Source organism: Suncus etruscus, chromosome 1, assembly GCF_024139225.1.
Source record: "Suncus etruscus isolate mSunEtr1 chromosome 1, mSunEtr1.pri.cur, whole genome shotgun sequence".
Taxonomy (NCBI): Eukaryota; Metazoa; Chordata; class Mammalia; order Eulipotyphla; family Soricidae; genus Suncus; species Suncus etruscus.
Window position 1 is genome coordinate 190,011,812 of NC_064848.1, and position 139,218 is coordinate 190,151,029.

General features: G+C 48.7%; 8 protein-coding genes, 1 non-coding gene and 1 pseudogene across 10 annotated transcripts; 7 read left to right on the forward strand and 3 right to left on the reverse strand.

The window, feature by feature from the left end:
- Positions 1-19,251: 19,251 nt before the first annotated feature.
- On the forward strand, positions 19,252-20,017 carry RAMP2 (receptor activity modifying protein 2). The gene is made up of 2 exons (XM_049781422.1): positions 19,252-19,485; positions 19,605-20,017. The coding sequence occupies exons 1-2, from the start codon at positions 19,349-19,351 to the stop codon at positions 19,858-19,860; spliced, it is 393 nt and encodes a 130-aa protein (XP_049637379.1). The 5' UTR covers positions 19,252-19,348; the 3' UTR covers positions 19,861-20,017.
- Positions 20,018-28,044: 8,027 nt separating this feature from the next.
- Positions 28,045-34,556, forward strand: VPS25 (vacuolar protein sorting 25 homolog). The gene is made up of 6 exons (XM_049781399.1): positions 28,045-28,135; positions 28,337-28,482; positions 29,126-29,179; positions 30,470-30,558; positions 31,249-31,324; positions 33,948-34,556. Exons 1-6 carry the CDS (start codon positions 28,083-28,085, stop codon positions 34,058-34,060), a joined length of 531 nt encoding a protein of 176 aa, XP_049637356.1. The 5' UTR covers positions 28,045-28,082; the 3' UTR covers positions 34,061-34,556.
- A 995-nt stretch (positions 34,557-35,551) lies between these two features.
- Positions 35,552-51,062, forward strand: WNK4 (WNK lysine deficient protein kinase 4). Its single transcript, XM_049768042.1, is given in 34 exon segments — positions 35,552-36,151; positions 37,551-37,565; positions 37,567-37,728; positions 38,482-38,517; positions 38,520-38,582; positions 38,585-38,630; positions 38,633-38,704; positions 39,021-39,035; positions 39,038-39,078; positions 39,080-39,106; positions 39,108-39,131; positions 39,133-39,180; positions 39,849-39,937; positions 40,025-40,058; positions 40,060-40,080; positions 40,082-40,102; positions 40,104-40,193; positions 40,195-40,245; positions 41,656-41,920; positions 42,226-42,347; positions 42,535-42,593; positions 42,681-42,801; positions 43,045-43,161; positions 46,694-46,831; positions 47,301-47,355; positions 47,439-48,016; positions 48,093-48,153; positions 48,281-48,495; positions 48,497-48,681; positions 48,763-48,974; positions 49,082-49,107; positions 49,109-49,144; positions 49,146-49,181; positions 50,955-51,062. Coding segments are annotated over 34 exon segments (3,789 nt in total).
- LOC126020024 (cytochrome c oxidase assembly factor 3 homolog, mitochondrial) lies at positions 50,862-52,155 on the reverse strand. Its single transcript, XM_049781473.1, has 2 exons — positions 51,917-52,155; positions 50,862-51,310 (listed from the first exon to the last, which is right to left on the reverse strand). The coding sequence occupies exons 1-2, from the start codon at positions 52,128-52,130 to the stop codon at positions 51,204-51,206; spliced, it is 321 nt and encodes a 106-aa protein (XP_049637430.1). The 5' UTR covers positions 52,131-52,155; the 3' UTR covers positions 50,862-51,203.
- On the forward strand, positions 52,129-62,313 carry CNTD1 (cyclin N-terminal domain containing 1). The gene is made up of 8 exons (XM_049768052.1): positions 52,129-52,211; positions 52,547-52,722; positions 56,381-56,456; positions 56,871-57,039; positions 59,058-59,220; positions 60,261-60,405; positions 61,512-61,608; positions 62,143-62,313. Exons 1-8 carry the CDS (start codon positions 52,129-52,131, stop codon positions 62,311-62,313), a joined length of 1,080 nt encoding a protein of 359 aa, XP_049624009.1.
- Positions 62,314-63,221: 908 nt separating this feature from the next.
- Positions 63,222-79,553, reverse strand: BECN1 (beclin 1). Its single transcript, XM_049779884.1, has 12 exons — positions 79,288-79,553; positions 79,063-79,199; positions 77,618-77,685; positions 74,440-74,498; positions 73,748-73,838; positions 73,515-73,651; positions 73,155-73,349; positions 70,598-70,744; positions 69,215-69,364; positions 66,410-66,470; positions 64,863-65,005; positions 63,222-63,974 (listed from the first exon to the last, which is right to left on the reverse strand). Exons 2-12 carry the CDS (start codon positions 79,187-79,189, stop codon positions 63,806-63,808), a joined length of 1,347 nt encoding a protein of 448 aa, XP_049635841.1. The 5' UTR covers positions 79,190-79,199; positions 79,288-79,553; the 3' UTR covers positions 63,222-63,805.
- A 7,034-nt stretch (positions 79,554-86,587) lies between these two features.
- On the forward strand, positions 86,588-93,509 carry PSME3 (proteasome activator subunit 3). 2 transcript variants are annotated; one of them, XM_049781070.1, is made up of 11 exons: positions 86,588-87,174; positions 87,895-87,927; positions 88,058-88,120; positions 88,294-88,398; positions 89,493-89,541; positions 90,511-90,623; positions 90,769-90,837; positions 91,368-91,435; positions 91,527-91,581; positions 91,666-91,752; positions 93,274-93,509. In XM_049781070.1, the coding sequence occupies exons 1-11, from the start codon at positions 87,133-87,135 to the stop codon at positions 93,352-93,354; spliced, it is 765 nt and encodes a 254-aa protein (XP_049637027.1). In that variant the 5' UTR covers positions 86,588-87,132; the 3' UTR covers positions 93,355-93,509. The 2 variants fall into 2 exon arrangements, with proteins under 2 accessions (XP_049637027.1, XP_049637020.1); XM_049781063.1 differs by lacking the exon at positions 93,274-93,509 and having other exon boundaries at positions 91,666-91,894.
- Positions 93,510-96,242: 2,733 nt separating this feature from the next.
- On the forward strand, positions 96,243-102,547 carry LOC126017145 (retina-specific copper amine oxidase-like). The gene is given in 5 exon segments (XM_049779092.1): positions 96,243-97,875; positions 101,221-101,506; positions 101,740-101,810; positions 101,813-101,868; positions 102,079-102,547. Coding segments are annotated over 5 exon segments (2,265 nt in total). The 5' UTR covers positions 96,243-96,290; the 3' UTR covers positions 102,346-102,547.
- Positions 102,548-103,373: 826 nt separating this feature from the next.
- On the forward strand, positions 103,374-109,549 carry LOC126017246 (membrane primary amine oxidase-like; annotated as a pseudogene).
- Positions 109,550-121,306: 11,757 nt separating this feature from the next.
- LOC126025920 (U6 spliceosomal RNA) lies at positions 121,307-121,413 on the reverse strand. The gene has a single exon (XR_007501540.1). It is a non-coding gene; the product is annotated as a U6 spliceosomal RNA (small nuclear RNA).
- Positions 121,414-139,218: the final 17,805 nt, after the last annotated feature.

The window sequence follows — 139,218 nt, forward strand, 5'->3', positions numbered from 1 at the left end:
GACCAGAGCGATAGATGTAGGGCGTTTGCCCTGTATGCTGCCAACCCAGGATGGACCCAGGTTGGATTTCCAGCATCCCATATGGTCCCCCAATTCTTCCAGGGTCGATTTCTGAGTGCAGAGCCAGCATTGGCTTCTGAGCACCGCCAGGAGTGGCCCCTCAAAAAAAAATTGTTGAAAATTAGAATGTGTGTTAAACAAGTTCTACCAGGAACTCTCCTAAGCATTGACCTGAAAATAGCCTTTGAGTAGCACTCGACTGTAACCCCAAAACCAACAACAATAAAAAAAAAAAATAGGCAGGGAACTGAAAGGACAGTATAATGGGTAGGGCACTTGCCTTGCACATGACCAACCTGGGTTTGAACCCTGCCTTAGTGCCTTAGGTGCTCTAAGCACTACCAGGAAGGAATTCCTGAGTGAAGAGTCAGGAGTTACCCTGAATATTACTGGGTTCCCTCCCCCACCAAAGTAACCAGAGTACAGCAAATAGGGTACTTGCCTTGCATGTGCCCAACCTAGGGTTTGATCCCAGCACCACAAATGGTCACCAAAGCCCTGTCATCAAAGCCCTTGAGTACAGTGTGGTCCTACCCACACACCACCAAAAAAAGGGGGGGCGGGGAGATATCATGGAGGTAGGGTGTTTGCCTTGCATGCAGAAGGATAGTTATTCAAATCCCAGCATCCCATATGGTCCCCCGAGCCTGCCTGGAGCACTTTCTGAGCGTAGAGCCAGGAGTAACCCTGAGCACTGCCAGTGTGACCAAAACAAACAAACAAACAAACAAACAAACAAATGAAAAGGAACTACTGAGAGCATAGAGAAATAGCTCATTGCCTTAGTCTCTTTGCCTTACAAATGTATGGCCATGAATCCATTCCCCAGTACCACCACATGAACTAAGCAGGATCCTTACTAGTTCTGCTGTTTAACCCTGGAAGCTCTGCCCTCTGCAATTTCCCAGCACTACAAACAGTTTCTAGCCATACCACAAATAGCTATGCACTATGAAGGGATGTGACCCTTGCCAAACCATAGTAAACTCCATATATGCATGTGAGCAGCATAACTAAAGAAATAAAAACCTTAGTGAGCACCGCAAAGCTGAGAATGTGAGCAGCACAATCTGATGTATAACCCCAAAGAGTCCAATAGCACCACAGTTAAATGTGCCAGCACTGATCCAGGTATATGCCTCCCCCCACATCATCACAACAACCACACACCTGTGGTTACCCTGCCTCTTTACTCGGGTATCACTCCTGGTTAGACATGGGAGACCCTTAGCACATGGAGTGCTAAGGATTGAACCCAGGTCTGTCATGTGCAAGGCAAGTTATTCATATGCAAGCCCTGTTATTTTGTTTGTTTATTTGTTTTGGGTCACACTCGGCAGCGCTCAGGGGCTACTCCCGGCTCTGTGCTCAGAAATCGCTCCTGGCAGACTTGGGGGGCCATATGAGATGCCGGGATCTGAACAACAGTCTGTCCTGGATCAGCTGTGTGCAAGGCAAATGCCCTACCACTGAACTATTTCTCCAGCCCCTTTATTTATTTATTTATTTATTGATTTGATTTGATTTTGGGGCCACACCTGACAGTGCTCCAGGGTTCCTCCTGGCTCTGCATTCACTCCTTGCAGGCTCTGGGGACTATATGACATGCAGGAATCAAACCCAGGCCTGTCCTGGGTCGGCTGCATGTAAGGCAAATGCCCTACCACTGTGCTATCGCTCTGACCCCAAGCCCTGTTATTCATCGTTCCAACCTCTGGATCATAGGTTATCTAAAGAGCAAACTTCAGATGATCTGAGTGTCATGACTGAGCAAGGAGAGAGACTTGGGAATCACAAACATACTGTCGGAAGCCAGCACTGGTTTAGAAAGAATGCCAACTGATAAGAGGAGGTCACAAAGAAATGGTATAACAATAAAGAGAATCTAGTTACCGGAAAGGAAGGGAGGGAAGAGATTTATGTCAAAGTTGTAGATCAGAATTGTGCAGCTGTGGCCAGAGAGATAGTACAGTGGGTAAGGCTAAGTGATTCCTGTGTGGAAAACCAGGGGTAATCCCTAACACTGCCAGGCATGGCCCCAAACAAAATAAACAATAATAAAAACCCATCAGAATTGTTGCAGCCAGTTCAACGTCTACCTCCTTTCAGATATTGGGCCACATCCAGGAGTGCTCATTGGTTACTCCTGACTTTGCATTCAGGATTAACTCCTGGAGGTGCTTGGGGGATCATATGGGATGCCGGGGTGAACCCCGGTTGGCTGTGTGCTAAGGCAAATGCCCTCCCCTATACTATTGCTCTGGCCCCTCTAACGTTCTGGATCTGGAATTCCAGAGCCACTTTACACTCAGACCCCACTCTAGCCCTCTTTTAGATCTGTCACCATACTTGGCAGAGGACTTGACTCAGGGTTTGGTAATCCTTGCTCGCTAGAGGATTATAAAAACAACTTTCCACTTTCCCATAACGAAGTGAGAGCATCTTGGGGAAATTTTGTTTGCCAACTGATTCCCCCTCATTGACATGGAAGACTTTTCCCCCAAGACTAGGCTGTTTCTTAATTGACCTTAGTCCAAGAGATTTATCAGCCCATCTTTGGCTGGGTCTTTCTCTGCAATTTTTTTTTTCTTTTCCAACTCTTCAGGTCTTTGTCCTATAAATTTGTAGGAAAACTGTTGGCAAGTGTTCACCAACTGGACCTTTGAAAAATGATACTAACACCCATGCCCCACTCCTCCCATTCCCATCCCCAGATCATTAAACGGAATTGAAAGAAATTAACTGTCACTTCTGGCTTCTAGTTGTTCATCTTGCTCTTAAATTGGAGGTCTCTAGGGCTGTAAGAAACTGGACAAAGTGTGCTGAGTAGTCTAAGGGGTGGTTCTTTTTTTTTCCTTTTCTAAAAGCTCCCTGTTGCAGAAAAATAAATTATGTGTTTAATTTCTGAAACCTGATCCCTGATTTGCCTTGGCAGTCATTCTCCCTGCCTTAGCCAAAAGAGTCCAGCAACGCAAGTATCCTGAGTAATGCCAGTTCATCTTGCTCCCTGGAGAAGAAGAGCCTTATGTACTTGCTCACTTTCTTAAATCCTTTTAAATGTACATGTATCATAACAGGATCTTACTGATTTGGACATGCTGTGTCTCTGAGTCCAGGGAAGCCTGTGTATGCACATCCCATCACATAAAAAGCTTTGATTCAACCCAGTGATTAGAAATGGCATGTCACATGTTCCATCCTTCTGTGATAGGCAAGTTCTGAGTGTCCCTTTGTCCCTTGCTGGTAGAAAGGAAAGGAGACCATGCTTCCTAGAATTCAAATTGCACTTTCTGCCCTATTCCCTGCTCCTTTTCCTCCTTCCTTTCAGCCCCTTTGACTGGCAAACCCCCCACCCCTTGGAAACAGAGTAATAAATAGAACAGTTGATGGAATAGGGGGTTTGCCTTGTACATAACCAACACAGTTTTTTATCCCTGTCACTTCATATGATTCTTCTAGCCTACCTGGAGTGAGCTCTGCACACAGAGCCAGGAATAAGCCCTAAGCATCCTTGAATGTCGTTCAAAAACAAGCAAACAAACAAAAAATAAATGATGGGACTGGAGCCATGGTACAGCCAATAGGATACTTGTTTTGCACAGGCAGACCCAGTTCTATCTCCAGCATCTCATATGGTCCCCTGAGCACCACCAGAAGTGATTCCTGAGTGCAGTGCGAGGAATAACCCCTGAGCAGTGCTAGGTGTGGCCCAAAAACACAAAACAAAACAAATCAAATGAATGGCAACCCTTGGCTCATTCTGCCTATCCCTTAAGCCCTAACCAATATCAACTAGCTTTTCTCTACCAGGACATGGAGGACTGAGAAAGGTTGGGTCCCAGACAATCTTTGACAGGGAAGTATAAACACAGCTGTGCAATGGAAGATGGGAACAAGCCTCCCTCCCTCACTCCCTCCAGCTTCCCACCCAGAAGCAGGGGAAAGCTTCTGCTATACAGAAACAAAGAAGAAAATAAAACAAAGCCTAAAAGACTCTGTGAAGGTCATTGCAGCCTGGGCTGCTGTCAGGCCTTGGCAGGCTCCCCACTAGACCCTCCTTAAACACTTAGAGACAAAGTCAGTTCAAAGCTAGTGGAGGTCTGGACATTATGGACCCTGGGATCCTGGCTGAAGTTTGAAAGCCTTGCCACTCCTGTACACTTTGTCCTCTGAGCTCAAAAGCCCAGCGTCCCGCCCCAGGTACTTGACCTCAGTGACCTAATCCCAGTTGCTAGGGACCATAATAATGCATTCAATTCAGCAAGTAAGAACAGGCCTACAATAAACCCTTGTTTGTAGATTAAAAGTTTGAATCTGAAGCCTCTAGGCCAAACTATTAGAAAGGTCCTCTTTAGTCTTGGTTAATTACAAAAATAAACTCTTCCAGCAGAAGAAACTTTTCTTTTGGGGGAGGATTACCTATGTGGGAGCTAGGCCTTGCTTTGCACCTAGTGGGAAAATGCCGCACCTTGGGGTTACTGCTCTTTCTAGCTGTCTGGTAGAGTGAATGTAGGGCGTAGGTCCCACTGGACATGCCTTTGGCACTACCCTGCCTGAGAAGTAGCCATAATAGGGTAAACAGTTCATTGTGCCTGTGCTTCATTTTATTGTTTATTACTTTATTTCATTTGTTTGGTTTTGGGTCACACTCAGCAGTGCTCAGGACTTACACTAGGCTCTGCACTTGAGACCACTTGTGGTGGTGCAAGAGAAACCATATTGGGTTCTGGGAGATTGACCCTCGATCAGCCACTTGCCCTTACTTCTGTATTATCATCTGACTCCCTCATGTACTTCCTTTATGATAATCTCAACAGCAAAACTGCAAGACAAGAAAATGATACTAGTGGTCAATACTAGCTTCTGAGTGTTGTGCAAAGCATTTTATTTGTTTTTTTTGTTTTGTTTTGTTTTGTTTTTTGTTTTTGGACCACACCCGGCGGTGCTCAGGGGATACTCCTGGCTGTCTGCTCAGAAATAGCTCCTGGCAGGCACGGGGGACCATATGGGACACCAAGATTCGAACCAACCACCTTTGGTCCTGGATCGGCTACTTGCAAGGCAAACGCCATTGTGCTATCTCTCCAGGCCCGCAAAGCATTTTATAATGGGTGGTCTTATTTATTTTTGTTGTTGTTTCTGGTTTTGGGCCACACCCATTGGCACTCAGGGTTACTCTTGACTCTGTGATCAGGCTTCATTCCTGGCAGTGCTCGGGGTACCGTATGGAATGCCGAGGATCAATCCAGGTTGGCCGCGTGCAAGGCAAACACCCTTCCTGCTGTGCTGTCGCTTTGGTCCCAATAATGGATGGTCTTATTTCATAAGAAGCCAGTAATATTTTTTTGTTTGGGGACCACACCTAGGGATATAGGAAGCTACTCCCACTTCAGTGCTCAGGGGCCTCGGGCCCTGGAGGTCTATAGTACTGGAGGTCAAACCTGGTAGCTCCCCCATGCATAGTATGCACTTCAGTTCTTTGATCTATATCCTTGGCCCATAAAACCAGTAAGTTTTTTGTTTTGTTTTGTTTTGTTTTGGAATCACACCCAGTGGTGCTCAGGAACTGAACTTTCAGTTCAGTTTTGAAGTTCACCTGGTGGTGCTTGGGAAACCATGTGGTGCCAGGGATCAGACCCAGGTCTTATGCATACAAAGGATTTATGCTTATGCTTATGCAAAGCATATATTCCAATTCCTTGAACTATTCTCTCCAGCCCCAATTCTTTTGCAGGGAGGAGAGCTTGGGTCACACTCTAGTGCTCAGGACTTACTCCTGCCTCTGCTCAGGAATCACTCCTGGCAGTGATCAGGGAACCATATGTAATACAAGTCATGTGACCATAATGCCTATATTATCTCTCTGACTCTCTCCTTCCCCAATTATTTTTTGTGCGTGTTTCTGCTTTGGTTTTGGTTTTGGGCCACGCTGGGAAGCACTCAGGGGTTATTCCTGACTGCTAGCAGGGTCAGGGTACCATATGGGATGCTGGGGATCAAACCTGGGCTATCTACATGCAAGACAAATGCTATCCACTGTGATATGGCTCTGACTGCTTTATCCCAATTTTATCTTTATTTTATAATTGAGAAAATTGGCCTTAAGAAGATTCTGAAGCTTGGCCAAGGTCACTCAACTGGTGTATGGTGTGGCAAGTATTCAGATCCCCAGATCCATGCTCTGAATTATCTGCTATCTATCTCCCTCCTCTAAAGTCCTTCTACTCTGACATCATGCTTCTGGATGCTCTCCATGGTGTTCTGCTCTGACCAGTGGTGCCAGAAAGAGCAACGATATATTTGCTGTTCAGAGAAAAATATTCTGGAAGCTCTCTGGGCATCTTACTTCCTGTGTATTGAGAGTGCCAATCAAAGCTAGCCATTTCACAGACCCTCATATCAGCAGGGAACAGTCTTATGTGGAAGACAAACAAATCCTGGCCAGACAGGAAAGGGGAGTTCCCCTTGGTTCTGTGACTTCCCCTTCTCTCTTCCTTGGTTTATCAGCAAGGTCCCACACTGCAGATATGGTGGTGACTCTTTGAACCCCTATGTGGTAGGATGTTGTACCCGGCTGTGGCGGCTGAAACCCTTTGAGGGAGAGAAATAAAGAGTACAATGATATGGGCCCAGAGTGATAGGGCAGCAGTGGGGCATTTGCCTTGCATGCAGCTGACCCAGGATGGACCTCGGTTGGCTCCCTGGCATCCCATATGGTCCCCCAAGCCAGGAGCAATTTCTGAGCACATAGCCAGGAGTAATCCCTGAGTGTCACTGGGTGTGGCCCAAAAACAAACAAAAAAAGAGTACAATGATACATTCATTCATAGGTTATAATCATAACATTGTTCCTAAAAAAAGCAAAAAAAATTTTTATTAATTGTAATATTGAATTGTTTCAGCATTCCCATAATCTCTAGACATTGGACTGGGTATAACCCTACCCCATCTCATGTAAGGTGCATTGGAAGTAAGGATTATTAACCCCACTTTTTCGGTTTGGTTGGTTGGTTTGGGGGCCACACCCAGCAATGCTCAGGGGGTCACAATTGGCTCTGCACTCAGGAATTATTCCTGGCAGTGCTCAAGAAACTGTACAGGTTAGCCATGTGCAAGACAAGTGCCTTACCCACTGTACTAGCTCTCCAGCTCCTATTAGCCCCATTTTACAGAAAAGGACAACACTGGCCATGGCCACATAACTGGTTATTTTGTTTGTTTGTTTGTTTTGTTTTGGGTCACACCCGGCAGCGCTCAGGGGTTACTCCTGACTCTGTGCTCAGAAATCGCTCCTGGCAGGCTCAGGGGACCATATGGGATGCCGGGATTCAAACCACATCTGTCCTGGGTCGGTTGCATGAAAGGCAAACACTTTTCCTGCATGCTATCTCTCTGGCCCCCACATAACTGTCAAATAAGATAACTAGAATTCAAATCTAGGCTCTGTCTGCTGATTCCAAAGTTTGCTTTTTTTTTTTGGTTTTTGGTTTTTGGGCCATACCCGGCGGTGCTCAGGGGTTACTCCTGGCTGTCTGCTCAGAAATAGCTCCTGGCAGGCATGGGGGATCATATGGGACACCGGGATTCGAACCAACCACCTTTGGTCCTGGATTGGCTGCTTGCAAGGCAAACACCGCTTGTCCTGGATTGGCTGCTTGCAAGGCAAACACCGCTGTGCTATCTCTCCGGGCCCAGCTTGCTTTTTTTATTTTGTTTGTTTGCTTTTGTTTTTGTGCCACACCCAGCAGTGCTCAGAGGTTACTCCTGGTTCTGTCCTCAGGAATTATTCCTGGAAGTGCTGGGGGACCATATGGAGTGTTGGGGATGGAGCTGAGGTTGGTCATACAAGGCAAACTCCCTATCCTCTGTATTGTTGCTCTGGCCTCACTAAACTTTTGTTTGGTTAATTTGATTTGGTTTAGTTTTGGAGCTACACCCAAGAGGTTCTGTCTGGGCGGGGGATTAGGGCTCATGCCTGGCTCTATGCTTGGAGATATTACTCTCATCAGTGCTTGGGGGACTACATGGTTCTTGGAATTAAAACGGGTTCTCCAGCACGCAAAGCATGTATTCAACCCATTGAACTATATCTCCAGCCCCGTATATTTTTTTTCAAAGAAGTGTTGTGCAATAAATAGAACACACTGACGAAACTGGAAGAACCCCAGACTATACTGGAAATGTAACTGTCATAATAAAATGTGTGACACACACAGTATGAAAGTAATTGCTCTTTATTGCAGGCTTTTAGGTGCCAGGCATTGAGCCAAGAGCTTTAAATGTATTGGTACTTCTCAGTAAGATACATGCTGTTAACCCCATTTTGCAAATAAAAAAAAAACCAACTCAGAGGAGCTAATTACACAAATCCACAGACAGCTAGATAGCAATGGAGCTGAGTTTCAGCTCAAATCTGCTTAAGACAATAAAAATACATACCAAAAAAAATAAATAAATAAAAATACATACCAATATGTTTATATTGCACCAAGAGCTAAGTTCTAATTGAACTGCCTAAGGGCTGAATTAAGTGCACTGCCTCTAAATACTTCACAATATTATTACCCCCATATTATAGGAGAAAAATATTGCCTTTTCCAGCATGAAGTGCACCGTATAGACTATAAATCAAACATATATGTGGTCTTACTGTTAATATTTGCTTTACAGGGGCCAAAGCAAGTAGCACAGCAGGTAGGGCATTTGACTTGTTGACCTGGGTTTAATCCTCAGCATCCCATATGGTCTCTCAAGCTTGCCAGGAGTGATTTCTGAGCACAGAGGAGTAACCCTTGAGCACCACCAGATGTGGCCCACCTAAAAATAAAATTAAAATATTTGTTTAATAGGGGCCGGAGAGTTAGCATGGAGGTAAGCATTTGCCTTGCATGCAGAAGGTTGGTGGTTCGAATCCCGGCATCCCATATGGTCCCCTGAGCCTGCCAGGAGCGATTTCTGAGCATAGAACCAGGAGTAACCCCTGAGCACTGCTGGGTGTGACCCCCCAAAAAAAAAACAAAAAAAATTATTTAACAAATATTAAATCCTTGGGATAATCTAGAAAAAATCGTTTCACATTAACCAGCTATTTTCATTGCTTAAATAATATATGAACACCTGTAAGAGAGGGCAGGAAAATGTGCTGTCTATGAAGAAAGCATAATTGTAGTCAGAGGAAGGACTGAGGATGGTTCCTGAGTACTGCTGGGGAGACTCCTTCCAAATAAAAATATTTTAAGAAGGGAACTGGAGATAGCATGGAGGTAGGGCATTTACCTTGCATGCAGAAGGACGATGGTTCAAATTCTGATATCCCATATGGTCTCCTGAACCTGCCAGGAGCGATTTCTGAATGTAGAGCCAGGAGTAACCCCTGAGCGCTTGCTTTATATATATATATATATATATATATATATATATATATATATATAGTCAAGAAGGCAGAACTGAGGGGAGAGCACCCTTTCTTCCAGAAAGAGGTCGGAGTGCACTTCCTGGGTTATGTTGAGCAGGGGAGCAGTGTCTGGCAGGTTGCTCCATTATAATAGGGCAAAAGATTAAGAGATCTGGCTTCAGCACCAGGAAGACCTAGATGGCTTACCAATAGAAGTTGAATGATGGGGCCAGAGTGATAGCACGAGGCTGACCTGGGGATGAACTCGGAACGGACCAGGTTTGATGCCCAGCATCCCATAAGCACCCTCCTCCCAGCCTGCCAGGAATGATTTCTGAGCACACAGCCATGCTAACCGCTAACCGCTGAGTGCCTGAGTGCCGCCAGGTGTGGCCCAAAAACAAAAACAGAAAAAGAGAGAGAGAGAGAGAGAGAGAGAGAGAGAGAGAGAGAGAGAGAGAGAGAGAGAGAGAGAGAGAGAGAGAGAGAGAGAGAAGTTGAATGATGTCAGACAAATTGCTTCAACTTTCTGAGCCTCCGAAGGTACCTAATGTGATGAAATTGCAACGTGTTGTATTATTTTGGGAAGGACGGGTTTTTGAATCATTTCCTGCAGTGCATAGGGACTACTTACAGCTTCATGCATGGAGATCATTTCCAATAGTGCTCAGTGAAACTTGCAGTGCCAGAGATCGAACCTGGGTCTCCTACATGTAAAACCTGTGCTCCAACCCTTTTGAGCCACCCCACTGACCCGTGGGGTCAAAGAGATGACTCAATGAGATGAAGCACAGGCTTTGTATGCAGGGTTTGATCTCTGATGCGGAGTGATCTCCTGAGCACCTCCAGGAGTTATCTGAGCACAGTACTTGGTGGTGGTGGTTGTTCTTGTTTGTTTATATGGGGGCCACACCTGGAGGTGCTCAGAGTTACTCATTGCTCTGTACTCAGGAATTACTCCTGCAGGTGCTCAGGGGACCATGTGGGATGCCAGGGATTGAACCTCAGTCAGTCACATGCAAGATAAGTACCCTACCTTCTGTCCTATTGTTCCAACTTGAGCACTGCACTTGGATGAGTACACTGAGCACCACCAGAGATGCACACAGCTCCATGCCCCCCCCCCACAAAAAGACAACCAATTTGTTCAAATATTGAGCTTGCTGCCTGTCATGTAATACAATATCCACATTTCTGGGGTTCTGGGAAAGCCAATGAGCTCCTGGGAATGGTTTGCTAGCAATGGTTCTGGAGAGGGAAGGAAGGCTGAGAGTAATCCCAGCATCTGGCATCTGGGTCTTAACAGCAATCATGAGTCATCCCCAGGTGCCGAGGGACCAGCATGTTCTTGGCTCAGCTGGGCGTGGGCCGATGGTCACTTGGCCATAGTTCTCTTTGGTCACCATCTGACCATCATCCTTGCGAATCTGGCCCAGCTTCTCAAAAAAAACAGACTCCACCATGTGATGTCACATGCAGTCAGAGTAAGAGAAGGAAGGGGAGATTTGCATGCAAATTTATGCAAATAGAAGCTTTGTTTCTGGAGAGGTGAGGCATGTCCTGGAAGTATTTGTGTGCCTTTCTTCCCACCTTTTCCAGTCCAGGAAGGAATCTGTATTCTAATGTAGGGTGAGAGGGAGGTTATACATCATGATTAATTAATTAATTAATTAATCAATCAATCATGATTAGTCATGAAGTTTGGAGCTGGAGCAATAGAACACATAAGGCGTTTGCCTTGCGCGTGGCCAACTCCACGATGGACTATGGTTTGATTCCTGGCATCCTATTGGTCCCCGAGCCTGCCAGGAGTGATTTCTGAGCACAGAGCCAGGAGTAACCCCTGAGTGCTGCTGGATGTGACCCAACCCCCCCCCAAACAAACACTTGAAACTTAAGGCTAGAAAGAAAGTTAAGCAAGTGAGGCACTTGCCTTGTGCATGGCTGAGTCCAGTTTGTTCTCCAGCATCCCCATATGAACCCGAGTCACTCCAGGAATGATCCCAGAGCATAAAGCCAGGAATAAGCCCTGAACAATACCCAAAAATGAACAACAAAGAGATGAAATTTAACATCAAGAAGTCTTATAATCTGGGGCCAGAGAAATAGCACAGCGGTGTTTGCCCTGCAAGCAACCGATCCAGGACCTAAGGTGGTTGGTTCGAATCCCAGCATCCTGTATGGTCCCCGTGCCTGCCAGGAGCTATTTCTGAGCAGATAGCCAGGAGTAACCCCTGAGCACCGCCGGGTGTGGCCCAAAAACCCAAAACCAAAAAAAAAACAAACAAAAATAAAAACAAAAAAAAGTTTTATAATCTGATACGAGGGCGAGCACACCTTACCTGTGTGTGACCTGGATTCAACTCCAAAAACTTAAAAAAAAAAAAAAAAAAAAGTACTGCTTCATCAATCAATGAGATATCAGGCAAATCCCTCCTGTTTCTCTATTTCACCAGCGACAAGATAATTCTGATGCTATGGTAGGAAGGTAGGAAGGTGGTTTTTTGTTTGTTTGTTTGGTTGGTTTTGACTTTGGTTTTTAGTCCACACCCAGAGGTGTTCAGCTCAGGAATTACTCCTGGCAGGCTCAGGGATGCTGGAGATCGAACCTAAGTCAGCCACATGCAAGGCAGATGCAATGCCCTATCGTTGTGCTATCGTTTGGGCCCTAGTAGGAAGGATTTTAAGAACTGGATCAGAGAACTCACTACGCAGCAGTTATTGTTCAATAAATGAGGTCAAGTTCCAATGAATGGTGAATTAATCCCAAACAGTTGATGAAGCACATGGTTTGAATATTTTGCCTCTTTTTTTTTTTTTTTTTTTTTGGTCAACTAGAGAGCAAACATATTCTCAGATAATCCTTCTCTCTGAAAAATGGCTGTACTGTTCAAGCTCAGTATGCCACCAACCTGGAGAAGAGGAGACTGGGGAGTGATGGGATAGACGAGTTCCCCCCCTTGCCTCCCCTCCTTTTGCCCGCTGGCTCCCTGCCTGCTGCTCCTCTTCCCCCAGTCTGCTCCCTGCCCACCGCAGAAATCTTCCTCTCTCCAGCTTGAAAGCATCAGCCTCTCCCAAGCAGAACTTCTGGCTTCTCTGACCCTGAAATCTTTTGTACTCTGCTCTTTCTTCTGCAAACAGCTGGAGAGGTCAATATGTGAAAATGCCTCGACTGAAGATAGACTAATGTCGGAATGATCCGTCCATATCTTCTCTACCCTACCGTTGTTCTGTATTGTTTTGTTTTCTTGGGGGTTGGGGGGTGGTTGTGCAAGGGATCAAACCCAGGACTTTACATGTGTGAGACATCATGTTCTCTATTGCTGAGCTTCAATCCTAGCATCTCTGTTATTCCAAATTTGTGTGTGTGTGTGTGTGTGTGTGTGTGTGTGTGTAAGAGAGAGAGAGAGAGAAGAGAGAGAGGAGAGAGCGAGAGAGAGAGAGAGAGAGAGAGAGAGAGAGAGAGAGAGAGAGAGAGAGAGAGAGAGAGAGAGAGTTAGGATGAAGGAGAGGACTAAACATGATGTTGCTTCTCAGGAGTGAATCCCTGACTCCCCTGCTCCAGGAAGTACAGGCCTTATCCTGTACTAGGAAGGGAAATTTACTTGGTAGTAGGAATCCTGGGCAAAGAGGAGAATCAGGAGAAGGAAAATTCCTAAATTCTTCAACAGGAGGGTGTGGACTCCTCAGTACAAGAAGGATTCATCTATGCTCTTCTTCAGAGATCTCCACAACATGATGCAACACCTTTTTTGTGGGGGTGGCATGGGGGGGAACCACACTCAACAGTGCTCAAGAATTTATTCCTGGGGCTAGAGAGGGTAGGGTGCTTGCCTTGCATGTGGTCAATCCAAATTCAATCCCTGGCATCCCATATGGTTCCCAGAGCACTATCAGGAGTAATTCCTAAAAAAAAAAAAAAAAAGGAAAAAAGGGCCCGAAGAGATAGCACAGTGGTGTTTGCCTTGCAAGCAGCCGATCCAGGACCTAAGGTGGTTGGTTCGAATCCCGGTGTCCCATATGGTCCCCCGTGCCTGCCAGGAGCTATTTCTGAGCAGACAGTCAGGAGTAACCCCTGAGCACCGCCGGGTGTGGCCCAAAAACAAACAAACAAAAAAAAAAAAACAAAAACAAAGTATTGATTTTGGGGCCCGGAGAGATAGCACAGCGGCGTTTGCCTTGCAAGCAGCCGATCCAGGACCAAAGGTGGTTGGTTCGAATTCCGATGTCCCATATGGCCCCCTGTGCCTGCCAGGAGCTATTTCTGAGCAGACAGCCAGGAGTAACCCCTGAGCAACGCCGGGTGTGACCCCCCCAAAAAAAAAGGGTAATTCCTGAGTCAAGACTTAACCCTGAGTATTGCCAGATGTGACCCCAAAACTAAAAAAATGAGTTTACTCTTGACATTGTATTAAGGGGCACTCCAATGGTACTCAGGAGACCATATGCAATGCAGAAGATTGGAACTGGGTTGGCCACATGCTAAGCTAGTGCTTTACCCCTGCAATATCTCTGCAACCAGACGTGATGGCAAACTTTTTTTTTTTTTTTTTGTGGTTTTTGGGTCACACCCGGCAGTGCTCAGGGGTTATTCCTGGCTCCAGGCTCAGAAATTGCTCCTGGCAGGCACGGGGGACCATATGGGGCGCTGGGATTTGACCGATGACCTCCTGCATGAAAGGCAAACGCCTTACCTCCATGCTATCTCTCCGGCCCCCATGATGGCAAAACTTAATCCTCACTCAGGAAAAAATGACTCTTCTTATCAAATTACAGTAATACCCTTTGCTTCTAATGTTTAATAAATAAATATAACTATAAGGAAAGAAAACTGGCCTTCAGAATTCTATTCAATGCTCATTTAGTTTTGTTTGTTTTGGGGACACACACTATGCAGTGTGCTTGGGTGGTTACGTCTGGCTCTGTACTCAGGGGAGGGGTCCCTCCCAGTGCTGCTTGAGGGACCATACAGTGTCATGATCAAACTCTGGTCTCCTACCTGTGAAGAACACTCAGCCTACTCTCTCTTTCTCTCTCTCCTCTCTCATTTGTATTTGTATGTAATATACTGTACATTTGCTCTTGTTTGCATCAGTCCTGATCCCCAACCCCAGTCCCAATCCAAGGTGGACTCAGTTGCCTCTGGCCCCAGCCTAGTAGAAACATCTGGTCTTGTGGACTGCTGTTCTTTGCTCTCACCTCCCATTTTGTAACCTTGAAATTTATTCTTTAAGGAGAGGGAGGAGCCACAGCTAGTTATGCTCATAGCTCATAGTTTATTCCTGGCTCTGTGCTCAGGGGTTACTCCTGGCTCTGTGCTCAGATGTTACTCCTGGCAGACTCAGCGGACCATATGAGATGCTGGAGATCGAACTCAGGTCCATCCTGGGTCAGCCACATGCAAAGCAAACACCCTACTGCTGTGCTATCACTCTGGCCCAGGGATCACTCTTGAGGGGCTTCAGGAGATCATATGCAATGCCAGGAATTAAGTCTGAGTCTACCACATGCAAGGCAAGTGTCTTAACCACTGGACTATCTCTCCTACCCTATGAAATCTCCCTCTTTCTGTGTTTTCTTTTCAAGAAGGGTTGTCAGGGGCCAGAGTGACAGCAATGTGTAGGGCATTTGCCTTACTCGCAGAGACCTGGGTTTCATCCCCAGCATCCCATATGGTCCCCTGGAGTCTGCCAGAGTAACTTCTGAGGGCAGAGCCAGTAGTAACCCCTGAGAGCTTCTGAGTGTGGCAAAAAAAAAAAAAGTGGGGGCTATCATCTGATGGGAAGGAAGGAATGGATTTTGTCCCTGAGTTTAAGTATCCTTAGACAGTCTGGCTCTTCTCTGCACATTGCAGAATATGACTCTTTTCACCAAGGCATCTTTGCAGTTCAAGCCAAGTAAGCCACCTCTCTTTCCCCTCTGGTTGTCTGGCAAAAGCAACCTCTGGACCCTTGGTTCCAGAGATGTGAAGGAGCTTCTCAGTGTGAACTCAAGTTCTCAGCACCACGATTCCAGAGAAGGACCTTGAAATGAAGCTTGTGCAAGATAAACTATGGTAGGCAAGAGTCTAAACTGGGAGGGCAGCAGCTGCTAGTCCCACAGTCAGTGTCTGGGAATAATTTAGAAAAGTTTGCTGCTGACAGCAGTGTCTGGAATTGAACCTCATAGCTCAGCCAGCTCCCGGGATCCTCTGCTGCCACAATTTAATGAAGCTTTGGCCTGGGACACAGAGACAGCTGTGGTGTGGCAGAAGTCCGGGCCCTGGGACACCCACTACCTTGTCTTGTGCTTCACTGTATGTGACCTAAGAAAGGAGGAAAGAAAGTTAGCATCCATGGAGAGAGTGTCATATCCTTCCCAGATGCCATCTCTCACTGTTTGAGTGAAGGGTTACTGCATGCATGCTTACTTGGATGAAATGGAATTTGTTTTGTTTGTTTGATTTTTGGGTCACACCCAGTAGCACCCAGGGGTTACTCCAGGCTCTATGCTCAGAAATCACTCCTGGCAGGCTCGGGGGACCATATGGGATGCCAGGATTTGAACCACCATCTGTTCTGGGTCTGCTGCGTGCAAGGCAAACACCCTACCGCTGTGCTATCTTTCTGGCCCCAGGAAATAGAATTTGGGAGGGTAACTGGAAACTCCCCAGACTGACGGAACAGGGCCTGGAAGGGAAGATGGAATAAGGACTCAATTCTCGGTTTCCCCCTTAAATTTGTTTTTGTAAAACAGATAAGCAGGGGGATGGAAGAGAAGCTGGGGACAATGAATGGTGAGGGAACATTGTCCCCCTGACATTCAATCATGAACAAATTTGTAACTTTGTAATTCTTGGTGATTAAGATAATAAAAAAAAAGAAAAAGAACATGTCTTCCCATGAGAGAGATAGGGCAGTTCATAAGGCACTTGCCTAGCAGGATGTGATATCTGGGTTGGATCCCAAAACCACATATGGTTCCAGAACTCCTTCAGGAGCTGTGCCTGAGGACAGAACCAGGAGTAAGCCCTGAGCACCCCCTCTTGGTGTAGCCCAGCTTAGGGGAAAAAGTGGCCCTAAGAAGAAGCCGCTCCTGGGAGTTATTTTATTTTTTGCCACACCCCAGCGGTGCTCAGGGGTTACTCCTGGCTCTACACTCAGAAATCACTCTTGGCAGGCTTGGGGGACCATATGGGATGCCGGGATTCTAACTACTGTCCTTCTGCATGCAAGGCAAACACCCTACCTCCATGCTATTTCTCTGGCCCCTGTTACTATGTTTCTTTATGTCCTGAAAGAGAAGACATGTCCCTATATCCCTTTATATTGCTATAGATAAAGAGCATTCTGTCTGTCACTCTCCTGACTTCACTTAGTGTAATATTCCAGATCCATTCACACAGCAGCAAATTGCATCGTTTCAGCTTTTCTTAGAGCTGAGTTCCTACTCAGCTAGTTCCAATGTGTATATGCACCATAGTTTCTTTTTCTTTTCTACTTTTTGGGATACAACCTGAGATGCTTGGAGTGTACTCCTGGCTCTGCAATCAGAACACAGAACCTGCTGTATTCAGGAAACCACAATGGGATGCCGGGGATTGAACCGGATTGGTCCTGGATTGGCCATCTAATCTCTTTGTCATAACCTCAGTGCTGAGCCACGAGCCCACTTTTCCTGCAGAGAATGCTCCAGAAAATACGATCGTCTTACTTTGCCTCTCCTCACCCATTCGGCTGGCACCCAGGAATTGAGTAGCCTGCAAGGAAGGGAGGGTGAGTCGAAGGGTGGTTCCTGTTTCCTCCTCTCGACCAAGACTTCTTCTCACCGCACCCCGTTCTCTCTTCCCAGGGTTGGGCAAAACGGACTCACCCTGACCCTGACCCCTGTGAAGGAGGGACCAGCCCAGAAGCAGATGTCCCTTCTCCTACTAGCCAGGACAGCGCCCCCAGGCCAGTCATTAGATGCAGAGGGCCCAGGGAGCTTCCAGCCTGGAAAAGTCATATCCTGAGGGCACCCCCAGATCTTGGGGGGGGGAGTCAGATCCTGGAGGGGCACCCCAGATCTTGGGGGGGGGGAGAGTCAGATCCCTGGAGGGGCACCCCAGATCTTGGGGAGGAGTCAGATCCTGGAGGGCACCCCAGATCTTGGGGGGGGGGGGGAGAGTCAGATCCCTGGAGGGCACCCCAGATCTTGGGGGGTAGAGTCAGATCCTGGAGGGCACCCCCAGATCTTGGGGGGGGAGGAGTCAGATCCTGAGGGCACCCCAGATCTGGGGGGGAGTCAGATCCTGGAGGGCACCCCAGATCTTGGGGGGTAGAGTCAGATCCTGGAGGGCACCCCAGATCTTGGGGGGGATAGTCAGATCCTGGAGGGCACCCCAGATCTTGGGGGGGGAGTCAGATCCTGGAGGGCACCCAGATCTTGGGGGGTAGAGTCAGATCCTTGGAGGGCACCCCCAGATCTTGGGGGGGGGAGTCAGATCCTGGAGGGCAACCCAGGATCTTGGGGGGGGAGAGTCAGATCCTGGAGGGCACCCCAGATCTTGGTGGGGAGAGTCATATCCTGGAGGCACCCAGATCTTGGGGGGGGAAGCAGGGCTTCTCTGCCCACTGCTTGGTGAGAGTCGGGCAGGTCTTGGGGTGCAGGCGGGTGCGCTCCAGACTTGGAACCCGGTTCTGGGGCTCCGATGGGGAGCTGTCCAGGCCCCACGGGTGAGCTGGGAGCAGGGAGCTAGGGTGGGCCCGGCCGGCGGGCGCCAGGGGTGGGTGCGGCCGCGACTCCCCCTCCGGCCCGGGCGTCGCCCCCGCCCCCCACGTGGCCCGGCGGGTCCACAGCCCCTGCGAGGGAAGCGGCGCGGCTTCCTGCGGCGGGGACCGCGGATATAGGCGCCGCCGGCACCGGCCGCCCTCCCTCGCCTGGGCTCGCCCGGCCGCGCGATGGCCTCGCTCCGGGCGGACCGCCCCGCCCGCGCCCCCGCGTCTCCTGCCGCTGCTGCTGCTGCTGCTGCTGGGCGGTGAGGCAGGCGGCCCGGCCCGGCCCCGGGGGCCCCGCGGAGAGGGCTGCGCGCAGGGAGGGGCCCCTGCTTTGGGTCTGGGGGGCGAAGGGGGAGGAACGGGCTTCCCAGCCCCTCTTCAGGCCTGGAGGCAGGCTCGTGGAGCCAGAATCACTTCTTTTGTCTTCTTTTTGTGTGTGTGTTTTTTGGGTCAACACCCGGCAGTGCTCAGGGGATACTCCTGGCTCCATGCTCAGAAAATTGCTCCTGGCAGGCACGGGGGACCATATGGGACGCCAGGGGATTCGAACTGATGACCTTCTGCATGAAAGGCAAACGCCTTTACCTCCATGCTATCTCTCCGGCCCCTTCTTTTGTCTTCTAAGGGTACCCGAGGACCACCCCAATTCCCTCCCACCCCCTTCACAGGGGCCGCTTGCCTCCATTCACATCCCTTTCCCCTTTCTATCCACAGCTATCCTGAGACCCCAGCAGTCCCTGAGCAGCAAACTGAGCCCTTTGAGACCCCTGGGGACTACCAAGGTGGGTACCTGGCTGAGAAGCAGGGTGATCTGGGGGGGACACGGATCAGCCCCAGAGGGTGCAGTTCCCACCAGGCAGGGCAAGGCCTCTCTTCTGTCTTCTCCCTGGGTTCCTTGGGCTCTTTCCCACTCCCTACCCCATTCTGTGACCCATGGTCTAAAAGATCCGGTGAAAAGGTGGGTGTGGGAATGGGGATCATGCAGCCTGCAAAAGGCAACTCTGGGAAAGGCTTTACACAGTTTTCAGACGGGGATTTTGAAAGCCAGTGTCTAGCTTGGAGAACTTAACTCTCCAGACTGATCCACTGGTTCTCCACTAGGAAGACTTAGGTGTCTTCCCAGACTGAAGTGCCTGCAGGGACGGGTGGGCTATGGTCCATGCTCTGCATCTGTTTCCCTGCAGGGGAACCTGCAGAGATCTATGAGAAAACCACCCAGGCATGCTGGCTTTATTATAAGCAACTGATGGACTCTATTGCAATAAAAGACTGGTGTGACTGGGCAGTGATTAGCAGGTAGGAGGCAGTGTTCAGAGCATCTGGGAGACAGCCTGATGCTTGTGGGTGAGCTCTGAGTAAAAGTGGGCTGTGCCTTTGGGCCCCATCCTTCTCTCTTCCTTACCCCCTGTCCCTAGGCCTTACAGCGACCTGAGAGACTGCTTGGAGATAAATGCAGAAAACTTTGACCTGAGTTTCCCCAATCCTTCCGCTGAACGGATCATCTTGGCAGCTCATCAGATCCACTTTGCCAATTGCTCTCTGGTGCAGCCCACCTTCTCAGACCCTCCTGAGGACGTTCTCCTGGCGATGATCATTGCCCCCATCTGCCTTATCCCCTTCCTTGTCACCCTTGTGGTGTGGAGGAGTAAAGACAGTGAGGCTCAGTCCTAGGTGGTGGGTTCTCAGCAGCCACCTTCCAGCTCCCTCTGCTCCCCTCCCCATCTTCCTTGTACTCCCCAATGATCAATGGACACAGAGCCAGGAAGGCTCAGTGTATGCATTTTGTAATCTCCAAAATAAACACTTTTGTACTCAGTCCCCCTCCCCATCTCTGTGGGTCTGTGTCCTCAATGTTTCTGCCCTTCTCACAGGCCTTCAAATCTGGGCAGAGCTGAAGACTGGCTGTCCCCCATTGCTTTGTTCAGTTCCTGTCCCCCTATCTGAAGGCCACATCCCTACACTCCTTCCTCCCTAGGTGGGGCCTTTCCTGCCCCAATCCAAACCCAGCTCCAGGAAGCAAGCTGGAAGAGACTCCCTTCCTGTCTGGAGAGAGGCTGGGATGGGAGGGGGAAAGGAATCAGCTATGACTCCTGCTAAAAGGGGGTATGTGTTGGACTACCTGGGAACCTGAGTGTTCCAGTTTTCCTCTTCATTCTGCCTGTTTACATCCAGGGGCTGGAAGTGGGTAGGATTCCATCCTAGAGAGCTGAGTACTGGGGAATTGTGAAGCCAGGGTTTCCTTTATTATAAAGTTCATCATAGGAAGCCCAGATTTTTGGCCCTCCATCAACAAGGCAATGGCCCCTGGGGGTGTGGCCACAGCCTGGTTACACACTGCCCTCTGGTGTCCATCCACTAGTACCAACAACCAAAGATGGGGCCACTGAGTTTGAATGCTGTGAAAACTGGGTCCCAGGGTCATACCTGCTTCCCCATTGCCACCACTAGTTTTCAGTTCTTTTTTTTTTTTTTTTTTTTGGTTTTTGGGTCACACCCGGCTGTGCTCAGGAGTTACTCCTGGCTGTCTGCTCAGAAATAGCTCCTGGCAGGCACGGGGGACCATATGGGACACCGGGATTCGAACCAACTACCTTTGGTCCTGGATGGGCTGCTTGCAAGGCAAACACCGCTGTGCTATCTCTCCGGGCCCTAGTTCTCAGTTCTTAGAAGGAATACTCACTCAAAACATCTTTCCACTTTCCAGAGGAAGTGAGAAGCTTCTCACCACTTCTGATTATGGACACTTCTTTTTTTATTTTTTGTTTTTGGGTCACACCCGGCAGCGCTCAAGGATTACTCCTGGCTCTATGCTCAGAAATCACTCCTGGCAGGCCGGGGGACCATATGGGATGCCGGGATTCAAACCACCGTCATTCTGCATGCAAGGCAAATGCCCTACCTCCATGCTATCTCTCCGGCCCCTGATTATGGACACTTCTATTCCTCGGACAGTAAAGCCCAGTTCTTCTTAGGAAAAACATTCACTCTGTTATCTCTGGGACAAGCCTGTCAGGTCATTACAAAAATAAAAACATACCAGAAGGGTCTGGAGAAGTTGGTACGAGGTAAGGCACTTGCCTTGCATGTGGCTGGGCCAGGTATAATCCCTGGTACCACATAATAGTCCTCGGAGCCCTGCCAGGAGTGATACCTGAGTGCAGAGCCAGGAGTAAGCCATGAGAACCACCATGTGTGACCCCAAAATATAAAAAAAAATAAATAAAATAAAACACCCGAAGAACAACCTTGTTTTTCATAAAGACATCTATTTGTTAACTGTGGCACCCAAAAGACTCTTTGGGAATTTTTCTTCCTTCTCTGTTATAATCCCTGCTTGTAGCACTGGCATATCCATTTCCAGGGACATGTGTTTCTGTTCCATAGGTCTGCTTCCTAGAACAGATCCATTCTCTCAGGTGCACTTCTTTCAGGACACATTTCTTTTTCCTAGATACATAAGTGTTCAGTAGGGCATTCTGAGTTTTCACTTCAGATAAAATGTTTCCATAAATGTATTAGTCTTACTGAAGAACATATAAATCTTCTTTGGCCACATTGGTCTTCAATGCACTTAACTAATAAACATCAAAGGCATTCTTTTTTTTTTTCCTTTCAGTTTTTTTTTTTTTTTTTGGTTTTTGGGCCACACGCGGTGGTGCTCAGGGGTTACTCCTGGCTGTCTGCTCAGAAATAGTTCCTGGCAGGCACGGGGGACCATATGGGACACCGGGATTCGAACCAACCACCTTAGGTCCTGGATCGGCTGCTTGCAAAGCAAACACCGCTGTGTTATCTCTCTGGGCCTTTTTTTTTTTTTTTTCGTTTTTTGGGCCACACCCGGTGAAGCTCAGGGATTATTTCTGGTTCTGTGCTCAGAAATTGCTCCTGGTTTAGGGGACCATATGGGACGTCAGGGGATTGAACCACGGTCCACCCTAGTTCAGCTGCATGCAAGGCAAACTTTGCCCTACCACTGTGTCACGCTCTGGCCCCAGGCATTCTTGTGTAAGACAATGTAGATGCTATATTGAAATGTTAAGATAGGGCCTATGGGGCCCGGAGAGATAGCACAGCAGCGTTTGCCTTGCAAGCAGCCGATCCAGGACCAAAGGTGGTTGGTTTGAATCCCGGTGTCCCATATGGTACCCCGTGCCTGACAGGAGCTATTTATGAGCAGACAGCCAGGAGTAACCCCTGAGCACCGCTGGGTGTGGCCCAAAAACCAAAAACCAAAAAAAAAAAAGATAGGGCCTATGACGGGGCTGGAGAGATAGCATGGAGGTAGGGCATTTGCTTTGCATGCAGAAAGGCGGTGGTTCGAATCCCGGCATCCCATTTGGTCCTCCAAGCCTGCCAGCAGCGATTTCTGAGTGTAGAACCAGGTGTAACCCCTGAGCACTGCTGGGTGTGACTCAAAAAACAAGAAAAAAAAAAAGATAGGGCCTATGTTACAGTAGCCTACCTGAGTTCAAATCCTGGTAGCCCATATGGCTCTCCAAGTCTGCCAGGAGTGAGATGAGTACAGAGTCAGGAGTGAGTCAAGAGCACCATTAGATGTGCCTGCCCCCAAAAAAAATTAAAAGGAAGGGGCTGGCAAGGCGGCACTAGAGGTAAGGTATCTGCCTTGCAAGCGCTAGCCAAGGAAAGATCGCGACCGCGGTTCGATCCCCAGGCATCCCATATGGTCCCCCCAAGCCAGGGGCAATTTCTGAGCCCTTAGCCAGGAGTAACCCCTGAGCGTCAAACGGGTGTGGCCCGAAAAAACAAACAAAAAAAATTAAAAGGAAAATATTACATAGAGCTAATTTTAGATCTTAATGGTTTTGATCTATTAGGGACATGTACATAAGTAAAAATAATGGATGTGGATGTGGAGAGTAGTCATGCAAGTGTTATAAACCAAGTATCATCGGAAGTGCAGAAGGAGATGTGATCATAACAGAGAGACTATGGAGTTGGTAGATCACCAGGTCTTAGATGAAGTGTATTATCCTAAAGAAAATAATAGCAAGGGAGGTCAATTAGCTAATTTTTTTTGTTTTGTTTTTGTTTTTGGGCCACACCCGGCAGTGCTCAGGGGTTACTCCTGGCTGTCTGCTCAGAAATAGCTCCTGGCAGGCACGGGGGACCAATGACACCGGGATTCGAACCAACCACCTTAGGTCCTGAATCGGCTGCTTGCAAGGCAAACACCACTGTGCTATCTCTCCGGGCCCGCATCATCAGTTTTTGTAGCAGAAAAAGAAAAAAAGTAGAAAAGAGCCATAAGAACCACTGCAATAGGACAGCAGGTGAGGCACTTGACTTGCACACGGCCAAATTAGGTTCAATCCCTAATACCACATATGGTCCCCCAGGATGATCTTTGAGCACAGAGTCAAGATTAAGCCCTGAGCACTAGTGGGTATAGACCCACTTGTAATATATATGTGTATGTGTATATATACATATATGTAAGCATATATATTCTTATATATATATATGAAAAGAACCATTTGGAAAACTGGCACAAAGAAAAAGATTTACAAGATAAGGGTCAATGGAACAAATGTATGTTCCAGAAAGAGAGATGGAAGTGGCAGTGGGAAAAGATAAGAGACAGAACCATAGGTTTAGGAATTTTCTGAACATAAATGGCAGGTGACCACTTGACAATGGTAATTGAAAATGATCACTCTGGATTAAAATGAGTTTGATTCCCAGCATCCCATAAGCCCCACCCTCCAGCCTGCCAGGAGCAATTTCTAAGTGCAGAGCCAAGAGTAACCCCTGAGCGCCACCGAGTGTGGTTAAAAAAAAAAAAAGGATAAGGAGAGAGAGGGAGAAACAAAACAAAAATAAAACAGTACCATGGCAGCAAAGGTGATACCCTCTGAGAGAACATTAATTCAATATTACTAATTTAATTGTCCATTCATCCAGCAAATGTCTACTGGGCACTTCTGTGATTAAGAATTCTGCACAGTGGGACCGGTAAGGTGGCACTAGAGGTAAGGTGTCTGCCTTGCAAGCGCTAGCCAAGGAAGGACCGTGGTTCGATCCCCAAGCGTCCCATATGGTCCCCCAAGCCAGGGGCAATTTCTGAGTGCTTAGCCAGGAATAACCCCTGAGCATCAAACGGGTGTGGCCTGAAAAAAAAAAAAGAATTCTGCACAGTGAAGGTTGCACTTTCTGTATTTTAAGCAGGGTGACTTAAGGATGTGTGTGGTGTGACAAAGGAGTCATCAGAAAAGTGAAGAGAGGGGTCGGAGCAGTGGCGCAAGCAGTAGGGCATTTGCCTTGCATACGCTAACCTAGGATAGACTGCAGTTTGATCCCCAAGCATCCCATATGGTCTCCCAAGTCAGGAGCAATTTCTGCGCACATAGCCAGGAGTAGCCCCTGAGCATCAACAGATATGGCCCCAAAACAAACACACACACACAAAAGAAAGGTGGGGCCAGAGTGGTGGCGCTAGTGGTAAGGCGTCTGCCTTGCCCACACTAGCCTAGGACAGACCACAGTTTGATGCCTGTAGTATTAAATAATTAACGATGGGGCTGGATGGCGGTGTCTTCTCATATGGTCCTTCAAGCCAAGAGTGACTTCTGAGCGCATAGCCAGGAATAACCGCTGAGTGTTACTGGGTACAACCCCCCAAAATTTTTAAAAAAAATAAAAGAAAAATAAAAGAAATAATAAAATAAAAAAAAAATAAAAGAAAGATAAAGAGGAAAAATGAAGAGGTAAGTCAGAGAAGTCCTGGAGAAAGTCAGAGGGGAGAGGTAAAAGAGTAGTCAAAGGAAAAGTGGCATTACTTTTGAAAGTGCAGATTTCTTTTTTAACGGGGCCATACCCCAGTCAGTGCTCAGGAGTTATTCCTGGCTCTGCACTCAGAAATTACTCCTGGCAGGTTTGAGGGACCTATGGGATGCTGGGGATCGAACCTAGGTTGGCCACGTGCCAGGCAAACATCCAACCCACTGTGTCACTGCTCCAGCTCCAAGTGCAGAAATTTTGAGGGGTCAAAATTTTTGAGGAGGTGGCTGGAGAGATAGCATAGTGATAGGGCATTTGCCTTGCAAGTGGCCAACTAAGGACCAACAGTGGTTCAAATCCCGGCATCCCATATGGTCCAAAATGCCTGCCAGGAATGATTTCTGAGCAGAGAGCCAGGAGTAACCCCTGAGTGCTGCTGGATGTGGCCCAAAAACAAAAACAAAAAAAATTTTTTTTGAGGCGAAAAAAAAAGTAGGGCCAGAGTGATAGTACAGGGGTAGGGCATTGGTCTTGCATGCAGCCGATCTGCGTTTGATCCAGGTTTGATCCCTGGCATCCCATATGGTCCCCTGAGCACAGAGTCAGGAGGAACCCCTGAGCACTGTCAGGTGTGGCCCCAAAACCCAATAATAGTTTTTTGAGGGATTATGTATGGTGATAGGAAAGTTCACATGTATGACCTCAATCTTTTCAGACAGAGGGGAAAGGCATTCTGCAGGGAGTAGGACACAAGTGGAACACCTGCTGATTTTGTCAACTTAACCCTGAGGGATGTGACATGGAGTCACTAAATGACAAAGGGTCACAGGTTTGCACTCAGAGACATGATGAGGTTAGTTTGTGAATCTGAGGCTCAACTAGCAGACTCTGCACTCTGTTACCAGAAATACTCCCCAGTCCTAGAGAAAAACTGGATGTTGAGGGGTGAACAAGAGGGGGGGGGGAGAGAGTATCCAATAAATGACCAATATGAAAACAGAGGAGACTGAGGAATTGCAAAATGTTAAAAATTAAGAGGCAGGAGCCAGAGAGATAGCATGGAGGTAATGCATTTGCCTTTCATGCAAAAGGTCATTGGTTCAAATCCCAGCATCCCATATGGTCCCCTGTGCCTGCCAGGAGAGATTTCTGAGCGTGGAGCCATGAGTAACCCCTGAGCACTGTCAGGTGTGACCCAAAAACAAAAACAAAAACAAAACAAAACAAAAAAATTAAGAGGCAAAGGACAGGATTAAAAGAAGTTTTTGCCTGGGTTTGGGACATGATGCCTTGCGCATGTGGGTCCCTGGGTTTGAAATAATTAAGTTAAAAAAATAGGGCCTGTGGAGTCGGAGTGATAGTACAGCGGTAGAGCGTTAGCCTGGCATGCTGCCAACCCAGGACAGACCCGGGTTAGATCCCGGGCATCCCATATGGTCCCCAGAGCCTGACAGGAACGATTTCTGAATGCAGAGCCAAGAGTAACAATCCCTGAGGGCCGTCGGGTGTGGCTCAAAAGAAAATCAAAAGGGCCTGTGAGATAATACAAAGAGGTTAAGGTGCTTGCCTCCCTCGGCTCCCTCCCCTGCACTGCACAAAGGCTCTGAGGACCGCCAAGAGTGACCCCGGAGCACAGCAAAACCCAGGTATAAAAACCGAAGATGGGAGCTGGAGCCCCGAGTCCTTCTTATCGTTTTCCTACCAAATTGTTGTCGCTTTGGAGAAGCCACTGTCTTTTTCTGACGTTACATGGAAAGACTTTCCAGGGGTCCTTTCTGCTTCGGGCTGTAAGGAGGTTCAGAGGTTCAGATAACAATTTAAGTATCAGGCCCCAGGACAGATAGCATGAAGGTAAGGCGTTTGTCTTGCATGCAGGAGGAAGGTGGTTCAAATCCCGGCATCCCATATGTTCTCCCCGAGCCTGCCAGGAGTGGTTTCTAAGCGTAGAGCCAGGAGTAACCCCTGAGCGCTGCCGGGTGTGATCCAAAAAAAAAAAAAAAAAAAAAGAATCAGGCCCCAGCAGACGAGAGACACACATCCAGAGGAGAGAGGAGAGGAGAGGAGAGGAGAGGGAGGGAGAGATAGGAAAGAGGAGAGAGAGAGAGAGGAGGATAGGAGAGAGAGAGAAAGAAGAGGAGGGAAGAGGAGAGAGATAGGAGAGAGGAAAAGAGGGAGAGAGAAGAGGAGAGAGATAAGAGAAGGAGAGAGATAAGAGAAGGAGAGAGGAGAGAGAAAGAAGGAGAGAGATAGAAGAGGAGAGAGAAGGAAGAGGAGAGGAGAGAGACACACACATTCAAAGAGAGAAGAGGAGAGAGGAGAGAGAGAAAGAAGAAAGGGGAAGGAGGGAGAGATAGAAAAAGAGGAGAGAGGAGAGAGATAGGAGAGAGGAGAAAGATGAAGAGGAGAGAGGAGAGATAGGAGATGGAGGAGAGAAGAAGAGAGATAGAGGAGAGAGAAAGAAGAAGAGGAAAGAGGAGAGATAGGAGAAGAGAGAGAGACATAGGAGAGAGGAAAAGATGAAGAGGAAGAGATAGGAGAGAGGAGAGAGAGATGGAGGGAGAGAAGAGGAGGGATAGGAGAGAGGAGAGAGAAAGAAGTGGAGGAAAGAGGAGAGAGAAAGAGAGGAGAGAGGTGAGTGGAGAGGAGAGGGAGGAGAGAGGGAGGGAGAGAGAGAAGAGGAGGAGGAGAGAGAAGAGAGGAGAGAGGAGAGAAGTAGGAGAGAGAAGGAAGAAGAAGAAGAAGAAGAAGAAGAAGAAGAAGAAGAAGGAGAAGGAGAAGGAGAAGGAGAAGGAGAAGGAGAAGGAGAAGGAGAAGGAGAAGGAGAAGGAGAAGGAGGAGAAGGAGAAGGAGAAGAAGAAGGAGAAGGAGAGGGAGGAAAGACAGAAGAGAGGAAGGGAGACACACATATCCAGAAAGAGAGATATGAGAGAGACACACATCCAGAGACACACACAGACACACAGACAGACAGACAGACAGACAGACAGACACACAGAGACACACACACACACACACACACACACACACTCACACACACACATCCGGAACCTTTGTGCCGCGCTTTCTGCCGGACGAGCCGGAGAGACGGAACCGGAAGTCCTGCGGGGGAACCGGAAGCCCAGGCCGGGAGCTTCCGGGTTCCCTGGGCTCCTGCGATGGCGATGAGTTTCGAGTGGCCGTGGCAGTACCGCTTCCCGCCCTTCTTTACGTGAGGCTCGGCCCCGGGAAAGCCCCGCCGGGCGTCTCTGCGCTCCCCGGGCTCCTGGAGGGCGCAGCTCCGCCGCTTCTCCGAGGGGGTGGCGGCGGGGGGGGAGAAGGCGACCCGGTCCCCACCACCCGGACGTGCCCCGCGCCCTGCGCCCCGCCGGCCCGGGTCTGACCGCGCCCCGCCCCGCCCCTCCGCCCGCAGGCTGCAGCCGAACGTGGACACTCGGCAGAAGCAGCTGGCCGCCTGGTGCTCGCTCGTCTTGTCCTTCTGCCGCCTGCACAAGCAGTCCAGCATGACGGTGATGGAAGCGCAGGAGAGCCCCCTCTTCAACAACGTCAAGCTGCAGCGTATCCTGATCCCCCACCCCGGGCTCTCCCGCGGCCCCCCACGCACCCCCTCTCTGCCCCCTATGCACACACATGATGCATCGACGTGTGTGCAGCCGGCTCGTCTGCCTAGCCCTAGACCCTCGCTCGCCCGCCCATCCCAAGGGGCGTCCCCACTCCCTGTCCTAGGGAATGACTATTGCATACTGTGCAGACGTGCCCGCATGTCTTAGACTCTCTTGCCCCGAAGCTGAAAAAAAAAAATCCTCAAGCTTTCCCAGCCTCAGCAGCTCATTCTGACAATCCGAGTCTCCTGGCCAGGGTTAGCTCAGAGCTTGCTTCTCTACCTTTAGTCATTTTTGTCCGCCTCCTCCCCTTCTGCCAGGAAATAAGGGTCAGGTGTTTGGCCCAGCCTGATTCATACCTGAAATATTTGTCGAGAGGGAGGCTGAGGGAAGAGCGAAGATCCAGGGCGAGGAATGGCTTTTTCTTAAGCTCTGATGCCACTAGTTTCTTCCTCTCCCACCCAGATTAGCATATATTGGGGTTCAAGAAAGGTGAAGGAGGGTGAGAGAGGGGCCAGATAGTTCCTGGCAAGAGAGTTTTTTTTTTTTTTTTTAACCCCATCCAGTTCATTAATGACATTCCCTTAACCTTAAACCAGGGAAGCTTCCTGTGGAATCCATCCAGATTGTATTAGAGGAACTGAGGAAGAAAGGTGGGTTCAGTTCCCAATTTTCCCTCTGATTTTGGCTTTCCTGAGGACATGAGCACAGGTCTCCCTGTTTTCATCCCTCCCCCCCCCACACTTTTTTAATTCTGGTTTTGGCCCACGGCTGGTTGTGCTCTGGGGTATCTCCTGGCTCTGTACTCAGAAATCACTCCTGGCAGGCCCAGGTGTCAAACCAAGTCTGCTGCTTGCAAAGCAAACGTTCTATCTCCTGTGCTATCACTCCAGCCCATTTTATTTTTTTATTTTATTTATTTTTTGGTTTTTGTAGTAGTCACACCAGGCAGCACTCAGGGGTTACTCCTGGCTCCACGCTCAGAAATCACTCCTGGCAGGCTCGGGACCATATGGGATGCCGGGATTCGAACCACAGTACTTTTGTATGAAAAGCAAACACCTTACCTCCATGCTATCTCTCCGGCCCCTTTATTTTATTTTACTTTACTTTTGGCTTATGGGCCACACCCAACAGCGCTCAGAGGTTACTCCTGGCTCTGCCCTCAGAAATTGCTCCTGGCAGGTTTGGGGGACCATATGGAATGTTGGGAATTGAACCCAGGTCTGTCCTGGGTCGACAGCGTGCAAGGCAAATGCCCTACTGCTGTGCTGTAGCTCCCAGCCCCAGGCCCCATACTTTTTTGTTGGGGAAGCACAGTGTTTTAGGGGACTTGGGGGGGGGACTTCCTGTGAACTTGATCAACCCAGGCCAACCCCAGGATAGGCACCTAGGTCTGAACTTGGTTTCTGATGCTTCAGCACCTGGCCACTGAGCTATTTTCCTAGTCGAGATCTTTTCTAACCACACACACACCTTTTTCTTCTTTCTTTGGTTTTTTGAGCCACACCCAGTGGTGCTTGAAGGCATCTCCTGACAAGTTGCTCAAGTGTCATTGGGGGACCAAGAGATTCTGAGAATCAAACCCAGGTATCTGGCATGCAAAGCCTGCACATTAGCCCTTTGAGCTGTCTCATGGCCCCAGATCTTTTCCTTTCAACAACTTTTTACTTTCCTTTTCTTGATTTGGTTGGAATTGGAGTGTTCTATACAGTAAATGGCCCAGTCCCCAGGTCCTTTCCTATAATTTATATACAAAACGGAAATGTCTGCTCTTCAGAAGAGAGAGGAATAAGAATAGTGAGTGCTTTGTAAGTAGCAATAGTAAAACAAATCTTGAATATAATCTTTACTCTGAAAGCTGAGTCTATTCCTCTCCACCTTGGGATTTGCCTCTTGACCCTTTTCAGAACATGATGCATTCATAAGTGTCTATTTGACAGGGAACCTCGAGTGGTTGGATAAGAACAAGTCTAGCTTCCTAATCATGTGGAGGAGGCCAGAAGAATGGGGAAAACTCATCTATCAGTGGGTGAGACTCTTCTGCTATATGGATTCATGGCAAATGGAATTGTATTTGTGCTCAGTGTAGATCCGTTGATAGGAGCTCCAGACTGAGTAGAGTGGGAGGAAGGGGCACAGAACTTCCCTTTCTTTGCTGTAAGCGCCAGAGGCTAGGTGAGGCCATGTTTGGAGAAGGCTATCCTGGGAACCATGAGTACTATTGTTGGCTGCAGCCTCTGGCCACAGAAGATAAATGGGGAAGGAAGGCAAAGAAAGAAGCCCTGGGGCCCTTCCCCACTGTGCCCTCCTGGAGCTGCTCTCAGCAAGAATGAGACATTCTGAACTAGTGTGGGTGTGGGGATTAGCTCTCCCCCAAATTCCCAGCCACCACCAGGGAGGAGGGAAAAGGAAAGGAAGTAGTATCAACAACCCAAATATAACCAGCGCACACCATCCATTCCTGAAGAGGAAAATAGCCAGAAGAAGGGGTCACTGCTCAGACACGGGAAAGAAAGTCTGTGGTTCTGAGTATGTGTGCACGGACAAATTTAGCAGCTGTTGGGTTTGTGGCTTCTAGGCCACTCCTCTGCACCAGTGACGGTGAGCCCTGGTTTGAGACTCGGTTCCTTCCCTTCGTGGGTCATGGACGTGGGGCTGGTGAGTTGGTTTCCTCCCAGTATTTCTGGGTCTAACTCCAGCCCTGTTTCTATGTCCATAGGTTTCCAGGAGTGGCCAAAACAACTCCGTGTTCACCCTGTATGAACTGACCAATGGGGAAGACACAGAGGATGAGGGTAATGACTTTCCCCATACCCCTTCCATTTCTCACCTGAATTCTCTAATCATTGTCAGTTACTTCTCTCATTCTAAATTCCAAGTATTACAAAATACTGTTCTTTTTTTTTTTTTGTTTTTGTTTTTTGGGGGGCCATACCCAGGGGTTATTCCTGGCTCTGTACTCAGAAATTGCTCCTAGAAGGCTTGGGGGACCATATGGGATACTGAAGATCAAACCCAAGTCAGCCAGGTGTAAGACAAGCACCTACCCGCTGTGCTATATAGCTCCAGCTCCAGATTCTTTTTCTTTGGGGAGGGGGCAGTTTTGGGGCCACACCCAGCAATGCTCAGAGCTGACTCCTGGCTCTGTGCACAGGAATCACTCCTGGCAGTATTCAAGGGACCATATGGGATACCGGAGATTGAACCCTGGTTGGCTGCAAAAAAGTCAAGTGCCCTACTCACTGTATTACTGCTCAGGTTCAGAAAACGTAGATTCTTTTTTTTTTTTTTTGGTTGGTTAGTTGGTTAATTGGGTTTTATGGGGTCACACCTGACAATTCTCAATTTACTCCTGGATCTGTGCTTAAGAATTATTCTTGGTTATGTTGGGGGGCTAACTGGGTGTGACCAGAGGTCATACCTGGGCCAATGCACACAAGGCAAGCACCCTCCCTACTGTACTGTCACTCTGATCCCAGAATACTAAGATTTTTTTCTTTCTTTTTTCCCTTTTTTTTTGGAGGGGGGCATACCTGCTGACACTCAGGGGTTACTCCTGGCTTTATGCTCAGAAATCATTCCTAGGAGCCAGAGAGATAGCATGGAGGTAAGGCATTTTTGCCTTGCATGCAGAAGGTCGGTGGTTCAAATCCTGGCATCCCATATAGCCCCTCCCCCCCCCCCCAGCCTGCCAGGAGCGACTTCTGAGCAAAAAGAGAAAAAAGAAAAATAAAACATTCTTGGCAAATTTGGAGAACCATATGGTATGCTGGGGATTAAACCTAAATCGGCTGGGTCAGCCTCATGTGCCCTACCTGCTGTGCTATTCCGGGCTCCCAGAATACTAAAATTCTTTTTTCTGGGGGGGGGGTTGGGTTTTGGGCCACACTCCGTGACACTCGGGTTACTCCTGGCTATGCACTCAGAAATCCCTCCTGGCTTGGAGGGCCATATAGGAAGCTGGGGGATTGAACCATGGTCTGTCCTAGGCTAGCACAGGCAAGGCAGACACCTAACTGCTTGCGCCACCTCTCCGGCCCCAGAATACTAAGATTCTTAACTTGTCCAAGGCTCTCAGAAATCACCTGATATCAAATGCAGTCTTGTTCTGTATGTGGCGTGTTTGCATTTCATTTTTTGTTTTTGATTTTGGCTTTTGGGCCACACCTGGTGCTGCTCAGGGATTACTCCTGACTATGCACTCAGAAATTGATCCTGGCTTGGGGGACCATATGGGACGCTGAGGTTTGAACCCAGGTTCGTCCTAGGCAGTCCAACTGCTCTATTATTGCTCTAGCCACTACATTTCATTTTTAGGTGCTCAGGTTACTCCTAGTTCTGCACTTGAGAGTTACTCCTGGCTGGCTTGGGAGACCATATGGGATGTTGATGATCATACATGGGTCAGCCTCATGCATGGCAAATGCACTGTCTGCTATACTATGGCTCTGGCCTGGTGTTTGCATTTCTTAGGAACAGAGCCCATATTAGAGGTTTTCTAGAGCTTCTGTGACCTATGCACAGTGAAGAATTACTGGTGTAGATGCTGAATGAGGAACAAGGGCAAGGGACTAAGCCTAAGATCTCATTCCTTGCTGACTCAGGCTTTCTTTCACCCTTTATTCTTCTAAAGAGCTCAAGATTTGAGAGTGTCAGCTGAAGGTATTGGGCCAACATCCCTATCCCCATTCTTAGCCCTTTTAAATACTCTGGTTTCTGGCCAGACAAGGATTTGTATCCGCTTTGGTCTTTCTATATTGTAAATACTCTCTTAGCTCTTTTGTCTCTGACTTCATAGTCTTATCCCCAGGATCACCAAAAGTTCTAGCCTTAACTAGAGAAGAGGTGCCTCCCTTTCCTCAGTAGATTTATAGCTTGGCTATTCCCCCCTGTCTTGCAGGCCTCTGCTTGCTACTCCCCCCCCTCCCCATGGTTTCATGACTTCAGCGCTGCAGCCTTGCCCAGCCCACCACCACTTAGGCTGGGCCAAGCTGGAGGCCTCTTCAGAAAGCCAGTTCCCGGCTCTAGAGCTAAGTGCCTGCAGGGGCCCAGGTGTGCGGCCTGTTGGGACTTGCCTCCTGCCTCTCCTGGTACTATCTTACTAGCCCCTGGCCCCCAACCTGTTCATTTTAGTTAGGAAAAAGCGGATGTGTTTTACGTGTACTGCACCTCAGCACTAGTACTTTCTTCCTGGCCAGAGGAACAGTTACGCTTTTGGGACTCGTCCTGCTGCGTATATAGGTCTGCTACTGGGATATGACAAAGACATTCACCTTGAAGGCTTGATTGTCAGGGTTCCTCTACCCCCACCCCTGGCCTTTCGCCTCGTGATACCTCTGCTTCCCACTGGATGGCACTTCTTGGAGGCCTGAAGTCCATGGACTGAGAGTCTCTGACTGCCCGTCTTTCCTTGTCTAGAGTTTCATGGGCTGGATGAGGCCACTCTTCTGCGGGCTCTGCAGGCCCTACAGCAGGACCACAAGGCTGAGATCATCACCGTCAGCGATGGCCGAGGTGTCAAGTTCTTCTAGCAGAGACCATCTCTGCTGTTGCTTCTTACCTCCCTCCCTTTCAGGGCTTTTGAATGGAGGCAGACCCAGTGTTCCCACAGGTTGGATCTGGGACTCCACCAGACTCTAAAGGGCTCCAGTCCACGGATGCATCTCCTGCTTACCTGTGTTGTCCCTGGACTGGCTGAGGCTGAGGTGTCAGGGAAAGGAGATGGACTTCTCCTCGCCCCACCTCTACTCCCGTCCAAGGTCACTTGTGAGCTTAGCACTTAACATGCGTGTACGCATAAGTGCTTGCACACACAAGCACGCCTGTCCAAACGTCTGTCTCTTCCCTCTCCCACCCCCTTAGCTGCTGTTGCCACCCATCTCAGGCTGGTGCTGGATCCTTCCTAGGGGATGGGGGAAGCCCTGGCTGCAGGCAGCCTTTCCAGGCAATAGAAAGATAAGAGGCCCAGAAGGGCCGGCGATTAGGGGTCTAATGACACTGATTGATATTAAAAAAAGTTCAACCCTATAGCTCGCCTTTGAATGGACTCCAGAGAGAACTGTAAGGAGGTGAGGACCTCGAGTGAATCCTAGCTAGAGGTATGGGACGGGTATGGGCCTAGGGGAAAGAGCTCCAGGGCCTGTGATCTCTGGTGAGCCGGTGGGCTGCACTGAGCTGTAGTGCACCGGAGGGACTCAGCATTGGGAACAGATCCCTTTCAGCCCGGGACCCGGAGTCGTAGACCAGACTGCTCACCTCCGCCCCACCAAGCCCTAAACTAGTTCTCTGAAACCCCTCCCACTACACCCCCTTGTGCTCCGAGTGGAGTAATGGTGACCGAGGGGAGATGAGGGGGAGTAAACCGGATGCGGACTTTGGTTTATTGGGAACTTTGGCAAATAGAAGGCCGAGGAAGGAGAGCCACAGAGTCAAAACAGCCACTTCAGCCAGGCAGGCTGTGGTCAAGGTGGAGGGGTGGAGGGAGAAGGTGGCTGGGGCCCCGGTTTGGGGAGGGCTCGTCCTTGGGCGTACACTCCTCCCAGTGCCGGGAGGGAGAAAGCCAGACTTTTCCATTGACCGCGGCAGCTCCAGCTCCGGCCTGGGGCTACTCCGCACGGTTAGGGTTAGGAAGGGGTGGCGCTACCTTATCTGGGGCTTGCAGGCGGATGGTCGCCACCCCCTCAGCACCCCACTTTCTGGGGCCTAGCGCCCCCGCCGCCTCCATCCCAGCCTCCCGGAGCAGCGCCCCCCTCGGCGCGCACTAACAGGTTTGCGCACCGGAGCCGGCCGGAGGACCGCGGGAGTGACAGCGGGCTGGGGGCTGTGCACGGCTCCCCGACCCAGCTCGCGCTCTTGGGGGCGGCCCCGGGGGTCTGGGCGGGGGCTCGCGGGGGCGGGGCCGGGGGCGGGGCGGCGAACTCGCGGGGACCGGGGCCCCAGTCGCTCAGCCGGAGCGGGGCGCACCCAGCCAGTGCGCTGTCAGGCCGCCTCCCCTCCAGCCGCGCGGCTTCCCGCCCTGCCCCATGCTGGCGCCCCCGGCCCCCGAAGCCTCGGCGCCCCGCTCGCAGGCCGAGGCCGACCTGGCCCTGCGGCCCCCCTTGGCGCTCGTGGCGGCCGGGCCGCCGCGCCTCGGCCCCCCGCCGCGCCGGGTGCGCCGCTTCTCCGGGAAGGCTGAGCCCCGGCCGCGCGCTTCCCGCCCCAGCCGCCGCAGCTCCGTCGACCTGGGGCTGCTGAGCGCGTGGTCGCAGCCCCCCGACCCCCAGGACGCCCCCGGCCCCGCCGCCGCCAGGAGCCCCCCGCCCGGCTCCGAAGACGCCCCCGAGGCCAAGTGGCCCGGGGCAGCCCCCGCGGCGAAGGCGGCTGCGGAGCCCTCGCGCGCCGAGCTCCCCGGCTCGCTTGGAGGCCCAGGCGCCCGCGACGCGCCGAGGGTCTCGGAAGCCGCGGCCCGGGAGCGGCAGCGGGAGCAGGAGGAGCAGGAGGACACCGAAACGCAGGCCGTCGCGACGTCCCCAGATGGCCGCTACCTCAAGTTTGACATCGAGATTGGACGCGGGTCGTTCAAGACGGTGTACCGAGGGCTGGACACCGACACCACGGTGGAGGTGGCCTGGTGTGAACTGCAGGTGCGGCTGCGCGCCCCCTAGACGGTGCCTCCCAGGGACGGGACCTGTAGGAGGTCTTGGGCTAGACGACCCAGGGGACTGCCGCGAGGGAAGGTTTCTTTCCAGCAAAAGCCCAGATTCCGCCCCCCCCCCATCCCCTTCTCTGATCATGCGTAGGTTTGACTGATCTGGACTGTAGGAGAAACTGAGGCAGGTGGCGTCTGGTGGCATCACTGTGGGGTTCAGCATTCTCCTTGATAGTCTCCAGACTCAACTCAGCTGGAAAATAGGATAGACACTTGGGTAGCGTTTGGTTTAGGTCGGAGGGGCCCCAGCCTCACCACTTTTCTTCCATGATTACCCACTATCACTTCTACTAACCTTTTCCTGAGCCCCCATCGGGAACCTTGCTTCTCGACGCCTACCTGGAATCTGCAAATTATGAGGCTGAAGTGAGGAAGGCCGAGGAGCTGGATCAGCCCATCTACTCTGAATCCAGGCAGATGTGGAAGATTGGGGCTCCCTGGTATCCCCTCTCCCCCCACACACACTTCTCTCTTCTGGAGCCAGCAGAATTCTGGACTTCTCCAAATCGGGGAGAGGGGTTGATGGACACCAGCCTCTCTGTTTTTACCTGGGTACTTCATTCAGACCCAAAGACAGCTGGTCCCAGTGTGCTTTAGGAGATGTAGAAGGACAGGACATAGGATCATTCCCCAAGACGGGGAACCCAGTTAAGTTGGGTCAACAGCTTCAGAGTCGGGGAACGGAGCATAGGGGAAGGGTCCCTGGCTGGAGCCCTGGCACTGGACTCATCCTTTGCGCTTGCCAGTGCCGCACCCCAGGCTCTAGGCCAGGCTAGGAGAAGCTGCCAAAGGGGTTAGGGGAGGGGTTGGGGGCAGCCTCCTGGCTCCTGGCCCTGGATCTTTTCTCTCTTTCAACTTCCCTCTGCAACCTTCCCACCGCCTGTCTAGATCTATCATTCCCCGTCTCTGGAGCCAACCCCCTTACCGGCCCCAATTTTCTGCCCATTGACTTCCCCGCTGCCTGCCTGCAGCCTGCCTGCTGCCAGCACCCGGGTACCCCCTCCCACCTCACGGCTGGCCCTGAGGCCACAAAGACGCTATTGAGCTCAGGGTTCCCAGACTTGGCTCCATAAAGGCGCTTGTGTCCTTTGGGGGTCTAAAGGGTTGGCCCTAGGCCCAGGATGGGTGAGGTCTTTGATTCAATCTGAGAAGTCAGAAGGAAATCAGGGTCTAGAGTCTAGACAGTTGGGCAGAGATTCCACCACCCTGCTCCAGCCCCATCCTCTGTCTGCTTCAGTCCCTGCCTCCTCTCAGCCCTGTCACTGGTATCCCCACTCTCTTCACAGGGGAAGGGGGGCTTTAGGCTAAGGTGACCCTTGTCCCCATCCCTCCAGACTCGGAAACTGTCCTCGAGCAGAGAGGCAAAGATTCTCGGAGGAGGGTGGACAGTGCTCAAAGGTCTGCAGCACACCCAACATCGTCCGCTTCTATGACTCGTGGAAGTCAGTGCTGAGGGGTCAGGTTTGCATCGTGCTGGTCACCGAACTCATGACCTCGGGCACTGCTCAAGACGTGAGCTCTGTGGCTGTCTGGGGGGATGGCTGGAGGGAGGGGTTGGAGATGGGAGCTCCCCGCTGCTGATGAAGCTGCTCTGGGGTTTCCCCAGCCTTGGGCTCCTCGCCCACCTCCTGGCTTTAAACCCTCACTCCAGCCCAGACTTGGGCTTCTCTCCAGTGACCTCTTCTCTCTCTACCCCTGCACCCCGCCCTCTGTCTGCCTCTCTCACTGGTCCTGAGACCCCTCTAAAGACTCGTTTTCTCCACCCCCAGCTTCCTTTCTTCTTCCTGCTGCCAATGACTGTGTAAAGCCCCCTTCACGCCTTCCCAGGCACTTGGAGTAAAGTCTACACTCGCTAATCCAGCCTTATCTTCAGCCTAAATTCCTGACTGACTGAGTTCCCAGCCCCTCCTCCAACCTGCCCCTGTGCCTTGCAGCATCGGGACTCTTGCAGCAAGCACCCGTCAGCCTGGAAAGTCTCCATCCCTTCCCACTTTGCACCCTTAAGTTCCTACTCAATCCTTCAAGACAGAACGCAACCCGGAGGTTATTTCCTTCGGGCCACCCTCACCCGACTCCCCATGCACTTACTCATCCACCCCAAGCTTCCTCAGGCACCCTGGCCACTGCCCCTATCAGCGAATTCAGCATCCGACCCATTTTTGTCTATCTACCACTCCCCTTCCTGGACTGGGGTGTTGTGTAAGACCCAGGGGTCCTGGCCCAGGGCTCTCCCCAACTTTCTGGCTCGGGTACCTCCCTGCAGAGTACCTGAGAAGGTTCCGAGAAATGAAACCCCGTGTCCCTTCAGGCGCTGGAGCCGTCAAATCCTACGGGGACTTCACTTCCTCCACTCCCCGGGTCCCCCCAATCCTGCAACCGGGACCTCAAGTGCGACAACGTCTTTATCACTGGCCCTCAGGCTCCGTCAAGATCGGGGACCTGGCCTGGCCACCCTCCAAGCGGGCCTCCTTTGCCAAGAGTGTCATCGGTGCGCTCCTTCAGGGGGGCCCCTGTTGCCATTTCAGTTCCCCTCCACGTTCCCAATTGTGGGGGTGCCTTCCCCCGCCCCCCAATAGATCCTTAGTGATCCACAGTTAGAAACACGGGGAATGGTTTGGCTGGGACACGAATGATTATGCCTCTTCGCAGTTCTCCCCAACGCCCCAACTGCTGGAATGGTTGGCCACTGGGGTGAGGATTTTGGGGGGTTGCCCTGGGTGTGATTCAGGACTGTGCTGGTCCCAGAAAGGGCTGAAGCCAGAAGGGAGGCGGTGTCGCCTAACGGGCCACTATGCACCCGACAGGGACCCCGGAGTTCATGGCCCAGAGATGTACGAGGAGAAGTACGATGAGGCGGTGGACGGTGTACGCGTTCGGCATGTGCATGCTGGGAGATGGCCACATCCGAGTACCCTTAACTCTGAGTGTCAGAACGCGGCGCAGATCTACCGCAAGGTCACTTCGGTGAGAGGGGATGAGGAGAGGGGAATTCCATAACCCCCCCCCCCGTTCCCTGCCGCTCCAGCTGCCGCAACCAGGCAACCAGCCATGGACAGTGTGCCCTTTGCCGCCAGGGACACGGGGCTGCTGGCCCCGGGGAGCCTAAGGCGCTTGTATGCATTCACGCCCCCTTTGAGAGCGGGCTCTGCAGGATAATGGAGTGTGCAGTGCCCCCTCGAGTTTACAAATGGTTTCACACCCCCTTTTCTCCTACAGATCAACCAGAGGCCCCCGCCCCCCCCAGGATGGGAGGCAAAGGTTGTCCTAGAGAAGGAGGGGAGAGGGAGTGGGCAGTTTAGGCCTTAGCCTGCTTACTCCTGGCTCTGGTGCTCAGGAATCACTCCTGGAGGGTTCTGGGGGGAACATGTCAGGTGCTAGGGATCGAACCTGGGTGGACCACGAGCAAAGGCAAGCAAGCGCCCACCTCGCTCTACTATCACTCAGGGACTCTTGGAGATTTGTATGAGGTCACTCTGCACACATGGAGTGCTGGGAAATCTTGCCCAGCAGTAGTTGCAAGATTTTTTATGTCTGTAGAGATGCCAGACTCTGGCTGGGAGCAGGGTAATGGGGGGGACAGGGGTTGGAGACCCCAGACAAGGACCCAGCCTCAATACCATCTTCTCCCCCAGGGCACAAAGCCCAACAGCTTCTACAAAGTGAAGATGCCTGAGGTGAAGGAGATCATCGAAGGCTGCATCCGCACGGATAAGAATGAGAGGTTGAGGTGCAGGGGATCGCACACGTTCAGGGAGGGAGGGGGACTTTTAGTTGCTGGGGTTGAGGCTCATGGCCTGGCGGTTTCCAGGTTCACCATCCAGGACCTGCTGGCACATGCCTTCATTCCGAGAGGAGCGTGGCGTTGCATGTGGAGCTGGCCGAGGAGGGACGACGGGCAGAAGCCTGGACTCAAGCTCTGGCTGCGCATGGAGGACGCACGACGCGGGGGGGCCCCACGGGACAACCAGGCCATCGAAATTCCTGTTCCAACTTGGACGGGATGCAGCGGAGGAGGTGGCTCAGGAGATGGTGAGTGGGAAGCCACGCTGGCATGTGGGGGTCAGCCAGAGGGTTCCCAAGGGATGGAGATGGGCTGGTGTGCTGGAGCCCTCATGGTTAGGGAATGAGTTGGCTCAGGTCAGGGCCCAGACATTGGTACATTTCGCCCCAGAGGATCCCACCTTGTCAAATTAACTTATTTTGAGAGGGGAGCCACACCTGATTATGCTCAGGGGTTACATCTGGGCTCTATGCTCAGAAATCGCTCCTGGCAGGCTCGAGGGACCATATGGGAAGAGCGGTGATCAAACCTAGGTCGGCTGCATCAAGACAAATACCCCTCAAATGAACTCTTTTTCTTTGAAGAACTCACACTTTCACCCTCCCACTTCCTGAACAAGCCCCTCAGGCCTCTTCCCCACTTCTGTACCTCCCATATATGCTGACCTGGTCCACCCCTTCTGTCCCATATCTCTCTCTCTTTTTGTGTGTGTGTGGTTTTTGGGTCACACCTGGCAGTGCTCAGGGGTTACTCCTGCTCCAGGCTCAGAAAATTGCTCCTGGCAGGCAATGGGGGACCATGTGGGACACCGGGATTCGAACCGATGGACCTCCTGCATGAAAGGCAAACGCCTTACCTCCATGCTCTCTCTCCAGCCCCCCATATCTCTTTATTCATTTCATGACTAGCTTTGCAGGGTATGTAACAGGTAAGAATGGGGGTAGAGGGGACCAGTTTGAGTTCAAATCCAGCTTAGAGCCTTAGAGAGATAGTATAGTAGGGTGCTTGCCTTGTATGTGTTGACCCAGGTTTGGTCCCTGGCATCCTCATATTGGTCATATCTCCTGAGCTCATCATGAGTGATCTCTGAGTACAGAAACAGGAGTTAAGCCCTGAGCACAATTTGGGTTGTGGTATCCCACAATAAACAAATTCAACTTACTTAAGTGTCTGGGGGACCAGGGATAAAGCCTGTGAACTTCCATTTCCACATCATTAATGGGGTAGAATCCTTCCAGGCAGGGTTAGCAGCAATGATCATAAATATATGAAAATCAATGTATTCTTTTCCCTTTTTGGGGGGGAAGGAGAGTAGTTTCTGTGAATTGTGGAATGTTAAGAAGAATGCCTGGCCTCTGCTCAGTACATCGTGTCCTGCTGTGGCAACTAAAAATGTCTCCTGATATTGCCAAAGGGTCATTCCGCCAGAATGACCAATTTGCTGTAGTCTGACCTGGTCATGAATGTGACTCATTTCTAATGTGGAGCTGATAGTATCTACTTAATGAGGATAATGCAAAGGGTGACTGACTAGTCAGGGACTCAGAGGGTAGTGACTAAATGTTGGTTCTCTTCCCCCCCATATCCTGGAGTCCCCTGGATGCTCATGGGTCTTTGAGGGGATTCCAAACTGTATTCCACTACCCTTGCATCTCCAGGTGGCCCTGGGCTTAGTCTGTGAAGCCGATTATCAACCAGTGGCCCGAGCAGTACGGGAACGGGTTGCTGCCATTCAGCGGAAGCGTGAGAAGCTACGAAAAGCGAGGGAGTTGGAGGTCCTCCCCCCAGCGCCAGGGCCCCCTCCGGCCACTGGACCCTTGACGCCTGGTCCTCGAAGTGTCTTTCCCCCCGAGTCTGAGGAGCCAGAGGCAGACCAGCATCAGCCCTTCCTTTTCCGCCATGCCAGCTACTCATCGACTGCCTGTGAGTTGGCCCTCCTGCCCTGGGACCCTCTGCCTGCCCCCAGCAGATCCATCAGCAGTACTGCCATGTACCCTTGGTCTGCATCTAGGCAGGTGTCCCCCAGCTCTAGCTCCTCCTCTACTACCCCTGCTTTGTATGGAGATGCTCAGGGGTTACTCCACTCAGGGATCATTCCTGGAAGGTTCATGGAGACTATATGGAATGTTGGGGATTGAACCCGGGTTGGACACATACAAGTGCCCTCCCCACTGTAGTATCATTCTGGCCCCCATTTCCCTTCTATTGATTCCTCCTTCCTTTCCCAGCGGATTGTGAGACTGATGGCTACCTCAGCTCCTCGGGCTTCCTGGAGGCCTCAGACCCTACTCTCTACCCCACGAGGGGAGTTCCATCCAGTCCTGCTGCATCCCATCTTCGGCTGCCCTCAGTGAGTGGGGTCATGGGAAGGGTCTCCTAGCCACCCCCATTTCCCTCCTTGTGAAATCCAACCCCCATGCCCGAGTCACTATGCATGGCCCCACCTTCCTCTTGAGTTCCTCAGCACCCCAATGGCATCTCCCTGGATCTTCGCCATTCCCCGTCTCTCACCTCATGAACCCCTGATCCTGTTTCAGGCTTTTGCCCTCTCCATTCCCCGGGCTGGGTCTGGCAGTGACTTTCCCCCTGTAGACAGGTAGGTTGAAATTGAGTTGGGGTGCTGGGGTTGAGACACCTGGAGCTCCAGGTTGCCAGGCTCCATGGACACCTCTCCCTCTTCCAGCTATGCCTCTGATGCAGCATCTGGCCTTAGTGACGTGGGCGAAGGGATGATGGGGCGCATGAAGAAACCGCTGGGGAGAAATCTCCGGCGCCGACCTCGTTCCCGACTGAGGGTCACTAGTGTAAGGAAGGGGTCTCCTATGAGATGGGGATCAGCCTCTGTAGCCAGGAGGGACCTTGGGTGTGCAGCCAGGAAGGGGAGGGCAACCTGAGCCATGGCACTAACCTGCTTCGTCATGCCAGGCTCTGGGGCAGTGTCAGCTGTCTTCCATTTGATTTGGGCCTCCCAATAGATCGGTGGGGTGGGGGACATGTGGTGAGCGTGGAGGGTTCTATCTCTTTCCTTCCTCTACCTGAATCTGTAGGTCTCAGATCAGAGTGACAGAGTGGTTGAGTGTCAGTTACAGACACACAACAACAAGATGGTGACCTTCCGATTTGACCTGGATGGGGACAGCCCAGAAGAGATTGCTGCTGCCATGGTGAGGGAGAGAGATCACACAGTCTGGGATAAAAGTATCTCTCTTGGGGCTGGAGCAATAGCATAGAAGGTAGGACATTTGCCTTGCAGGCAGCCAAACCTGGTTCAATCCCTGGCATTCCATATGATCCCTAAGCACTGTCAATAATGATCCCTGAACACAGAGCCAGGAGTAAACCCTGACCACTGCTGGGTATGGACCCTCTATCCCCCCCCCAAAAAAAAAAAGAACCTCTCTTGAGGTGCTGAACTCCCCAGCAAGGATATTTTTGAGGTGGTCACACCAGACAATGTTCAGGAATGATCCCTAATAATGCCAGAGATTCCAACTAGAGTCAACTGCATGCAAGGCAAGTGGCTTAATCCCTGTACTAGATAGTACCCCAGCAAGGATTTTTGGGCTTTGTTTTTGTTTCACACCTGGTTTACTTCTGGCTCTGCACTCAAGAATTACTCCTGGCAGTGTTCAGTGCTCAAGGTAGTATCATATGTGGCACAAGGAATTGAGTACAGGTCTGTAGCATACAAGGCAAGGCCTTAATCTCTGTACTATTCCTCTCCTTCCCCAGCAGGGATTTTGTTTTGTTTGTTTTAGGGCCACACCCAGTGGCACTCAAGGGTTATTCCTGGCTCTGAGCTCAGAAATCGCTCCTGACAGGCTTGGGAGATCATATGGGATGCCAGGGACCAAACCCAGGTCATTCACGTGCAAGGCAAACACTATCTGCTGTGCTATCACTCTGCCCCCCCTTCCAGCAAGGATTTGTTTTTGTCTTGGCTCTGCGCAGAAATCGGGCCTGGCAGGCATGGGGGACCATGTGGGATACTGGGATTCAAACCATCATCTGTCCCGGATCAGCTGTGTGCAAGGCAAATACCCTACCTACTGATGTGCTATCTCTCCGGCCCCTCCAGGAAGGATTTGTAAAGCACTAGCCCAGTAGTGAAATTCTTTCCCCTTCTTCAGGGTAAGATTGCTGTTTATCCAGTGAGGTCTGTTTTTTTGACCAAAGATAGACAGAGAGAGCATGTCTGTAGCACAAAGGTGTAGCACACAGGTGCTACAGTGAAGAGCAGGCCAGAGGGGACAGTGAGAGGAGAAGTAGGACTTAATCAAGTTCTGGACACATAAGGAAGAATAACAGAAAAGCGAGGACATGGCCAAGTTTAACAGACTCAGAACATAGGCAGACGTGTGGAAATAGGGAGTAAGACATTTGCCTTGAATGCTGCCAATTTGAGATTGATCCCTGGCACCCCATTTGGTCTCCTGAGCCTACCAGGAGTGATTCCTGAGCACAGAGCCAGGAATAAGTTTTGAATGCTGCCAGGTATAACCCCCAATCAAACACTGTCAAAAACAAAACAAAACAAAAAACATGGAAGTAAAACATTCCTCAGAGTTTGGGAGAACTTCATGAGCTCCCTGTCATTGGTGGTCAGGATTATGCATGAGAATTGCAGAAGAGAGATTGTGCATATAAAGTGGGCCCAGAGTGTAGAGGCTCGGAAGAATTACCCAGAGTAACATGATGAAAATTGGTTTTAGAGGAAAAAGAGATTTACTACATATGGGGGATTAGCTCTTGCTTTGAACAAGGTATGTTCGATTCCCAGTACTGTAAAGGGTCTCTTCAACAGTACTAGGAGTGACCCTTGAACTCAGCCAAGGATAATTCCTGAGCATAGCTGGAATGACCCTAACCTCCCCCAAAACAAATTAGGCTTTAATGGCATTACATGGCTTTAAGGCCATTTGAGATGGGGAGAGTGTCAAGGAGTGCAGTTGGCAAATAGGTATCAAAAAGCTAAATGGCTTATGGGGAGATGCAGAAAAAGGGTAATAACTCAATAATCTAGTAATTTGTTGACATAGAGCTTTGTACATATAGTAGATGTTGTACATGCTCAGTAAATATTGGTTGAGTTGATAAGACAGGGTGTTAGGGAGAAGGGACACTGAATATGACTCATGTCTTGGAAAATCTGATGATGAAAGGAGAGCAGAAGGGGGAAGTTGTGAAGGGGGAGTTGGGGGTCACACTGGTGGTGCTCAGGGGCTATACCTGGTTCTGTATCTATGGATCCTATGCCATGCTAGAGTTTAGAATCTGGATTAGTGGAATACAAGGCAGGTGCCATAGTCCACTGTACCACCTTCCTGGTTTTTTTGTTTTGTTTTGTTTTTTTGCAGTGGGGTGGGGGAGCCAAAGTGTTCAGGGCTTACTTCTGGCTTTGTGCTCAGGGATCACTCCTGACCTTGTTCAGGAAACCATATGCATGCGCAGAACCATAGTTGACCATTGGCAAGCAGTACTATCATTCTAGCCCTATAGTAGTCCAGTACTCTCTCCAGCTTTGAAATACTTTTCTTTCTTTCTTTCTTTCTTTCTTTCTTTCTTTCTTTCTTTCTTTCTTTCTTTCTTTCTTTCTTTCTTTCTTTCTTTCTTTCTTTCTTTCTTTCTTTCTCTCTCTCTCTTTCTTCTTCTTCTTCTTCTTCTTCTTCTTCTTCTTCTTCTTCTTCTTCTTCTTCTTCTTCTTCTTCTTCTTCTTCTTTCTTTCTTCTTTCTTCTTCTTTCTTCTTTCTTCTTTCTTCTTCTATGCTGAGGATCGAACCCAGGTCCATCCAAGGTTGGTCATGTGCAAGGCAAACACCCTACTGCTGTGCTATCACTCCGGCCCCAGAAATAGCATTTTTAACCCTGATCATAAATATATTCCTGATTTGTATCTCCACTACCTACTAGGGTTGGCTTGCAGTACATTGTTAGGTGTGTATGTGTCTCTTCCATTAGATTTGGGACTTCTCAGGACCAAGGAACTTGTTTTGTGCTCCCTGAAATCTTCACAATACTGAACATGGTATTTACCATTTAGGACCTTATTTTTCCTCTAATATTGTAGGTCTGGTCTGGGCCCGTGCTGTTGATTTTATAAGCCCTATGAGTGCAGGATTTGTGTCTAAAAGCAGGTGAGGCAACCATGGAAAGAAAGATGGCTTTTGAAAAATCAGGTACAAATCCTGTGATCTCTGGCAACTGTAAAACAAGGATGCTGGTGCCAGAGAGATAGTACTTGCTTTGCACTTGTGAGATATAGGGTTTGATCCCCCTATTTGTCCCGAGTGTAGTCTGTGGTGAACCCTGAGCACTTGCTGGTATGTCCCCCAAACTAAGAATATAAAATAAAGCAAAATAGGGATGCTAGTACAGACCCCTGAATGCTAGTGGTGTTAGATGTGACTTAAAAGTGCCTTAGAAAGATAGTGCCTTACCCAACCACAATCATGTTTGTAAACAAGGTGTTTAAATAAAATAAAATAAAATAAAATAAAGATGGTGCCTTAGAAAGCCTCTTCCAAATTGATTCCCCTCCCACCTCCCAGAGTCTCACATGCACCGATACTCACATACACACAGGCTAGAGGTTGACAGAAGCAGCGAGTGAAGCTTTGGCTTTCAAAGTTGACAGGGCATCGACAAGGCAGAGTGGGATAACCGAGCTCTCTTCCTTTTCCTGCTGACCCTCTGTAGGTGTATAATGAGTTCATCCTGCCCTCGGAGCGAGCTGGCTTCCTGAGCCGAATCCGGGAGATTATCCAGCGAGTGGAAACCCTGTTGAAGCGAGATAGTGCCCCTGGGGAGCCTGCTGAAGACCCTCTGAGCCCCCAGGTCAGCAGCCTCTGGGCCCCCACTGGGGAATGGACTTCCAGGCATCATTATTCTCCCACCTCCCAGTGCCAAGATCTAACATCTCTTCTTTGTGACACTAGAACAGTGTTCCTTACCCCGTGGAGAATTGAATGAAACCCTTGATCCAGGAAGAACATATTCCACCCATTCTTTCTTTTTCAGTTCACTATTTTGAAATGATTTCAGACTTAAAAGTTGCTGGAATTGTACCCCAAACTCTTAGTTTACCATTTGCCCAGAATTCATCAGTTTTTTTTTTTTTTCTGAACTTGAGAGTCTGTTGGCGACATCATGCCCCTGACCTTGAAGTATTTCAGCACACACACTTTTCAGCTCTTGGAGACTCCTGGTTTCCTAGAATGCTTGGTCCTACTGGTCAACCCCAGGCGGATGTCCCATAAGACCTACTGCCCCTCAATGTGACTAAAGGTTCCTCTCTCTGCCTCAGGAGGAGCCAGGACCCTTGTGTACCCTCCCAGGGCCCCTCCCAGACCCCTCCAGTGGTGAGTTTGGAGTCCCTGTCCTGGGGGCTACCTGGGAAGGGCCAAGGGAACCTCAGCACACCCTCCTCACCCTCCTCTGGCAGAGCTGGCGTCCCCGGAGCAGAGATGCTGGGCAGCCTTCTCCACCTCCCCATCTTCTCCAGGAACCCCTGTGTCTCCTGGAAACCCATTTTCCCCTGGCACCCCTGTTTACCCCTGCTCCATGTTTCCCATCAATTCTCTCCCATGTCAGCCCAGCCCTTCCTCCTCTTCCTCCCCAATTTCTTCTCAAGTCTCCACAAATCTCTCTCCATTTACCCCCAGCTCACCTGGGGCAGCCCCATTTTCAGTCCCAACCCCTCAGTCTCCCCAGAGCTCTCTCCTCCCCAGCTCCCCAACCCAGTTCTCTTCAGGCAGTGCCCAGGCCGCCCTGCCTCCCGCCTTTTCCCCGTGTACCCCTACATCTCCTCTCCCCTCTACCACAGCAGCCCCTCTGCTCTCTCTGGCCAGTGCCTTCTCTCTAGCGGTGATGACAGTGGCGCAGTCCCTACTGTCCCCCTCACCTGGACCCCTCTCCCAGTCCCCTCCAGCCCCTCTGGAGCCCCTCCCTAGCCTACCCCCACCCCATGCTCCTTGCAGCCCAGAGAGGTCTTCACCCCTGACAACAGAGCTGGACAAGGAGGTGAGTAGGACAGTAAGAAGGACAATCAGGGGGCTCCCTTCTGGATCATTCCTATTCTCACAGACACGCCTTCTAGGCCTCTCCAGACCCTGCTTGGCCACTTATGGATGAAGCTAAACTGGAGCCCATCTCTGAAGGTGAGATCTACTTGCTGCCTGCCCCCTGCCCTGTTCCCCTCTCCTTGCCCATAGGCCTTTCCCTACTCTCCTTGCCCACTGTCCTAGGTTTCTCTCCCTCCTCCATAACTCCCTCATCTCCCCACAGAAGGGAAGCCCCAGCTTGTGGGGCGATTCCAAGTGACTTCATCCAAGGAGCCATCAGAGGTGCCTCCTCTGTCCTCGACACCAACGCTCTCGGGTTCCCTAAAGTCTCCAACCCCTCCATTGTCCTCGGAAAGCTCTGATACGGAGGACAGCGCTGACGGCGGACCTGAGGCCCAAGAAGCTCTGGCTGAGAGTGACCGTGCCACTGAAGGGCTGGGGGGCTGGCGCTGAGGAGGAAGGGGATGAGGAGGAGCCCCACACAGAGGGCAGCGCAGCCCTGAATCATGCCAGCCCCGTGTGGCTGAATTACTCCTACAGCAACCTGTGTCTGAGCAGTGAGGACTCAGAGAGTAGCGGGGAGGACGAGGAGTTCTGGGCCGAGCTACAGAACCTCCGGCAAAAGTGAGCGTGGGGAGGATGGAGAATAAAGGGGGATCAGGAAAGCCAAGTGCCCCTCCACTCATGCTCCCACTGCCTCCGCAGGCACCTGTCAGAGGTGGAGGCATTGCAGAGCCTCCAGAAGAAGGAAATTGAGGACCTGTATAGCCGGCTGGGGAAGCAGCCCCCACCCGGCATTGTGGCCCCCGCCGCTATGCTGTCCAACCGCCAGCGCCGTATCTCGCTGTCCAAGGGCAGCTTCCCCACCTCCCGGCGCAACAGCCTGCAACGCACAGAGCCCCCTGTCCCAGGCCCTGGTGAGACTGCCATAGCTCTATCCCTGCTCGGCCGGCTGCTTACAGGCACCGAGTTAGCCCCTGGCTTTTGGGGGACTTGTTCCCCTCACAATGCTCTTCCTCCCCAGGTATCATGCGAAGGAACTCCTTGAGCGGGCAGCAGCAGCGGCTCCCAGGAGCAGCGGGCAAGCAAAGGGGGTGACATTCGCCGGGGATGTTGGCAGGATGGTGAGGGCGGGATCAAGGGAGGGAGAGTCTGGGTGCCTCCTCCTGCTGCCCAGAAGGTCTCTTCAGTGCTTTTCCTTTTCTCTCCAGTGAATCCAGTACAGAAGTCATGTGTCTCCCCCACACCAAGGGCCAACATGGAGCTTGTGCTGACCGAGCCAGCTGTGCCCAGAGGCCCCAGCACTGAGAGAGTAATAGGCGGACTAGAGGAAGAGAGGGCTGAGCCGTGCCAGCCAGCGAGAGCCAAACCCCAGGAAACTATCTGCAGAGAGCAGCCGATGTCAGATCTGCTGCCCCACCACCTTCAGTCTGGCCCTCCCTGCCAAGGGTCAACCACTAAGCAATCCCCAACCGAGCCCAGATGCTTTCTAGAGGGCACATTCCCAGCTGGGCAGGTGGCCATTCTCACACCAGGAATAGCAACAGCCAATAAAAATGCTGGAAACCAAGACTCTTGTGAATCTCTCAGCTGTGTCCAAAGAACTGGAAAGGAAGGCATGGAGGTGGGGAGGGAGAGCAGGGCAGGAATTAAGAGGGTCATTTCTCTCTTAGAAGCAGACGTGTTTTCCTGACTGCATTTCATTAAGAATCAACAACAAGGGCCCGGAGAGATAGCACAGCGGCGTTTGCCTTGCAAACAGCCGATCCTGGACCAAAGTTGGTTGGTTCGAATCCCGGTGTCCCATATGGTCCCCCGTGCCTGCCAGGAGCTATTTCTGAGCAGACAGCCAGGAGTAACCCCTGAGCACCGCCGGGTGTGGCCCAAAAACCAAAAAAAAAAAAAGAATCAACAACAAGGTCACCAGTACCTGATCAAGCTAAGATCCTATCCAGCTTCCACCTTTAGCCCATATAGGCAGGCCTCACTGGCAATTAAGGAGGCTGCTCGTATTAAAAAGAAAAAAAAAAAAGGCTGCTAGTTTCTCAGCCACTAATGGAAAAGACAGTCAAGATAGATCAAGTTTGGAGGAGGTTGAGGAGAGCTAGTACAGCCATGCAAGGGGTTGACCTTGGAGGCTACTGGCCTGGTTCAATCCTCCACATCTTATACAGTCCCCTGAGCTGCACCAGGAGTGATCCCTGAGTAACATTGGGTGTGGCCTAAGTCCCCTCAAAAAAGATGGGGCCCAGAGAGATAGCACAACGGTGTTTGCCTTGCAAGCAGCCGATCCAGGACCAAAGGTAGTTGGTTCGAATCCCGGTGTCCCATATGGTCCCCCGTGCCTGCCAGGAGCTATTTCTGAGCAAACAGCCAGGAGTAACCCCTGAGCACCGCTGGGTGTGGCTCAAAAACTAAAAAAAAAAAAGAAGATGGAGTAAAGATGTGGTATTCTGCTTTTTTTTTTTTTTGCAGGGTTGGGGTGGTTGTACCAGGGATGGAACTCCAGATTACTGCCATACAAAACACATGCTCTACCACTGAGCTGTAGCCCCAGCCAAAGATATGGAGTTCCTGAGGATAGAGGACGTAAGAGTGACCTTCACTTTCCTGGTAACAGTCTCTAACAGCTCAGTGACCCACCATAATCCCTCCTTTAAATCAGGTGGAAAGATCGAATGGAAAATGTCATTCTAGTTAAATATTTCCAGCTCCCTGGGGCAACACCACTGCCACAGTAGAGGTGGTACTTCCCAGCATGGAGACCTACCCCCTTTCAGCCCCAACACTCATCTGGCCCCAAGAGACATGACACTATTTATTTTCTCAACCAGATCCCAGCTTTTCCACCTGAGGCTCCACCTCTGTATTACACAGTGACTACCCCCACCCCCCAGATGTCCAGCTCTTGGGAGGTGAAGTCAGAACGCTGTGTGAAAAGTCAAGGTTGTCACCTAAAACCAGCTCAGTCCCCATACAGGGTGAAATGGGCAATGCCCCCTTAAAGAGGGCCTCTGCATCAGCAATCCTCCAGTTTCTTGAGTTAAGTCACGATTCATGGGTAGTGAAGCCGGACTTCTGATTCCACTGGATCCTGGGGAAGGGGAATCCAGCAGGAGACAGACGGGCAGAAGTGTCCCACTGGATCAGGGTCCTGACGCCCTTGCCAAAGCTCGGGCTCGAGCAGCTTTGGCCTCATCCTCCAGCTCATCCAGGAAGCGCTCCTGGGATACTGAATAGAAGGTGTAACCATCTGGGAAGTGGATTCAGGAAAACAGCTGATATGCATAGCCCCTTTTCCTAAACTAGCCACCACCCTTATTACTCTCTCTTTTTAAATCACTGCTTGTTTTCTGCTTTCTGCCCTGACCTCTATTTTATTATTACCGATCATCCATATACCCATGGGCGCCAGACCTGGTATGGAGCTCAGGGATCACCACGGGAGGGGGGGGTCGGGGGACCAGATGCGTCGTTTGCAAGGAACCAGGCTCGGCAGCTGAAACTGCTCTACTGCAGCTGAGCCACATTCCGCCTCTAACAGGGCACCTTGAAAGACCTTTAAGGTGCACTAACCACTCAACACCGGAAGTGGCCAAGACTGGCAGTTCGTGGGGCGGGAGAGATAGCATGGAGGTAGGGCATTTGCCTTGCATGCAGAAAGACGGTGGTTCGAATCCCAGCATCCCATGTGGTCCCCCGAGCCTGCCAGGAGCGATTTCTGGGCGTAGAGCCAGGAGTGACCCCCCCCCCCCAAATAAGACTGGCAGTTCGGGTTCATCCCACCACCTTTCACCCCCTAGCACGCCCCACTTCCCTCCCAGGTGCATTCGCCCTCAGCCTAACATCGGGTGGATACAAATGGCTAACACCAGGGCGCCTATGCCAAGGCCGGTCACGATGTTCCTGGCCCTCCGCTGTGGTAGCTGCTTCTGCCACTGAGCGAGCTGCGCCTGTTGCATGAAATGCAGCTGCTGGGGCGTCAACTTGTCCCGATTCGGGTCGATGCGCTGAGCGACAGGGCCCTTTTCACTCTTGACGTCCACAGGCCCGTCAGCTCTCGACGCCGCCATGTTGCCGCTCCGCCTTCCCGTAAAGGACGCGTGGGGCGCAGGGGTTGCTGGGACTGGCGACCGCAAGGGACGCTGGGAGTTGTAGTCTTCCATTTCGTGTTTTAACGGAGCCGCTAAGCCTAGGGAAAGCTGGGGGAGGCGGAAAGCGGAGGAGGTGCTTTCTGATTGGCTGAAAGAAGAGGTGTAAAGCGGAGATGCTTTCTGATTGGCTGAAAGGGTGCTTTTTGATTGGCCGAGGGATATGCGACCGTTGAGTAACCTTGCTCGAGGTTGAGCGGGAATTAAGTTTCTCCCCACTCGAGGCCACAGCAAGGCCCGAAAATTCCAGAAGTGGGGGTCAAAAAATTCCAGAGAGAAACTAGAAGGGTCGGTGTAACTGAATCCAGTGAGCCTCGGAGCACCCCTGGCCCCCCAAGACTCCTGAAAATGGACGCCTCGAGGCCCAGAGTGGCCACCCCCAGGGACTTTCAGTTCGGGGCAGTGGCCACCGAGACCATCGAAGACGTCCTTCTCCATCTTGCCCAGCAGAATGACCAGGCCGTGCAGGAGGCTGCAGGCCGCCAGGGCAGCTTCAGGGAACCCCGAATTGTTGGTGTGAAAGCAGGGGGTTGGCGAGGCGGGTTTCTGATAAGCCCCTGGGTTGAGGGGGATCCATCACGAAGGGCCTAGAGTCCACCTAGAGCCCATCCACCATATGCCAGGCAACAGAGAACCAACTGGGGTGAATCAGCTGCCAGCATCCTTATTCCTTGATACCCTTAGGAAATGCCATCGTCACCCCACCACCACTACACCATCTTGGCAGACAGAGGGAGAAATTTATGTGCAGGGAACAGAGTAGGGGGGCACATGCCAGCCTTTTATGGTGGAAGTGGGGGAGCCTCCAGGTATCAGTACCTTTAAAGCGAACCCCAGAGGAAGCATAGCATTGTTGGGTGGTAGCTGCAGGATGAAGGGGGAGGATGCAGGAAGATGAGATGTGGGGGTCCCAGGGTGAGGGGCTGTGCAAGGGAGCATTCAGGTGGGCTGAGGAGGGTCCCCGTTAAGGAGGAGGAAATTATTTGCGGATATTTCTTGCAGGTTTCTGTCATAGCAAGGAGTTAACACTTGGCTGAGTTAAAAAAAAAAAAAGGCAGGGACAGTTTTTACAGATAGGAATTATGGAAGCAATCTTTTTCTCAGGAAAATTTAGTTTGGCTGTGATGAAAAGGATGAACTGGAGATGGATGGGAGAGAGAAGGACAAGTGGGCTGTGTGTTAGCAGTTCAGCTGATAGGGCAGAGACCAAAATGGTTGAGGATGATTTGAGGCAGAGGCCGGAGCGGTGGCGCAGGCGGTAAGGCGTTTGCCTTGCATGCACTAGCCTAGGACAGACCGTGGTTCAATCCCCTGGCGTCCCATATGGTCCCCCAAGCCAGAAGCGATTTCTGAGCGCATAGCCATGAGTAATCCCTGGACGTCACTGGGTGTGCCCCCTATAAAAAGAATAATTTGGAAAAAAAATGATTTGAGACAAAATCTTAGTTTGGGGGTGGCACACCTAACGGTGCTCAGGGGTAACTCTTGACTCTGCACTTAAGAATTACTCCTGGGGGGCCGGAGAGATAGCATGGAGGTAAGGCGTTTACCTTTCATGCAGAAGGTCATCGGTTCGAATCCCGGCGTCCCGTATGGTCCCGTGCCTGCCAGGAGCGATTTCTGAGCACGGAGCCAGGGAAAACCCCTGAGCACTGCCAGGTGTGACCAAAAACCACACACACACACACACACACACACACACACACACACACACACACACACAATTACTCCTGGGGGCGGGGCAGTGGCGCTAGAGGTAAGGTGCCTGCCTTGCCTGCGCTAGCCTTGGACGGACCGCGGTTCGATCCCCCGGTGTCCCATATGGTCCCCCAAGCCAGGAGGGACCCCTGAGCGTCACCGGGTGTAGCCCAAAAACCAAAAAAAAAAAAAAAAAAAAAAATAATTAATCCTGGGGCCCGGAGAGATAGCACAGCGGTGTTTGCCTTGCAAGCAGCCGATCCAGGACCAAAGGTGGTTGGTTCGAATCCCAGTGTCCCATATGGTCCCCTGAGCCTGCCAGGAGCTATTTCTGAGCAGACAGCCAGGAGTAACCCCTGAGCACCGCCGGGTGTGACCCAAAAAACCAAAAAAAAAAAAAAAAAAAAAAAAAAGAATTACTCCTGGGCCAGCATGATATGACACAGTTGTAGGGCGTTTGCCTTGCATGCTGCTGACCCGGGATTGACCCAAGTTTGATCCATGACGTCCCATATGGTCCCCCAAGCCTGCCAGGAGCGATTTCTGAGCACAGAGCCAGGAGTAACTCCTGAGTGCTGCTGGGTGTGGCTCAAAATCCAAAAATAAATAAATATAAATGAGGCTGGGGAGATAGAAATAAAAATAAGGAAAGTTTCCAGACGATCAGGGTCAGCAGTTTCAGATGCTTTGGGCACACCAACAGTGGAAATAATTGCAAAGAGACCATGATATTTAAGGATTTGGACATACCTGTTCACCTTTGAGGTAGTCATTTTAGCAAGATGGCCAAAGTAGAAACAAAACTGTACAACACTGGGGAGTAAATGAAGTGGAAGCAACAGGCTTTTGAATTCAATAGAGACTGAAACTAGAGAGAGCGAGTTCTAGCTTAATAGGACAGAGAAGAGTTGTTTGTTAATAATATATCTGAAAATGTTTATAAGTGTAGCAGATGGACCAGCAGAGAGGGGTGCAACTCTCACCCATTCCATTGAGCCCACATTCACTTTTCTTTTTTTTTTTTTTTTTTTTTTTTGGCCACACCCGTTTGACGCTCAGGGGTTACTCCTGGCTATGAGCTCAGAAATCGCCCCTGGCTTGGGGAGACCATATGGGACGCCGGGGATCGAACCTGGTCCGTCCTACGCTAGCGCTTGTAAGGCAGACACCTTACCTCTAGCGCCACCTTCCCGGCCCCACATTCACTTTTCTTAACTAAAATAGGCTAGATAGTACAGGAGTTAAGGAGCTTGTCTTGCACATAGCCAACAATGGTTCAAACCTCAAAACTCTATATGTATAGTCTACCCATTGCTTTCGCCTCTCCAAAAAAGGAAAACAGGAACAAGTACCCAGGGAATAAATGAGCTTGCTTATAATAACACAATTATATGTTCTACAGTATTTCTGCTTAGTAGCTTAAAATAATTCTCTTCTGCATTGGACATGCTACCAAAGTTTCAGTTTTGATATCAAGTCAATAGTTAAACTGTCTTGTATTAGCTTGACTTTTATCATTTTCCCTAGGAAAGTCAATTTTTCTCTGATGAATGGTAAATTTTTAACTCTTTGCCCATAAGTGCTAAACGTTTTTAGTTCTTCAGGAATTTTTTGTTGTTGAGAACTAACATTCATCCTTGTTTCCAGCCTTTAATGATATTGTAAACAAAATAGAATTCTATATGAGACAGTTATTTCAAAGAGAAATAGAGATGGTTTAAAAATCTTGCCAAGGTTTTTTTGTTTTTGTTTTTGTTTTTTTTTTTGCCAAGGTATCTGGTCCTTCCCACTTTCCATTGATTCCCCTTCCCCATAAAACCTAAATATGTCTCCTGTTTTAGGGGAGGTTTCTTCAAAACAAGATACTCCACCGTAACAAACTTGTTCTGGGGAGAGGCTCAGCCACCCCAGATTTACCCAACAAACTGGTGGTGGGAAAATGGTGTTCAGCTGTTAAGGTGAATTGTGTTTGTAAAGCAATGGGAGTTCTCCAGAGGGTGGTTACTAAACAAACAGTATTATAAAGAATACTGAAGCACCAGGAGGGACCTTTCTGTTCCTGTCAACATTCCACTGAAAACAGAATATAGGGGTTATGGTTTTTATCTATCCAAGAATCTGCCTTGAAGCTGGGGGTCTCAGCATGGTGTAGAGGTCATTTAGATCAGCTGGTATGTTTATGTGTAACTGGCCAAGCCTTTTATCAGCTGACACCCACAGGAAGGCTCCAGGGGCACTAAGGGGGGCTTGGTTAGCCCTTGTCTTTGGCATTCAGTCAGCCTCCTTTTCATGCTTCTGATCTGCCTATTGGCAGCAGAAAGAACCGAACTCAGCTTCGGTTGTTTCAGTCTCATCTTTCTCACCTCCTGACCCTCTTCCTTTAGCCTCGTCATTCCTTTTACTCAGTGCCAAGAGTTCTCAGAGTGGTTCTGACTGCACCTTGTGAATTGGGCTCTTCTTTCCTGTTTTGGCAGAGTTTGTTTTTCTCCTGTCTGAACAATGGTGTCTGGAGAAATCTGTGTGCTACCAGGCTGTAGAAATCCTAGAAAGGTAAAGCCCTGAGCATTAAGGACGTTATGAGTTGGAACCTCTCAAAGTACTCAAATCCTAAAAGCTAGCCCCATACCATGAGTACTTGATTTTGCACTATCTTTTTCTTGCACATGTAACTTTCTTTTTTTTTTTTTTTGTGGATTTTGGGTCACACCCGGCAGTGCTCAGGGGTTACTCCTGGCTCCATGCTCAGAAATTGCTCCTGGCAGGCACGGGGGACCATATGGGACGCCGGGATTCGAACCGATGACCTCTTGCATGAAAGGCAAACGCCTTACCTCCATGCTATCTCTCCAGCCCCACATGTAACTTTCTTAACCATTCATATTGGAAAGGATAATAGCAGTTTGAAGCACAAATCTCTTTAGTTTTAAAGAGTGTTGACTGTTTACTCTAACTTTCCCTTTATAGGTTTATGGTTAAGCAAGCAGAGAATATTTGCAGACAAGCCAGGATCCAGTTGAGAAATAAAACAGAGACTCAGAATTGGAGGACTCTGAAAGAGCAGCTTTTCAACAAGTTTATCCTGCGCCTCGTGTCATGTGTTCAGCTTGCAAGCAAACTTTCCTTTCATTACAAAGTAAGGATCTGGGGTGGTTCATGGGCAACTGAATGTTAGAAAGAAACCAGCTCATCTGAAGGTGACTGTGAGAAACCTACTGCTAGGTTAGGTAATACTCCTCAAGTGGAAATTCCAGGAGGTTATACTACTTCCCAAACATACCGCCTCCACACACAGACACACACAGTCACACACAGGCAGCTATTTAATAGTCTTAATTTCTGTTCGCAAACTATAATTGCTGGACAAATGCCATCATTCATACAGGTCACCTTTTCTTCCCTTGGACTCAAAGGCTGTTTACATAAGATGCCTTAACTGCCCGCATATCAGTAGTAGAGGTAGACTAACATTTGTAAAGGATGAAATGTTTCCTCATCAATAATGCATATAGAGTAAAATATCAATTCAACAAATTGTTTTTGGGCTCTACCCAGCAGTGCTCAAGGCTTACTTTTGGCTCTGCACTCAGGGATCACTCCTCGTGGGTTCAGTGGACCACATGGAGTGCTAGGGATCAAACCTGGATCACCTGCACGCAAGAAAGTACCTTACCTGCTATACTCTCTCCAGCATACCACCCTCCAAATTTTCACTGTCTGTGATCAGATGCTACACTAGATGTCATGACTACAGCAGTAAACATCTAAAATTTTCAAGTAATTTATTATCTAATGAGATGGCAGGCAAATAACATGACAAAAGTACCTTTGGTAGTATAAACACAGAGGGCTCTAAATGTACCTTGGTGGGGCCGTCGAGGTGGTGCTAGAGGTAAGGTGTCTGCCTTGCAAGCGCTAGCCAAGGAAAGGACCACAATTCAATCCCCCGGCATCCCATATGGTCCCCCCAAGCCAGGGGCAATTTCTGAGCGCGTAGCCGGGAGTAACCCCTGAGCATCAAATGGGTGTGGCCCGAAAACCTAAATAAATAAATAAATGAATAAAATGTACCTTGGAAAATGACATAAATATATTTAAAGAAAATTACTTTAGAAAGTTACACCTGGCGGGCCGGGCGGTGGCGCTGGAGGTAAGGTGCCTGCCTTGCCTGCGCTAACCTAGGACGGACCGCGGTTCGATCCCCCGGCGTCCCATATGGTCCCCCAAGAAGCCAGGAGCAACTTCTGAGCGTATAGCCAGGAGTAACCCCTGAGCCTCACAGGGTATGGCCCAAAAAACCAAAAAAAAAAAAAAAAAAAAAAAAAAAAGAAAGTTACACCTGGCAATCCTCAGGGGTTATGCCTGGATCTGCACTTGGGGATCGTTTTTGGTGGTGCTTAAAGATCATCTGGGGTTGCCAAGGATTTAACCTGAGTTAGGCACATGCAAGGCAAGCATACTACCTGCTGTACTATCTCTCCAGCCCCTGGATAAAATTACTTCTTGAAAGGTAGAGGGCTCAAGGAGAGGGAGAGAATTTAAGAAAAACAGCAAGGTGGTGCTAGAGGTAAGGTGTTTGCCTTGCAAGCGCTAGCCAAGGAAGGAGACCGAGGTTCGATCCCCTGGCGTCCCATATGGTTCCCCCCAAGCCAGAGGCAATTTCTGAGCGCTTAGCCAAGAGTAACCCCTGAGCATCAAATGGGTGTGGCCCAAAAAAACCAAAAAAAAAAAAAAAAAAGTGAGAAGGGGGAAGGGACAGATCTCCAGGAAATAGCATATAAAGATACTTGGGAGTATGTGATGATTTGAGGACTGCAAATATTCATGTGTCAGAGTGTAAGGAGGAGTTTACAAGAGAGATGAAATGAAGGTATGGGGGGCCGGGCAGTGGCGCTGGAGGTAAGGTGCCTGCCTTGCCTGCGCTAGCCTAGGACGGACCGCGGTTCGATCCCCCGGTGTCCCATATGGTCCCCCAAGCCAGGAGCAACTTCTGAGCGCATAGCCAGGAGTAACCCCTGAGCGTCACAGGGTGTGGCCCAAAAACCGAAAAAAAAAAAAAAAAAAAGAAATGAAGGTATGGACTGTGTATAATTTGCCAAGATGCTTGACCTTTATTGTGGCACCATTCTCTCCTCTCGGTTTTTCTTTGCTCAGATAATTAGCAACATTACAGTCCTGAATTTCCTCCGGGCTCTTGGGTATCTACATACTAAAGAAGAACTTCTGGAATCAGAGCTTGATGTTTTAAAGTCCCTAAACTTCCAAATCAATCTACCAACTCCTCTGGCATATGTGGAATTGCTCCTGGAGATTCTAGGTATTGTATAAACTATCAGGGAATGTGGGTTTGAGTCTTCCATCGAAGGCATCTATAAATGCCTAGGGAGTTGGGGGGTAATGGCAGAATCCATTAATAAGGAATAGAAGGAAGCCCAGGATGAGTGAGGAAAATATTCCCTCTAGTATTAGATAAGGACTCAGGTCTCAGCATCTGGCTTCTATTTGAAATTACTAAGCACTATATTATTTCAGGGAAAAGTTTAATTAAAAAAACTGGGGGCCACACCCAGAGGTGCTCAGGGCTTACTCCTGGCTGTGCTCAAGCATCACTCGGACCATATGAGGTACTGAGGATTGAACCAGGCAAATGCCTGGTGTACTATCTTTCCACCCCTCCCATCAAAGTTGATTTTATAGAGTGGGAATTTTATTTTATGGGAATAAACAGAGATACTCATTCTGTGAATGAGGTTGTGTGTATGTAAATATTTTGGGGGATTACTATGTTGCTCACCCTAATCTGATTAGGTGATTGTGCCCTACCCTAGGGTGTGACCTGGCATTCTGCCCCCACCCTAGGGTAGGACCTGATTCTGCTTCCACCATTGGTTGGTATCTGATCCCACCATTGGGTGAGACCTGACTCTGGACTATAAGAGCAAGGGTCTGTGGAAGGCGAGGGCTTTTTGCTGGCTGGAACTGAATCTGAGTCTTTGGACTTCAGTTTTGTCCATCCGAATAAAGCAAATATTTCCACGAGCCTGATTGTCTGCGAGCTGTTTACCCGCCGTTTCACCTCAGAACCGTGGGCTAGACAGGGTGGCAGACGCGTGCTCCGAGCTGGAAGAAAAGGGCCTCATTCTCCATCCCTCCATCAGTCAACCTCTTCAGGGGCTAACCTGCTACAAGGTTGCTCTCTCCCTTTGTCCTTTAACACTGACCTCTAGTTTATTAGAGCAGAGCAACCAGGAAGCACATTAGCTGTTCTACAGCTTTAGATCACATGGCAACTGTAATTCTGTAATTGATCAGAGAAGACCCACACAATGCTCTTTAGCATGTTCTTACTCTGTCTAGGATACAATGGCTGTTTGGTTCCAGTAGCGCAGCTGCATGCAACCTGCCTGACCCTACTTGACATAGTCTACCTTCTGCATGAACCCATATATGAGAGCCTGCTAAGGGCTTCAATTGAAAACTCCACACCTAGTCAACTACAAGGGTAAGAAAAATTCAGTGTACATTCTTTTCAGAAATGGCAAACATGGGGCCAGAAAGATAGCATGGAGGTAAGGCATTCGAATCCCGGCGTCCCATATGGTCGCCTGAGCCTGTCAGGAGCAATTTCTGAGCGTAGACCAGGAGTAACCACTGAGCACTGCCAGGTGTAACCCAAACCTCCCTCCCCCCAAAAAAATAAATAGCAAACATATAAGATTGTGGGGAATGGGACTAACTTAGCATGACACCCAGAACACAAATATCTGCACAATTCTAGTTACCTGGTTAAATCCCAATGAGTTGCTTGGATACAGATGACTGGGTTCAATCAGAAAATCCTTAAGGCTTTTTGTTGGGGTTGGTGGAGGCATACTAAGCGATGTTCAGGCCTAACAACTAGCTCTGTGTTCAGGGATCACTTCTGGTGGGCTCAGGACCATATGGCAGGCTGGGATCAAATCTGGGTTGGCTGTGTGCAAAGCAAATGCCCTACTCTATACTATTGCTGTCTCTCCCTCTCCCCATGCTTTCTTTTTTTTTTTTTTTTTTTTTTTTTGCCACATTCAGTGACGCCCAGAGGTTACTCCTGGTTAGGCACTCAAAAATCGCTCCTGGCTTGGGAGACCATATGGAAATCGCAATCTGTCCTAGGTCAGCATGTACAAGGCAAATGCCCTACCACTTACGCCACCGTTCCTACCCCCATGTTTTTATTTTTTAATTGAAATTACTTCAAGCAATTGATATACTTTCTTTCCTAGCTCATCCACTATTGTTGCTAATAACTAAAATTGCTGAGTTGCTTTTAAAGCCAGTCACAGGGTTCTAACTTGGACAAAAGTGTCTGATTACTGTAAAGTCAGATAGTATAAAGCCTCAGTTACATCTGTTAGGAAGACAGATGCAATAACAAAAGGTCTAAAACCAGACATGAGGCTCAGGTTTTAATCCCTTTGAGTTGGGGGAAAACAGTTGGATTATTTTTTATGTCTAATAAAATCCAAGATAACCAACATAAACAACTCATAGTTGAAGTTCTATGACCCTACGATTTGGAAGATTCAGTTTCATTCTAACTCCAAAATTAATATGGTTTTAATTATTTAGGGAAAAGTTTATTTCAGTGAAGAAAGACTTCATGCTGCTGGCAGTAGCAATCATTGCAGCAAGTGCTTTCATCCAAAACCATGAATGTTGGAGACAGGTATGCACCACTGAGCAGGACGAGCCTGGGCAGAATTGATTTAATAGAAAGCATTTGCCCATCAGTTAAAGGAAACCGGAAGAAAATCTATGAAAGATAAGTGCAAAATCCACAATTATAATGAACACTTGAAAGAGTAAAGAAAAATTAGTACAGCAGTCATTCCTCTTACAAAGATGGAAATGTAAGTCCAAGTTCAGTTTGTTCATTCCCCTTTATGATTGTTAAAAGTAAAAAAAAAAAATCTATCTACCAAATAGAATGTCTAGACCCAAATGCCACATTTCCTATTTCAGACTGTAACTCTAGCAGAACAAGCTGTCCAACAGAAATTTTCCATGCTAACACTATCAAAGGTAGCCTAATGTGACTTGATCATTAGCAAACACTGAGATCTAGATTTAATCTTGTCTAAGTTCAGGAAAATGAAAAAACGTGTAGTATTTGTCTTAAGAGAACAGCTCAAGCAATGTGTCTGTTTGTGCAAAAACATGTTGAGATATTTAATAATAAGAAATCTGTCTGTTTCTAAAGGTTGTGGACCATTTGCAGAGCATCACTGGCATTGCCTTGGAGAGCATTGTGGAGTTCTCTTATGCAATCCTGACTCACAGCGTGGGAGCAAGCACCCCGGGGGGACGGCAGCCTATTCCTCCCCACCTGGTGGCCAGAGCTCTGAGGGCGGCTGCTTCCTCCAACTCATGAGGCAGGCTGAATCTGCCAGATATAAACAGTCTCTCCGTCACTGCAATCATCCCTCCCTTTGTTTACTTTCATACTCAGTACAAAAGTTCCAAATTTTGAACTGTATTTTGTGTTCCAAGTTCATGCTTATTTTTCTGCATCAGAGTCAACAAGCATATCCTTTTAGTCTTATCAAAGTATCAAAAGTTGGAAGGAGAAAGAATATTAGTATTTTTGTTTTGTTGCCATGCTTGACTGCTTGAGATATCGCTCCTGGAGGTGTTCAGGGGATCCTGTGGTGTTGGGATCACATCTAGGTCTCTGCATCCAAAGCATGTGCTCCAGCCCTGTGAGCTATCTCTTTAGCCCAGATGCGGCATTTCTGTTTAGGTACTTATGACACTCTTTAATTGTTAATTTCATTAAGACTAAATATTTGACTTTTAAACTAATTAGTATTAACCAGGAACTCAAAAACCAAAACCATCTGAATGACTTGGTCTGAGTACCAAGAGATCTTCATTTCCCTTAAAAAGTCAAACACCTCTGATCTATTACTGAAATCTACACAGGGTTTCCTCTATACCTATTTTCATTAAAAAATTTTTTTTTTATTTTTTGTGGTTTTTGGGTCACACCCGGCAGTGCTCAGGGGTTATTCCTGGCTCCAGGCTCAGAAATTGCTCCTGGCAGACACGGGGGATCATATGAGACGCCGGGATTCGAACAGTGGCCTCCTGCATGAAAGACAAACCCTTACCTCCATGCTCTCTCTCCGGCCCCTATTTTCATTAAAATTTTAAAAATAAAAAATGAACCCATCTCTAACATGTTCCATGAGAATTTCCATATATCTGTACTTGAATCAATTCTGCCATAATACAAAGTGTACTTTATTTTAGTTAAAGAAAAACCCAACAGTGTGCCTCTTGGACAGTAATAGATTGCAGTATATCTTTTATTACAAATAATTAAATCTCTCCATAAGATCTCAAACAACATGAAACTTATTTCATGTCTATAACACAGAGTATAAATGGCATTCACTATTAGACCCAAGAGAAGTGTTCAATTTCAAGCTGCTCAACACATCAACTTTTGTGTGTTTTCTTTATTCAACTATGTCTCACAAACTTCATCGTCTCAGTGAAAACAAAAGTTCCTATTTCATATAATAAATGCAGGAAGTTGAGAGATATAAAACCCAGTGAAAACACATCAATCTCAATTCAACTCAGTTTTAAAAAATTAAATTAGTTTTGAGGAGCAAGAGGAAAAGAAGGCATGGAATTAAGAGGGAAATGCTACAACAAACACTGGTAACTATACATGGCATGTTGTAGTTCTGGAAACTTGTCATATTTTAAAATAAAGTGGCTTCTGATTTTCTTTTTGGTACTGTAAACATATGCTGTTTAATATATTGTACCCGAATTTTAAAACTTTTTTTTTTTTGCAAACAAAATGTAATACAAGCCTTTAAGGCAAAAATCCCCCTAAGAAAAAAAGAAAGTTATTTGTTATAAAACTGTGAGGATACCCAAGCAAGACCCCACTTAAGGTTTGTCAGCATAAATTTGAGAGCTTTTGTCCACTGTTCCTCAGAATTAAACTGGGTTTTGATGGAATAGGAGCCGCCACTGCCTCCTGTGTCTTCAATCTTGCCTTTCTCCACATCCATCCTACAGGTGGACACAGCAGAGGCTCATTAGTAACAGATCTGAGTTAAGTTAGTTTAAGCAAACGGGCAGGGACTTGATCATGGGACCATTCACGTCATTTTATCCATTAAAGAACACTTGGCGAGGAACGGTAGTGTATTTTGGATTTGCTTGAAAGCCAAAATTCAAGAGAGCTGTCACAAGAGCCTCATTGTCACTGTAGAGTACAGGGATAGGATACACACCCAAACAGATGAGCAGCCTGGAGCAGAGACTAAGTGAGGGTTATAGTACTTCTCTGTTTTCCTAGGTTTCCCTGAAGTCATGGGGAGATGGGGGAGGGCAGAAGAAAAGGAACACTGTTTGGGGCGCTAGAAACTGCTCAGCCTCACTCTCTTGAACTAAGGTCTCCATCTGTCATTGGGCTACAAAATTTGACCAGAAGCAGCATCATTCCAGTATATTTCCAAGGGCTTCAGAGAAAAACTGTCCTGAAATTGGAGAGAAGGCTTGAGTTCCATGCCCCGAACCATCTAAGGTGATGTTTATTTTCTCCAGGGAGCAGGTGGATAACTTTTTGTCCTACATGCACTGCTGATCAGTCCCTAGCCAACAGTGTGTTTGTGATTTTGCACCATTTACTGTTTCCACTTATACTATGTTTTACCTCCATTCTTTTAGTTTTTGGACAACACCCAGTGGTGCTCAGGGCTTACTTTTGGCTCTGTGCTCCAGTATCACTTCTAGTGGGATTTGAGGGATTATATGAAATGCCAGGGATCAAAGCCAGGTCAGCTAGATGCATGGCAAACGCCTTCCTCAATGCACCATATCTCTCTGGCTCTCCTACTGTGATATTCAATTTGGTCTTATTATATTCAGGTTTATTAAGCACTGGGGAATACTGACCTATAAGGAAGACAAAAACGTGTCTCGCCTTTCTCCACTTCTTCTTTGAACTGCTGCACACAGTCAAGGAAAGCCACCATCGCATGGTCAAATTTGTTGTCCCAGAAAAACCGCAACCCCCCTGAGCAGTATAACGGCAGCTCCTGCCCCAGAAAAAGAAAACTGGCTCTGTACATAGCACCAAGAGAGATTACCTGTGGTTGTTCCTATCCTAGCAACTGCTGAAGTCTTGTTCTATTTGTATTTCACAGGAAATAACTCCACCCTGGTACATGCATTTTCCTCTCTATATACATGTTTCTTCTTTTTTGTTTCTGGGCCACACCTGGTAGTGTACAAGGGTCACTCTCCTGGCTCTGCAATCAGATACCACCCCTGGCAGGCTCAGGGAACCATCTGGGATGCCAGGGATTGACCTCAAGTCACTGTATACAAGGCAACTGCCCTACCTGCTGTACTAGCATTCTGGTCCCTGTCCATGTTCCTTTGTAACAGATAGAACCTGGTTTTTCTCTACAGGCTCCAAAAAGCCTGACCAGACAAGAGAAATTGGCTCTTCATGAAACTAAATTTCTTTTAACTTTTTATTTTTTTGAAGCCACACCTATTTGTGTTCAGGGCTTACTCCTGGCTCTGTGCTCAGGAATCACTCCCAGTGATGGTTAGAAGGCCATATATTGTGCCTGGGATTTAATTCAGGTCAGCCATGTGCAAGGAAAACATTCTACTGGAGTTTAAGCAAAAACAACGCGTTGGGGCCAGAATAATAGCACAGAGGAAGGACATTTGCCTTGCACGCAGCCCATAACCGACCCCAACTTGATCCCTAGTACTCCATATGGTTCCCCCCCAAGCCTGGCAGGAGCGATTTCTGAGTGCAAGCTAGGAGTAACCCCTCAGCACCGCGGGGTGTGGTCCAATTTCCACCCCCCCAAATCTATGGGTTTATCAAAAGTAAAACATTGGGGCCGGGCGGTGGCGCTAAAGGTAAGGTGCCTGCCTTGCCTGCGCTAGCCTTGGACGGACCGCGGTTCGATCCCCCGGTGTCCCATATGGTCCCCCAAGCCAGGAGCAACTTCTGAGCACATAGCCAGGAGTAACCCCTGAGCATTATCGGGTGTGGCCCAAAAATCAAAAAAAAAAAAAAAGTAAAACATTATAGGGAGGAGAGAGAGGGAGAGGGAGGGAAGAAGGGAAGGAAGGAAGAAGGGAAGGAGGGAAGGAAGGAAGAAAGGAAGGAGAGAGAGAGAGAGAGAGTGCACATTAGCCCTACCTATGGTGATTCAATCCCTGGCACCATGGTCCCCTAAGCAACGCCAGGGGCCTCTCCTAAGCATAAAGCCAAGAATAGCTCCTGAGTACTACTGGGGCACACTCACTCTCCCCCCTAAATGAAAGTAAACCATTTCAGCCCTGGTGGCCCCCAGTATCACTGGGGAAGCCCCCAATCCCATTCTCTCAACCCCTCCCAACAAAGAAAAGTAAACTAATTTATTAAGATATAAGAACACTGCATTCTACTGAAACTGGGAGCTTCCTAGGGGTACCTTAGATTTGTCTGTCAGAGACTCCAGATATGAATGGTTTCCATAGGGAACAAGTCGATACCTAAAAAGAAGTAAACAGAGATGAATATATGACTCCAAAGTGATCACTAGAATGACTTTACCCGAGGATTTCAGCCTTTATTCTACCCAACTATTTTGCATGCAGGAGGCCTGGATCTGATCCCCGGAAAGGCATTGCATGTTCCCCTGAGCAAAGAGTTGAGATGACCCACAAGTGTTCTTGGGTGTGATCCCAAAACCAAAACCAAATGTAAAGACATCCTTCCAGAGGATTTATTATACTCCTCTCACTTCCTGTAGGTTCTTTTTTTAAATGATTTTATTGGGACTGGAGCAATAACACAGCAAGTAGGGTGTTTCCCTTGCACGTGGCCAATCCAGGACCAACCCGGATTCAATCCCAGGCATCCCAGATGGTCCCGAGCCTGCCAGGAGCAATTTCTGAGTGAGAGCCAGGATTAACCCGAGTGCTGCCAGGTGTGGACAAAAACCAAAACAAATTAAAAAATAAAATATTTTATTTACTAAACAAATCACTTTTTGTTTTGTTGTGGAGGAGCCCCAAACCTGGCAGTGGTCAGTGGTTACTCTGGTTCTGCACTCAGGAATTACTCCAGTGGTGCTTATATGAGTGGACCATATGAGATATGAGGAATCAAACCCAGATTGGCCACATGCAAGTCAAACACCCTACACTTGCTGTACTAATGCTGCAGCCCCCAAACTACACTTGTTACATAATTGTATACAGAACCCTTTTATGGATAAATGTTTGAGGTCAAATTAAAAAAAAAAAAACGAGTCAGAAGAGCTGATCTGGGTTTGATCTGAGGCACCAAACCAAGCCAGGGTAGAGCTCTGAGCACAGGTGGTTGCAAAACAAAAGTAAAACAAAGGGGTCACAAAGACAATAGAGGGGCCAGAGAGATAGCACAGTGGTAGGATGTTTGCCTTGCATGCAGCCAACCCAGGATGGACCTGGGTTCAATTTCCGGCATCCCATATGGTCCACCGAACCTGCCAGTAGTAATTTTGAAGCATCACTGGGTGTGGCCCAAAAACCAAAAAAAAATTTTTTTATGAAACACACCACACACATACATATTCGGGGCCAGAGAGACAGTTCAATATGCTGAGACACATGTATGCAGGAAGCGTGGGTTCAACTCCTAGTACCACACTGTCCCCAAAGCACCACTGGAAGTGACCTCTGAGCAAAAGTCATAGTCCCCAAGTATCTCCGGTATGACCTCAAGACAAAATTTATACAGTGTAAGGAATGTGGTTCAGAGGTAGAGCACTGGCCTTGCATGTGTGAGGCTCTGGCTTCAATGCCTTACCCTGGATGGTCCTCAAGAGCTAAGTAGAAATAAACCATAAGCACTGAGGCAGGAGCAGTCGTACAGTGGGTTGTTGTAAGTTGTAAGGTGGTTTGCCTTGCATGAGGCTGAACTGGATTTTTTCCCTGGCACCCCAAGCCCCAGAAGGAATGATCCGTGGGCACAGAGCTGAGACATGCCAGAGTGTCCCCCCCATAAAACCAAATAAACCCTAAGCACTGATAAGTGTGAGAACTCCCCAACCCTAGTTTCCCCCACCCCATCCCAAAGACCTTAAAATCTCAAACTGAAAATAGCTTGAGAAACACTAAAGTTATGGAGATGGGAAATTGGAGAGCACAGCTATAGTCATGTAGCCTAGGGACTGATTGAGTGAAAAGAGCCCTGGGGTGGAGGAAACAAAATGGGTGGTCGCTTCCCAGTCTGCTGGGAATAAGGCTCCTCTAGAGTGAGGGGACCAGGTTGCAGTTAAAGTTTATTTTAAAAAAAATATACATGCACAGGGGCTGGAGTAATAGCATAGCAGGCAGAGCATTTGCTTGCATGTGGTCGACCTGGGCTCGATCTTCAGGATTCCATATGGTCCCCTGAGCCTGCCAGGAGTAACTTCTGAGTGCAGAGCTAGGAACAACCCGAGTGTCAGCGGGTGTGGCCCGAAAACCAAATACACTTACACAAACACACATACACACATGCATGTGCAGCAGATGGTGAGATAGGAACAGTAGATACAGCAGATAGGGCTCCTGCCTTACATATAGCTGACCGGGTTTTGATCCCTGACCACTGACAGGTGTGGCTCCAACACACACACACACACACACACACACACACACACGCGCATGCACATGCATGCAAACGCACGTGCGCAGACCAAATCTACTTTTGTTTGGTTAGTTGGTTGTTTTTTGTTTTTTGTTTTTTTTTTTGGTTTTTGGGTTACACCAGCAGCGCTCGGGGTTATTCCTGGCTCTACGCTCAGAAATTGCTCCTGGCAGGCTTGGAGGACCATATGGAATGCTGGAATTTGAACCACCATTGTCCCACAAGCAAGGCAAACGCCTTACCTCCATGCTATCTCTCTGGCCCCGGATGGTTGGTTCTAAGGCCACGAGTGATACTTGGTAGCTATTACCAGTTCTGTGCTCCAGGCTTGCTCTAGGCAGGGGTCTCAAACTCACGGGTACATTTTGTGGCCCTGCCCTAGAGGAATCTTTTCTTTTTGTTTTGTTTTAGTTGTTTGGGTCACAGCCCCCAATGTTCAAGGCTTACTACTGATTTTGCACTCAAGGATCACCCCGACTTTGCCTCCTGCAGACCCCAAGTAAATTGAGTTTGAGACCCCTGCTAGGCAGTGCTTGGGTGACTATGGGGTACAGTAATGAACCAAGTCCCTTGCATACACTCAGCTGTCTAAGCTCTCTGACTCAGGACTGTTTCTTACCTCTGAAATTTCAGGCCCATCTTATTGGCCAGGGCATGGAGCAGCAACACTGTCTGGCCCCAAGCAGCATTGATCTCATTCCATTCCACAGGAACACTGGGCAGGCGACCCAATCTAAAATTATTGATTGTGCCAAACTGCCCGCTGTGCCTAGAGAGGGCAGAAGGCAGGAAAAACACAAGGAGAAAAAAAAAGACTTAGGAACTTCTCTACTTATCTGCGTCCACTTATCAGCCTCTGTGTGTCCATGGGCCAAAATGTGAGTCATACCCTTACCCTTGCTGTTCAGAGGCCAAAGCAGAAACTCGGCATCATCTGAAAACACTCTTTCATATCCTTCCCCACAAAACCACCAAACTGGATTCTGTTGATTCTGCCTCCTAAGTTGCTGAAAGCTGCCCACTTCTCTCCAAAGTCAATGCCAAAACACTTACCTTCTGCAGACTTCACCACCTATGACAATCTCCTTGCCAGCAATGCTGTGTTCCCCAAGGCCCCTAAATCACCCTCCCACTGAGAAGGCAGACTATCACAGATGCAAATGTAATTGTGCCACTTTCCTACCTAAAATGCTCTCATGGCCTCCTTAACTTTTAGCTAAGTCTAAATCCCTCAATGAAGCCAACAAGCTCCTTTAGGAACTAACTCTCCAGTTGTGTATCCTGTTTTACATTCCCCTGCTCACTCCATCCCTAGTCACAATAATCTCCTTTCAAATCCCTAAATCCACCACCACTCCCATTTTTCACTGATTTCTGCACATGATGTTCTCTCTGCAAGGAACAATTCCCCTTCTCTGCACATATCCACTTCATGTCCCGGCTTAAACACCAACCTCCACTGGGGAAAACTTTCCGTGCAGCCTTTTCAAATTGGAAAGTGCTCTCATATGTTTTTCTCTGCCCTCTCCCTGCCCCCCAAACCCAGGTTCACCATTCCCACATTGTGACCCAAGTGCCTGTTATTTATCCATCTCTTCCACTAAATTCTAAGCAGTCAGATGGGAGAAAGCATCATCTTCCTTCTGTCCTTTCGGGGATTAGCACAGAGTCTACCTGTTGGCACTCAACAGATATTAGTTAAATGGACAGTGACCCAAGCCTGACTGTGGAGGTAAAGAGCAGTGCCAGTACAGGAGAAAGGTTTTTACATGGCTGCAGGGTTGTTCACATCTTAACACTTTCCTTGGAAGAAAGGATGTCACTAAATTCTGGAATGCCAGCCCCTGATTTTGCCTACTCCATACACAGGACTAAAGAAACCTAACTGGAGTCAAGATGACAATTCTGTTTTGTGGAAAGTGGGGACCCTGGTTGAGTGTTCAGCAGCTAAGGTCCAGCAATGTAGGGCTTCCCAGATACTGCACCCTCCAACCCTCATTACCAGATGTGAAAAGTCGCATTAAAGACGTTGGTTTTCTTCAGCTTGTCCAGCTGCATCTGGGCATAACGCATCTGGTTTTCTACGCTCTTCAGCTCATCATCCAGCTCCAGCTGTTGCCGCTTAAATTCACTGTATTCCCTCTGATACCTGTGGGCGCCGAGGTGGCCAGTGAAGGCTGTCAGTTTGGGGCGACAATGCCTCACTGCCCCTTTTCATGATTTATTCCAGTGATTACAGTTACTTTTAAATTTAAATGAAAAAAAAATTTTTTTTTTTTGGTTTTTGGGCCACACCCGGCATTGCTCAGGGGTTACTCCTGGCTGTCTGCTCAGAAATAGCTCCTGGCAGGCACGGGGGACCATATGGGATGCCGGGATTCGAACCAACCACCTTTGGTCCTGGATCGGCTGCTTGCAAGGCAAACGCTGCTGTGCTATCTCTTCGGGCCCTAAATAAAATTTTATTTAGATAATAATTAAATTATAATTTAATTTAATTAAATCACTTATTTAAATTATATTAATTTAATCATTTGAATTGTAATCTAAAATAGTATATTAAATTTAAATAAAATTAAATTAGTCTCTGTTCTCTTTGGCATAGTTTTTGCAAAGGAATATATAAGCCTAGTTGATTCACCTAGGAAGGATGGATGTCTCAAACTCTATAGCTACTTACAAGCAGATAAGGGGGGGGGGAGAACTTGGCTAAACTTGGACTAAACACCTCTGCATTTCTGATCTGCCAGAAGCAAAAGGAGTGGGCTAAGAGCAGTTTCATTATGGTTAAGGCAACAGCTCAACAAGCTGGAGCACATGCTTTGCATGTAGAAGTACTAGGTTTGAACCTAAGTTCCAAAGTCCCCTAAGCACTAAGCTGGGAGTAGCTCCTGAGCAAGATCAGGTGTGGCCTACAAGCTTTAAAAAAAAGAGGGGATGGGGCATGTAGGGCGTTTGCCTTACATGCTGCTGACTCAGTTCAATCCCTGGCATCACATATGGTCCTCTGAGCCTGTCAGAAGTAATTTTTGAGCGCAGAGCCAGGAATAACCTGAGCGCTGCTAGGTGTGGCCCCCAAAAAACAAAAAAAATAACAAAAACAAAGAAAGGATTATTTCAAGAACTGGCTCCAATTCAATCTCTAAAACTTCATTTCTATATGCTCACTGTCCTTAGGACTGACATTTACAGACTTACTGTAATGAGGATTTACCTTTTTTGTTTTGTTTTAGAGGTGTCACACCTGTCGATATTCAGGGGTTACTACTGGCTCTGCACTTCTAGTGGTGCTCAGGGAACCATATGGGATGCTCGGTCTGAACTTGGGTTGGCCAAGTGCAGGGCAAGTGTCTGTCCTGCTGTACTCCAGCCCCAGGAATTGCCATTTCTTTTTCTTTTTTTCCTTTCAGGGATTGCCATTTCTAACGGAACACATTACTCTGTGAAAAAATTAATATCTGATCTTCACTTCCACAACTTTAGCTCTTTTTTAATTTTTAGGGCCATACCCATCAATGTTCAGAAGACTATTTAGTGTCAGGAATTGAATCTAGGCATCCTCATGAAAAGCCTGCACTAAGCTCACTGAGCTGTCACTCCAATCCCAACCTTAGTTTGGGACACTTTATTTATTTATTTTGGTTTTGGGGTCACACCCGGCAGCACTTAGGGGTTACTCCTGGCTCTACGTTCAGAAATCGCTCCTGGCAGGATCAGGGGACCATATGGGATGCCAGAATTTGAACCACCATCCTTCTGAATGCAAGGCAAACGTCCTACCTCCATGCTATCTCTCTCTACCCTCTGAGACACTTTATTTAATGGAGGCATTAGACAAAGGGTTCTTCCAGGTCAAAAGGAGCAATTTTTGTGGGGGGGATAGGAGAAAAACCACATCCAATGGTACTCAGGGTTTACTCCTGGCAGAGCATGAGAGGACCATATGGTATGCCAGTGGTTGAACTCAGGTCAGCTACATGCAAGGCAAGTGCCCTCTCTGCTGTACTATCACTGACTCCAGCCATGACCCTTTTGAGCTAGGAAGGAACCAATGTAGGCCAAAAAGCTCATCTTTCCAGGAGCCACTGGATTTAGCAGCTGACTTACCCACATGAGCTCAATTCCCTAGAGTATAAAACTGCCTCTAGAGTCCTAGTTTCTCTATTTAACCAACCTGTCTTTTCATTTAACCATGCTGACTCTTCATATGTGACTCTCCCAAACACTAGTAAAAGGGTCTGAGAACAATATAATATTTTACTGCAAAATTATCATCATTGCCTAATAGCTACAGCCTGTTTAATAAATACCATCACAATTAAAAAAAAAGTCACACCCTACCTTTTATTTGGAGAGGGGGGTAGAGATGGGGGAGCAAAAAAAAAAAAAAAGGTCCCAATGTCACTAAGATTATGTGGTAAAATATGGCCTGCAGGGAGGAATGAAGACATGCTGCTGAATGACAGCAGACAGCAATATGCAGACAATTCAGACATGTCTAGCTGGAAGCCGTTTCCTCTCCTGGAGAGAGAAGGGCAGGAAGGGGGGAAATCACTCACTGAGCTTCCTCCTGATCCAGTCTCTCAGCTTCAGCCTGGACCGTCTCCAGGTTTTCTGCCACTATCTTGCGGTTCTTTTCCACCTCTTCCAGCTCCTGGATCAGCCTCTCCTCCTCTAATGCCAGCTCTTTCAGCTCTGTCTGGAGCTTTTCACTGTCATCCTCATTCATTTGTTCTAAGATCTCCAAACAACGTCTGCCAATGACACAGGCAGAGTGCCCTTACCAGAGGGAACCCAGTGCATCTGTTCAGTTTCAGGGGGAACACAGCCCTGGATTTAGGGGGTGGGGGGCGTTAAGGAAGAGAGAGGGATGCTAGGGTCCTGAGTCCAGTGTCTAGCTGGGCTCCGCAGGCACTCACTTGTAGTTCTGACACTCGTTTTCAGTGACATTGAGCTGAGTGTCCAGCTGGTCTAAGAGAGTGTCTGTACATTCCTCACACAGTGGGTGATCCACATCTGTCTGGCCCGACATGATGTCAAAAAGGTCTCCAGTGACCTGTGAGTGTGGGAAAGTCAGGGAGAGGCTGCTTGGTTACTACCCTCTGCCAGCCAGGCACCTCTCGACTCCACACCCATGTGAAGGAGGACTTGCCTTCAGTCTTCGGCTGAGGTTCTCCATGGTGCCGCCGTCGGATGCCTCCCCGATGAGAGTGAAGCTATTGGCACTTTCTGTCGACATCATCCTGCAGACAGCCCCCCGCCCATGGGCCACATGAGGGAGCAGAGAGGCCTCCTCCACCTCCTGCAGTGCCAGTGGCCGAGACTCTCAAAGCACCAGCTGAGGGGTCTCACGGCGCAAACCCACTCCTAGCCTGACTCCCAAGGGCACCTCTTTCCCAAGGGAAGGCCAAGCTGGTCTTCCACAGGGGCACTCAGCATGAAGGTTGGCCTGCATGAACTAAGGAGGGAAAGGGGGCATCAAAACACTGCTCCATGTGTGTCGACAGTCAAAACACCCCTTGCCAGCCACTTTGACGAGCCCAGATAACCGACCAGGAATATAGTCATTTAGTATTTCCCACTTTCCCCCCTGAACTTCTCTCTTTGATTTATGAATCTCCTCCCTTAGTGTTTCTCAATTGTTTATCCAGGGGATGACTGACCCTTCCCACTCCACACTGGAAGGTTATAGGCCCAGAGTGAGGGAACACATGTTGGTAAGAGAGCCAAAGGTTAGGTGATGGGTGAGCTCCATCACCTGGCTCTGGGGTGCAAGTCTGGGCTCAACTAAAACTCTACTGGCCTAGGAAAAGGAACAGGGGGGGGCAGAGGTATAGCAGGCACCTGGCTGGGGGGATGAATCTTCGAGAGACACCATCCTGGCGTGTTTCAATAAATGGCTCCTGAGAAGGAAATAAGAAGGTATTAGAATTCTAGTTGCAAAGTGGTGAAGTTGAGTTCCTCAACTGTCTCCAAACTATTTGGCTTTACCCCTGAACTGAAGCCACAGAACTTGGCAAGCCACAGAAACAGAGTTGGCCACCATCTAGTTATTTCCTGGCTCTGCGCACTGCTAGAGGTGGGGGGTGTCTATGGTAGAGACAAACCCAAGCTCCCTATATTTATTAAAAATTGCATTTCTTGGGGCTGGAGAGATAGCATGGAGGTAAGGTGTTTGCCTTTCATACAGGAGGTCATCAGTTCAAATCCCGGCGTCCCATATGGTCCCCTGTGCCTGCCAGGAGCAATTTCTGAGCCTGGAGCCAGGAATAATCCCTGAGCGCTGCCGGGTGTGACCCAAACACCACAAAAAAAAAAAAAAAAAAAATTGCATTTCTTTTTTTTTTTTTTGGTTTTTCGAGCCACACCCGTTTGATGCTCAGGGGTTACTCCTGGCTAAGCGCTCAGAAATTGCCCCTGGCTTGGGGGGACCATATGGGACGCCGGGGGGATCGAACCGCGGTCCTTTCCTTGGCTGCGCTTGCAAGGCAGACACTTTACCTCTAGCGCCACCTCGCCGGACCCAAAAATTGATTTTCTAACTAGAATGCACTCTACCTGGAAACTTTTTCTGAACATTTACTAATCAGCATCACAGAGAAAATGTGCCGTGCCCTGACGATGCACAAGGGAAATGTCAGACCAAACCATAATGAAGTTAGCCACAACTGAAAATGAAGTCAGTGAAGATGAAGCAATAGTATAGCAGATAGGGTATTTGTTTTGCACACAGCTGAACTCAGGTCAATCCCCAATATCCCATATTATCCCCCCTTGCCTTCCAGTAGCGATTTTTGAGTGCAGAGCCAGCAATAACTCCTGAACGGCACTAGGTGTGACCCAAAAACCAAAAAAATAAAAATAAAACAAAAATAAAATGAGGCCGGAGAAATAGCACGGAGGTAGGGCGTTTGCTTGCATGCAAAAGGATGGTGGTTTGAATCCTGGCATCCCATATGGTCCCCTGAGCCTGCCAGGAGGGATTTCTGAGCGTAGAGCCAGGAGCCAGGAGTAACCCCTGAGTGCTGCCGGATATGACCCAAAAAACAAAAATAAGAAATTGGTGGGCCCGGAGAGATAGCACAGTGGCGTTTGCCTTGCAAGCAGCCAATCCAGGACCAAAGGTGGTTGGTTCAAATCCCGGCATCCCATATGTCCCCCTCCCCCCCCACCCCACCCCCGTGCCTGCCAGGAGCTATTTCTGAGCAGACAGCCAGGAGTAACCCCTGAGCACCACCGGGTATGGCCCAAAAACCAAAAAAAAAAAAAAAAGTTGGTGATTTATGTTCTCAATACTATAATATATATAGAACTACATGATTGAAACTTTGTGACATTTATCCTGCCATGAAAATTGTCACAGATACACACAAAAAAAAATTGTCACAGATATCATCATAGTTTAAATGTCAGTTTTGAGGCAACAGCAATTAGAGTGCTTACCATGCACGCAGCTGTCCTGGACTGGATCCATGGCATCCCCCTAGCATTATAGCCCCCCTAGATGGTTATTTCTGAGTGCAAACCCAGGAGTAATTACCACTCTACCAGATATGACCTTAAAAAAAATGTTAAAAACTGCAAAAGAGGGGCTGGAGTGGTGGGCGGAGGTAGGATGTTTGCCTTGTGTGCGCTAACCTAGGACAGTTTGATCCCCCGGCGTTCCATATGGTCCCCCAAGTCAGGAGCAATTTCTGAGCACAGAGCCAGGAGTAATCCCTGAGTATTACCAGGTGTGGCCAAAAAAAAAAAAAAAAAAAGAGCAGGTGTGTACATTCTACTTGCAAGAGCTGAATTTGTTTTTGGTGATAACCAGCAATGACCAGGGGTTACTCCTGGCTCTGAGCTCAGGAATCACTCCTGGTTTGGGGGATGATCTGATATGCTGGGAATTGAGTCTGGGTAGACTACATGCAAGGCAAATGCCCTACTGATGTGCTATTATTCCAGTCCCAAGAGCCCTGAGTTTGGTCCCTAGCACTGGGTGCAGCCTTAGTAAACCACTAGATATAAATCACAAACCAAAAAAAACAAAAAAATGAATCATATATTCTCTGTCCACATAAAAATGCAGGAGTTAGGGCCCGGAGAGATAGCACAGCGGCGTTTGCCTTGCAAGCAGCCGATCCAGGACCAAAGGTGGTTGGTTCGAATCCCGGCATCCCATATGGTCCCCCGTGTCTGCCAGGAGCTATTTCTGAGCGTTGAGCCAGGAGTAACCCCTGAGCACCGCCGGGTGTGGCCCAAAAACCAAAAAAAAAAAAAAAAAAAAAATGCAGGAGATAAAACTAAAGCCTTAGACACATGATTTATGTACTTTCCTGCTGAGCTACATTCCTAGGCCTTTTTGTTTTGTTTTGTTTTTGGATCACACCCGGCAGTGCTCAGGGGTTACTCCTGGCTCAACGCTCAGAAATTGCTCCTGGCAGGCTTGGGGGACCATATGGGATGCCGGAATCCGAACCACCATCTTTCTGCATGCAAGGTAAACACTTCACCTCCATGTTATCTCTCTGACCCCATATTCCTAGGTCTTGAAGATGCTTTGGAGAATAGAGAAGAAAGGATCATGATAATCAGACAGGAGAACCCAGAGTTGCTTAGACATGCAGGTCATGCCATCTCCCACTCCTAGTGACTTATAATTCCATTTTAAATAATAAAGAGCCTCTCCCTGGGATTTTTGGTTTTAGTTTAGTTTTGTTTTAGGACCATATCCAGATGTACTCAGGGCTTTTCCTGGCTCTAAGCACAGGAATCACTCCTGGACAGCTCAGGGGACCATATGGGATGCCGAGGATTGAACTCAGGTAGGCCATGAGTATGGCAAATACCCTACCCTCTGCTCTGGCTCTTTCCCTGATTTTTGAACAGAAGGCTTTTTAATAACTTATGACCTCAAGTGTTTTCTGTATCAACAAAATATCAACAGTGCCCTGATCAGTAAAGTAGCTTGCATTTCTTACAGATTTCTAGGGGCTTTAGTGACACTAAGTACCCTGAAGAAACAGTGTTTTCATACCTCTCCTGAGTTGGCCTCTTCCTCCTGGGTCTCTCCTGGTTTCACCTGGGCTGTGGCAAGTACTGGAGCTAAAAACAGGAAGAACACTAAGTCAGAAATGTAGCTAATTGGGGCCCGGATAGATAGCCCAGTGATAGGATGTTTGCCTTGCAAGCAGCCAACCCAGGACCAACCGGTGGTTCGAATTCCAGTATCCCATATGGTCCCCATGTCTGCCAGGAGCAACTTCTGAGCAGAGAGCCAGGAGTAACGCCCTGGGAACCACCAGGTGTGCCCCCCCCCCAAATGTAGCTAACAAGGCCAGTAGATGACTGACAGGGCTCAAGGATATAGTGCTGCTTGGGCTTTGTAGTGTTTGGGACCACCAAGGCTAAACCTGGTGAGGCTTGGAAGGCTGAAGATGTGGGGGTTGATTCCTTATATAAACCCTAAGTCCTGTATTACCTGCCTTGCCCCAAATAACTTTACATTTTATAAGAAAGCTAAAAAAAATTCAGGCTTAGGAAAGTGAAATAAACAAGTCATTTAGTTGGATAATGACAGCCAAGATTTAGATCCAAGCAGGCTCAGACCATGAGTTCATTTACATTTTAAATTGCATTTTCAGGGGCTGGAGAGATAGCATAGTGGGTAGGGTACTTGGCTGATTCAAGTCCCAGCATTTTACATGACTCCCTGACAACTTCAGGAGTGATTCCTGAGCATAGAGCAAGAATATGCCCCGAGCACTACTAATCGTGGACCCTCAAAGAATAATTTGCCTTTTTCAGTCTTTCTTTTCGTTTGTTTGGGTGGGGGCAGGAGCAGGAAGGTAGGTTACACCTAGTGAAGCACAGGTACTACTCCTAATGCAGTGCTCAGGAATCGCTTTCTGTGAAGCTCAGGGAACCACATGGTGCAAAGAATGAAACCAAACTTCTGTATGCAAAATACACAGAGGATTCTTCTAAGCTATCTCTCTGGCTCCTAACTTCTCTTATATGACTTCATCTCACTTCCTGGGATTTTTGACTCCCCTCACCAGCTGTGGATCATAGACTAAGTCCCTTAATCTGACCCTCAATGTCTCATTTGGTTTGTTCTACTTCCACAGGTGTTGCAGGAGTATGTACGTAGCAGTCTACGAGAAATACTCCATAGATAGTGTGTGATGTACCAACGATAGATATATCCTGCAACTCCGAAACAGTAGTCGTAGAAAACGAATGATCTTTCTTGAGTTAGAGAAAACTCTCAGAAGATCAGGCTATCAGGCTCCTTCTTGCTCCCGATGTGGAAAGAAAAAAGGGGCGCCAGAAAGATGCCATGACTTTGCCCAGCTCGTATACACCGAGGGTGTGCTCAACTAAGAAAAACAACGTCACCCCTCCCTCCCTCCCTCCCTCCCTCCCTGCCTTCCAGGGAAGGATCTGGGCAGCCCCTTTCCAAGCAAGAGTCTTGCTGACCTGTGAGCTCTTGGATGGTGACACGATCCAGGATCTTGAAGCTCGTGTCCAGCTTCAGGGGCTGGCTGCAGCGCTGGCACACGAAGCTGACCTGCATGGTGCTGCTGGAAGTCTTGGAGCCCTCCATCCCTAAGGCGGTGGAGAGGAGGGGTGAGGCAGAAATCCGGGCCCGGGGTTGCCCAACCTGCTGACAAAGGGAGTCGAGCAGTACCGTATCTGGGGCAGCCCGGCCAGGGCAGTTCACAGCCCCCGGCAGGGAGCGGGGGCAATAGGCCCCGTCGGGGTCCCAGGTTCCCTCCTGAGGTCCTGGTTCCACCCTCGACTCGACACGCTTCCCCCGGGGACCCAGAGCCCGCCGCCCTGCTCCTGTCTACTATCGCGGGGGCGCCGTAGCCTCGGGTCGGCCGGGGACCAAGGCCTCCAGAACTGCCATCGCCCAGGTTACAGCTACTTCCCGGTCCGCCACCGGAGGACTTCCGCCTTTGCCGGAAGTGACGTCACGACGGCGCCCCGGGGGGCGGGCCGACCGGGTCACTAACTCAGCAGCGACCCCCAGAGGCCGACTTGCAAAACTCGGCGAGCAGAAGAGACTGTGCCAAGGTTTCCCGGTGGAAACTGAAGGACCTAGTGGAGACTTCACCGTTCTCTATATTCAAAGACTTCTCCATATTTCTTTTTCTCTGCAGTCGTTTGAATCCTTCCTGCAGAAGCACTTAAGTTCCTCCTGAAACTTGTTGCGAAGGCCTTTCTTGCCAACACCCTCCAAAGCAGCCAACACTTTTGTAGTGGAGGATTGAGGAGGGCGACTGTATTGTGCTTTATTTCATAGTTTCCTTTCTTCAACGTGACAGAAATAGGCCCAAAGGGGGATCTGAAATACAGCGTGTAGGGCGTTTGTCTTGCACACAGCTGGCCCAGGGTCGATTCCTGACACCTATTTCCAGGCACCCTAAATGGTCCACCAGCTCTGCCAAGAGTGATCCCTGAGTTTTTTTTTTTTTTTTGGGGGGGGGGAGGTGGCCCCAACAAAACAAAAAGGAAATTAAAAAATAGACCCAAGGGGCTGGAGAGATAGCATAGTAGGTAGGGTGATTGCTTTGCATATGGCCAACCGGATCTCCAGCATCCCAGATTGTTCCTTCCACTCTCCCAGTCCACCAGGAATGATTCCTAAGTACAAAGCCAGGGAAAAAACTATATGTAAGCAAAGTGCTGTTGTCTTGTATTTGGCCAATCTAGGCTTGATCCTCAGGACCCCATAAAGGTTCCCCAAGCCTCGCTAGAGGTTTCAAGCATCAGCTTGAAACCAAAGCCAGGAGTAACCTTGAGCACAATGGGTGTAACCAAAAAACAAAAAATTACTTGCATCTGAGTTTTTAAAATTTGGGGCGATACCCAGTGGTCACTCCTCATAATGCTCATGGGAAGCATGTCATGCTGGTGATCGAACTAGGCATCCTGTATGCAAAGTGCACCCTACTCCTTTGAGCTATCTCCCTGGTCTCTGAATCTCACAATTTAGAAATGAAAACTGGGGGCCCGGAGAGATAGCACAGCGGCGTTTGCCTTGCAAGCAGCCGATCCAGGACCAAAGGTGGTTGGTTCGAATCCTGGTATCCCATATGGTCCCCGTGCCTGCCAGGAGCTATTTCTGAGCAGACAGCCAGGAGTAACCCCTGAGCACCGCCAGGTGTGGCCCAAACACCAAAAAAAAAAAAAAAAAAAATGAAATGAAATGAAAACTGGGGCCAGAGCTATAGCACAGTGGGTTGAGCACTTGCCTTACATGCAACCGACAGGGATTTGATCCCGGCATCCCACATGGTCCCTAGAGCCTGCCAGGAGTAATTTCTGAGTGCAGAACCAGGAGTAACTCCTGAGTGCGCTGACAGGTTTGGCGCCAAAACTAAACAAAGCAAAAAAGGAAATGAAAGCAGGGGGGGGGGGTTTGAGCTACACGTGGTTGTGCTCAGGATTTACTCCTGGCTCTGTACTTAGAGCTCACTCCTAATGAGCTCAAGAGACTGTATGGAGCACTACAGATTGAACTCAGTTCCCGGTATCCCATATGGTCCCCCGAGCCATCCAGGAGCTATTTCTGAGCAGACAGCCAGGAGTAACCCCTGAGCTACGAAGGGTGTGGCCCAAAAACCAAAAAAAAAAAAAAAAAAAAAAAACCTTCCTGCTGTCCTATTTCTCATGTTCCATCCACAGCAGTGCTTGGGGAGGTACCCCTGTCTCAGTGCTTACAGTCACTCCAGGAAATTGCTAAAGGGTGCCATGTGATACTAGGAACCAAACCCAGGATTCCTGCATAGAAAACAAATATTCCAGTCTGTTCCCTCCTGACCCCAAAGGCCTCCCCACCTACTCTATTTCTCTCTGTGTCTCTGTCTCTCTTTCTCCTGCCTGGGAAAGAACCTAGGGCCGCACATGCAAAGCAGGTGCTCTAGTGCTGAACTGCATCTCCAGAGCTCCCTTTCTATTTTCATCAATTTGTATTTGTAATATATATTAAATTTCCTATTCTGAAAGTTAACTTTACATAATCAAAGTTCTTCCATGTTAAAGATAGTACAGTGGGGCCCGGAGAGATAGCACAGGGTGTTTGCCTTGCAAGCAGCCAATCCAGGACCAAAGGTGGTTGGTTCGAATCCCGGTGTCCCATATGGTCCCCCGTGCCTGCCAGGAGCTGTTTCTGAGCAGACAGCCAGGAGTAACCCCTGAGCACCGCCGGGTGCAGCCCAAAAACCAAAAAAAAAAAAAAAAAAAAAAAAAAAAAAAAAAAAAAAAGATAGTACAGTGGATAAGGTTTTTGCCTTGCATGGGGCCCATATGGTTTCCACCCTTGGTCCCTGAACCAAGGAGTTATCTCTGAATGCAGAACCATGAGTGAGCCCTGAGCACCACTGAGTGTGGCCTCTAAACAAACAAAGAAACAGAAGAGGAAGACCCTGAAAAGGAGATTAAGTCATTAACTGGAGGAAAATCTGAACAAGTGACCACATGTGTTTCAGGAGGATGAGTGGTAAAGGTGTTGAGCATCACTGAGAGGTCCAAGGTGGTCATAGATAACCACAAGTACCATCTTAATGAAAATGAGGGGTGGCACGAACTGGAGTAAGTGGAAGATAAGAATATGGAGTAGAAGAGTATCATTCGGGCTCAGAGAGATAGCACAGCGGTATTTGCCTTGCAAGCAGCCGATCCAGGACCAAAGGTGGTTGGTTCGAATCCCGGTGTCCCATATGGCCCCCTGTGCCTGCCAGGAGCTATTTCTGAGCAGACAGCCAGGAGTGACCCCTGAGCAACGCCGGGTGTGGCCCAAAAGCCAAAAAAAAAAGAAAAAAAAAAAGAAAAAGAAAGAAAGAAGAGTATCATTCATTACTTGTTAGGGCCGGAGCAATAGCACAGCAGTAGGGCATTTGCCTTGTACATGGCTGACCTAGATTCAATACCTAGTACCCCATACAGTCCCCTGAACCTGCTAGAAGCCATTTCCGAGTGCAGAGGCAGGAGTAACCCCTGAGCATTACTGGGTGTGGTCCAAAACCCAAGATTAGTTTATTAAGAAGAGCACAGATACTCAGTCCTTCCACTGAGTTTGCTAGTTGGTTGAAAATTGTCAGGTGGTGGCCACAGGTGTTGGCTTTCCCGAGCTCAGCTTGGGAGCCCTTGCCCCATCCCATGGAAAAGGAAAAACATTGAAATGTAGTGATAGAATGAGAGAAACCTGGGTTTAAAGCAGTTTTCTCAAGGCAGGAAATAGTTGGTCATAGCAAATGATGAGCCAAGTGTATAAATGTAAACATGAATAGCATGGGGCCGGGCGGTGGCGCTAAAGATAAGGTGCCTGCCTTGCCAGCGCTAGCCTTGGATGGACCGCGGTTCGATCCCCCGGTGTCCCATATGGTCCCCCAAGCCAGGAGCAACTTCTGAGCACATAGCCAGGAGTAACCCCTGAGCGTTACCGGGTGTGGCCCAAAAACCAAAAAAAAAAAAAAAAAACATGAATAGCATTAAAGGGTGTGGCCCCAAAACAACAACAAAAATAGGATGAAGTTAATTTGGAAAAGCATTCCTAGAGTCCAAGATCAGAGAAGAAATTTTACTAAGCACTTTGTTTTGTTTTGGTTTTGGGTTTACACCTGGTGGCGGTGAGGAGTAACTCCTGACTTTGCATTCAGGAATTACTCCTGGTAGTGCTTAGGGGACACTATGGAGTACAGGAGATTAAACCCACGTTGATCACATGCAAGGCAAGCATGCTACCAACTGTATTATCTCTTCAGTCTCCCCCTTCCCAAGATTTCAGTTCTAAGGAGATAAGGGAATTGAAAGTAGGTCTTGGGTTAAGTCAGTCTTCCCGTCATTTAACTTTGGTTTTTTTAGGTCATATCCAGTGGCGTTCAGGGGTTACTCCTGTTCTCAGAAATCGTTCCTGGCTCGGGGGACCATATGAGATGCTGGAGATCAAACCTGCGTCCATTCTGGGTCAGCTGTGTGCAAGGCAAACACCCTACCGCTGTGCTACCACTCTGGCCCCTCATCACTTAGCTCTGTATACCCCCAACTCCTTTACAGTTAACAGAGGCCCACTCAGGATGAAAACTCAGCAAATGACCCCACACATAAATCAGCTGACTTGCTGATTTAATCCAAATTGCTTGCAAACAATTTTATCTCTCCCACTTCCCATTCTTGCCTCCAGCTTTCTAAAATCTTTCTTTTCCCCGGCATTTTTATTTTTTGTTTTTTGCTTTTGTGTGTGTGTGTGTGTGTGTGTGTGTGTGTGTGTGTGTGTGTGTGTGTGTGGTTTTGGGTCACACCCGGCAGTGCTCAGGGGGTACTCCTGGCAGGCACGGGGGACCATAGGGGACGCCGGATTCGAACTGATGACCTTCTGCATGAAAGGCAAACACCTTACATCCATGCTATCTCTCCGGCCCCTCCCCTGCATTTTTGCCTGCATACCTTTGAAGGCTCCTTTAGGCCTTGACAACTAAGCCTGTCTTCCCTTTTTCAAAGCAGCCTTCCAATTGGGCATCTAATCTAAAATAGACCCTGGTCTTCTCCCAAGCCAGTATCTCTTTATCAAAAACTTCCATTTAGGGGCCGGCGTGGTGGCACTAGAGGTAAGGTGCCTGCCTTGCCTGCATTAGCCTAGGATGGACTGTGGTTCGATCTCCCGTTGTCCCATATGGTCCCCCAAGCCAGGAGCGACTTCTGAGCGCATAGCCAGCACAGCAACCCCTGAGCGTCACCGGGTGTGGCCCAAAAACCTTCCATTTATTTTTGTTTTCTGTGTCCCATACTAAGTCCCACGAAGTCAAAGAATTTGTCTTGTTAACTTTTCCTTTCCCAGCTGTTCAGTACAACAGCCACTAGTATATGTGACTGAATTCACCAAGTGTAGTTGCCTTTGAGTTGAGATGTAGTGAATTTAAAATTCATACTAAGTTTTGGTATGAAAAGAATATACTAAGATGTGAGTTTTTTTTGTTTGCTTGTTTGTTATTAATATGTCCTTATCTTTTGTTTTTGGGCCACACCCGGTGACCCTCAGGGGTTACTCCAGGCTATGAGCTCAGGATTGTTCCCCAGGTTGGGGACCCTATGGGACACTGGGTGATCCAACTGCAGTCTGTCCTGGATCAGACACGGGCAAGGCAAATAAATACCTTACAGCTTGTGCCACTGCTCAGGCTCCGCGTTGTCCATATCGTTTTGTTTTGGGAGAGACAGCACTGCGGTGTTTGCTTTGCAAGTAGCTGATCCAGGACCTAAGGTGGTTGGTTCGAATCCCGGTGTCCCATATGGTCCCCCGTGCCTGCCAGGAGCTATTTCTGAGCAGACAGCCAGGAGTAACTCCTGAGCACCGCCAGGTGTGGCCCCAAAACCAAAAAAAAAAAAAAAAAAAAGGGGCCGGGCGGTGGCGCTAATGGTAAGGTGCCTGCCTTGCCTGCGCTAGCCTCGGACGGACCTCGGTTCGATCCCCCGGCGTCCCATATGGTCCCCCAAGCCAGGAGCGACTTCTGAGCGCATAGCCAGGAGTAACCCCTGAGCATCACCGGGTGTGGCCCAAAAACAAAACAAAACAAAAAACAAAAAAAAGATGTGTTGTGATGTGCTTTTTTTTGTTTAGAAGTCACACCCAGTGATGCTCAAGGATCGCTCCTGGATCTGCACCCAGTAGGCTTGAGGTACATATGGATTTCCAGGGAGCTATTTTAGGTATGCACCCTACTTTTCCAGCCAGATTTGGGGGGTGGGAGGGGTGCGCCACACCCGGCAGCGCTCAAGGGTTATTCCTGGCTCAGCGCTCAGATATTACTCCAGTGGGTAATTTACTCCTGCCTGCCGAAGGAAGGAGGCATATGGGATATCAAAGATCGAACTTGGATAAGCCCCTGTGCAAGGCAAACGCCCTACTCGCTGCGCTATTGCTCCAGCCCAGCCATATGTCTTTTTAAGTTATTATGTGTTGAATAATATATGGATGGCTTGGGCTCAACGGATGGTTAAAGTTCGTTTCTCCTGTTTTGCTTTTTTGTGCTGTTTGGGATCTAAGCCAGGGTTTCACACGTGAAAGACAATTAAGTCCTCTGCCGCTGAACTACAGTATCCCTAGTCTTCGTATTACTCCAATTCTACTCACATAAGCGACCCATGCTTTTTTTTTTTTTTTTTTTTTTTTTAAGCTCAACGTCCTGGTCCGTTTCACTGGGCAAAGCAAAAAGTCCTTAAAAAAGGCTGAGGTGGGGCCCGGAGAGATAGCACAGCGGCGTTTGCCTTGCAAACAGACGATCCAGGACCAAAGGTGGTTGGTTCGAATCCCGGTGTCCCATATGGTCCCCCGTGCCTGTCAGGAGCTATTTCTGAGCAGACAGTCAGGAGTAACCCCTGAGCACTGCTGGGTGTGGCCCAAATACAAAACAAAAAAAAATTACTGTGAAAGATTTGTAATTCATTTCTAATTTGCAATTTTAATAAAAATTAAAAAAAAAAGAAATGGGGTGCGTAAAAACCAAACGGTATCTTGCTTTCGGTTGTGAAAGTGGATAAAGCGTTGTCCTAGGCGTTAGTGTGTGTGTGTGTGTGTGGTCTGGGTTCTGGTCCCTCATTTATCGGAAACGTAGTGGACACCTGAACAAGCTGCCTCCCCCCCCAAAAAAAAAAAAAAAAAAAAACTCTGGGCGCCCAAATGCCCATCAAGCAGAAAGTCCTGAGTTCCGAGTTCAGTCTGAGCAAAGTGACAAAGTGGTGGAGATGGAGCGAAGAGAGAGCAAGCAGGGCACGACAGACAGAACGTGCTCCGTGAAGCTCTCGCTTCTCACTCGAGTTTCGGCCGTAAGGGAGCCAGACAGACGCTTGCACAGCACCGGGGCTGCTCAGAGATTGCATCCCTCCACTCCACTCCATTCCACTCCACTCCACTCCACTCCACCCCACCCCACCCAGCACACGAGCCGGGACCGCCGACTTCCTCCAGCTGACGTCATCAGGGCGCGACGTCGGCGGCGGCGATCCGGTCCTCGGAGCATCCGCGGCTCTGCAGGTTCCTTCTCGGAAGGCGAAGAAGCCCAAACTAACAGAACCAGGCAGGCATTTCCCGGAAGCTCTCAGGAGGCCCGCTTCCCAGCCGCGCCGCCTGCGCCGACTTCCGGCCTTAGCTTGACGGGGCAGCGGAAGGAAGCCCGAGAAGCCGGCCCGGGTTTCCCTCGAGTGAGCAGGCGAGCGGCGCCGAGGCTCTCAGGGCGCCTGCGCGTCGCGCGTGCGCCGTGGGGCGCGGCGACTGGCTGTGACGCAACTTCCGGCGCGAGCGGCGGCGAGAGCCGGGAGGGCGAGCGAGCGAGCGGGCCGAGCGAGCAGGCAGCCAGCAGGCAGGCGAGCAGGCGGGCGGACCGTCCACACCCAGGGAAGGCTCCGGACGAGAGCGCGAGCGAGCCGGCGAGGGCGGCCGCGTCCCGGGAGCTGCCGACATTGCTTCCCCTTCCTCCGGCCCCCTCCCCGGAGCCCACAGCGCCTCCGGTTTCCAGCAGAGCGGACCCGACCCGGCCCGGCCCGGCCATGGCCTCGTTGCTGAAGGTGGATCAGGAAGTGAAGCTCAAGGTAGCGGCGCCGGCCCTCGCCGCCTCCTCTTCCCATCTCCCCGCACCCCGAGCACCCCCGGACGGCTCCCCGCTTCCCCACGGCGCCTTTGTCTCCCCCACAACCCCTAGGGACACCTGTGCTCAGCCTCCTTTCCCCAGCCCTGCCCCTCCATTCCCAGGGACATTTAGAGGAGGTCTTCTGCCCCCCCCCCCAAAAGAACTCCTCGAACCCAGGCCGGGTTCTGTGTTATTTAGGCAATGACAGCTGGAAGTCTCCCCCACCCCACCATCAGTCACCCCAACCCAGCATCCGATCCGTCCTCTCTCAACACTGCCCCTTGCCCCGACTTTTCCAGGAGGCTTCATGGATATCTGTCTTAAGCCAAGTCTAGGTTGGAGTTAGCACGTTTGTGAGCTCATACCCCCAGCGGGCATTTGGTCTTTTGTCTGAGCTCAAACTCCCGCTTAAGCCGCCGCTGGGAGCGCGGGGAAGGGGGGGGGGGAAGGAAAATAAAAAGGGGGTGCTGCCTACTACGAGCCCCCCACCCCCGCTTCTCTCTCTTTGCTGAGATGGAGAAATGGATCCTCAAAAAAATAAAGTATTTGCAGTCTGGGGGCCTCTCAGCTTCTCATTATAATTACAAGGTGAGGGAAAGAGAGAGCAGGAATTAGGGTTTCCCCTCTCCTGCCTTTTTTACAACTCTGGTGCCAAAATGAATTGCTTTCTTTGTGATTGTAGGTTGATTCTTTCAGGGAGCGGATCACAAGTGAGGTGAGTGAAAAATCAAGGGAGACAGGTGTGTTGGTAATGATGGGAGGGGGGTGGTTACCACAAAGAAGGGATAGATGAAGTGCGACTCAATAAAGTCAGTATTTGAATTCAGTTATATTTTTATCTTTAGGCCGAAGATTTGGTGGCCAATTTTTTCCCAAAGAAGTTGTTAGAACTTGATAGCTTTTTGAAGGTAAGAGTTTTTCCCCCACTGGGGTGTCTGTCAGGTGGGGTACACGCTGTTGTCTTTTATTACGTTCTGGACTTTAAAGAACATTTATTTCTTGCTCTTCAAATTAAATACTCTTTGTTGATCTTGAAGAAAACAAAACATGTATTTTTAATGGGTGAATATCTCCCTTTTAGGAACCAATCCTGAACATCCATGACCTAACTCAGATCCATTCAGACATGAATCTCCCAGTCCCAGACCCCATTCTTCTCACCAATAGCCACGATGGACTTGATGGGGTATGTGACCTACATTATCATTGGTTGGTCTATCTAGCCTCTTATTTCCTAGACATTTTGGGTGTGTACAAAAAGTGTATGTGATATTTGGACCTAGGAACAAGAATTCATATATGATGATTCCAGTCTATCTTCTGGTTCGAATTTGGTTTCTTTTTTCATATAGCATGAAGTAAATATGCTAATGCTACTCTGATAGAGTTTGTTTCAGATAGGATTAAGGAGATAGCTCAAAGTACTGAAACACTGAGTCCCAGTTTGATCCCAGTACCATATAATCTCCCAAGTACTGCCAGAATAGCCTTGGTGGTCCCCAGTGTCACTGGTGAAAGCCACCTTCCCCTGCCTCCTAAAACGAAAAACACGATAACCTACATCAAATATTACTAATAGTTACTACTGTGAAAGATATGTAAGCCATTATGATCAGAATAAAAAATAAATACTACTAATAGTTACAGGTTCTGTCTGGTTATCGGATCTTTTCCCAGAGCTGGAAACAAGGCTTTCCTTATTTCTTTTTTGAGCTCTATCAGGGGATATCCCAGTTTTCTTGGTATTGTATTTGCTGCATGACTTGCAGCATCTTAGCTCTTATCACCTGTTTGCCCACATTGAAGTATTAAATGGATAACACCATCTTGTTCTTTATATTACTGAACTTGAACTTCTAGAAGGCAGAAACCATCATTTGGGGAGAAGGCCACTGACTTGATTTAAGGACCATGTGCTGATGAGAGAACTCAGGGTTTCCACCTGCGTTTCCATCTGCACTCAGGCCCATTGGGCCATATACCTGACAGCGCTTGGGATCATGAATGGTACCAAGGATCAAACCTGGGCCAGCCTCATACCAAAAAAGCGCTTTAACTGCTCTACTATCTCTCAGATTGGCAGAAACTGTGTTCTGCATCTTTGTATCCCAAGAGCCTGAGCACTGCCAGGAGAAATTCTTAAGTGCAGAGCCAGGAGTAACCTCTGAGCACCGATAGGTGTGACACCCCCCTCCCTTCCCCAAGTAACTTGCTTGAAGAGCATCCTGTGATGGGGATGTGGATGTTGAAAATATGCTAATTCCTGTCTTGTATCCTTAGCCCACTTACAAGAAACGAAGGTTGGATGAGTGTGAAGAGGCCTTCCAAGGTAAGAGTCAATAAAACTTCTCTATCTTTTCTTAGAGTTGGCATCCTGAGAGGTAGAATGGATCTGACATTCTGGCCAGAAGGCACAGTCCATTTTCTTCCCAGCATTAGTACCCAAATATTCTGGATGTGGTTGCTTATCACTCTTCACCTGCTTTTCCAATAAAAAGTGAGGGTTTGTCTTCCTGTGCCCACCCAAAGGAGGGGAGGAGGCCAATTTTTCCTTCTTGTTTCTTCCACCTATATACCCAGAGGTGCTAAGAGCTTACACCTGGTGAGGCTCATGGGATCATGTGGAGTGCCAGGGATTAAATCCAGGTTGGCCATGTGCTAGGCAAGTACCCTATCTGCTATATTGTATCTCTAGCCCATAAGTTCCATTTTCATGTTACTTTTTTCTCTTTTCAATACTATATTTTCATTTTTTTCAGCTTTTGGGTATATTTTTAGCTACTCATTTGTTATACAGTTTTTTAATTCTGATATCACAGTTTGTAGGGAAAATTGCGCTAAGACATATGGCAGAAGCTTGGGCTGGGACTGAAGAAATAGTACAGTGTAGGGTGCTTGCCTTGCATGTCGTGTTTGATCCCTGGCACCCCATATAGTTTCCTGAACCCCAACTGGAATGATTCCTGAGCTCAGCCAGGAATAAGTCCTGAGCACTGCCAGGTGTGGCCCAAATACAAAAGGCAGAAGTAGCTGGAGAGATAGCATGGAGGTAAAGCATTTGCCTTGCATGCAGAAGGTTGGTGGTTCAAATCCTGGCATCCCATATGGTCCCCCGAGCCTCCCAGGAGCGATTTCTGAGCATAGAGCCAGATTTTCTGAGCATTACTGGGTATGACCCAAAAACAAAAAAAAAAGGGCAGAAGTCTTACATTTCATGGATCTGGGGAATAATAGAGAAAGGTGGGCTTCTGTGCCCTGGCCCTCAACCTCTCTCATTTGCCTTTTGCATCCCTGCCAGGAACCAAGGTGTTTGTGATGCCCAATGGAATGCTGAAAAGTAACCAGCAGCTGGTGGACATTATTGAGAAAGTAAAACCCGAGATCCGGCTGCTGATTGAGAAATGTAACACGGTGAGACAGCTGCAAGGGACCTATTCAAGGGGTGATCCCACCTGACATGGCTTGAATAGTGAACAGTTAGTAGTAATGGGGCTGGGATCACGGTGTGAGTGTCGTCAGCAGGCTAATGATCTGGTTATGGTCCCCTTTTCTCCAGGTAAAAATGTGGGTACAGCTCCTGATTCCCAGGATAGAAGATGGAAACAACTTTGGGGTATCCATTCAGGTAATGTGCTGCCATTGCCAATTTAAGAGTGGAAAGTTTGAGAGTGCATTATCACCTGTGCTCTTTTGTTTCCTTTTGTTTTGTTTTTGTTTTTGTTTTGGGGCCACTCCTGGCAGTGCTCAGGGATTTCTCCTAGCTCTGCAATCAGGTATATTACTCCTGGCAGTGCTCAGGCGACCATATGGGATGCCAGGGATCAAACTGGGCTTGGCCACAGGTGAAACAAGTGCCCTACCCATTGTTCAATCTCTCCAGCCCATTTCCCCTTTCTCATGGGCTGCTGTGGTGGGGATGATGTGGAAGTAGCTTTTTTGTTGTTGTTGTTGTTTTTCGGGCTACACCCGTTTGATGCTCAGAGGTTACTCCTGGCTAAGTACTCAGAAATTGCCCCTGGCTTGGAGGGACCATATGGGACACCGGGGGATTGAACCGCAGTCCTTCCTTGTCTAGCGCTTGCAAAGCAGACACCTTACCTCTAGCGCCACCTCGCCAGTCCCGAAAGTAGCTTTTGACTGACCTTTTCCCTCCAGGAGGAGACTGTTGCAGAACTAAGAACTGTTGAGAGTGAAGCTGCATCTTATCTGGACCAGATTTCTAGGTTAGGCTTCTTGAACTTGGCCTGAAATTGGGATTGGGGAAGTGGTAAATATTGTCCAGGTTTCTGAAGCTCCTCTTATCTCTTCTTCCAGATATTATATTACAAGAGCCAAATTGGTTTCTAAAATAGCTAAATATCCCCATGTGGTAAGTAGGGATTTTGTGGTTGAATGAACTGGGAGGAGTCGTCCCAGGGACAGGCCTTGTGGACAGATCCCTTTCTCTTTTCAGGAGGACTATCGTCGCACCGTGACAGAAATCGATGAGAAAGAGTATATCAGTCTGCGGCTCATTATATCAGAATTAAGGAATCAATATGTAAGTGACCTTGCTTTCTACAGATTCCATGGGTTCTATAAGTTTTGTAGACTTAAAAAAATATTTTTTGCAGTGCTCTGGGGATTACAATAGGGGGGTGTAGGTAGAACAGAATTCTCAATTGAGTGTAGAGAACTGTGAAATCTTTCAGCTGAGTTGGGAGGAAGTACATGTATTATAGTGGTGGGGGTGCAAGTAAATAAATAATGCCATACCTGCCAACTCATACCTGTAGTATGTGGCCTTGGGAAAATTGTTTAATCTCAGGTGTCAGTTTCCCTTATATAAAATGTAACTCCAGGGCTCAGAGTGATAGTACAGTGGATAGGCTGCTTGCCTTGCATATAGCTGATCTAGGTTCAATCCCTGGCATCCCATATGGTCTCCCTGAGCCCAGCAGGAATAATCCTGAGTGCAGAGTCTGGAGAAACCCCTGTGCATTGTGAGGGTGCCCCTCCCCCCAAAAAAGAAGTAACTTCATGTATCTCCTGCACAAATATGCTTTTTTACTTTTGCACCTTTCTGCCAGAATGGAGAGGTGTGAGGAAAAGACATGGCCGGACAAGTTAAGACTCAGGGCAAGCTAAGGATAGCATGCATAAATGGTTGAAATTGACCACACATGTGGTGGATAGGGCATGAATAAAGTTGATGCTTCCTGAAAAAAAAAAAATGCTTTTTTAAAATTAGTGAGTTGTTGGGTTAGAGTGATAGCACAGCTGTGGGGTATTTGCCTTACATGTGGCAGACCCGGGAAGGAATCGGGTTCAATTCCCGGGATCTCATATGGTCCCCCCAAGCCTACCAGGAGCAATTTCTGAGCACAGAGCCAGAAATAATCTCTTGAGTGCCACCAGGTGTGGCCCAAAACAAAGACAACAAAATTTAATGAGTTGTGATGCCAGAGAGGTATTACAGTGCATAGGACACTTGCCTTGCATGAGGCTAATCAAGGTTTGATTCCTGGCACCCCATTTGGTTTCCTGAACACTGCTGGGTGTGGCCCAGGAATTTAAAAAACCTTTGGCTGGGGATGTGGCTCACTGTAGAACACTTACTTGCCTTGTATTTGTGAGACCTTGGGCTCTATGACAATAACAGTATAAAGTAGTGGGATAACTTCTTTATGGTTTTTGAGTCACATCCGACAGCACTTGGGTTACTCCTGGCTCTACGCTCAGAAATCACTCCTGGCAGGCTCGGGGGGACCATATGGGATGCCGGGATTGACACCACCAGCCTTCTGCATGCAAGACAAACGCCTTACCTCCATGCTATCTCTCCGTCCCCAATAGTGGGATAACTTTTAAGCAGTCTTAGCAAGGAAGTATTCAATATAGTTGTTTGACTTTTAGGGTCTTAGGAGTATTCAGCTGTGCATACTTGGAGGTGGGAGGGAGCTCAAACTTCTACCCTTAGTTAGGTTCCAGAAGACTGGTATTAATGCTAATGATTGCTTGGGGATCATGTGTGTATGTAGGGGCAAGACAGAAAAGTGACTTACTGATTCATCTTCTCCAGGTCACTCTACACGATATGATTCTGAAAAATATCGAGAAGATCAAACGGCCCCGGAGCAGCAATGCAGAGACACTGTACTAGGGCCAGGGCCAGGGGACTCTGTGAGTCTGGCTCAAGACCGATATTGCCTTGGTTTGTTACATGACTATCGTGATGGGGAAACTGGCTGGAAATAGTAATCACACCTCTCTCTGTTTTTAGTTAGAGTCTAATGAAACTCTCATGTAGTTCTGTGACGTGTTTACCTCTTTTTTCAGGCCTCAGGAACTCTTCTATTTCCTTCCCTAATTCCCTATACTTGACCTGTTCTAATTTCTGGAGAACTCCAGGTTTGTGCAGGATAGTGGCAGAAGAATACTTGTGTTTTCTCTCTCCACCTTTCTCCCTTCTATATCTTGGGCTTTCCATTTTCTTCCTTTTGATGATTAATTGGAACCTGAGGAAACTAGAAGGGAAACACAAAGTGTTTTTATAGGCTCTGAGATCAGGGACTCAGCTCCTCCCCTTTTGATGTAAGGTTAGTGGCTCTTCTGTGGGATGTCGGATCCTCCCTTCCACAGTTGCCTTTGTGGTGACTTAGGGTTTCCCATCTACTCCATCCCACATTGAACCTGATCATGACAAGAACACTTTAGACCTTCAGCCATGTCCCTCACTCCTGCAGGTGTTTTTATAACTAGGATTTTTACATACACTTGTGTGCATTGCACACACACATCCAGACAAGACACATACACAAACACACATGCCTTCCTATTCTTTAAGTCCCTCTTTCACCTGACTTCTGTCTCCCTTCTTCAGGAGGTGATAAAATAAAATGAATGGTCTCAGTCATTCACAGGGCCCACCTCCTGACATTGTAGCCTCTTGGTGCCCAGGTGAATTGGAGAAGAGAGAGAGAGAGAGATAAGCAGCGGTATTGAGGAGGCTCACCCTTTGTGACAGAGCATCATTCAGAGATGTGCAGACAAACCCTCTGACTTCTGGCTGCCTTTTCCCAGGCCAGTGATGAGTTGAGGTGGGATGTCTGCACCACTGAAGGTTGGATGTTGATGCTCCAGCCAGGCTCTCCTAGTGGGATAATGATTTCACTTATTTATAGTATTGTGCTTCCAGAGATAGCGTGTGTATGTGTGTGTGTGTGTATGTCCGTGTGTGTCTGCCTACCTACACATGCGGACTCAAAATGTGTGTATGGAAATCTGCTGGGCAAGTCACAACTTAGAAGAGTTGCCTCCTGTCTCTTGAATTTTCTAGAGATATCACTTATTGTTATGGCTTTTGTGTTGATTCTCATCAACCCCTGCTTTTCACTCGGGAATCGGTTTCTGCAGTTAGCCGGTGACTCAGTGTCTATTTCTGACTTTTTCCCCTCTCTGTCTTCCAGTCCCAATCATAGTTCCACCTGGTGCATCCTTTTCACTCCTCTGATAAGTTGTAAAGAAGGAGTCCAGATGCTGTCTTCCCATGAATAGTACTCAGTAACAAACCAATTGCATTTTAGTTGGGCAGTGCCCTATCCACCCTCAGCCCTTGCCAGCTAAAACCTTCCCACTTCCTACCATTGTGTTTCTCAGTTTCTCTTTTTGTTGGATTAGCCCTCTGCACCTCCTCACCTACCTACCTACCACCCTTGGATCGTAATGTAAAATTCTTTTACCATGTCAAGAAATTATTAAAAATACAGGTACTTTGACCTCCTTTTTAAAGCTGCAGACCCTGGTGCGATGCTCTGGTGGCTTGGGGACGTTTCCCACAGTGATGTGCATGCACAGTTATTTGGACACCCCCCTCCACCCGGACCTCCAGCACCTCTATCAGGGTGTCTTTCTACCAAGTGAGCTGCCTCTTTTCTCTGGAGTATTGGAATGACTGAAGCTTTTGCCTGCCGAGAGGCAAAGCCGTCTCCTTTATTTCTGTTAAGTCTGAATGATGTGAAAGTTAGCACTTCCCCTGCTTCCCTGTCCTTTCCCTGATAGATGGGTCTTACCCAGTGATACCTATGGATTGCCAGTAGAGGCTGCTCAAGTTCTATGTACAGGGAATGCCCTGGTTCAAATCACAGGCTTGCTTTTTTTTTTTTTTTTTAATCCCTCCCACAGAATAATGTCTTAAATTTTTTTAAAGTTGTTAGGGACTCCTGGTTTATGTTTTTCAAATGAATTGAAGGGTGGCCAAGGACACCTAGCAATTAAATAAAATTTCCTTAATTTCACCTTGCAAAGTAACTTGGTATCCAGTGATCCTTGTGCTCTGCAACAAGAGATTTAAGGTTTTGAACAAGAGGAACGTCCTCTTTATTCAACTACTGATATCACTACCTCTAATTTCCCTGAGGACCACAACTCAGAATCGTCAGAGTGGGACACAAATCTGACTGCTGAGCCCAGCCACCACCACCATCCCCCAAGCCCGCCCCTACCCTTTGTCCTACTAGAGGAGACCTAACATTCCTCTAATGGCTGGTAGATCAGTCCTTCCTGCTGGCCTGGGCAGCAGCAGTCCTGAGTATAATGATTTCCATGGGCACCTGAGATTTGTGTTCTTCCCTCAAATCCAATCTGGGTAGAACAGTTTAGGTAGAGAGGGGTGTAGAATGTGGGCCATGCTTGTTGGTGCTCAGGGCTTTCTCCTGCCTCTGCTCAGGTATCACTCCTAATGGGACTCGGGACATATGGAGTCCTTGGGATTGAGCAAAGCATATACTCTTCCCACAGTATTTCTCCGGCCCCAATGATTTAGTATTAATTCAGGTGCCCTCTAGTCTAAATGAGAGAAATGAGCAGTTAGTAGTGATTCAGGGGCAGGGGAGAGGCCATGCACTGAAAGTAGTCCCTAGGTCCAAACCACAGAACAGAAAATTGGAACAGAATTATACACACGAAGGTCAGACATTTCCTGGCCGGCCCACAGGGTGGGGTTTTCTCCATCCCTGGCCATCCTACTGCATATAAAACCTGATTGGGTGTCAGTAACAAGAGGGAAGGAGCTGCTGCTTTCCGTGTTCTGTATCCATTATGAATCTCAAGGTGGTCCTCGTGTTTCTGGCACTGTCCCTTATCACCATATTTGCCTTGACCTACGTCTTGCTGACCAGTCGAGGCAATTCCAGCCAGCCTCTCCGCTGTCCTTCCACATCTCCCAGTGCCCAGCCCTGGACACACCCTGGCCCGAGCCAGCTGTTTGCAGACCTGAGCCCAGAGGAGCTGGCGGCTGTGATGACCTTCCTGACCCTGCACCTGGGGCCAGGCCTGGTGGATGCCGCCCAGGCCCGGCCCTCAGACAACTGCGTCTTCTCTGTGGAGCTGCAGCTGCCTTCTAAGGCGGCAGCGCTGGCCCACTTGGACCGGGGGAGTCCCCCACCTGCCCGGGAGGCGCTGGCCATCGTCTTCTTTGGGGCCCAGCTCCAGCCTAACGTGAGTGAGCTGGTGGTGGGACCACTGCCCTACCCCTCGTACATTCGGGATGTGACTGTGGAGCGTCACGGGGGTCCCTTGCCCTATCACCGCCGCCCCGTGATGAATGCCGAGATTGCCCAAATGTGGAAGTTTTTGAAAGAGGTGGAGTTCCCCAAGGCACCAAACTTCCTGGCTTCTGTCTTCGCTTATAATGGCTCAACGCTAGCCCCTGTCCTTGCCACCCCTCATGGCCTGCACTCAGGGGACCGTGCTACCTGGATAGCCCTCTGTCATAATGTCTCAGGGCTGGGCTTTTTTCTTCATCCAGTGGGCCTGGAGCTGCTGCTGGACCACAGGGCCCTGGACCCTGCCTACTGGGCTATCCAGCAAGTTTTCTACCTTGGCCACTACTATGCAGACTTGGGCCAGCTGGAATGGGAATTTAAAGCTGGTCGGCTGGAAGTAATAGAAGTTCCTCTGCCACTTCCAAATGGACCTTCATCCCTGAGGTCTCAGGTACCCCCAGGTCCTCTTCCTCCTCTTCAGTTGTCACCCCAAGCTCCCCAATACAGTGTACAAGGGAACCTGGTTGTATCTCCATTTTGGACGTTCAGTTTTGGCCATGGGGTGTTCAGCGGTTTGAGAATGTTTGATGTTCGGTTCAGGGGTGAGAGAGTGGCTTATGAAGTCGGCGTCCAGGAATGTCTGTCTGTCTATGGTGCTGATTCCCCTAAGACAATGATGATCCGCTACCTGGATAGCACTTATGGACTTGGCCTCAACAGCCGGGGCTTGGTGCGGGGGGTGGACTGCCCCTATCAGTCTACAATGGTGGACATTCATGTAATGGTGGGACAAGGGGCAGTCCAGCTACACCCAGGAGCCGTATGTGTGTTTGAGGAGGCCCCAGGACTACCCCTTCGGAGGCACCACAACTACCTTCAGTCTCATTTCTATGGTGGTTTGGCCAGCTCAGCCCTGGTAGTCAGGTCTATCTCCTCAGTGGGCAACTACGACTACATTTGGGACTTTTTGCTGCACCCCAACGGGGCACTGGAAGGGCGGGTCCACGCCACAGGCTACATCAGCACAGCATTCCTGAGCCAGGAGGAAAGCCTCCTGTTTGGGAACCGAGTTGGGGAACAAGTGCTGGGGGCTGTGCACACACACGCCTTCCACTTCAAGCTGGACCTGGATGTATCAGGTGAGTGGTCGGATGGGAAGTGGAACTGGGGAGGGAGGCCAGAGGCTGGATCAAACTGGCATAGGAGTGTGACAGAGGATGTGGCAATAGCAAGGGCTGATGAAGGTATTCCACTACAGACGACCTGACATCTGGGGCCCAGTGGGGGCTTGTGAAAGGTAGAGGACTCCCTTTAGTAAACAGCTGCTCTGTGGGGAGCTAGATCAGTCAAAAGCTGGGGTTGGGGTTAGAGAAAGGATCTGACAATCAGCTAATGACTTAGGGGCTGAGTGTCACGCTGCCTTGCTAGCTCTGTCCTCATGTCCTCACAGTGGACCAGTGAACAGGGCTGGCTGCAAGCATCCCGACAGTTTCTCTGGTCAGGCTCATGGCATAGGGACAGAAAGAAATAAATCCCAACTACCAATCCTGGTTTTACAGTCACAGAATCAAGGTAAAGGGAGACAGGCCAGGAAGCCACGGCTCAATATTTGTAACAAAAATTTGTGAAGCTTTTTTTTTTTGGGGGGGGGGTGTCCATACTTGGGTGAGTCTCAAGGAGTCCCAGTGGTTTTGAAACAAACCCTTGAAACTTTGGGTGGGGGGGTTTGGGCACACACTTGGGTTGCTCCTGGCTCTGCTCAGAAATCACTCCTGGCAGGCATGGGGGACCAAAATGGATGCTGGGATTCGAACCACAGTTGGTCCTGGATTGGCGCTTGCAAGGCAAATACCCCACCGCTGTGCTCTCTCTCCAGCCCCTTGAAACACTTTTTAATCCTTGAGCAGAAGAGGGAGAATTAAAAGGAGTGGAATGAGAGTCTAACTAGATGATTCTTTGAAATAAATACATTTATTTTGGGTAGTTAGGGGGCTACACCCACTGGTACTTCTGGCTCTGTTCAGGGATCACTTGAGGGGTGGCTTACCGGTTCCAGGAATCAAACCCAGGTTAGCTTTGGGCAAGTCATGCATCCTATCCACTGTCCTATTGCTCTTGCCAAGTACATTTTTGTTTTTAATTTTTTTACTGAATCATTATGAGCTACAGTTACAAGTTGTTTATGCTTGAGTTTTAGTCCTACAGTGCTTAAGCACCCATTCCTTCACCAGTGTTCCTCCTGTCCCTTCCTGCCTCTATCGAAGACTGTTGGTTTTGGGGTTTGTTTTTTGTGCTTAGGTATCACTTTTGGTGGCAGGGGCCGGACAGAGAGCATTGAGATAAGGTGTTTGCCTTGCATGCAGAAGGACAGTGGCTCAAATCCTGGCATTCCATATGGTCCCCCGAGCCTGCCAGGAGTGACCCCTGAGCGCTGCTGGGTGTGACCCAAAAACTAAAAAAAACCACTCTTGGTGGCATTCAGTACTATATGGGATGCTGGGGATCAAACCTGGGGTCAGCCCTGTGCAAGGCAAAGGCCCTACTGCTATACTGTTATTGAAAGGATATCCTGCATATATCACTTTTACCTTCTTCATAAAAGACAAGTACATCTGTTTTTGTTTTTGGACCACATCTGGTGGTGCTCAGGGGTTATTTCTGGCTGTATGCTAAGAAATTACTTCTGACAGGCTTGGGGTACTATATGGGATGCCAGGGATTGAACCTGGGTTGGGCACATGCAAAGCAAATACCTACCTTCTGTGCTATCACTCCTCCCTGACAAGTTCATCTTAAAGAGCCACATGTTGAATATAAAATGCAATCACTGTATCCTCAGACTGCAGCTCAGACTGATGCTGAGGGCTGGTGCCTGCAGGTTCCTTCACATCCAAAGGAATGTGTTGATAGAAAGTGTGGCCAGGAGCCAGGAAGGGGAGGGGAAGGGCAGGTCACGAATGCAGCTGAATTCCGGGAGCTCCAGCACAAGCTTTAAGACAGTACTCCACTGTCAAGTTGGAAAGTCGCCTCTGCTATGAGGGAAGCAGGCGTTGCCTCAGGATTCCCAGCTGGCATCCCAGCTGTACCCCTTTCACAGACTTCTCAAGTTTACAGGTCCCTGACACGGCATCTTCATTTAGAACAACTTTTTCTAAACCCAGTTTAGAGATTCAGAAAGTGAGCAGCAGATCAAACTTTTTATGCTGCAGGATATGGTGCTCAGGCCCTCACACATCTCTGTGTGTGTATGTGTGTGGTTTTCCTCTATGACACACCATGGCCGTCAGTGTCTGTGGGGCACATGAGTGCTGATGAACTTTCCACAAGGAAGGAAATATTCTCTATGGTCCAGCCCACTAGTTAAAGGCCATATGTGCCTAGTGAGCTCTTTTTTTTTTTTTTTTTTTTTTTTTTTTTTTTTTTTGGTTTTTGGGCCACACCCGTTTGACGCTTAGGGGTTACTCCTGGCTATGTGCTCAGAAATCGCCCCTGGCTTGGGGGGACCATATGGGACGCCGGGGGATCGAACCTCGGTCCTTCCTTGGCTAGCGCTTGCAAGGCAGACACCTTACCTCCAGCGCCACCTACCCGGCCCCGCCTAGTGAGCTCTTGAACTGACACTAGGGTGACTAGGCACTGGAACTTGACTGAATGGGGAGAGCCACATATGACTGGTAATGAGCACATGGGTTAGCAGGTTAGCAGAGGGAAGCAAGCCAGGACTAGTTCTGCCTTTTTTTTTTTTTTTTTTAAGCTGGGAGGGGGGCCTGTCTTGTTTTTAGCCATATCTGGTAGTGATAGAGGGACCATATGGATTGCCAGGGATTAAATCTAAATCTGCCACATGCAAATCAAACACCCTGCCCACCGTACTATCTCTCCAGCCTTGTGAAGTTTTTTTTGTTTTGTTTTTGGGCCACAACTGGTGGCACTCGGGTTACTCCTGGCTCTGTGTTCAGAAATCACTCCTGGCAGACTTGGAGGACCATATGGGATGCCGGGGATTGAGTTCATCCTCGTCCTGGGTCAGCTGTGTGCAAGGCAAACACCCTACCCCTAATGAAATATTTTAATTGTGCTTCATTTTTATTTTATTTATTTGGGGAGAGGTCACACCCAATGGCACTCAGGAATTACACCTGGCTCTGCACTCAGAAATCACTCCTGGCAGGCTTGGGGGGGCCATATAGGATGCCAAGAATCTGCGTGCAAACAAATGCCCTAAAGCTGTACTATTGCTCCAGTCTCTGTGCTTCATTTTGAAAGCAGGTCAAAAGAGAGACTGGAGGTGCCACACACATTTCTGTGCTCAGGGTTTAATCCTGGATCTCTGCTTAGGGATCATTCCCAGGGGGACTGGGAGGGCTGGAGATTTATACCTGGGTTGACCTGCATGCAAGGCAAGTGTCCTACCCTCTGACTATCTGGTGCGAGAGATCTGACTTACCTGGAATGGAACTCCCTCCCCCCCCTCACTCTGGCAGGGCTGAAAAACTGGGTGGTAGCTGAAGACGTGGTGTTTAAGCCTGTGGCAGCCCCTTGGAACCCAGAATACCAGCTGCATCGGCCTCAGCTAACCCGGCGGGTACTGGCAAGGGAGGACTTGGCGGCCTTCCCCCAGGGCAGCCCTCTTCCTCGATACCTTTACTTGGCTAGCAACCAGACTAACGCCTGGGGTCACCAGCGTGGGTACCGGATCCAGATCCACAGCCCCCCAGGCATTCACATGCCCCTGGACAGTAGCATGGAGAAGGCCCTCAGCTGGGGGAGGTGAGGAGGCCCCGGGCACTGGGTGGAAGGGAAGGATCGCCCCTCTTACCCATGCCAGCTGGGGTAGACCCCCAACTTGCTTCCCCTGAGCTTACCACTCATCTGTGTAAGGCCTCAAATCCAGGGGGGATCGGGTGGGATTTGGTCTCACACTGAACTTCACTCTTAGACTTCTGGGCCAGAATTAGGCCTCAATGTTTTCTGACACCATCTTCTACAACATTCCTGGTCAGATACCAGCTAGCAGTGACACGAAGAAAGGACGAGGAGGCCTGGAGCAGCAGCATCTATTACCAGAGTGACATCTGACCCCCACGAGGCCCTTTGCTGACTTCATCAACAACGAAACCCTCTTAGGAGAGGTGCGTAGTTGGGTGGAGGAAAGGCTTGCTGGATCCCTGGTGTCTTGACTTCCCTCTGGGCACAGAGGGAATGGAAGGTGCCACATTCCTCGATGATGTAGCAACTAGCAGCCCTGGGGCACTACCCCCTGCCATCTCTTTCTGGGCAGGCTGGGGCTGAGGGCCAGGTCTCTGCCTCCAGAGGCTTCCAGCTCTCCCACTTTCCCACAGGACCTGGTGGCTTGGGTGACTGCCGGCTTGCTGCATATTCCTCAGGCTGAGGATGTCCCCAACACAGTGACTCTGGGGAATAGAGTGGGCTTTTTGCTTCGTCCCTATAACTTCTTCGATGAGGACCCTTCCATCTTTTGCCCGGGAAGTGTCTACTTTGAGAAGGACCAAGATGCTGGACTCTGCAGTGTCAACCCCGTGGCCTGCGTCCCTCACCTGGCAGCCTGTGTCCCGGATCTGCCTCCCTTTTCTTACAAGGGATTTTAACCTGAGACTGTGGTGGAACTCAGGAGTTTGGGGTAGGGAGGGGGAACCTCCCCTGTTGCCACTTCCAGCTCCCCTCACCCCCAGCCTTTCAGTGTTTCTTATGAGGCCTCCCCATTCCCACTCAAAATCCCCAACCGTCACTTTGGCTCATTCAGATCTCCAGTTTATCTTTTTCACAGCGTCACGTTTATGCCAATGATGATGTAACTATCCAAGCAAAACCACCATCAATCCTGCTGCACAGAAGGACCTAGCATCCACATTTTTATAGCGCTGGCATTTCTCGGTTGCTTGTGGCTTCAAATGGAAGGAATGTTGTGGAAGAAGGTGTGTGCCCTTTACAATAAAGAAATATCACCAGGGTTTTCCTTGAGTTTCTTCTCGTTGCTTTTTAACATCTACGATTCCCCCAAAGACTCTTAAAGACTCAGGCCAAGGAAATTAGCAATGGAAGAGAGGCCAGCGAGGGACCAGACTGGCCAAGTAATGCTGCTTAGGGAAGCTGGGGGGTTGGGGGGGTGCAGGTTTCCAAGGAAGGAGAACAATAGTTCCCAGTTACAGGAAAAGGAACATCTGGTCCTGGGAAAGTGGGGCTAGGGGATGATAGAATGGGCTCAGGGGAACCAGGAACCAACAGAGCCCCTTGCTGCTAGTAGTTTTCTGTGTTCAGGCTGGCCAGCTGCATTAGCTGGATATTCCACCACCCTGCACCCCTGTCCCTCTACACCCCTACCTACCTCGCTTTGTCCCTCCCCTGCCCACCATCCTCTCCTGTCCCCTTCCCCTCCTCTTCCCAGAAGTAACCCTGACCCAGAAGCGAAGTCTGATTTGGAGCCTGGAAAGATGAAGCCTTGTAAGGTCTGTGGAAATCACAGCTGTGGCTTCGGGCCCGCCCCCCCCCCCAGTTGCCCCACCCCCTCCCCAGCTTCCTGTGTCCTCGCTGCAGGCTGCAGTGCCTCTGACTACTGGGAACCTCTGCGAGAGTCCAGAAGCCCCTGGTACTGAAGCCAAGAGGGACCCTCCCAGCAGACCTGAAATACCAGTTTGGACTGCACCATGAACCAGAAGACCACACTGGTGCTCCTCGCTCTGGCTGTCATCACCATCTTTGCCTTGGTGTGTGTTCTTGCTAGCCGGCAGGGGAAGAGATGGGGGAGAACCCAGCCAGCCTCTCCACTGCCCTTCCACATCTCCCAGTGCCCAGCCCTGGACACACCCTAGCCCGAGCCAGCTGTTTGCAGACCTGAGCCCAGAGGAGCTGGCGGCTGTGATGACCTTCCTGACCCTGCACCTGGGGCCAGGCCTGGTGGATGCCGCCCAGGCTCGTCCCTCAGACAACTGCGTCTTCTCTGTGGAGCTGCAGCTGCCTTCTAAGGGTGGCAGCGCTGGCCCACCTGGACCGGGGGAGTCCCCCACCTGCCCGGGAGGCGCTGGCCATCGTCTACTTTGGGGCCCAACTCCAGCCTAACGTGAGTGAGCTGGTGGTGGGGCCACTGCCCCAACCCTCGTACATTCGGGATGTGACTGTGGAGCGTCATGGGGGTCCCTTGCCCTATCACCGCCCGGCCCATACTCATGCGCGCAGTACAAGGACATAGATCAAATGATCTTGCACCGAGAGCTGCCCCAGGTAGCCGGGCTCCTGCACCACTGTTGTTTCTACCAAGCGTCCAGGACACAGCCTGGTGACTTTGATCACGGCTCCCCCAGGTCTGCAGTCAGGGGACCGGGCCACCTGGTTTGGCCTCTATTACAACATCTCAGGATCAGGGATTTTCCTGCACCCTGTGGGCTTGGAACTGTTGGTAGACCACAAGGCCTGGATCCTGCCCGCTGGAATGTTCGAAAGGTGTTTTTTCAAGGTCGTTTACTATGAGAACTTGGTACAGTTAGAAGACCAGTTCGAGGGCTGGCCGGGTCAATGTGGTGCTGATCCCCCACAATGGGACAGGGGGAGCCTGGGTCTCTGGAGTCCCCCGGGGAACCCAGGTCCTGTTCCCCCTCTGCAGTACCTGCCCAACGGTCCCCCGCTTCAGTGTCCAGGGGAGCCAAGTGGCTCCTCCCTGTGGACCTTCTCCTTTAGCTTGGGAGCATTCAGTGGGCCTAAGGCTCTTTGACATCCGTTTCCGGGGAGAGCGTTTGGCCTATGAGATCAGCCTCCAAGAGGTCTTGACCGTCTATGGTGGCAATACCCCTGCAGCTATGCTTACCCGCTACCTGGACGGCAGCTTTGGCTATGGGCAAGTACTCCAGCCCCCTGGACCCGGGGGCGTGGACCTGTCCGTACCTGGCCATCCTATGTGGATTGGCACTTCCTTTTGGAATCCAGACTCCCAGGGGACCATTCGAGATGCCTTCTGCTGTTTGAACAGAATCAGGGCCTCCCGCTGAGGCCGGGCACCACTCTGATTTCTACTCCACTATTTTGGGGGGCTGGTAGACACCGTGCTGGTCATCCGCTGTGTGTCCACCTTGCTCAACTATGACTATCTATGGGATATGATCTTTCATCCCAATGGGGCCATCGATGTCAAATTGCACGCCACGGGCTACCATCAGCTCGGCCTTCTTCTACGGGGGCTGCAGGCAGGTATGGAAACCAAGTAGGGGAGCACACGCTGGGCACAGTCCACACACACAGCGCCCACTTCAAGTGGATCTGGATGTAGTGAGGTAAGGCCTTAAGGCGTGCTGGGTGTGGATGCCTGAAGTGGTGGGGCTGTGGGGTTGTCTCGATTTGCCTTAGACTGGTGGAGGTTATGTGGGACAGGAAGAGAAAAGCTGTGAACAAGCCACTTGGAGTTTCATGCTTTCTCTTTTTGCTGGTTGGGGAGAGTTGGCCTGCAGAGTCTGGCTTGGACCTTTGCTCATGGGCTGGGCACACAGCTGCCACATTCCCCCTACTTGGCCTCCAGAGAAATTCTTGGGGAAATAGCAAAGCTCAGTGGGGAAGGCAGGATCTGGGCTCCTGGGATCCTGTTGGCCGATCCCCTCCCTTGCACTTATATGGGCCTCCCTGAAATTGTTGCGCTGATTTCTCTGTATCTGGCCCTGCGGGCTGGTATTTTAGAGGAGTGGTGGGCGTTCTGGCAAGTCCCTGGCATATCCTGGAACATTTTATGTTTACACATTTCCTCAGGAAGAGGGACCTCTTTCTCCTTCCTGCTTTTTCACTTCTTTCTTAAGTACAAGGGTAGAATAGGTTTGTGGGATATTGCAGATAGTTTCTGGAGTTGATGGTCACATAAAAAGACAAGGAATGAAGAAAAAAAAAAAGACAATGGAATGTCTTGGGGGTCTTGGGGGTTTTGTTTATTAGAATCCACACCTAACAGTGCTCCTGACTCTGTGCTCTGGAGTGACTCTTGACAGTGCTTAGGGAACCATATGTGGTGCCAGGGATCAAATCATGATCAGAAACATGCAAGGGAAGTTCCTTTAACCTTTATTAACTCTCTGGGCCAAGAGGTCCTCCCCCTAGTGAGTTGATCACCAGCTTACATTTCTGTCTTGTCTCTGAAATATCTTTTTGGTTTGTTTGTTTGTTTGTTTTTGTTTGGGTCACACCCAGCAGTGTTTATGGGTTTACTCCCTGGCTCTACACTCAGAAATCTCTCCTGGCAGGCTCGGGGACCATACGGGATGCCGAGATTCGAACACCGTCCTTCTGCATGCAAGGCAAAGTGCCCTAACTCCATGCTATCTCTCCAGCCCCATCTCTGAAATATCTTAAGCTTATCGCTGGACCTGTGACCATCTGTATATGCTGGCACTGTTGCTGCTTCCTCTCTCTCCTACTGCTTTCAGTTTATATTCAGTTCACGGCCACTCCCTCACACAGACCCCACTTTGTCACCTATAAGACCCATTTTTATCATCCACCTTTGACTTTATCTGCTCCTGGGCTAAGGTAACTTGCCAGACCATTTATGCTGGGAAACTTTTTTCTTAGGGCCAGGCTGAAGAGCTGCCTGGGGGGCCCATTCCTGCCTGTGCATGTATTTTCTGGAATCTGATTATGTTTCTTTTTGTTTTGCTTGTGTTTTGTATTTTGGACTACACCCCAGTGACACTCAGGAGGTTACTCCTGGCAGATTCAGGGGACATATGGATGCTAGGGATAAAATCTGGGTGGCTACATGCAAGACAAATACCCTACATGATGTCCATTACTATGCATAAAATGAATTGAATCCCTGAAGAATTTTTTTTTTTTGGCTTTTGGCACACCAACAACTCAGTGCTCAGGGGTCATTCCTGGCTTTTGTAATCAGAAATCACTCCTGGCAGGCCTTGGGAAACCATATGGTATGCCAGGCATCAAACCCAGGTCTGTCCTGGGTCAGCCGTGTGCAAGGCAAATGCCCTACCACTGTGCTATCTCTTCGATCCTGAAGAAATATTTTAACTTACAGGTCAATAGCATTGACTGAAAGATTGGGGGTACTTGTGGGAGCGGATTAGTAAAGATAACAGGGAGGGAGCATATTCAATTCTGGGCTTTTTGACTCTGAGGCCAGTGGAACAGAGTTCAGAGTGGGCTGGGCAGCTGTATAACCATATCTCTAACCAGCCCTCTCTTCCATTCTCACCCCACCCATTTCCCTCAACTTCGGGCAGGACTGGAGAATTGGGTCTGGGCTGAGGACATGGCCTTTGTCCCCATCTCGGTGCCCTGGAGCCCTGAGCACCAGGCTCAGAGGCTGCAGGTAACCAGGAAGCAGCTGGAGACAGAAGAGCAGGCGGCCTTCCCCCTGGGAACTGCTACCCCTCGATACTTGTACCTCGCCAGCAACCACAGCAACAAATGGGGTCACCCACGAGGCTACCGCATTCAGGTGCTCAGCTTTGCTGGGGAGCCCCTGCCCCAGAACAGCTCCATGGAGAGAGCAGTCAGCTGGGCAAGGTGAGTGGGGCAACAGGGAGAGAGGGTGACCCAAGATGTTGAGGGGAACAAGAAGAGTGGAACTGCTTATCAAGAGGTGCCACAGTGGGGCTGGGCAGTGGCGCTAGAAGGTTAAGGTGCCTGCCTTGCCTGCGCTAGCCTTGGACAGACCATGGTTCGATCCCCGGCGTGTCCATCATGGTCCCTCAAGCCAGGAGCGACTTCTGAGCGCATAGCCAGGAGGTAACCCCCCTGAGCGTCACCGGGTTGTGGCTCAAAAACCAAAAAAAAAAAAAGAGGTGCCACAGTGGGGACCAGGCAGACGATAGTACAGTGGCAGGGCATTTGCCCTTGCACATGGCCAAACCCTAGACGGACTCCGGTTTGATTCCCCAGCATCCTATATGGCCCCATGAGCCTGCCAGAAGTGACTTCTGAGCACAGAGCCAGGAGTAACCCCCAGAGTGCACTGGGTATGACCCCAACCCCTCCCAAAAGATGGTACATAGTAGACTTGGTCCTTATGGGATACCAAGCCCAGGGCCTGATTTTTCTCCCTTGAGCTAGAGTGGTGTCCAGGCTGCATGAGCATTTGGGATGGAGAGCTGGTATAGACCCAGCCCTAGTTGGTGGGAAGGGTCACTGAAAAGATAAAGAAAGGGTCTGAATCAGTAATACAGCAGGTAGGGCACTTGCCTTGCATGTGGCCAACCCAGGTCTCTATCCCCTGCCACCCATATATGATCTCCTGATCATTGCAAGGAGTGATCCCTGAGTGCAGAACTAGAAATAAGACCTGAGCATCACCAGATGTGCCTGACCCCAAAAAAAGACCTGAGAAGAAAAATAAAGATGATGGCGGAAAGCTAAGGTCTCATGCTCAATTCCCATCACCATGATTGGGGCCCAAGGTGTGGCCATAGAGGTCTGACCAGTGCCTCTCTAGGTACCTGCTGGCTGTGACCCAACGGAAAGAGGAGGAGCCCAGCAGTACCAGCATCTTCAACAGAATGACCCTTGGACCCCCACTGTGGACTTCACTGACTTCATCAACATCGAGAACCATTGCTGGGGAGGTGAGTGGCTATGGAGGACTCTCGGGCACCAAGGATGAGCCCATGTTCTCTTAGGAGCTCCCTAAAACCCACCCCTTCTCCCAGGGATTGAACTGAGTCCTGGATTTCTGTATTGCCATGCGTTAGGTTATTACTCTCTTTTGGGGTACAGAGGAGGGGAGTTTCTTGGGGAACCAGAAAAAACCAGTCATCCGTGCTAAGGATTGAACTCAGGTCTGCCATCTGCAAAGCATGTGCTCAGCCATCTCCCCACTCTGATTAGTATTTTTTTGAGGACCCTTCCCCCCACTGGGAATCTCTTTCTAGATACTGGATGAATCCCTGACCTGTCTTCAACTCACAATACCTATTGGAGTACCAGGAGAACTTGAGCGCAAGAGGGACAGCAGGGAAAGGGGTTGGAATCCAGGGAAGAACTTTTTTCTTTGTAGTAAAGCTCCTCATCCCTGGTTTGACCTCAGGAGTTATGAAGTGCTGAATGCTAATATCATCTTCTCCTGCTCTCCAAGTTTGGAAAATCCTGGAAAGTTGGGGAGGAGGGAGACAGAAGCTGAGAGTGGCCTATGGGTGCCAGGAGTAATCCCTTTATGGCAACATGGTAGGAAAATGACAGAGATGGAGGTCAGATATGATACCTGGACGTGCATCATGCCCATTGGGAAATGGACTCTGTGCTCTGAGGTCTGGACAGGTGCGCTACACAGGTGAAGCCTGAAATCATTCCAAGAGAATAGGCTAGTCGAGGCCACAGAGGAGCCATTTGTGTCCTCAACAAAGCCGTGCTCCTGACCTTTCTCCTCCTTTCCCTCTAGGATCTGGTGGCCTGGGGTGACAATGGTTTCCTGCACATTCCACACGCTTTGAGGACATTCCCCAACACGGTGACTGCAGGGAATAGGTGGGCTTCTGGCTCTGGCCCTACAACTTCTTTGAACAAGACCCCTCCTTTGAGTCTGCTGATTCAGTCTACTTCCGGGGAGGACAAGATGTGGGAAACCTGTGGGGAGAACCGTCTGGCTTGTCTATCCCCAGTCTGCTAAACTGTACCCCCGAGTTCCTGCCTTCTCCCATGGGGGTTTCTCTCACCACTAGATAGCCCCTGGGAAGAGAATGTGTCCTGGAAACCCCAGACCGGGGTGCCTGCTGAGGCAGAGTGTCAGTGAATCAAATGTTTGGTGCTCTCCATTTTCTAGTCCCTCCTTTCCTCTCCACACACCTCCTGGTATCTCTCTCCCTGCTGGGAGCACCCTGAATCATGACCCCTAATACAGGCCTTCAGCCTGGGTTTCTGGCTTCAAGAGGGATGTCCAGCCAGGGCCCAGATGATGGCGCAGCTTCTCCCACACAAATTCCCTTTATTTTGTAATACTGTTTAACTTTTTTAATTTTTGTTTTATTTTTTTTCTCAAATTTTCTCAATTTGTCCCAGGCCATCTCCAGGTCTCTCCTGGGCTTCCCCAGTCCCTCCTCTCTCTTGGAGGTCTGTACTAGTCCCCCGGATATCCCAGGGCAAGGTTCCTGACTGATCAAGAGCTGGAGGAGGGTAATGATGTAATGGTGGAAGCTCTGGCAAGTTCCCCTCTTTTCCCTCTCCTACTGCCTGTCCCCTCCCCACACCCTTGTCCTGCTACAGCCTGGATGACAAAATCCCAGTCCTCATTTCTCAACTCTGGTCACCTCTCTTGGCCCCTAAACCTGTGGAAATATCAGAAACACAAGGGACTTCAGTCCAAGAGGATAGTTTTCTGTTTCCCTGTGTCTATTATATACAGGGAAGGAGAGGGCGATAATTCCCCCAATCCTGTCCATGGGGTGGTTGTATTTCTCCACATGTCTCTGCCCCTGAATTCATTAATGGAGGATGGCCACATAGGTTGCAGGGATCAAGTATGCATTTTAGGTGGTTTTGTGGGTGTGCTCTTGGTAGCGTGGAGCTCATGCTTTGTTTTTCCACATCCAGTATGGGAAGGCTGTGTGGGCTAAAGTCATCCCGGCTGTCGATCACCAACAGGCATGCAAATAAAGGTCTGCTGGTGGGTGAGGCCTCTGTCAAACTGTGTTCTGCCCCTACCTCCCATTAGGGTCTGGATGGCTGGCAACCACAATGAAAGAAATGTTTTTCCTAGGGGACTGGTTAAAGACATTCGGATACAACTTCACCACGTAATAACTATACAGCTATAGAACAATTAATATCTCAATCTCATAATGGGAAGTAATCTTTTAGGGAAAAAGGTGCAAGTGTCCAAAGATGTAGAATACACTTTCTGTGATTGGGAAAGGGGTAACTATAGGATGCACAGAAAGGGTTAGATTTATAAGTAGAGAGAATCAGGATGTTGGGAGAGGAAACTTGGAACTGTACCTACTTTGAAACAATTTTTGGGGTCCGAACCAACAGTACAGTGAGTAGGGATCTACCATAACTGAAGCAGGACCAGGGCTCAAAACTGGGTAGCCCAATTATGGTCCTCCAAGCCTCACAGGAGTGATCCCTGAGCACAGTCAGGAGTAAGAACCTGAGCACTTAAGGTGTGGCCCTTAAATAATAATGTTTGTTATGTGGTGGGGACCACTTGGAGGTGTCTGAATTGAGTCATTCCCATGGTGACTCAGGGGGTCAATGCAGTGCAGGGGATGGAACACAGGAGGGAAACACTGAGGCCTCCCACACCTTCAGTGCAAGCTAGGCCTATTGAGCCCATCTCCTGACCCTCCAGAACTGTATGATTTTTTTTATACATACTGAATTTTGACTCCCCCACCCCATGCTCTGAATTACCCATTCATATAAATAATAAATGGTCCCAAACAAGATCTGACTTTTGTTTTCTTTAACTGGGTTATCTTTTTTTTTGGTTTTGTTTTTTGTTTTTTTTTTTTGGGTCACACCCGGTGGTGCTCAGGGGTTACCTCCTGGCTGTACTGCTCAGAAATAGCTCCTGGCAGGCATGGGGGACCCAATGGGGACACCAGGATTCGAACCAACCACCTTTGGTCCTAGATCGGCTGCTTGCAAGGCAAACACCCACTGTGCTATCTCTCCGGCGCCCTAAACTGGGTTATCTTTTGAGAATGGTGTTGAAAGGAGCCAAGGAGAATTAAAGGATGGACCTGGGGGTTCAATTGACAGCAAGTGCCTTATTGTATACTCTACAAAATTGTTGAAAGGTTGGGGCAGGAGCAGTGGTGCAGCAGTAAGGTGTTTTCCCTGGCACGCAGCTGACCTAGGATGGATCATGGTTCGGTCCCCTGGCATCCCATATGGTCCCCCAAACCAGGAGCAATTTCTGAGTGCATAGCCAGGAGAAACCCCTGAGCATCACAGGGTGTGGCCCAACCCCCCCAAAAAAAAATTGTTGAAAGGTGTCTCTGGTGAATCATTCAGGAGACAAGACCACATGCCCTGTGCAGCGAGCGTCTTTCTCCCTTCCTTCCTTCCTTCCTTCCTTCCTTCCTTCCTTCCTTCCTTCCTTCCTTCCTTCCTTCCTTCCTTCCTTCCTTCCTTCCTTCCTTCCTTCCTTCCTTCCTTCCTTCCTTCCTTCCTTCCTTTCTTTCTTTCTTTCTTTTTTTTTTTTTTGGGTTTTTTGGGCCACACCCTGTGACGCTCAGGGGTTACTCCCTGGCTATGTGCTCAGAAGTCGCTCCTGGCTTCTTGGGGGACCTTATGGGACGCCGGGGGATCTAACCGCGGTCCTTCCTAGGCTAGCGCAGGCAAGGCAGGCACCTTACCTCCAGCGCCACCGCCCGGCCCCTCTTTCTTTCTTTCTTTCTTCCTTCCTTCCTTCCTTCTTTCTTTCCTTCCTCCCTCCCTCCCTCCCTACCTTCCTCCCTCCCTCGCTCCCTCCCTCCCCCTCCCTCCCTTCTCTCTTCTTTCTTTCTTTCTTTCTTTCTTTCTTTCTTTCTTTCTTCTTTCTTTTCTTTCTTTCTTTCTTCTTTCTTTCTTTCTTTCTTTCTTTTTCTTTCATTCTCTCTTTCTTTCTTTCTTTCTTTCTTCTTTCTTTCTTTCTTCTTCCTTCCTTCCTTCCTTCCTTCCTTCCTTCCTTCCTTCCTTCTTCCTTCTTCTTTCTTTTTTTTTTTTTTTGGTTTTTGGGCCACACCCGGTGACGTTCAGGGGTTACTCCTGGCTATGTGCTCGGAAGTCGCCCCTGGCTTGGGGGACCATATGGGAAACCGGGGGATCCAACCGCAGTCCATCCAAGGCTAGCACAGGCAAGGCAGGCACCTTACCTCTAGCGCCACTGCCCGCCCCCCCCTTTCTTCCTTTCTTTTCTCTCTCTCTCTCTCTCTCTCTCTCTCTCTTCTCTCTCTCTCTCTCTCTCTCTCTCTCTCTCTTCTCTCTCTCTCTCTCTCTCTCTCTTTTCTTTTGGTTTCTGGTTTTTGGGCTACACCAGTGGTGCTCAGGGTTACTTCTGCCTATGCTCTCAGAAATTGCTCCTGGCAGGCTCAGGGGACCATATGGAACTATCTCTCTGGCCTCTTTCTTCTTTTTTTTTGGGGGGGTCACACCCGGCACTCCTGGCTCTACGCTCAGAAATCACTCCTGGCAGGCTCGGGGGCCATATGGGATGCCAGGATTCGAACCACCGTCCTTCAGCATCTAAGGCAAATGCCCTACCGCTATGCTATCTTTCCGGCCCCACTTTCTTTTTTTTTAAAACACACTTTTACCCTGACTCTGTGAAAATGATGATTCGTTTATCCCCAGGAGACATAGTCCAACCTAGCCCCACTGGGCCCCAGGACATGATGAGTCAGCAGAGGGTTGACCCACAGTCCCTTTGAGGTCAGCTGGACTGTTTTCTGCACCCATGTCATGATCTGCTCCAATATGCATTCTAGGGAGCCTGGAACTGGGATGTGGGATAGAGTAGAAATGAGGAGTGTGGGCTAGAGGCAAGGGGTCTGGATTAGGCCAGTGGACCTAGGAAAGAGGAAGAGTTGAGTCTGAGATATTAAAATCAATAGGATGCGGGTTTAGGCTGCAGTCTTCCCATGGGGTGACCCATAGGTGGTGGGACCTTTCACCGGAAGGACAGAGCTGACTGTGGCACAACTGATCATGAGCAGGAGTTGGAAGAGGTTGAAGATAGTCCAAAGGGCTAAATCACACACTCTGCTTGCTGGAATGCTAGGCTATTCCCTGGCACCTCATGGTTCCCTAAGGAGGTGTAACACCCCAAACCAAAAGAAAACAGACCATTGTAAGGAGATAAAAACCAAAGGTCATGTTTTAGGGGTTTTTTTTTGGGGGGAGGGGGATTGGCACACTTTCTGTGGTGTTCAGGACTCGGCACTGAGAGAGTGTGGGGAGCACCTGAGGGAGGCTGGCAGTCTTGGCTAGGACCTTAATTCCTATCTCTATAGTGAGTGAGCAGAAATTTCCTGTATTTGGGGTCAAGGATAGCAAGCTTCACTTCTTAGTCAGTTCTCCAAACTCCTCTTTCTTTTTTTTTTTTGGTTTTTGGGCCACACCCAGTGACGCTCAGGGTTACTCCTGGCTATGCGCTCAGAAGTCGCTCCTGGCTTGGGGGACCATATGGGAAGCCGGGGGATCGAACCGCGGTCCATCCAAGACTAGCGCAGGCAAGACAGGCACCTTACCTCTAGTGCCACCGCCCGGCCCCCCAAACTCCTTTCTTTTCTGGTTTTCTTTCTTTCTTTCTTTCTTTTCTTTTCTTTTTCCTTTTTTTTTTTTTTTTTTGGTGTTTGGGCCACACTTGTTTGATGCTCAGGGTTACTCCTGGCTATGCGCTCAGAAATCGCTCCTGGCTTGGGGGACCATATGGGACACGGGGATCGAACCGCTGTCCGTCCTATGCTAGTGCTTGCAAGGCAGACACCTTACCTCGCTAGCGCCACCTTCTCGGCCCCCTCTTTCTTTTCTTTTCTTTTTTTTTGTAGGGGGCTCACCTGGTGACATGCTCAGGGTTACTCCTGGCTCTGCACTCAGAAATTACTTCTGGCTCAGGATCGAACCCAGCCACGTGCAAGGCAAACACCCTACCGCTGTGCTATCACTCTGGCCCTCTCCAAACTCCTGACCTGGTCAATCAATCCTGTTTAAATGGGATGCCAGGGGAGCGTTTGATGCACTGGGCTTGTGTCCCTGCCTTCACAGCCCTACTTTCAGTGAAATTGCTCTGTGTCCTGCATGCTTCCTCCTCCTCCTTGTTACTTAGCTTTCTTGTTTGGGGATACTACCTGTCATCTACATGCTCAGGAGCTAGATCCAGACTGGTGCAGCCAGTCCCAGGTTCCAGTGTGCAAAATATGTCTGCGATTCTTTGAGCCATCTCCATAACCCCCAGCCACTTATCTCAAACCTCCTTTGGGATGCTGCTAGGATTCTGGTTTTTATGAGAAGGCAGGGAAGCAGAAGAGAGAAATGAGGAGCAGAGCCTGAAGGGGGACCTCAGGACCTCAGACTAGAGGAAGGACAAAGGGAAGCTGGATGCAGAGCTGTGGGCAGGTGAGTCTGGGCTCAGGAGGTAGTTTCCCTCCTCCCTCCCTCCCTCCCTCCTTCCCTCCTTCCCTCCTTCCCTCCTTCCTTCCTTCCTTCCTTCCCTCCTTCCCTCCTTCCCTCCTTCCTTCCCTCCTTCCTTCCTTCCTTCCCTCCTTCCCTCCCTCCTTCCCTCCCCCTTCCTTCCTTCCTTCCTTCCTTCCTTCCTTCCTTCCTTCCTTCCTTCCTTCCTTCCTTCCTTCCTTCCTTCCTTCCTTCCTTCCTTCCTTCCTTCCTTCCCTCCCTCCCTTCCCTCCCTCCCTCCCTCCCTCCCTTTCTTTCTGTCTTTCGTGGAGGGGGCCACACTTGGTGCTCAGAAGTGACTCCTGGCTTTGTGCTCAGGTATCACTTCTTGCAGTTCTCAGGGTACCATATGGGATGCCAGGGATGGAACCCTGATCTACTGTGAACAAAACTAACACCTACCCACTGTGCTATTGTTCCATCCCCAGGACAGAGCACTTCTGCCTGTCCTTTTTTTCTCACCTCCCTCCAGCGATAAATCTTACTCAAAGATACCTACCTCCCTGCTACTTCTCAACCCTGACCCTGAGTGTTTGTTTTGGAACAGCAGGATCAAGGCTTTGTGGGACACTGAGAAAGGGGCAGTATTTTGCCCAAGTTCCACCCTCCTGAACTTGACCCTCCCCTTAAATCCCTCCCAGCATCTCTCATGTCCCACCTCCCTTAGTGTTTATCTTCGAGGTGTTCATCCTTCCTCTATCCATCTGCGACCATCCAGAATCCTATCTATCTGTCTCTCTATTTCTCCCAGGTTGCATTCTTGATTCAAGGACATAAAAACAGTCCAGGAACTTAAAGAAGGGCACAAGATAAGATTCTATGCTCAGGCAATTGTCATGGGGGAAGAGTTTTGAACTTTTGTGTTTTTGTTTTGTTTTGTTGAGATTTGTATCACAACTATTTGTTTTCTGCTGGAATTTCTCTCTGAATAATGTCCAAGCCCTTCTCTGGATCTGCCTGTACTGGCCTCAGTTCCCACTCAAGTGGATGGGTCTGGCCATGCCTTTGGGCTACTTTAGTTCACATGTTGCTCTTATTACTTCCCCAGAATCCATTGCAGGGGCCCTCCTCTTTGCTGCTTTTATATGGTTTAGATACAGAGGTCCTCAAACTACAGCCTGTGGGCTACATGCAACCTGCTGAGGACATTTATCCTGCCAGCTGGGTGTGTTTTGCCGCTGCTGCCTTGTCCTACTTAGCAACAACTGGTTCTAGTCCCACAGTGAGCATGTGTAGGATGTATGCTGCACTCTCCAACTCCCCCTCCTTCTCTCTGTCTCTTGACCCACCACTTAGTCTCAGGCAGGAGTCCTCAAAGTAAGACCAGCCAAAAACAGGCCTATAGTTCCCATTGAAAATAACTGGTAAGGGGCCAGAGAGATAGCATGGAGGTAAGGCGTTTGCCTTGCTTGCAGAAGGACCGTGATTCGAATCCCGACATCCCAGATGGTCCCCTGAGCCTGCCAGGAGCAATTTCTGAGTGTAGAGCCAGGAGTAACCCTTGAGCACTGCCCAGTGTGACCAAAAACAAACAAAAAACAAACAAACAAACAAAAAGAAAATACTGGTAAGTTTGTTGGTTTAACTTAATTGTTCTTCATTTTTAAATATTGTATTTCTTTATTTTTTTAACTTCAAAATAAGATACATGCCGTGTGCATAGGAATTTGTTCCTTTAAAAAAAAAAACTGGGCCAAGGCGGTTGGCGCAAGAAGGTTAAGGTGCCTGCCTTGCCTGTGCTAGCCTTTGGACCACAGTTCGATCCCCCCGGTGTCCCATATGGTCCCCCAAGCCAGGAGCAACTTCTGAGCGCATAGCCAGGAGTAACCCCTGAGCGGTACCGGGTATGAGACCCAAAAACCAAAAACAAAAAAAAAAAAAAAAAAAAAAAAACTATAGTTTGCCTACAATGGTCTTAGGGACAGTGAACTGGACCCCCTGTTTAAAAGGTTTTAGGACCTGGAGCTGGCAGCGATAGCACAGCAGATAGGGCATTTGCCTTGCACACAGCCAACCCAGGACCGGACCCGGGTTAAGTCTCCAGTATTCCATATGGTCCCCTGAGATTCTGAGTGCAGAGGCAGGAGTAACCCCTGAGCACTGCTAGGTGTGCCCCCCCCCCAAAAAAAAAAAAAAAAGTTTGAGGACTCCTGAAACAAACATAGTTTTTTACTGTGAGCATCATGTCTGTGGGTACATCCCCGACAGTACCTCCATGGCTGAATAAAAGTTCATGGAGCAAGATAGTCACATTCTGTGTGTCTAGTCATTGGTTAGTGAACATGTGAATTGTTTTCACTGTAGGTGTTACAGGTTGATGCTATGAAGCTGTGGCTTTAGGTGCCTTATTTCATTTTTCTTGGGCTATATATGAGAGTGCATATGGCCATATGGGTATATAGTAATTCTGTTTTTATTTTTTGAGTCTCACCAGAATGTTTTTCTAAATGGTTACTTTTTGTTTGTTTTGATTTGAGGCCACACCGATGATGTTTGGGGGTTACTCCTGGTCTGTACTAAGGAATTATTTCTTGCAGTGCTTGGGTGACCATACAGGGTGCTGGAGTCTCTCTCTGTCGCTATCTTCTGTCTCTGTCTCTGTCTGTCTCTGTCTCTGTCTCTGTCTCTCTCTCTCTCTCTCCCTCCTCTCACCTCTCTCTCATTAGTTTTTTGGGCCACATCCAGTAACGCTCAGGGTTACTCCTGGCTATACGCTCAGAAATCGCTCCTGGCTTGGGGAACTATATGGGATGCCAGGACAGAACCCAAGTCCATCCTGGGTCAGCTCGAGTAAGGTAAACACCCTACAGCTGTGCTGTTGCTATGGCCCCTCCTTTTTTCTCTTTTTATGGTAAAGCATAGAAAACAAAAATTTACCCATGTAATATTTATTAAGGGAGGAGACACTATTCTAGTGGTTCTTAGGGTGCAATAAGAAAGGTTAGACCCAGGATTTCTCACGCTAATCACATACTCCAGCTCTTTAAGCTATTTTCCCAACCCTGTTTGAACCTTTATTGGCAGGAGGGGCACCTGGAGTGCTCAGGGGTCACAAGCACAGATTATATAGGGCTAGAAGCAGGAAGCCTTTGACCTTTGAGTTGTTTGCTTTTGTCTAGGATTTTTCTAGGGTATTTCATCATTTCCTTTTATGGCTAGATGTCTAGGGCAATATATTATGGTTTATAGGGTCTTGGAGTTGAAGACTACATTACTGTTGAGATATTTAAATGGAACTTAGCCTTGTTAACCTTAAATAAAAATTTAACATTGGTTTTACAAAATGGAGTTCCTTCTGCTATAGGCTTCACACCTCCCTTCTACATCCTTTTCTATTCAGGCATCTTCCTAGTTCCCTGGACTGGAGAAATTGGGGGTGACAGGGGGCTGTCTTAGTGGAAGAGAAGGGCCTATCCCTGGTTTTTCCTTGGTGGGGATGTCAAGATGAACTTCTTCATCTAGAACTCTGCTTCTCACTATGCTCACAAAAATGACCATGGGGGCCCGGAGAGATAGCACAGCGGTGTTTGCCTTGCAAGCAGGCGATCCAGGACCAAAGGTGGTTGATTCGAATCCGGTGTTCCATATGGTCCCCCGTACCTGCCAGGAGCTATTTCTGAGCAGACAGCCAGGAGTAACTCCTGAGCACTGGCGGGTGTGGCCCCAAAACCAACCAAACAAACAAACAAACAAAAAAACGACCATGGTCGTTTTGTCATCCAAGCCATCTTTCAGCACCACCAGTCTTTTGAGTTTTCTGGGTACAGGCCCCGATTGGCGTGTACTTTGGAGAGAGGACACCTGTGCCAGGGCTCTGGATGACTATAACCTCCGTTACTCTGCAGTTGTCAGCATAAGTGACCAAATGCACAGAGACTATGTGTCATTCTATCACTGTGGGACATGAAATTGATCAAGGAGCTCAGGAAAGCAGACCTGAGCTGCACCTTCAGGGTAGGAATCAAAATGACTAAGTAGGGGCCGAGTGGTGGCACTGCTGTAAGGTATCTGCCTTGCGCACCAAGCCTAGGATGGACCGTGGATCCCCCAGCATCCCATATGGTCCCCCAACGCCAGGAGTGATTTCTAAGCACATAGTCAGGAGTAACCCCCAAGTGTCACCGGGTGTTACCCAAAAACCAAAAAGAAGAAAAAAGAAAATGAATGAGGAGTCCAATGGGAACCAGTCTGGCCAGTCATACAAAGGACTCAGACAATAGGACTTCTCACTATCCCACCAGCAATGTGACATTTTTTATTCCAATACCATGCTGTTTTGATAACTATTGCTTTGTAATACAGTTTAAAGTTGGGAAAGTAATACCTCTCAATATTCCTTTTCCCAAGTATTGCTTAGCTATTCGTGGGTGTTTATTGCTTCCAAATGAATTTCAGAAGTGTTTGACCCACTTCTTTAAAAAATGTCATGGATGGGGCCGGGCGGGGTGGCACTAAAAGGTAAGGTGCCTGCCTTGCCTGCGCTAGCCTCGGACGGACCGCGGTTCGATTCTCCCTCGGCGTCCCATATGGTCCCCCAAGCCAGGAGCGACTTCTGAGCGCATAGCCAGGAGTAACCCCTGAGCATTACTGGGTGTGGCCCAAAAACCAAAAAAAAAAAAAAAATGTCATGGATATCTTTAGAGGGATCGCATTTAAATCTATACAAAGCTTTGTGGAGTTATTGTCATTTTAATTATATTAAATCCTGCAATCCAAGAGCAGGGTATGGATTTCCATTTCTGTGTGTCTTCTCTTATTTCTTGTAGCAAGGTTTTATAGTTTTCTTTGTATAGGTCCTTCACATCTTTAGTCAAGTTGACTCCAATGTATTTGAGTTGTGTGACACTAATGGGAATATGGTTGTTTTCTTAATGTCCATTTCTTCCCTATCATTATTGGTGTATAAAAAGGCCCATTAATTTTCTGTGTGTTAATTTTATAGCAGGCTATAAATGTGACTTTTTTTTTTAGTTTGTTTTATTTTTGGGGCCCACATTTGGCGGTACTTAGGAGTTACTCCTGACTCTGCTCTCAGAAATCGCTCCTGGAGGGCCTGCAGAGATAGCACCAGCGATTGGCATTTGCCCTTGCAAGCAATTTGACCCAGGACCAACTGTGGTTCGAATCCCAGCATCCCATATGATCCCCTGTGCCTGCCAGGAGCGATTTCTGAGCAGAGAGCCAAAAGTAACCCCTCTGAGCGCCACCGGGTGGTGGCCCCCCCCCACAAAAAAATTTTCTCCTGGAAGGCTCAGGAGACCATCTGGCAGGGGTCTCAAACTCAATTTACCTGGGGGCCGCAGGAGGCAAAGTCGGAGGTGAGGCAGGGGCCAGCCATAAGGAATTTCACTCAAAAAAAAAGGGACATCAGGCAGGAGCAGCAGAAATGACGTCTGCGCTAGGCGCAAAGTATTCGTGATTATTCGCTTACCGAATATTTGCACTAAAAATAGCAAAAAATCGCATTAAACATTTGCATACCCCGAACGGAACTGCTTGGGGTATGCGAATGTTTTAATGCGAGTTTTTGCTATTTTAGTGCAAATATTCGGTAAGCGAATAATCACGACTACTGCGATATTTGAAGGCTGGCCGTGAGGGCCACAAAATGTTGTACGGAGGGCCGCAAACGGCCCTCGGGCCACGAGTTTGAGACCCCTGCCCGTATGGGATGCCAGGTGATCGAACCAGGGTTCATCCTGGGTCTATCCTGAGTTTGGCAGCATGCAAGGCAAATACCCTACCACTGTGCTATCACTCTGGCCCTTAGCAGTGTGACTTTTGAATGAGTACAAAATACAACCTGGGAGTTTTAGGGGGCTTGCTAGATAATACAGAGTGTAGGCTGCTTGCTTTGCATACAGTTCACCTGGGTTCAATCTCTAGGTCCTCTCTCTAGTACTGATTTCTGAAAGCAAAGCCAGTAGTAAATTCTGAGCATCACCAGGTGTGATAAAAATAAATAAATAAATAAATAAAATAATACGAGAATATGGGCCGGAGAGGTGGTGGCAGGTGTAAGGCACCTACCTTGAGTGTGCCAACCTAGGATTAGACCGCTGTTCGATCCCCTGGTGTCCCCACATGATCCCCCCAAGCCAGGAACAAATTTCTGAGTGCATAGCCAGGAGTAACCCCTGAGCTGACATCACTGGGTGTGGCCAATAAAACCCCCAACCCAAAGTAACCCCACAAAATAATATGAGAATAACATAACCCGACTTTCTTGGACATCTTCAGGTCAGAGATACTCAATGGCCTGTGTATTCACAGCTCTGTTTTTATGTTTGTTTGGGGGGAATTTGAGCCACACCCAGTAACACTCAGGGGTTACTCCTGGCTATGAGCTCAGAAATCGCTCCTGGCTTTGGGGGACCACGTGGGACTTTGGGGATCGAACCTAGGTCTGTCCTGGGCAGCTGTGTGCAAGGCAAATGCCCTACCGCTATGCTATCGCTTCTGCCCCCCACAGCTCTGTTTTTGGAACGCTTCATGAATTTGCGTGTCATCCTTGCGCAGGGGCCATGCTAATCTTCTCTGTATTGTTCCAATTTTAGTATATGTGCTGCCGAAGCGAGCACAACCCACAGCTCTGTTTTGAAAGAACTTTTTACCCGGGCAGTTTTCTGGAAAGGAGGCTATGAGGTCAGAAAGCTGAGATTGCCCCCAGCCCCAGTGGAAGATACAAGCTATCAGAAGAGAATCAGGCATTGAGACCGGGCCCAACTCAACTTGTTTTTTTGTTTGTTTTTTTGTTTTTTGTTTTGTTTTTGTTTTTGTTTTGGGTCACACCCGGCGGTGCTCAGGGGTTACTCCTGGCTGTCTGCTCAGAAATAGCTCCTGGCAGGCACGGGGGACTATATGGAACACCAGGATTCAAACCAACCACCTTTGGTCCTGGATTGGCTGCTTGCAAGGCAAACGCCGCTGTGCTATCTCTCCAGGCCCCCCAACTCAACTTGTGACCAGTGGAAAATGGCAGGTGGGAATTCAGACAAGCATGGAAGATCTGTGGTTCCTTCAAGAAGTGATTGCACCTAGATCCTTCCCGGTATGATTGGAAGAAACTAAATTCTGGCCAACAGACCATCATACAGATTCACATCTCTGGAGTAACATTCTTTTGTTTATTTGGGGGCCACACCCAGTAGTGTTCAGGCTATTCCTAGCCTAGGGCTCTCAGGGGTCTGATGTTCCTGGCAGTATCTGGGAAGACCATGTGGTGGAAATAATCAAACCCTGGGCTCCCACGTGTGGTCCCCTATGCACAGCACGAATATTAGCCCTTTGAGCTCTTCTCCCTGGAAGTTCTTGGTTTCAAGAATATCCCAGGATGAACAATGAAATATTGGTATGTTATATTAATGTATATATGGATGTTGGATATAGTAATACAGGAATGTTAGAATATTGGAGTATTAAAATATTGGATAATTGGAATGTTGGAAAACTCTGATGTTGGAATCTTGAAATATTAAAAGAATAGAATATTGGAATGTTAGAATATTGGAATTTTATTTGTATTGGAATTAAAATTGTACATTTTTTTTTTTTGTGGTTTTTTGGGTCACAACCCGGCAGTGCTCAGGGGTTATTCCTGGCTCCAGGCTCAGAAATTGCACCTGGCAGGCACGGGGGACCATATGGGACGCCGGGATTCGAACCGATGACCTCCTGCATGAAAGGCAAACGCCTTACCTCCATGCTATCTCTCCAGCCCCAAAATTGTACATTTTAATATTAAAAAAAAATATCCCGGGACCAGAGAGATAGCACAGCGGTTTGCCTTGCAAGCAGCTGATCCAGGACCAAAGGTGGTTGGTTCAAATCCCCGGTGCCCCCATATTGTTCCCCCGTGCCTGCTAGGAGCCATTTTCTGAGCAGATAGCTAGGAGTACCCCTGAGCACCTCCGGGGTGTGGCCCAAAAAACAAAACAAAACAAAAGAATATCCCAGGAATGCACTTTACTCCTTCAATAACAAGATTGTAAACCCATGTCTAAAAGGAAGAGAGTGAGTGAGAGAAAGAGAACAGATGAAAGGAAGAAAGGAAGGAAGGAAGGAAGGAAGGAAGGAAGGAAGGAAGGAAGGAAGGAAGGAAGGAAGGAGGAAGGAAGGAAGGAAGGAGGAAGGAAGGAAGGAAGGAGGAAGGCGGAGGGAGGGAGGAAGGGAGGGAGGAAGGGAGGGAGGAAGAAAGGGAGGAAGAAAGGGAGGAAGGAAGGAAGGAAGGAAAGGAAAGAAGGAAGGAAAGAGAAAGAGAGAAAGAAAGAAAGAAAGAAAGAAAGAAAGAACGAAAGAAAGAAAGAAAGGAGAAAGAAAAAGAAAGAATGAAAGAAAGAAAGAAAGAAGAAAGGAAGGAAAGGAAGATGAAAGAGAAAGAAAGAAAGAAAGAAAGAAAGAAAAGAAAGAAAGAAAGAAAGAAAGAAAAGAAAGAAAGAAGAAAGAAAAAGAAGAAAAGAAAGAAGGAAAAGAAAGAAAGAAAGGATGGGAGGGAGGGAGGAGGGAGGAAAGGAAGAAAGAAGGAAGGAAGGAAGGAAGGAAGGAAGGAAGGAAGAGAGAAAGAAAGAGAAGAAAGAAAGAAAGAAGAAGAAGAAAGAAAGAAAAGAAAGAAAAGAAAGAAAGAAAGAAAAGAAAGAAAGAGAAAAGAAGAAAGAAAGAAAGAAAGAAAGAAGAAAGAAGAAAAAGAAAGAAAGAAAGGAAAGGAAAGAAAGAGAAAGAAAGAAAGAAAGGAAAGAGAAGAAAGAAGAAAGAAAGTAAGAAAGAAAGAAAAGAAAAAGAAAAAAGAAAGAAAGAAAGAAAGAAAGAAAGAAAGAAAGAAAGGAAAGAAGAAGAAAGAAGAAGAGAAAAATAAAGAAAGAAGAAGAGAAGAAGAGGAAAGAAGAAAGAGTGCCATAGAGGCAGACAGGCGGTGGGGAGGCAGGAGTGAAGCTGTCATTGGTTTCAGGAAATGTGCACTGGTGAAGGGGATGGATGTCAGAATATTGTAATGACTGAAACTCAATCATGAACAACTTTGTAACTGTATTTCGATGACTCAAAATAAAAATCTTTAATTAAAAAAAATAGAAGTTAAAACAAAAATCCCAGGAGGCCCAGGATGGAACTCAGTGGTGGAGTCATCTGCCTCGCACATGTGAGACTCTGAGTTTTCACAACACTGGGAAGGAGCTTGAGAAGGGTGGTTGGGATTCTCCCAGGACGTGGTGAAAGGCTCAGATGGAAAAGCTTAAGGCTAGAGTGTAACTCGATGTTGCTGATTGACTTCTAAGTACAGCAATTTTGTTTCTTTTATGGCCTCTCTACCCAGATAACTATCATGATTTGACTTTTATGTGTTTTTATGTTGACAGAAATGGGATCAAGATGGATGCCCATGTTTTTTTCTTGCATTCCTAAACAAACACCTGTGGGGGTACAGGATGCTATTCTTGGCTATTATACTTTTCTCTGGAAACAGGAGTGGGCACCAAGGGTCCTATAGCTACCAATTCAAGTCTTGGCTGTCTCCGTGGCTGTGGTTCGCCTGTTGATCAATGAGTGAGAAGTGGGATGTCCCATAGGGCTGAGAGGGGCATGCTCCATCTGTCCTGGTGTGGTGTTTGCAGAAAACTCAGGAAAAGCCCTATAAAAGCGGGCCGAGAGATAGCATGGAGGTAAGCGCGTTTGCCTTTCATGCAGGAGGTCATCGGTTCGAATCCCCGGCGCCCCATATGGTCCCCTGTGCCTGCCAGGAGCAATTTCTGAGCCTGGAGCCAGGAATAACCCTGAGCACTGCCAGGTGTGACCCAAAAAACCAAAAAAAAAAAAAAAAAAAAAAAAAAAAAGCCCTATAAAAGCAAGGGGGGGAGTGGCTTCAGGTTATAGAAGCAGGCAGAGCTGGAGGAGGGCAAGAAGTGACATGCAATGGAATCAGAGTAGAAAGTTCTTTTTTTAAGTTTTTGGGTCATACCTAGCAGTGCTCAGGAGTTACTCCTGGCCCTGTGCTTAGGCAATATTCCTGGTGGTGCTCAGGGACCACTATGCTGAAGATAGAACTGGGGTAGGTCTCAAGCAAGGCAAACGCCTTACCTGCTATATGATCTCTCTAGCCTAAGTTGAAAGTTCTGGGGTGGGCCAGAGCCATAGTACAGCGGGGTAGAGCTCTTGCCTTCCAAATGACCTGATCTTAGTTCTTTTTTTTTTTTTTTTTTTTTGGTTTTTGGGTCACACCTGGCGGTGCTCAGGGGTTACTCCTGGCTATCTGCTCAGAAATCGCTCCTGGCAGGTTCGGGGGACCATATGGTGATGCCAGGATTCGAACCACCATCCCTCTGCACGCAAGGCAAATTAAATGCCTTACCTCCATGCTATCTCTCCGGCTCCATGATCTCAGTTCTTTATGTCCAGAATCCCACATGGTTCAGGGAACCCATTAGGAATGATTCTGAGCACAGAGCCAAGAAAAAACCTTGAGTACAGCCAGGTGTAGTTAAAAAAAAAAAGTAATTTCTAGGGGTCAGAGCAATAGCACAGCAGGTAGGGCATTTGCTTTGCACACAGCTGATCCAGGTTTGATCCTCAACATCCAATATGGGTCCCCCAAGCCTGGCAGGAGACCAAGAAAGAGGAACGGACCAAGAGAGTGTGAGTCCTGACGGAACCTCCAGACCCTAACCCCAAATCAGTGTGATCTTTCTGGCCCTGGCCTCTGACCACACCTGCCCTGCCCACTGCAGCACTAGCTGGCAGCTGGCAGTGGACGCCTTTGTTGTGTTCTTGCTCTGTGGGTCACAGCAGCTTCTGTAGTTTTCCATCTCGGAGCTCAGGGAGGCCCTGCCACGTGCTGGGTGCCTGGCAGTGCTGGGGTAATAACATAACACTGTGCCAACTCAATCACCTTCATAGTCACCATAGTCACCAAGAGGAAGGAGGGACCCAAAGGGGAAGAGGCCGTGTGGACTCCTGATGCTCAGGATGCTAATCCCAGTGAATTTCCCAAAGTGCCAAAGATGGAGAACAAAATGGATATGAGGTTGAGGATGGGACAGCAGAGAGACCGGTTAGAGACACAGTGAAATTGCTTTGTATTGAGGAGAAAAGGGCTAAGGGACCAGATGGAGATGAAATGAGGTGGACTGGGGCAAGAATGGTAGCACAGTGGTAAGGCATTTGCCTTGCACTCAGCTGATCCAGGACAGACCAGGTTCAATTCCTGGCAGCCCATATGGTCCCCCCAAGCCAGGGGCAATTTCTGAGCACAGAGCCAGGAGTAACCCTGAGCATCAGCGGTGTGACCCAAAAACAAAAACAAAATGGAATGAGATGGACTGAGGAGGAGCGTGAGAATGAGGGTAAGAAGGGCCTGGAGCTTGCTGACCTTGCCAGGTCTTTATCTGGAAGCAAAGTAACCTCATTCAGACACTCATCACTGTTTTCTTCCTGAATGCTAGACTTGAACAAGCTCATGAACCTGAATATCCCTGGATCTTTGCCCTCCAGGAACTCAAAGTCTGCGGTGGGGGAGGTCTCTGTAAATTATTAAAATACCTGGGATGTGTGCTGACAGGCAAGTGAAGCACAGAGCAGGGGCTTGGAGTCCGGGAGGACTGCATAGAGGAGGTGATGCTTATGTGTGTTTGCCCGTGTTTTATGTTTTCCCCTTTGGAGTAATTCATTCCTTCTAATATTCAAAATGCTAAAAACACAAATGGGTATGTCCAGTGATGATCATACAACTTAAAATGTATTTAAAAAAAACTACTGTATTGATCAGCACTTTCAATGATGAATAATATGGCATGTGTTTTTAGCTCAAGAACCTGTTGATTTATTTTTTTTTTTTTTTTTGGTATTTGGGCCACACCCAGCGTTGCTCAGGGGTTACTCCTGGCTGTCTGCTCAGAAATAGCTCCTGGCAGGCAGGAGGGACCATATGGGACACCAGGATCCGAACCAACCACCTTTGGTCCTGGATCGGCTGCTTGCAAGGCAAACGCCGCTGTGCTACCTCTCCGGGCCCTGTTGATTTTTTTTTAAGGTGGTGAGCGGATGGTAACCAGAGAGGTAGCACAGTGGTAGGGCATCTGTCTTTTGTTTTTTTGTTTGTTTGTTTGTTTGTTTTGGGGCCACATCCGGCGGTGCTCAGAGGTTACTCCTGGCTGTCTGCTCAGAAATAGCTCATGGCAGGCACGGGGGACCATATGGGACACTGGGATTCGAACCAACCACCTTAGATCCTGGATCGGCTGCTTGCAAGGCAAACACCGATGTGCTATCTCTCCGGGCCCATCATCTGTCTTGAATGCAGCAGCCGATCCATGACTGATGGTAGTTCGAATCCCGGCATCCCATATGGTCCCCCGAGCCTGCCAGGAGCGATTTCTGAGCGTAGAGCCAGGAGTAAACCCCTGAGCGCTCCTGGGAGTAACCCAAAACCCAAAATAATTTTATATATATATATATATTCCAAGTCTTACGTTACAAACAAAATAGAAAGGACTGTGGAGAGATAGCAGGCCCAGGTTCCATCTCTGGCTCCATATGGTTTGATCTCTTTTTTTTTTTTTTATGGTTTGATCTCTTAAAGTGGGAACAATCTTCAAACTCTACTGGGCATGATCCAAACCAAAAAAATAAAGAGAGAGAGATTACATGTCTGTCTCAATTCTGCCCCTAGGTTCCCAGAGCACCTCCCTGAATCGACAATGTATGAATCTTTCATGTACATATGTGGTGAGGGCAGGAGTGGACACTGGAAGTGCTGACTGAAGTGGATTCTGTCAAGTGCTGACCAGGGAACAGCGTCTGCTCTATGGCTGAGCTTGAGGGCAGGAAGGTCATGTGAGTGTCCCACGAATTGAACATGAGGGTCAAGGTAGTGGAACAGGAGATAAACAGAGTCAAGGAAAAAAGCCAGGTCGTTGGACATTGTATGACTGAAACTCAATCATGAACAATTTTGTGACTATTATCTCATTGTGATTCAATTAAGTATTTATTTTAAAAATGAAGAAGAAAAAACCAGGGATGCCACACAGAGTAGTTGAAACTATTTACTTATTTAATTTGGTTTTTGTGTCATACCAGACTTTCCACAGGGGTAACTCCTGACTCTGCACTCAGAAATCACTGCTGGTGTCCTCAGGGGGCCTTATGGATGACAAGGATTGAACCTAGGTCAGCCAACATACAAGGCAAACTCCTACCCTCTGCACTATTGCTCGGGCCTCAGTAGCTGGAACTAATGGCCAAATGATTTAGTGGCACAACAACAACAACAAAAAAATGAAATAAGAGGGTAGGGATGTAGCATGTGAAACCTGTATTTAATTCCTAGCATTGCTTGTGCTCTCTATACCCAAACACCACAAGTGCAGCCTAAAAATAAATAGATAATAATAGAAATAGTAGGAGAAAAATCACTATCATCTCTCTCCAACTACCTCTTTGCACTTGTTTAACTTTTCCTCAATCTTTCTATCTATATGTATGTTTTTACATTCTAAGTATGCTTTGATATTTTTCTCCATTTAATGTTATATAATAAGCATTCTTATAGTTTGCAATATGACAATAAAAATATAAATTTTAGGGAGGCTGGATAGCACAGTAGTAGGGCATTTGCTTTGCATGCGGTCAACCCAGGATGTACCCCTGTTCAATCCCCGGCATCCCCCAGAGCCTGCCAGGAGCCATTTCTGAGCTCAGAGCCAGGAATAACCCGAGTGCTGCTGGGTGTGACCCAAAAACCAAAAAAAAAAAGGGGGGGGGGTTGATGGAATGCTTTGCATAAAGGGGGCCAAATTTGATGATAATATTCATCAAGCTGAGAGTAGCCCCCCAAGTACCACCAAGTGTGTTCACACACACACACAACACACACACACACACACACACACACACACACACACACACACACGTTTTTTAAAAACAGTGAGTTAAAGAAAGAGCTCAATGGTCTAAGCCAGGGGTCTCAAACTCAATTTACCTGGAGGCCGCAGGAGTCAAAGTCAGGGTGATGGCAGGGCCGCATAAGGAATTTCACAAAAAAAAAGTTCTCAAACGTCATTATTAACAGTTTTAATTATTTCTTCTGAACATGAATAGAACATTGAGTGAAGATCATGAACAGTTCTTCTGAACATGGCATCTTTTGCTTATTCCTTGCTGCCAGAGACTTGACAGTGCTTCTTCTTACAAATCTGAACCACATTTGGCTTTAGAGAGGAAGCAGTTGAGACCCTCAGTATGGTTTGAAGATGATCATCATTAAGTCTAGACCTGTACTTTGACTTATTGAAGTTCAATGTGGAGAATAACTTTTCACAGAAATATGTGCTCCCAAAAAGGCACATGGTGCGCTTGAACATTCGGGAAAGCTCAGGGAAGCTGAGGGGCAATTCTCTCAAAAAAATGCCCATGCATGTCTGCTTTTCCACTAATCTCCTTGAACTTGGCTTTGAGATCAGAGTTGCATTGCATGTCAATGAGCTCCATTTGAAGCACAGGAGGGGCATCTTGCACATCAAAGGAAAAGGGGTCCACAAAAATTTGGAAAGTGGCTCTGTGCTTTTTGAAGTCTACAAATCTGTGATCAAATTTCCTCTCTAGTTTAAAAATAGCATCAACATATTTCTCACCACTGAATGGTATGCCTGCATCTACAAGTTCCTTGCTTGCTAGGAAATGGCAAAGGTTTGTCTGAGAGAGCTGAGATTTTCATAACACAAGTTTTGTGGAGAATGCTCTCATGTTGTCATAGGCAGCACTGATAAGCTGCCCCAGGCCTTGTAACATCTTGTTTAGTACATTCAGCTTATGTGTGATGTCAACAAGAAAAGCTAAGTCCATGAGACATTTGTGATCACTCAACTCAGAAACAGCATCCCCATCCTTCTCCATGAAGGCTTTCACTTCTCTCAACTCAAAAAATCTTTTCAGGACATTTCCCCTGCTGAGCCAACATACCTCAGAGAAATAGAGCACATCTCCATATTCTAACTCCATTTCCTCTAAAAAGGCACGGAACCTCCTGTGCTTTAAGCCACTGGATCTGATTTGGTTGATGCATTTCACAACAACAGACATCACATTGTCACACGACAGGCATTTACTGAAAAGGGGCCTGCTGATAGATAATGCAGTGAAGAGCAATGGCCTTCTATACACCCTCCTCTTTCAAGTTTTTTCTGAACAAGTGCCACCAGTCCATTTTTCCTCCCTGTCATCGATGGCGCTCCATCAGTTATTATTCCAACAAACCTCTTCCATGGCAAACCTGCATTCTCAATGGCATCACACAGATGCCAAAATATCTCATTAGCGGTAGTCTAGCCATTCATTTGAAATTATTGTGAGCAGCTCCTCTGTCAATACAAAATTGCAATCAACACCACGAACATAAATTGTGAGCTGTGCAGTGTCTGTTATATCTGTGCCCTCATCAAGAGCAACTGATTATGCATCAAAACATTTGGCTTTCTCACACAGTTGATGATAAATGTCACTTGACATGTCAGAAATGCTCTGTGCTACAGTGTTGGCAGAAAGGCCTGATTTTGCTAAACTGACCTTTCTTTTCCGGACAGATAATACTTGCAGCCTGTAACATGCATTTTTTTTGTTTGTTTTTTTGTTTTTTTGGGCCACACCCGGCGGTGCTCAGGGGTTACTCCTGGCTGTCTGCTCAGAAATAGTTCCTGGCAGGCACAGGGGGACCATATGGGACACCAAGATTCGAACCAACCACCTTTGGTCCTGGGTCATCTGCTTGCAAGGCAAACACTGCTGTGCTATCTCTCTCCGGGCCCTGCAACATGCTTTTTTTTTTTTAACAAACTCTCCTTCTGTGAATGGTTTCCCTGCCTTAGCAATCATCTCACTAACCATGTAACTAGCTTCGACTGATGCAACATTCTCTTTGGTTGCTTTCTTTTTTCTTTTCTTTTCTTTTCTTTTCTTTTCTTTTCTTTTCTTTTCTTTTCTTTTCTTTTCTTTTCTTTTCTTTTTTTTTTGTTTTGGTTTTTGGGTCACACTCAGCAGCGCTCAGGAGTTACTCCTGGCTATCTGCTCAGAAATAGCTCCTGGCAGGCACGGGGTGGGGTGGGGGGGCCATATGGGACACCGGGATTCGAACCAACCACCTTAGGTCCTGGGTCAGCTGCTTGCAAGGCAAATGCCGTTGTGCTATCTCTCCGGCCCCCTCTTTGGTTGCTTTCTTGAAGAAATCGTGTTGCCTCATTAAACATGCTTTAAGACTGGCAATCCGCTTGGCTCTCTCATTTCCTTGATATTTTGCACATTCCTCAGCATGTTTAATTGAATAATGGCATTTCAAGTTGTATTCCTTGTGCACTGCAACTTTCTCTGAGCAAATAAGACATGTGGGGATGCCCCTGTGCTCAACAAAGAAATACTGTATCTCCCACTTTTCCTGAAATTGGCTGTGCTCATCATCAATCTTTCTCTTCACTGCAGGCTTTGATGAAGTTATGATAAAGGTATGACAAAATCTAATTCTGTAATAAACTTCTCTCCCTTCTCTCCCTTAGGCCCCTGATAAGGCAGGGGACAGCGGGTAGCAGCAGCAGGCGTCTGCACTAGGTGTAAAGTATTCGCGATTATTCGCTTACTGAGTATTCCCAATAAAAAATCGCATTAGTAAGAAAAAAATTGCGTTTAAACATTTGCATACCCCCACAAAATGTTGTACGGAGGGCTGAAAATGGCCTGCGGGCCTCGAGTTTGAGAACCCTGGTCTAAGCAATTGTTTCACATGCAGGAGCCCCCCAGTCTGATCTCAAAATCTCTGGGACTGACCCCTTCACCCCAGCACATAACCTGGAGTTATCCCTGCCCAGTATACTCCAATTTAAAATAAAATAAGGGGCTGGAGAGATAGCCCAGCGGTAGGGCATTTGCCTTGCACGCAGCCGATTCAGGACAGATGGTGGTTCGAATCCCGGCATCCCCTATGATCCCCTGAGCCTGCCTTGAGTGATTTCTAAGCATAGAGTCAGGAGTAATCCCTGAGCGCTGCAGAGTGTGACCCAAAAACCAAAGTAACTAAATAAAATAAAATTTAAATTTAAAAGTAGAACAATGAAGCTTAGAGTAAACTACTCAGGAGGCAATCAGCTAGTTCTGAATTATTACCCGGAAGGAAAATGAACTGATGGAATTTGGGCTTTGGACAATGACTCTGACCTGCAGACTCACAGACTCGGGGCTGCTGAGGGACTCAGTAGGGTGTTTGCACTGAGGGTTGACCTTGAGGAAGCACCATTCCCTCCCTAGAAAGCAGCACAAGCATATTCAGGTGACTCAAATACTTTCATGCTTGGGGAGGTTTGTCTGAGCCTGGCAGATCCTTCTCCAGCTCCACCTGCTATGAGCTCAGGAGCAAAGCAAAAACTCCAAAGTATTCCCACTCTGGCTATACCCCAGCAAACACATTGAGGGTGTTGATGACAATGCTTAGGTTGCCACTTATCAAGAAAATATCCTAGATGGGGTTGAAGAGGTAGGATGCTTGCCTTACAAGCAACTGACTGGGGTGTGATCCCCAGCACCCCGTATGGCCCCCTGAGCACTGCTAGGAGTGTCCCTAGGTAAGTAAGAGCTGAGTAAGATCTGAGCACTGCTGAGTGTAGCTTCTATACAAACAAAATAAAATTAAATTAAACAAAACCAAGAAAATAGGGGCCGGAGAGATAGCATGGAGGTAGGATGTTTGCCTTGCATGCAGAAGGACAGTAGTTAGAATCCTGGCATCCCATATGGTCCCCCCGAGCCTGACAGGAGTGATTTTTTTTTTTTTTTTTTGGTTTTTGGGTCACACCCAGCAGTGCTCAGGGGTTATTCCTGGCTCCAGGCTCAGAAATTGCTCCTGGCAGGCATGGGGGACCATATGGGGCACCGGGATTCGAACCGATGACCTCCTGCATGAAAGGCAAACGCCTTACCTCCATTGCTATCTCTCCGGCCCCCCGCAGGAGTGATTTCTGAGCGCAGAGCCAGGAGTAACGCCTGAGTACTGCCGGTTATGACAAATAAAACAAACAAAACAAACAACAAACAAACAAGAAAATATCCCAGGGGCCTGAGCGATAGCACAGTAGTAAGGCATTTGCATGTGGTCAACCCAGGATGGACCCCGGTTTCAATGGGTTCAATGGACCCTGGATCCCATATGGCCCCCCAAGCCTGCTAGAAGCCATTTTAAGCACAGAGCCAGGAATAACCCCTTGAGTGCTGCTGGGTGTGTGAGAGAGAGGAGAGGAGAGAGAGAGAGAGATGAGAGAGAGAGGAAGAGAGAGAGAGAGAGAGAGAGAGAGAGAGAGAGAGAGAGAGAGAGAGAGAGAGAGAGAGAAGAGAGAGAGAGAGAGAGAGAGAGAGAGGAGAGAGAGGAGAGAGAGGAGAGAGATGAGAGAGAGAGTATCCCAGGTGGAATTTGCCGCTGTGGGTGGAAACAGTCATGACCTGCTGCCTGACAGTCATGACCTGCTGCCTGGCTTGACCCCAGGGAGAGGCCAGAAAAAGAAACCTCAGTTGACCCTGGCTTGGCCTTGGACCTGGAAGCCAGCTCCAGGCCCTTTTCTTCCTCTCTTCAGGCTCCTTTTTTCTCCCAGCTCTATAAGGGCTGCCACAGACACATCCAAGGCCCTGAGAGCAACTCATTTTTTCAGAGGGGCCTGGGTCTCTCTCAGGCTCCTTCCAGGGTATGTTTCTCACACTTCTGGACCTTGGGGCTATGGCCAGACCAGGATTGGGAAGCGGGTGTGTGTGTGTGTGTGTGTGTTGTGTGTGTGTGTGTGTGTGTGTGTTGTTGTGTGTTTTGGCATATAGAAAAGGCCTAATAAACTTAGCTAATTAAAAATATTAATTTGAGGGGCCAGAGCACTAGTACAGTAGGTTGAGCATTTGCCTTGCCACACTGCAAAGGTCTGACAGCATCCCATATGGTCCTCAGAGCCTGCTAGGAGCAACTTCTGAGCACAGAACCACCAGGAGTAACTCCCTGAGAACCACTGGGGTGTTGGTGATTTCTTTTTTTATTTCACAGGACTATCTGAATTTCTCTGGAGTAGTTTACTTTCTTGCCTTTTTTTTTTGGTTTTAGGCCATACCCGACCACCCTCAGAACTCTTTTTTTTTTTCCTCAGAACTTTTGTTTCTGTGCTCATAAATTGCTTCTGGCAGGCTTGGAAGACCATGTGGGATGCCAGAGATAGAACTAGTATAAGTCCCAGGTCAGCCACTTGCAAGGCAAATGCCCTACCGCTGTGCTTTTATCACTCTGGCCCCAGTTTACTTTTACTTTTTCTTTCTTTCTTTCTTTCTTTCTTTCCTTTCTTTCTTTCTTTCTTTCTTTTCTTTCTTTCTTTCTTTCTTTCTTTCTTTCTTTCTTTCTTTCTTTCTTTCTTCTTCCTTCCTTCCTCCTTCCTCCCTTCCTTCCTTCTTTCTTTCTTTCTCTTTCTTTCTTTTTCTTTCTTTCCTTTCATTCTTCTTTCTTTCTTTCTTTCTTTTTCTTCTCTCTTTCTTCTCTTTCTCCCTTTCTTTCTCTCCTTCCTTCCTTCTCTCCTTCCTTCCTTCCTTCTCTCCTTCCTTCCTTCCTTCTTTCTTTTCTTTCTTTCTTTCTTTCTTTTTCTTTCTTTCTTCCTTTCTTTTTCTTCTCTTTCTTCTCTTTCTCCCTTTCTTTCTCTCCTTCCTTCCTTCTCTCCTTCCTTCCTTCTCTCCTTCCTTCCTTCTCTCCTTCCTTCTCTCCTTCCTTCTCTCCTTCCTTCTCTCCTTCCTTCCTTCCCTCCCTCCCTCCCTCCCCCTCCCTCCCTCTCCTTCCTTCCTTCCTTCCTTCCTTCCTTCCTTCCTTCCTTCCTTCCTTCCTTACTTCCTTCCTTCCTTCCTTCTTTCCTTCCTTCCTTCCCACCCAGTGGTGCTCAGGGGGTCACTTCTGGCTCTGTGTTCAGAAATCCCTCCTTATCGGCTCAAGGAACCATATGGGATGCTGAGATTCGAACCACCATCTTTCCTGAATCAGCTGCATGCAAGGCAAACATCCTACCACTGTGCTATTGCTCCAGCCCCTACATTCTTTCTTAAGCATTTTTTCTTCTCTCCTTTTTTGGGGGGAAGAGGGTGTTGTGCCACACTGGCAGCACTTGGTGGTCTCTCCTGCTTAAGCACTGAGAAACTCCTCCTGGCAGGCTTGGGGGACCAGGAGATGCTGAGAATTGAACCCAAGTCAGTCGTAAGGTCAGGCCCAGATCAGCTGTGTTCAAGACAAAACACCCGACCATTGTGCTATGGCTCCATTTTTTCTTCTCCCCTTTTTTAGAAAACTTGTTCAACTAAGAAGGACTTTGTAGATCACAATGGTTTCAATAAAAAAAAAAAACTTTTTTTAAAAAGAAAACTATTGGGCCCGGAGAAATAGCACAACAGTAGAGTATTTGCCTTGTATGCAGCAGACCTGGGATGACCCAGGTTCTATTCCAGGCATCCTATATGGTCCCTCAAGCCTGCCAGGAGCGATTTTTGAGTGCAGATCTAGGAGTAACCCCTGAGTGCCACTAGGTGTGCCCCCAAAATCAAAAAATAAATATATAAATACACTATACAAAGCAGAACCAGAAAGAATACAATAGGTAAGGTGTTTGCTTCTTGTGAGACTGACCTAGATTCATCCCCAGCACCACATGTGGTCTCCCCACAAAGCTTCTCTAGGAGTGATCCCTGAATACAGAGCCAAGAGCAAGCTTTGAGTAAGGCCTGGTGTGGCCCTCCAAATCTGATTTATAATAGAAATAATCAGGGACCGGGCTGGTGGCGCTGGAGGTAAGGTGCCTGCCTTACCTGCGCTAGCCTAGGAGACGGACCGCGGTTCGATCCCCCGGCGTCCCATATGGTCCCCCAAGCCAGGAACGACTTCTGAGCACATAGCCAGGAGTAACCCCTGAGCATTACCGGGTGTGGCCCAAAAACCAAAAAAAAAAAAAAAAAAAAAAAAAAGAAATAATCAAAATATTTTTCTGGAGGCCAGAGTGATAGTACAGTGGTAGGGTGTTTGCTCGCACATGGCTGACGCAGGATGAACTGGGGTTCAATTCCCGGCATCCCATATGGTCCCCCAAGCCTGCCAGGAGTAATTTCTGAGCCAGGAGTAACCCCTGAGCACCACTGGTTGCCATTCAAATTAACAAAAATATATATATATTTTTTCAGGTGACGAGGAAAAGAGTGAGGTGTGAAGAAGGCTCAGGACGACTCAGAGTGGGAACTAGAGGGGGATCTGGACATTGTTCGGCAATGTAGGATCCAGAGGCTGTGAGCTGCAGGATTGGCATGAAGGAAAAGGGCAGGTCTGAACCTGCTGAGGTACATCCAGATTGTTAGGAAGAGGGGGAGAGAGAAAAGAGAGCTCTGGACACAGGGAGGCAAGTATGTTGAGGTAGGTTAACGGTCCAAGTGTCCAACGTGGCGGAAATATAAAGAGAGATGAGCACAAGCCACAGCCCTGGCTGCAGGGAGTCGGGGTGCCGCCCCGCGGGGTAGCAGAGGAGGCTTAAAGTCACCGAGGATTAAGGGGGAATGATAGGCCTGTTCTCTGCAATTCAAGGCTGGAAAGATTCCTTGGACTTAGATGACCCTGAACTGCACCTACTCTCCACGCCAAACCCTACCAAAGTGAGTGAAAATTTGAAATGAAAAAAGAAAGCCAAGAAAAAGCAAACACTGCTCTTCTTTTCCATCCTACTGGGATGGAGATCCCCTGAGATTTCCCCTGCCTTCCTTGCCCCCACCCCAGCCTGCCCCTCAGGGCCCCGTCCAGACTGTGCGTCCAGGGAGACGGGCGTTGGCGGCGGGTGCCTGTTTACTTCCTTACAGGCCCCTGCTGTGTTTTTCTAGCTCAGAATAGTGCCTGGTTCTGGCCAAGCCCGGGGGGCGCTGGAAACTTCACTGTTTGCTTTCCTGGCAATCCCTAGTCCCACACCTCCTCTTGTCTGCATTGCAATCCTCACAAGGGGACTCTCTGAGGTGATAAAGAGGGTCCAAAGCTACTAATTTCCTAACTAGCTCAACCCCTGGCCTTCAGAGACAGTAAGAACTGGCTGTCCAACATGGCTGTTTTGTTTGGGATGAAAATCCTGCAACTGTGCCAGAAACATAGTCCAGTGGGTAGGGCACTTGCCTTGTATGCAGAAGACCCAGGTTGGATCCCCCACATCCCATATGGCGCCCCCCAATATTACCAGGAATAATTCCTGAGTGTAGAGCCAGGAGTAAGTAAGCCTTGAGCATTGCTTACTCCCGAGAAATAAATACAAAATCCTACATCTATTTAAAAGAGCAGGATTAGGGTTCAAATAAAATAAGGAAAAGATGGGGGTATAAGGATGTCCTTGCCCCCCACTCCCAATTTGGCGTCTCTACTGGAAGCCAGTCTGTTTTGTGGGCTCATGTCCCTTTGAGAATTAGGGGAACCCAGGGAGGCTTCTAGGCCTCCAGGTGTACCACAGGGTTTTGGCAGTGCTGGCTTGGGAAGGTGCCCAGGTGGGAGGAAGAACAGACTGAGCTGAAATCACGCTGAATCTTGGAATTGTTTTTTAAATCATGTGATGATTTGACTTTTGAAAATGTTTTCATGGAAAAGATATGAACACATTTATCTTTCCCTTCTGGCCATCATTAATCATTTACTTCTGTGAACTTATTAAAAGCCAGCCCCCCAAACAGAACTCAAAATACTCTAAAAATTTAAGCACAAGAAAAGGCATTGGTGGACCCCATCTCAAGAGGAAGCTTAGAGATCACCAAGGACACACCATCAGTCTCTCAGCTCTTCACTATGTGTGTTGTTTTATTGGGCAGGGGTCTATGCTCAAGGGTCAGTTTGCTCCTTGCCAATACTCAGTCAATTGGATTCAGATGGTCCAGTGATCAGGGTCCGTTGGTTGCTGGGGCCTCCCCCGGGGGCCTCAGCCAGCAGTGCTCAGGTTACGTGTAGTGCTGAGAATTCAGTCCAGGGTAGTCCTTGAACTATCTTCCCCAACACCCCATATCTCTTTCATTTTTTGGGGGGAGCACACCTGGCACTGTTCAGGGATTACTCCTGACTCTGCTCAGGGATCACTCCTGGTGGTTCTCAGGTGTTATTCCTCCCCCCAATTTCATATACTAATCTCACCTGAACGGTCAGGCCCACCCACACCTGGGAGGGGCTGTTGTTTGGGATAGAGGTTAATAGAGAGGCTGACTGCTTTGAGTTTCTTCGCCATCACCTGCAATTTTCAGCCAGCCCAAACGGGCTGCAGGTGTCAGACCTAGCCAAAGGAGAACTCATCACAATACTAGGACTTTATAATTAATTAATACAACACTCAGGGAAACACTAGACTAGAGGGTTGAGAGGTAAGCGCCTTACCTACTGTTCCAGCCCTCTTCCTGTGTACTCTTTCCTTCCTGTTAAGGGATGCAGTGGAGAAAAGACATCTCCTGAGCTGCTGTGCTGGAGGCTGGAGGGTGTTTCTCTAAGCCTTCCCTGGGGACTCTATGCCTTTCTGGGCCTCACCCCCGGTCTGTCCATTCATCAGGATTCTTTTTTGGGAAGCCACACCCAACAGCACTCAGGGGTTACTCCTGGCTTTGCACTCAGAAATCGCTCCTGGGGAGAGATAGCATGGAGGTAGAGAGTGTGCCATCCATGCAGAAGGATGGTGGTTCAAATCTCGGCATCCCATATGGTCCCCTGAGCTTGCCAGGAGCGATTTCTGAGTGTAGAGCCAGGAGTAACCCCTGAGTTGTGCTGGGTGTGACCCAAAAAAGAAAAAAGAAAGAAAAAAAGAAATCGCTCCTGGGAGGGACCAGAGAAGATAGCATGGAGGCGTTTGCCTTGCATACAGAAGGACGGTAGTTCAAATCCCAGCATCCCATGTGGTCGCCCGAGCGTAGAGCCAGGAGCAGCCCCTGAGCATTGCCAGGTGTGACCCAAAAACCAAAGAAGGAAAGAAGGAAGGAAGGAAGGAAGGAAGGAAGGAAGGAAGGAAGGAAGGAAGGAAGGAAGGAAGGAAGGAAGGAAGGAGGGAGGGAGGGAGGGAGGGAGGGAGGGAGGGAGGAAGGAAGGAAGGAAGAGAAGGAAGGAAGGAAGGAAGGAAGGAAGGAAGGAAGGAAGGAAGGAAGGAGGGAGGGAGGGAAGGAAGGAATCACTCCAGGAAGGTTTGGGGGACCACATGGGATGTCAGGAATCTACCCAGCCCTCTTCGCTATCTCTCCGGCCCCATTCATCAGGATTCTGTTGAAGCAAAGTGGGGAAGGTGTGATCCCTAATCCTTCCCACCTTCCTCAGATACTTTCTCTTCACTCCTGGAGTACAGACCAGGAGGAGACTTTTAGACCATTTTTGTTTGTTTGTT

Bases quoted from the DNA above. Each gene is read 5' to 3' on its own strand.
- BECN1 (XM_049779884.1), bottom strand. From the start codon at position 79,189: ATGGAGGGCTCCAAGACTTCCAGCAGCACCATGCAGGTCAGCTTCGTG. The intron at 73,350-73,514 runs GTGAGTGCCTGC...TGTCATTGGCAG, and splicing joins AACGAGTGTCAGAACTACAA to ACGTTGTTTGGAGATCTTAG. The intron at 63,975-64,862 runs GTCAGTATTCCC...GTCCACCTGTAG, and splicing joins CGTTTTTGTCTTCCTTATAG to GATGGATGTGGAGAAAGGCA.
- PSME3 (XM_049781063.1), top strand. From the start codon at position 87,133: ATGGCCTCGTTGCTGAAGGTGGATCAGGAAGTGAAGCTCAAG. The intron at 88,399-89,492 runs GTATGTGACCTA...TTGTATCCTTAG, and splicing joins GCCACGATGGACTTGATGGG to CCCACTTACAAGAAACGAAG. The intron at 89,542-90,510 runs GTAAGAGTCAAT...CATCCCTGCCAG, and splicing joins GTGTGAAGAGGCCTTCCAAG to GAACCAAGGTGTTTGTGATG.
- RAMP2 (XM_049781422.1), top strand. From the start codon at position 19,349: ATGCTCTGCATCTGTTTCCCTGCAGGGGAACCTGCAGAGATCTATGAG. The intron at 19,486-19,604 runs GTAGGAGGCAGT...CCCTGTCCCTAG, and splicing joins GACTGGGCAGTGATTAGCAG to GCCTTACAGCGACCTGAGAG.
- LOC126020024 (XM_049781473.1), bottom strand. From the start codon at position 52,130: ATGGCGGCGTCGAGAGCTGACGGGCCTGTGGACGTCAAGAGTGAAAAG. The intron at 51,311-51,916 runs GTATCCACCCGA...TCCACTTCCCAG, and splicing joins CGCCCTGGTGTTAGCCATTT to ATGGTTACACCTTCTATTCA.
- VPS25 (XM_049781399.1), top strand. From the start codon at position 28,083: ATGGCGATGAGTTTCGAGTGGCCGTGGCAGTACCGCTTCCCGCCCTTC. The intron at 28,136-28,336 runs GTGAGGCTCGGC...CTCCGCCCGCAG, and splicing joins CGCTTCCCGCCCTTCTTTAC to GCTGCAGCCGAACGTGGACA. The intron at 30,559-31,248 runs GTGAGACTCTTC...CTATGTCCATAG, and splicing joins GAAAACTCATCTATCAGTGG to GTTTCCAGGAGTGGCCAAAA.
- CNTD1 (XM_049768052.1), top strand. From the start codon at position 52,129: ATGTTGCCGCTCCGCCTTCCCGTAAAGGACGCGTGGGGCGCAGGGGTT. The intron at 59,221-60,260 runs GTATTGTATAAA...TACTCTGTCTAG, and splicing joins ATTGCTCCTGGAGATTCTAG to GATACAATGGCTGTTTGGTT. The intron at 61,609-62,142 runs GTATGCACCACT...CTGTTTCTAAAG, and splicing joins ACCATGAATGTTGGAGACAG to GTTGTGGACCATTTGCAGAG.